The sequence below is a fragment of the Mesocricetus auratus genome, unplaced genomic scaffold (genome assembly GCF_017639785.1).
Source record: "Mesocricetus auratus isolate SY011 unplaced genomic scaffold, BCM_Maur_2.0 Super-Scaffold_100691, whole genome shotgun sequence".
Taxonomy (NCBI): domain Eukaryota; kingdom Metazoa; phylum Chordata; class Mammalia; order Rodentia; family Cricetidae; genus Mesocricetus; species Mesocricetus auratus.
Window position 1 is genome coordinate 56,532,943 of NW_024429267.1, and position 104,757 is coordinate 56,637,699.

At 49.5% G+C, this 104,757-nt stretch overlaps 1 protein-coding gene and 1 long non-coding RNA gene across 2 annotated transcripts; both read right to left on the reverse strand.

Moving 5' to 3' along the window:
- Positions 1-32,470: 32,470 nt before the first annotated feature.
- On the reverse strand, positions 32,471-98,997 carry Scn11a (sodium voltage-gated channel alpha subunit 11). Its single transcript, XM_040740135.1, has 27 exons — positions 98,878-98,997; positions 92,629-92,902; positions 87,970-88,088; positions 85,499-85,591; positions 84,441-84,569; positions 82,118-82,212; positions 81,274-81,447; positions 80,412-80,478; positions 77,914-78,055; positions 76,710-76,907; positions 75,491-75,664; positions 67,502-67,631; positions 65,847-66,085; positions 64,240-64,431; positions 62,120-62,467; positions 58,186-58,587; positions 56,882-57,043; positions 55,381-55,498; positions 53,765-53,919; positions 52,391-52,564; positions 48,365-48,466; positions 47,674-47,943; positions 46,417-46,470; positions 43,446-43,583; positions 38,560-38,664; positions 37,330-37,600; positions 32,471-34,073 (listed from the first exon to the last, which is right to left on the reverse strand). Exons 2-27 carry the CDS (start codon positions 92,893-92,895, stop codon positions 33,043-33,045), a joined length of 5,349 nt encoding a protein of 1,782 aa, XP_040596069.1. The 5' UTR covers positions 92,896-92,902; positions 98,878-98,997; the 3' UTR covers positions 32,471-33,042.
- LOC121137574 lies at positions 68,550-70,445 on the reverse strand. Its single transcript, XR_005874866.1, has 2 exons — positions 69,160-70,445; positions 68,550-68,816 (listed from the first exon to the last, which is right to left on the reverse strand). It is a non-coding gene; the product is annotated as an uncharacterized LOC121137574 (long non-coding RNA).
- Positions 98,998-104,757: the final 5,760 nt, after the last annotated feature.

The window sequence follows — 104,757 nt, forward strand, 5'->3', positions numbered from 1 at the left end:
GTTTAGGCCAAGACACTCAGGAGCACTCAACTCCACAAGTCCAGACTAGACACTGGCTTCCTCCTCTTAGAACCACATTTACTTGGCAATGCTTATTTGTAGGGCTATAAGAGACAACCTCTCTGCCACATTTTACAGTTACAGACAATTCTCAGATTTCTCTTCCATTTCCTTCTCTAGTTATTAGGACCAGCCTTGTATTTACATGCTCTTCCATATGCCAGGGAAAATGGGCTGGTTTTCCATCTCTGTGACTGTGTATTATCATCACCATCACCATCATCATCACCATGAGCAGGTGGACAGGGAACTAGGAATCACATCCTAAGACCAGTCTAAAACCTCCTAACATTTCAAACCAACTTTATGCCATTTCAAAACAAATTTGCCCATCAGTCTAAAAGCAATTCATTTCTCTATGTCATTTCAACCTTCCTCCCACACTGTGTGGTTAGAAAGCCCAACCTTTGGCTTCTGTTACTGAAAATATGCACCTGTGATTCCTTCTGCCTGCTTCTTTTTGCAGTAAAACTGTTTCAAACTGTGTTTTAAAACCACAAGCAGCTGGCGTTCCTTTTTGTGGCACCAATCCAAACAGGTAATCTCAGAGAACAAAACCATGATTAAGGGAGGAAATTTTACACTAAGTGTACTAGGGCAAGATGAAGAAAGAAGAGGAGAGGAAGAGGAGGAGGAAATGTGGAGGAAGAGAAGATGAGGAAGAAGAAAAGGAGAGGGGGAGAAGAGGGAGAAGAGGGAAGAGACAGGAAGAGTAGAAGAGAAAGAGGAGGACTGAGAGTAGGAGGAGGAGTGGGAGGAGGAGGAAGGAGCAGCAGCGGTAGTTAGATGTTAGCCGCTGTTGCTGCTGCAGCTGCCCGAACAAAGCTGGAACCCCAGAGAGACCTGAGTGAATCATTTTTCCTGCTTTCAGAGTGGCGTATGGGCACCCATCTCTGGAGGCTTCTCTGAACACATGTAAGCGCTGCATAGCAGGGTGGGAAATTCTCCTGGCACCTAGATTTGTCTTTTCTCATCGCCCGATCACAAAGACTCGACTGCTGTCTTTCAGAACCTCAAAACCTACAGATTCTCATCTGCTACCCCTGAGATGTCAAAGCCACTGGGACCAGCATGGCTGGTCCTGAAACATCTTTTGACTCTGGAGTGTCACCAAGAATGGAAGCCACTGGTTTCCCCTTACCTGGGTCTTTACTGCCTTGAGATTGAAGTGAAACATAATCTCCCAAAGCTGGGAGAGGCTCTGGGGTGTGTCTCTTTTTTAGATTTAGAAACCTCACCAATACCCCCAGAATTGGAGTCTGCTATCGTCATCGATTTGGTAAAACTTTCTGAAATCACACCATCTAAAAGCATTTTTATATCAGTGCAACTCTTTGGAAAGCATAGACTTGATAGAGAGAATGCAGGTAAGGCCAGTGCTTGAATCGGCCACAACCTTCTCTTATCATTCAGAGAAAGGGAACACCAGACCTCAAACACATCAGTGTTTGGCGAAGCCTACAAGATTCGCTTTGTTCCTGGGCAAAATATGAAATTCTCCTCCTAACACCCCTAAGCGCGTGTCTCTAAATCCCCAGTCACAGACTGGACCCTGAGCCCCACAGCCAAACCTTTGTTGCTCTGCGAGTCCAAGATCCCTTCGTATCCCAGGTTGCCTCTACTGAAAACCACGGGCTCCTGGAGGTGGTCTGGTTAGCATTCGCGCATGGCAAGAAGACACTCCGCCTGGCGTCTGTTCCCCAGTCCAGAGGCCTTGGGTAGCGTTAGCAGCAGCAAGCTAGGGATCTCAGCTCGGCAAAACTTACACTGCCCCGGCTCCTCTGTGAAACTGTCTGGTGGGAACCTCACGGATCACTCAAGGAGCTCCAAGGAATCATGCCTTCGTGGGTGCCGTTCCCATTTCCCGTCACGGGTTCCACCCTGCTTGCTGGATGGCGCTCCAGAAAATACACTCTGAATGGAAGCCGGGTGGAGGGGATGGGGAGAGGCTTATGTGTGATTAGATGGTAAAGTAGTAAATGTGATTTTAAATGCTCTCCTGGGACACGCTGAAACCTAAGGAAGAGAAAAGGCTGCAATTAGATAATGATGCCTCTGATGCCTCTGGCAGCCATGACAGACTCCCAAGCCTGGGCCAGGCTGCGCATCCTCAGGATGGGCTGAGCCCCACCGCTGCCCTGGCGAGGCAGGGCGGCTCCCATTGAAGGGGCCTTCCAGACTCGGGGTTTGTGTTCCAGAATAAACACTCGACCCCATCAAATGTGTTGTGTTCCTGTGGCACAAAGAAACAAAGTTTAAAAATGCTTTTATTTTTGTCTTGGAGACACTTCACTGAAAAAGTTTTGGTGCCCTTCGCATACTCTTTTTGCAAACTCAGCGATGGACTAGGACTTGTGAAACATTGGCTTCAAATGAAATGCTGAAGTAAAAATATTCTCGGACCCCACATAAGAGCTGAAAAGAAAACAGGGTAGAAAAAGTGCCCTGTGTCCAGGGCTGTGGGACCAAAACAGGGGAAGCAGCGGAGCGCCCCAGCCTGAGCTCTGCTCAAACCACTCTGTGCAGCCATGGGAAGCCACTCTGCCCTGCAGGAAACCCCCTAGGCCGTGTTTGCTTCCTCACAGCTTCATATTCAAAGCCCCAAAGCAACTCAAAAGCAGCTTCTTCGGGTCAATATTCCACTCTGTTTGGGGAGGTGGTGCTTTGGTTTTGATTCGTTTGACTTTCAAGGTGGAGTCTCACTATGGAGATCTGGCTGGCCTGGAACTCACAGAGATGCACCTGCCTCTGCCTCCCAAGCCCTGGAATTAAAGGTGTGAGCCACCACATCCAACGGGACTGAATCATAAAAGGATGGGAAAGGACAGCTAACACTCTTTCTCCGAAGAAATATTGAGCGTTTGTCTTATACAGTAGAATTACGGACAGTTCTAATGACTTTATTATATTTCTTTGACAATTTCGTACATTGGTCCTGTTGCTCCCATTCCTACCTTCTCTCAGCTCCCTCCCTCGCGTCCCTGCCTTCCCTGCTAATCTCTTCCCCACAGTCTTTTGTTTGCTTTATGCTCCTCTGAGTTTGACCAGGGTCGCTGTGTGTTCAAATGTTACAGAATTTGATGGTTCTGGTAGCTTGCTCCTGAAATCCAGGTACTTGGAGAGCTAAGGCAGGAGAATTGCCCCAAATTCAAAGTCAGCCTGGGACAGATAATAATTAGTCCCCAGGCTAACCTGGGCGACTGTAAAAATGACAGAAAACAAATCATTGTGTAGACGTCAGTACACTGCAAATCGGGCTTTCACCACAACTAACAGCGTTGCATGGATGCCGGTTCCTCGTCTGACAATGGACCACGGTTAAGGAAGATGTTGTAACTGGGGGAAATGGGTTGGGAGTATATGGAAGCTGTTAACGTGCTTTTGTAACCTGTTATGAACTTTATGTCAGAGTAAAGAGTCAGGAACTCTTTTTTAAATGTCAGGGCTGGAGAGAGGGCTCAGTGACCAAGAGCACTGGCAGCTTTTGAAGAGGACTCAGGTTCAATTCCCAGCACCCACACGGCAGCTCACAGCTTCCTGCAACTCCAGCTCCAGGGCATCCAACAATCTCTTCTGACCTCCACAGGCACAACACACACACACACGTTGCATACACAAACATGCAGGTGAAACACTAGTTTATATAAAATAAATACAAAAAAATCTGGAAAAGAGTTAAACTGGGCATGGTGGCTCATGGCTGTAATCCTAGTACTTAGGAGACTGAGGCAGGAGGATTGCTGCAAATTTAAGATCAGCTTGGACTATAGTGGAAGACCCTGTCTCAAAAAACAAAAACATAAGAAGAGTTTACTAAAAATAGCATATTTTTTACATATCAGGGCACAGCGAAAGCAGACGGAAGGTTCCAGGACTGTCGCCTTTTGTCGCGTGTGCTGTAACTTAAGAAAAGCAGTGCTCGGAAGAAAGATGCCATGAGACAGGTATTAGGAATAATGCGCGTGGGGGACCTTGGCGGATTCCATGGCAGGCGAGGGTGGCCGAAGCGGAGGGACAAACACGCCAGGCAGACAGAGCATAAGTGAGAATTTTATTAGAAAGGGGAGGGAGGGGGAAGGAAAGAGTAAAGAGGTAAAGAAACACAGAGACACAGAGACAAAGACAGAAAGAGAGAGAGAGAGAGAGTAAGTGGGTGGGGTCTGTCTTCTAAAGGGGTCCTTTACACCTGTGCGCAGACTAAGCAGCCACGGAACCCTGGGCTGACCAGGGCACTGCCTGAGTGCATTCTGCCAGGTGACAGGGGCGCCCAGGATAATTTCTGAGTCCTTACAACAGGGTTCAAGCAGAGGGTATTTTTATTAGGGAAAGGGATCATAAAAAGGGGAAAGGCCAATGGGGATACTAGCCTCCAGAGACAGGAGCAGTTGGAGAGAGGAGAGAAGAGGGGGGGAGAATAGAGAAAGAGAGAGAGAGGAGGATGGAAGGTGGGCAGGGCCCTTTTAAAGGAGTACGTGGTGAACGTGTGCAGGTGGTGCTCTTAGTGGCTGCAGCTGAGGGCGTGTCCCGTCAGAACCCCAAGGGCAGGCCAGTACAGGTGCCTGAGTACTAACAGTGCGGAGGGCAGGCAGGTTCATGTCCTAGTAGCCTAATCACTCTCGGCACAGTTGTTATTTTTAGTGTGTGTGTATACATGTGCGTATACATACATACAAACTTGTTCTTGTGTGTAAAAGGTTCACATGCACATGTGTTTCATGGTGACACCTGGAGACCTTCCCCAGGAAAGCCTGCTGACTGCGATCAAATCTAAAGCAGTGCATCGTGGCCAGCTGCCCCACAGGAATCAGACCAAGGGACGAGGAGCAAAGGAGGCAGCTACCCAGTGTCCTGATGGTGTCTGGGCTTGGGGATGCTCGTGGGTGTTGGTGAGCCCACTAGAGGTAGGAAGGAGGCCTTTTCTGGAGAGTTCAGACTCCTGCTGTTGAGAGGGCGGCACATCGGACGCTGAGGAACGATGCTGGCTGAGTGTGTGACGGTGAAGATTATCCTAAGGGATAATGTGTCGCCAGCCGCCATTCCTCTCACCATCCTTGCAGAAGAACAAACCGGATGAGATGGGGGAATGGGCACACCCACGTGTGTTGCTTTAAATGAGATGTCCCCCATAGTCCCCAGCTTCTGGGTGCTCGGCTCCCAGCTGGTGGTGCTGTTTGGGTAGGTCTAGGGGGTGTGGCCTTGCTGGAGGCAGCGTGTCACTGAAGGCCGACTTTCAGGTTTCAAAGGCCACACACCAGTCCCAGTTTGCTCTCTCTGCCTTCTGCTTACAAACAAAGATTCAAGCTCTCGGCTCCAGCCACCAAGCCTGCCCGGCACAATGCTTCCTCGCCACGATGGTGATGGACTCCTATCCCTCTGAGCCCTGAGCCCAAATAAATCCTTTCTTCTATGAGTTGTCTTGATCAAGATGTTTTATACCAGTGACAGAAAAGTAATTAATACCCCAAGTAAGGAAGAAGCTTAGATTCAGAGGCAGGTCTAGGACAACCAACATCTTAAGAGGCTTCTCCCTGTGGTCATGTGACTCATCTCCGCCGCTCTCTCATCTGAGGGGCTTGGCCTGCTTTCTTACACAGTTTAGGACTACCTGCCCATGGGGGGACATCATCCCAAGTGAGCTAAGCCTTCCTACACCAGTCGTTAATCAAGAAAACGTCCATAGGCTTGGCAATGGGTCTGATGGAAGCGTTTTCACAGTTACAGTTCCTCTTCCCAGGTGTCTCTACCTTGTGTCAAGTTGACGAAAAGAAAAGAGAAGAAGACTAGCCAGGACAGTTGTAATATCCTTACGCAGTTTCATTTATTCACTGGTTCAATACATATTTGTTGAGTGTCACCCATGTCCAAGGAGCGCATAGTGGGGAGACAGATAGGAGCACCAGACATAGCAATGTCCCCAGCATCTCCTTCGACACAGCAAGTTACTGCAAGTGGAGATCAGCTCCCCGGACTGGCGTCTCATGGTACCCCAGCATGTTCTCCGTGACTGAACTTGTGTGGCTCTGCTCAGGCTTCCTGGCAGAATGGCATACTGTCCTGCTGAATGAAGTGGGGATTTTGAGGAGACGTGGGAACCCAGTGTTTAACTCGGGCTGGGCGCACGGCGCCTCTTCAGGCCACTTGCTCCTCACCAGTTTCCCTGCCATTGACAACTTTAGCTGTCGGTTCATACAAAGTTGCTGTTTCCGTCTTGCCGGGAAAGGCGAGACTCTGGGCACGTGTGGGAGGGAGTTTCCAGACGCCGAATTGTGATGGGAAGACACATCCTGAAGACCGGCAGCAGGCTCCATGGGGAAGGGCCTGGACTGGATATGAAAGGAGACTTCCAGCCTTAAGTCAAGGTTGTCTTGTCCCCACCTCCCCAGGGCTTGGATTGCAGGCATGAGCTACTCTGTGCAGACTGTCGTGTGTGTGTGTGTGTGTGTGTGTGTGTGTGTGTTCATTCATGTGTGCATGTATATGAGCATGCGTACACACGTATGTCCACGCATGGAGGCCAAGGATAATCCCAGCAGCTGTTCCTCAGGAGCCATATTCCTCTTTTTCTTCTCCCCTACCACTGTTTGGTCTTGTTGTTGTTGAGACAGGATCTCTCCATATAGCCCTGGCTGTCCTGGAACTCTCCACGTAGCCCAGGCTGGCCTGAAACCCATAGAGACCCGCCTGCTGCTGCATCTCAAGTGCAGGAGTGAAACGAATGTCTCACCACGGCCAGCACCTTCTTTCTAAGCGTCTGGTAGTGTCCCGGAAGCCAGCAAACAGACAAGCCCTGGGGAGTGCCCCAGCACTGGGATTAGAGGGTGCAGCATCAGACCTGGACTCCTACAAGGGCTTTAGGGATACAACTCAAGTCCCCATACTTACAAAGGCAAGCACCCCAGCTCAACTTATCTAACCTCCCCAAGGGCAGATTGTACTCCTGAACTGCTACGTAAGCATCTGCGAGGGCTTGATAGCTTACCCATGAGAAGGGTATGTGAGGAGCTAGCTGCTGGATTAAAAGGTCGTCATCTCAGATGTGGGGAAAGTGGACCCAGGGAGGCTGAGGAGCTCCAACAGTGACATCCAGCTGTGAAGTACTGGCTGGGACTAGAACTCAAAACCTCTTGTGCCAAGGCTCCGGGCACCAAGCAATTCGTTAGCTGTGATGCTTGCCTCCTTCCAGGCAATACCTGGTCTGAGAAACTCTGCAGGCTGGGGGTCAGGGTCAGAGAAGAGACTCGTGATCAGCTTCTGTCCCTCTGCTCTGTCTCTTCTGTCCCTCGGCTCTGACCCATCTCTGCTTGCAGGGTCCTTTGGACACAGGCTGAGAAGGCAAAGGCGAGGAGGAGCCCGGGGGAGTCTGTGCTGGCACAGCCTGGCCTCTGTCAGAACTCTAAACACCAGAGAAAGGCCAGCAGTTTGGTTTCCATGACAACCTGCCCACCCTGTCCCTGCAGCTGCAGCCCCCCACAGGCACTGTGGTGGGGGTTATGGGTGCCCTGAACTGGCCTTGTGCCCACATCAGCCCCCGCTGGGTTCTAGGGCCGTGACAGGAGGGAGGGAGTTTAGAGCCAGGACATGCTTCTGGCTCAGAGTTGGAGATTTGCTAGATACGGTTCCCATGGGGACAACTGTGGGCACAAGCTACCTGTGATCAGACACCCAAACTCAACCTTCCCTGAAGCTCCACCGGCTCATCTCAGTGTTGGGGCCTCGAGAAGAAAGCTGAGTCTGGGGTTCTTAACCCCCCTTAACCACGCCCCAGTCTAAGACGGGTTCCAGCACTTTCTGGTCACAGCCCATTCCTTGTGACATTCAGACGACCGAGGCAGTCTCCGTGTTCATCTGTCTCTTTGCTTGCTGCTGGCCCAAGAGCAGCTTACGGAAGGAAAGGTTCACTTCAAAGCTTGAGGACACAGTCCGTCACGGCGGGGTGTCGCAGCCAAAGGAGTGCGAGGCAGCTGGTCTCACTGTGTCTCCAGCATGCACACTCGCGCACACACATACATACACACACACATGCACACACGCATGCATGCACGCACACACACACACACACACACACACACACACACACACACACACGGAAGCTTGTGCTCAGTTCACCTGCTCGTTTTTATTCTTCCCAGGACCCCAGGCTGGGAATGGTGCCATCCACATTTAGGGTGGGTGTTCCTACCTCAATCTAGAAACTCCTTCACATTCCCACCCAGAGGGTCCTCTCCTGGATAGGTTTAGATCCTGTCACATTGGCAGTAGTAGCTGCCACCCCTCCTGAAGAACCGGTGAGGGGAAGCTGTGCTGTTGATAATGACGATGCAGAGTGGTCCTGAGATGGAGATGTGAGGGTTCCCTCACTCTGGAAAAGGTTCAGAGAGGAAGGGGACAGTCCGGATGAGGGAGAGCCTGCAGAATGAGAGAGAGCATGCTGTATGAATCACTAATGTTTGGGGCAGAGTGCAAAACAGGGCGGGGGTGGGGGGTGAAGGGAGGCTTCCTGGGTGGGCTGGACCTTGTGAATTGAGCCACCATCTACAGGACCCTGAACAGGTGGAGTTATGTCTCACAGGGCAAGAGATCAGCACTCAGGAGGCTGAGGCAGGAGGATTGCGGGTGTGGGACTCAGTCTCAGCACAACAGCACAGCACACAAGCGTGGGCAGGACACTCCGTGTGGAGGGAAGTGTCTCTGAGATGGTACATTTAAACAAAGGGCTAAGGCCTATAGACATCCAGACAAGGACGAAGAGGTAAAGGACCAACCACAAAGTCAGAGATTTCTGTCCTGGAAGGCGTGGCCCAGGCACCAACTCACTCAGGGAGGTTGGTCTTGGGGAAACACTGGGGGGAGGTTAGAGGGCTGGGGGAGGGGAATAGAGGGTGTCCTTGGCTCAGCTCCTACTGAAGGAGGCCTGGTGTCAGGACTGAGGGAGCAGGCCTCATGAGGTCCAGCTAAACCCACAGGCAGTGCTAGAACAAAAGGTTTTGCTAGTATTGGCCTGTGCTGGGTGAAATGCCCAGGATGGGTCACCAGGTATGGAGCAAGCCTAGGCAGGCATGAGCTCGGTCTAGCAGCCCACATGTTCCCTCCAGGGTGCCTTCAGGACTCCCAGAGCTTCTCTGTGAGTCCTTCGCTGGATATCCGCTCACGGTTGAGAGACCATGCGCTCTGCAGCTACCTATGCTGCCCTGCTCGCTGTGAGGCTCTCGGCCGCTCTGTGAATGGACAATGAGTGGGTTTGGATGAAGCTCTCTGGACTCCATCTCCTAAATTGTGAACTATGACCTCTTATGGGGGTCATGTAACTAAATGGGGGAGGTTGTTCGCCAAAAAGATGGCAACAGTAAGAGGTTTATGAATGCTCAGCCACCTAAAATTAATTTAAAATCTAAGGCCCTGAGTGCCGGGTTTTCCTGGCACGCTCAGCCATGCTGTGTCATGTAACTTCACTGCAGCCTTGCTTCTGAACACACACGTGTGCACTTTGTACTGCACACTCACTGCACACGCGTCACAAACGTTGCCCCAAAACACCTCAGCTCAGACTCAAAACCATTCTCTGTTACGGACTGCAATGTTTTTACCGCAAGTATGAAATCTTCTGCTCTTACAGGAACGTCGTTTAATTACAGAAAACAGAGACTTCTCATAGTCTGCTGCCATTGTTCCTCAATGTGTAAGGATCAAATCAGTACAACTTTACATTGCATTGTTCTAGAATGCTTGGTTTTAAAAACCAGTGTTTGAGTTGCTGACTTGAGTTTCATTTTAAAAAATTATTCAGTGAAGTTGAGCTGGCCCTAAATATACGTATACCATTTATACTATGGATTTATGCAAAAAAACAGCATTCTCAGAATTGATGATTATAAAAAGGAAATATCAATCAATTCTGGAAAGTGTTGAAGAGGTCCAGTGCCCTCAGGATCAAACATTCAGCCAAGATTTAATTCTCATGTAAAACAAGCATGTCCACCTCATGAGTGTGTAAAGTTACTTATGTTTTTAACAAATGGTAAGCTTACATGTGTACCAAAAAATTGTTTAAAATAAGTGTTTGGTTTGTTATCGTCAAATCTTTGATTTGTGAACCTATTTTATACGCCTGTGTGTCAAGGACTGCATCAAAATTCATGGATATAAAGAGATTGTGAGTGGAGAGAGTGTAGGAAGCCCTAGTCTAGAAAGTTCTCTCGGGCTTGGGTCTAAGCTTATAGTACAGCTTCTAAGGCCAAGAGGCTGTAATAACAGCGAAAAACTTCTAAGATGCTGGTACACAGCGAGGGCATAGATTCCAGCCCTTTTCAGCATCTCGTAAGACTGGTACTCCTGTAGCTTGTTCCACAGGAGAGAAATCCAGGTCAGAGATGCGGTGTGCCCTGCTTGAGTCCATGGTGCATGGTGATAAATAGTGAGATCTGGCATCCATGTCTGGCCCCTGTGGGCACCTTCACCGAGCATCCTCAGCCGTGGTAGTGATTGGCTTCTGGCCTGGCCCCAGATCCGTAGGGAGACACAGAGGATGAAGGGAGCTAAAGAGGTGGCCCAGTGGTTAAGCTGCCTGCTGTGCAAGCATGGGCACCCAAGTTCAACCCCCTAGGACCTACTGAAGAAGCAACACACGGTGGCACATGCTTACAATCCCAGCATGGACAGGCAGGTCCCTGGGGCTTGCTGGCCCATCAGTCTAGCCCAGTCAGCGATTCCCCCAGACCCCCAGGCCAACGAGAGACCCTGTCTCAAAAAACAAGGTGGACAGCAACTGAGGACTGACGCCCTAAATTAATCTCTGATGTACACACAACACACACACACACATACACATGTATGTGCAAATATGCACACACAAAGACTTGGAAAATGAATTTGTTGACTTGCCATGGGAACACAGACCACTCAAAAAGTATGCAGGGATGGAAGTATGCAGGCTGTGGATCCAGGACAGCCAGGCTCCTGTCCCAAGGGCCTTGGCAGTGATGATGCATTAAAGAAAGATGGAGGTTGAGAGGACGAAGATGTAGTTCAAGAGGTGGAGTCCTCAGCCAGCATGCATCAAGCCCTGGGTGGAATCTACAGCGCCACATAAGGTGGGCTTGGTGTCATATCCCTGTCGTCTTAGCAACCGAGGATGGATGCTATCATCCTTGACTACACAATTTAAAGCCAGTCTGGGCTACAAGCATGTCTTTATCTCAAAAAAAAAAAATCAAAGGCAAGTTTGAGTCTTGATAAATGCATCTATGTGGGTTCGAAGCAGAATCCGCTCAGAGAACCAAGCTCTGAGAACTTTGCAGCTCACTTGGGACAGTCTCCCTCTGAGTCCCCTTCCCTTGCAAATACCACTGGGAGGCCGACACTCTTGTCTGGTCTCCTAAGAGCTACTTCTCAGCGCTGCCAGGCATTGGGGAACCTCTTCTGCTTCACAATGAAAGCAGGCACCACTATTCCAGCTCCGCAGAAGAGCAAGGTGTGCAGGTCACACAGCCGTCAGGAAGCAGATCTGTGTGCAGAGTAGGTTCATCCACAGAGGACGCAGATTTGCACACACCAGCAAGAGGGAGAAGCCACCCACGACTGAGGGCTGCTGGTGCTGGCTGCTAAAAGCTGAGGCAAGGGTCTTCCTGCACCAGACTCCCGAGGTGGCATTTGAAGTTAGGAGAAGGGACACTGGAGGTTACTGGCTTATGGGGATGTCCTGGGGAGTCTCTGGGAGCATTTAAAGTCTGCTCTGTCCATCTGGGTCTCCGGTTCTTTAATGTGGGCAGAGGGGTGTCTGCTAAGCACCGCATGGTGCCTGGAGTTGAAACAGCAGAGTTCCTTAGAACCCAAGGCTTGATAAAGTGGATTAGCCCTGGGCCCCCACTCCAAGGATCTGACTCAGGAGGCCAGATCCAGGGATAGTTCCCTTTTCCTAAGAAGCCTGCAGTGAAACTACTGCCCATGCTGGGTGGGTGCACCGGCCACCCCTCCTGCCCTGTCACCCAGCTTCCTCAGTTTTCCAACCTGCTCACCTCTCTAAGACACCCCCCCCCACTCCCGCAGGAAGAGGCAAGGTGGCCTTTTTGTTCTAGCAACCATTATAGAGAGTGGCCATCACTCTGTGTGTGTGTGTGTGTGTGTGTGTGTGTGTGTGTGTGTAGGTCAGAGGTCACTATTGGATTTTATACCTCAGGCATTGTCTACCTCATTTTTTAAAGCTAGGGTCTTTCACTGGCCTAGACTGGGCCAGGCTGGCTGGGTAGCAAACCCTAGACACCCATCTCACCTTCTGAGCCCTGGAATTACAGACACACACAGCCAGGATTTAGGTCTCCATGCTTATCGAGCAAGCAGGAGCCCTCTCCCCAGTCCCGGGAGCATGTTTCTTGTTGCTGGTCTGTTTTTGTTCCAAGTGTACGGACACAAACACAGAGCTCAGAAAGGCTTTTCTTTTCATCCAGGAGGCTATAAAACTCACAAATGCTAGAGAGTCGGTGTCAAACCCTGGAGTTACCTGGGACCATAGAGGCAGCATAAGAAGACTCACGTGAGACCCGCCAGGACCTTGCGTGGTGACTACTGTTCTGTGGGGAGGCACAGGGGATGTTTGTCTGAGAGGCCCCCGGGGCTTCAAAGACAGCAGATTCATTGACCTAGCCCCTGCCCCAAGCTCCTGGGGTAAGAAGGCTGACGGGATAGGAAAAAAGCGGCGCAGTCTGCAAGGGCGGTTGGGACAGCATGGATCAACCCGTTCCCATCGTCGTTCGGGATTACCGCGACAGAGGAGAGCAAGTTCACAGAAGTGTGAGACAGGCAGAACTCAGGGAGGAAGCCCCCGGTGTCATGCTCATCTGAATCTAAAACAGGTAGCTTTTGTTTTGTTGCCCAAGCTCCCTCCATACAATAGCCTGAGGTGGGGGCGGTGCTGGGAACAAAGCTGCAGGCATTAAGATCCTTTAAAATAGATTCGTGTTCGTTTAAATGACAATTGTTTCAGAGTCATCATAATTGATCCCCGTTTTCATCATTTCATGTGTGAGCGAGAAAATAGGTAAAAGAACAACACGTAAGCCAGAGACACCTTGCAATCTGAAGCTGCTGCCTTCCAAACAATGGCCCTCTCTCTAAACAACGCCTCTCCCGGCGTGGATGCTGTGCTAGCTGGAGGAAGCAGCTTGCTTAAAGGAAGCCATTTGGGATGTCTCCCCTCTCTCAGTTCTGGGCAGGAGGAAAACTCAGAGCAGGCTGAAGTCAGCAAGCAAGGGTGTGCCCTAAGAGCTATCGCATGCCCAGGAGAGCTGGGAATCGGAATGCAACTGCATCTAAATGGACAAAGGAAATACACAGTGGATGTTAATGGAGATTTCAATCTAAGATGAAATTTGAGTGCAAGGAGCATTTCAACATAATATATATTTAATTGAAATGAACTACATATCTTAAACCAGAAATGATGTAGCAATTCCACACAGGATGAGAACTGTCCTACGATCTTCCTTTTCTCCCTCTGAAATGTTCATTTCAGAATAGACTGCTAACCCAAATATTTGTCGAATTAATGATTTGATTAAGTGAATGAATGATAGAAGGGTTTTTAAAAAGTGTACTTTGAGGGGCTGAGGGCATGGCTCGTGGGTAAGAACATCTTCCCCGGGCAAGCGTGAGGAGCTGGGCTGCTAGGTCTCAGCACCTGTTTAAAGCCAAGCATGGCTGAATCCATCTGCGACTCCAGCATTGGGAGGGCAACAGCCAGCAGAATGGGAAAGTGGTGAGTTCTGGGTTCAGTGAGAGACCCCGCTTCACGGGAATAAGATGGAGAGAGACAGAGGAGAATACCCAGTATCCCTCTCTGGTCTCTATGCATGTACACATGCTTAGAACACACCACACATGCGCACACGCACATACACACACCCACACATACACGTGCAAAAACATGCGCACGCACACACGGAAGCATGCACATGCACGCACGCAAGCACGCACGCACACTGAACGGTGAACAATGTTATTAATTTCCCGTGCTCTCTAGGTTTTCCCACAGTGAAGAGACATTACTTTCATAACTGGAGTGGATTAAAAACTGGATGTGAAGGAAGAGTTCTGGAAAAGACTTCCCTGAAGGGAACTGGTGAGGGTTCCTGGGTCAGAGACAGTCTCCCTGAGCCAAGGATAAACTATAAAGGGACAGTTGGGGAAGGACGCTGGTCACAAGACTGGACCACCAGCAGCTGGGACCGGGCCCCTCAAAATAGAAACTGTGGCAGACGAGGGAGTGATATTAATATTTATTGCACATCACTCTCTCTGAGATTGTGGTATACATGGCAATGCAGAGCTGGTGAGAGGCAAGACACCAGGCGGGTCTGGGGCTGGGATCTGACCCCTCCTATCACGGTAGCTGCTGCGCTTCAGACACCTTTTCCAAAAGGACAGCAGAATTTTCCAGTCTCCTTCCACCGTTAGCTCCAGCAACCACTCACTTATGCAATCATGTATTGATTAACCGTGTGCTACATTGTAAGGGATTCTTTTTTTTATTCATATTTGAATCTCATCACTCAGTATTTTTCATTATTAAATCTTTTCTTTTTCAGTAGATTATAAATGAAGGCACTGGTTTGAGCTGTTGCTTTGTTAGTGGCACCTTGTGAAGAATTAATCTCCAGTTGTTAGCTATTGATTTGATTTTCGTGGGTGTGAAGGAAATAATTCACAATTGAACTGACCTGAAATATAAATCATAGAATCATTTTGGGGTATTTAAGGTATGTAAAGTTCATGGGACATTTATGGTGTGTGTGTGTGTGTGTGTGTGTGTGTGTGTGTGTGTGTGGTCCAGAGTCCCCTGGCATGTATGTGGAGGTAGAGGTCAGAGGACATTAGCAAGAGTCCACTCTTTTCTTTTACCATGTAGGCACCATGGATGGAACTCAGGCTGCTAGGCTTGGCAACAGCACTTTTACTGCCATGTGCCAGTCCTCAGGGGACTTTTATATTAGAGATTTGGGAGCATTGATGGAGGAATAAATAGAAGCTGATTTTGAGAAAATCTGTATTGTTAAGAATTTCAGTTTACATTTTTCATTACTTATTTAAAAAAAAACAAGATACCAGGAAGGGCACACTGATGACATCTCCCTCCAAAAGTTCAGACCCCTATACTCCAGAGCTAACTGACCATGCCTGTGACTGCAAGAGTGTGTGCTGGGAGGGGAGTGGGGACTGAGGGGCAGCTGGAGGGAAACACATCTAATGAGATGCTGTGGTGACCTCAAAGAAGCCTAGCCCACTGCTCAGGGGTGATGGGGACACAGGGACCACTTTCCACGTCCCCCTGAGTTTCCTGGACTCAGCAGAGGATCCATGTAAGGGTTTCCCTTGGAGCTGGGAAGAAAGGGGGCTGGCGGGGCCCCTGGTGGGTCCCTGAGGGAGCAAGTGAGGGAGAGGGCAGTGGTCTCCCAATGTCTCACACGTTGAAGGCTTTGTCCCCAGCCTGTGGTGCCATTGGTGGGAGCTGGGACCTTTAACATGTGGAACCTGGTGTGAGAAGGTCAGGTCATTGGGGGTCCTGGTTGTCATGAGCGGAGACTTCTCTACAACATACTGTTCTTACGTGTGTCCTAACAGCAGGCTCAAGCAACGATGGACTGAAGCCATGAGCCAGGGTAAACCTCTCGTCACTAAACGGCTCCTGTGAGTTGCAGTTGAGGCAAGGGAATGGGACTGGTAAGAGAGGCATCAAAAATAACCAGTGAGCAGAGAGACTGGGAACCCCTGCCCCTAGAGCTATGTGCAGTAGCCAGTGTGCAGGAAAAGTGTATTGTGTGTAACGTATGTAAATGGCCTGTGCAGGGTCATGACTGCCCTGTCCTAGGAGGGCCTTCGGGCTTCTGAGCACTTCATTGGCCTACTTTTATCTTCTCTTTCTGAAGAGGCCGTCCTCATTTCTACCACTGTCCTCAGGTACCCGGATGGATTCTTTGATCTGAGACAGCAGAACCTGGAAACTCCAACACTCTAACCACCTGCAACATTCTAACCACCTGCAACACTCTAACCACCTGCACCATTCTAACCACCTGCAACACTCTAACCACCTGCAACATTCTAACCACCTGCAACATTCTAACCGCCTGCAACATTCTAACCGCCTGCAACATTCTAACCACCTGCAACATTCTAACCGCCTGCAACATTCTAACCACCTGCAACATTCTAACCACCTGCAACATTCTAACCACCTGCAACATTCTAGCCACCTGCAACACTCTAACCACCTGCAACATTCTAACCACCTGCAACACTCTAGCCACCTGCAACACTCTAACCACCTGCAACATTCTAACCACCTGCAACACTCTAACCACCTGCAACACTCTAACCACCTGCAATACTCTAACCACCTGCAATACTCTAACCACCTGCAATACTCTAACCACCTGCAGTATTACGTCATAGGGACAGAAAAACTGAACAACCCAAGGACTCCTCCTAGGATCCTCTGGAGGAAACGCCCTACGTAGGCTCTGGAATCATCCAGGAGCCACCCAGCTTGGTAAAAGCAAGCGTGCCCTGTCCTGCTGAGCAACAGCTCCCAAATGAGACCAGAGGGAGCCATGGAAGGGACATTGTCTGGTCATAGGCCCCAAACTGCATCTCAGTTCCCAGGCCCTGACCTGGCCTGATGGCAGGAGAGGTGACCATGGGGTGTCAGACAGCAGGAGTCACTCTCTGGAAGATTGGGAACAGGCTCCCTGAGGCTGTTTCTTCCCCCTGGAGAGGCACCTCCTAAGCTGACCCTAAGCAGCCTCAATGGGTAGCTATGGAGAGGCAGAGGGCAGTGGACCCTAATCAGATCTCATGAAGGTAGGTGACAGCCAGTCTGCCCCACCTTTGCCTGGGTTCACTGCATTCCCACAGCAGCCCTAGATACAATCGGTTCTCTATCTTGCATCTGCTTGCTTGTTTGCCTATTTGTAACGGGCTCTCATGTAGCCAAGACTGGCCCCAAACTCTATGTAACTGAGACTGGCCTAGAACTCCTGACCCCCCTACCACCATCTCCCAAGCCTTAGGACTACAGGCTGGCACCATGTCTGGCATCTCTTGCATCTTAAACAGAAGCAGTGATGTATTTTGTCCTGAGGGAGGCCAGACAAGATGTGGCTGAAGTGCCCTTTGGGAATCAACTTCCCCAGGTCCCCAGGTCCCTCTCATGTGGCCCCCTCTGCAGCTGCATCCAGGCTGTTCTAGAGAGTCTCATGACTTCTTGACAACTAAGGCGTGGAGCCATTCTTCCAGTACCTGGTCCGGGAGTTCCTGGGGGACCACAGACATCCTTCTCTCTTTTTTGCACACCATACCAATCCTTCAAAGTTTAGCAAAAGTGCATAATAAATATTTGACATAAATATTACACATAAAAAAGTGTAATAAACACTTGACACAGCCTAGTACTTTGCTTATGACGCTTGGCTACCTCACAAATCACTACCATTACCACCTTCCCTTTTTATGTGATCAGAGCCTCAGAGAGATGAGGAGCGGGGCCAAGATCACCCAGTCACTGTCTGCCTCCATTTCTGTCCAAAGAGAGCCATACTGAACACCCCTACCCACAGACCAGACCTCACTGTTTCTAGCTCAACCCAACCAAATCTGTCCGTTGCTGGTCATTGAAAATCCAGTTTCACCATTATCTCATTCTGGAAATAGGTTTACACAAGAGGACATTTGTATCCCCTTCAGGGTTTATGACACACCGCCTCGTCAGATAGAGAATCCCACAACCACGTGAGGAGAAGCTGGGAGGCTTGATGAATACCCATCCGGGCATCCTTCACGCTGACACGGTGTGATGTGCAGGGTCAGGAGGCCCCGCGTTAATGCCACAAAGCAGGTCTCACTCACATCCCCTCTTCCTGCCGTCTTCAGCCTCCGTTCTGCTGCAGCCCTCCGTCCACACCTGTATTCCAGGCAGCAAGCAGAAGAGAGAAATAGAGGGTGCACACACTAATGAATTTGTCTTTTTCAAAATCTTTAATTGCATGGCTTTATTTATTGGTGGATGCGTGTCACAACTGTGGAGGTCAGTTCTCTCCTCCCATGGTGTGGGCCACATTTGAGGGCTGGAGAGATAAGCTCAGTGGATAGAATACTGGACTTGAAAGCGTAAGGACATGAGTTTGAGTCCCCAGAACATGCATACAGTCAGATATGTTGGTATGAGCTGTGATCCCAGCAGCTAGGAGGCAAGAGACAGGCAGATCCCTGGTCCTCACCAGCCAACCAGATTAGCCTACTTGGCTAATTCCAAGCCAGCGATGGACAGCTCCTGAGAAGGACACCTGAGATGGAATGAACCTTTGCCAACGGCCTGCATGTACCTGCATGCATTAACAAAAAAGTCTTGCCTTGTAATGTCAACCTGTGTTTAAAGACTGTACACACATACATGCACACATGGATGCGGGCAGGCTTGTCTCTCCCTGTCTCTGTCTCTCTCCCTATCTCTGTCTCTCTGTCTGTCTTTCTCTGTCTCCCTGTCTCTGTCTCTCTGTCTGTCTCTCTCTCTGTCTCTCTCCCTGTCTCTGTCTCTCTCTGTCTCTCTCCCTGTCTCTGTCTTTCTGTCTCTCTCTGTCTCTGTCTCTCTGTCTCTGTCTCTCTCCCTGTCTCCTCTGTCTCTCTCTCTCTCCTTGTCTCTCTCCCTGTCTCTGTCTGTCTGTCTGTCTGTCTGTCTCTCTCTCTCTCTCTCTCTCTCTCTCTCTCATGTCCCACCTCTTTAACACTATTTCAATATTACTAAATGCCAACTTGCATTTTGGAGGGGCCGGGCCCCCTGAGCTACAGAACTACATGTCTAGAGATCTCACTCACCCCATGAGGTCCCTGGACTGGTCTCCAAAGAGCTGTTGGAAGGCAGCCCCTCTGCTCACCACAGCAGTAAGGAATCTGACTACATTTGCATTTTCACACAATCCTGGGAGACTCACTCCTGCAATGAAGCCCGAGAAGCAACCCCCTCCCCCTCCCCCACCCCCTCCCCCACGCTCTGGGGCAAGCAGCATGCAGCAGATAACAGTTCCTAAGCCACCAGCCTCTCCCTGGCTGCAGTATTCAGGTGTCTTTCCCTGAGCTCAGTCCTTCCCCTTGTAGTTTGCGGGGTGTGCCCCGTGCTCTTGGCTCCTCAAGCGTGATCTTGGGGATGCAGCAGCAGCAGCAGCACACCCTTGAGAGATGAGGGACCCGAGACCCCACCCTGAGGGGCTAAACTGAAGGTGTGCCTGCACCCTGTGCCCGGAGCTCTAGGAGCCCTGGATTAGAAGTGAGAGAGACAAAAGTGACTCGGCAGTTATTCCCAGACGTCCATCCAACGACGCAGAGATTGCTTCCGGTTGGGAAGCTGTAAAAAAGGACAAGCCCCCGGGCTGATGATGTGACCGTCTGTGCCAGGTCTGGGTTCTACACCTGGCACATCCCTGTGGCTAACTAGACACACGGAGACGGAAACAGGAGAGCCAGCCGTGCCCTCCCACTTCGCCAGGTCAGATAGGCACCCTGAAGGGCACTGCATGGGCTCGCCCACCTGCCTCTCTAACCATCGTGGCGGGAAGGAAGCCGCTCTACAGAGAAGACACACCCCTCCCCTGGGCTAACAGAATACCGAGACACGCCTCCAAGGAATTGGAAGCTCCTCCCCCTCCCCCCTCCCCACCCTCCACCCCCGGAGTTGAAAGCTGAGCGAAGGAAAGGGCTGAAGCCTGGTGCCAGCCAAAGAGGGGGCTCCCAGGAAGAGACTTCACACGGTTCTGAGGACTTGTCACGCAGGAACCACTGGGGTCAGGACAATGATGGGTCGTGGTGGGCGGGACCGCAACTTAACCAGGGATGCCTAGGGATGCACTCCTCTTGCCTTCTAGCTACTTACTTATCCGAATAGGTGTTTTGCATATATGTGTATACACATATACATATACATATGAACAATATGCATGCAGTACCAATAGAAGCCAGTAGAGGGAGTCAGAGTTCCTGGAACTGGAGTTGCAGACCCCGTGAGCCACCGTGTGGGTGCTGGGAACTGAACCCGGGTCCTCTGGAAGAGCCACCTCTCCAGCCCCCTTGGTTCCATTGAAAACCTAAACTTCCTTCGTATGAAGACCCCCAAAGATTGGAGTCTGCGGTCATCAGGCCTCTGTCCATTTTCCCGTCGTGTCCACGTTGAATAGATCACCTTTTCTCTGTGTGTCTAATCGGCCATTGAGGATGGTGACTGGCTTGCTGGGGCTGGGCCACCAGGGCCCAGGCTCTGACACTAAAAGCCCTGGTAGCAATTTTGCTGGCCTTCTTGCCATGGGAGATTCATTCGTTAAAAAGAACCCTTTAAAACCATTTGATGCTTGGGGTTAAATAAAGCTGCATTCCCGCTGCAAGCGAACTCATAATGGAGGCTAATTCTAAAAAGAAGCCAATTAATAGCTTTGTAAATATAAAAGAAAGGATCTCTGCCACGCTCTCCCACTGCCACTTCTTGACCAAAGGGCCCCAGAAGTTAGTCCTGCAAAAAAATGTCAAATTTCACTCTAAAGAATGGCAGGACTTCTTGGAGGGAATAACAGGAAATGACTCACAGAGGACACCCCAAGGCCGCTCGGCCTCACAAAGGGCCCCCTGTACAGTAATGCCTGGCTGCTGGCCTCCGCCAACTGCAGGAAGTAAAGTGTCCCGCCCACAAGGGAGGACACTGCCATCTTCTCCAGGCAGGGCTGCCCCATGGGGCCTTGAGAGCTGCTGGCAGAGCCAGAACAGCACCTCAGCATGAAGACCAGGCAGTCAGTTATTTACTTTACAAGTTGCTGAGACAAAATACATGGCTTCTTAGGCAGAGACAGGTTTGTTTGGGGCTCCAGTTTGAAGCTCCAATCCACCTTGGTGGGGAACCCGTGGCAGGGAGAGCACGAGGAGGCAGCGGGTAGCATGGCACCCATGGTCAAGATGCAGAGAACTATGAATGCCGAGTTCGGCCTGCTTTCTCCTTTAATTCAGATCCAGGAACCCACCAGGAAATGTGCCCTGCACAGTTGAAGTAGGATGTCCCAGCTCAGTTAACCCGGTCAAGATCCCTGCTCGCAGGGCCAGGAGGGGCGGCTGAGAGTAAGAGTGCTTACTGTTCCTGCAGAGGACCTGGGTTTGGTCCCCAGCACCCACCCGAGAGTTCATAGCCTTTGGTAACTCTTGTTCTGAGGGATCCAGTCCTTCCGACCTATATAGGCTCCAGCGTGCACACGGTACACAGACATGCACACGTACGTGTAAAACTAAACCAATAATCTTCAAGAGATAATCCCTCCTAGACATACACACGTTGTCTCCTGGGAGATTCTGGAACCTGTCAAATTAGTAACCAACGCCAACCATCACAGTGCCGTAACTGAAAGAAACTCTTGCAAGTAACGGCCAGAAGCACACAGTGTCACCACTGTCTGGGGACAACGTGTCACCTTCACGATGCTCTCTTGGGCTCTTGTGTCGATCTCATTTGGTGTGTTAGCGGCATTGGTTGCAGAGCAGACAGACCCTGAAATGAAGGTTCCCTGACATCCTATTCACTAGCTCAGGCCTGAAGAGTGTGTGTGTGTGTGTGTGTGTGTGTGTGTGTGTGTGTGTGTGTGCATTGTGTGGCTGTGTATGAAGGCCAGAGATCGACCCTGGTTGATCCTCAGGCATCATCTACCTTGATATTCTAACAGTCCCTCTCACTGGCCTGGGGCCTCCAAACAGGCCCAGCTGACTAAACAGGATCCTTAAGGACCTGCTTTTCTCTGCCTGGCAAGCACTGAAATTACAAGCCACGCCATGCTGGGTTTTTTGGTTTGTTTGTTTTGTTTTGTTGTTTGTTTAACATAAGTTCTTGACATGAATTCAGGGGACCTGATCCTCATTCATGCATGGCCAAACACCACAGACTGAGCTCCTGCCCTGCCCTGTCTGGCCTGAATATCCTCCCTCTCTCTCTCTCTCTCTCTCTCTCTCTCTCTCTCTCTCTCTCTCTCTCTCTCTCTCTCTCTCTCTCTCTCTCACCTCCCCCATACTTCCATCTTCTGTGCCCTAGTGAGGTCTCTTTTCAGACTTCCTAGGTACTTCAAGCATGGGTGAGAAGAGACTCGGGTCAGATGCGCCAGCGCTGCCATCTTGTCACTAAGATGGCTGTGATGGCTTGAATGTCCCTCATGGGCTCGTGTGTCAAGTGTTTGGTTCCCAGATGGTGGTGTCAATTTTAAAAGTTCTGGACCTTTGGGAGGTGGAGCCTGGATGGTACAAGTGGGCCACTAGGGGCTGGCCTCTAAGGTGACACCCTGTCCCTCCCTCTGTCCTTCAGGCAGCCATGGTGCTCCGCCCAAGTAAAATGGAGCCAGACAACTGTAGTCTGAATCTTGTTGACATCATGAACCCAAATCGCTCCTTTCTCCTGTAAGTTGCCTGCATCAATTATTTTGAACACATAAACAGGCACTAGCCGGCGCAAGTGCAGACCTTCCATGCAGGCTGCAGCCTTGGGCTCTATTAACAAGCAGAACCCACCTTGGGTGGTTCGGGAAACCGAATTTGACTACACAGGAACCCATGCAGCCGTGTCAGTCATCCAGAGCTGCGCAGAGAGTCACCCAGCACTTGGCAGCGCCAAACTTTAATAAATGCTTGCAATCTCTCACAGCTTCTAAGAGACAAGGCTCTGCCTGGTGGCTATGGCTCAGAGATATCTCTCAAGACTGTACTCAGTCTGGTTGCAGAGGTGACTGTCACCCAAGTCATCTCAAGACTTGCCCGTGGCAAGTCTTTCTAAAGTGATTCTAGGAGTTGTAGGCGAGCTGCCGTGACTTGTTGCCAGGATTGAGATGCTTCTGTGGTTAGACTTGGGACTCTCTCCGTAGAGCAGGTCACAGCCTGGTGGCCTGAGTCAAGAGAAAGAAAGCCAAAGAGTACCCTAGACAGACACCACAGCCTTTCTGTGCATGTGTGTTCACGTATGTGAAGGCGTGAGTGAGCAGGCATACATACATATGTATGCATGTGCTTGTAGAGGCTAACCAACAGAACAGCAACTGGGAATGCTGTGCCCCTTCCTTCCTTCCTTCCTTCCTTCCTTCCTTCCTTCCTTCCTTCCTTCCTTCCGTCGTGTCCCCCCCCCCCTTTCTTTCTTTCTGCTTTTGTTTTAAGACTGGCCTGAAGCTGGTCAAGTCATCTAGGCCAGCTAACCAGGGCTGGCCACAGAGCCCCAAGGATCTGCCTGTCTTGGGTTCCCCAGCTCTGAAGCGTCAGAGGAACCCGGCTGCTTCCTGAAGCCCATCCTGCCCCAGGGAAGAAGCAGCGGGGAAACACCCTGACCACAGCCGTCTCCTGCAGGGCCCTCCTATTGCCTGGGCCCAACCGGAAATCAGGCGGCAAGAGAAATGAGTTGGTGGCCTGAACAGGGCTCTCTCCTCAGACACAGGCTGGAGAGGGGCAGAGGTGGGTCTGAGAGGAGCTTGTGTTTGGAGGACTGTGGCCAGCACCCCTAAATATTCTCTCCTGACACATCCATGTCCAGTAGAGCTTGAGATCCGACAACAAAGGGGTCACACCTGGTCACACCCTCATTAGCCTCCTGCCTTTCTTTTGGCCAGCCTCAAGGAGCCTCTCAAGAACTCCGGCAGCTTCTCTGCGGCCAGTGCCCATGACTTACCAGAGAGGGGTTCTGAGTATTGTCTCTGGCCAGAGCTGATAACTGAGAAAAACACGGACCAACGCAGAGCACAGTCTGAGGAGACCTGGGTCAGGAGCTCTGCCGCCCGCTCCCTGGCCCTGTATTGTGAAGTTGGCTCTTCTTTCTCCCAACTCAAAGAAGAGTTAAGACAGAACTTTCTAGATCATCACATGTTACCTGTGGGCCAGCATGCTCCCTCACCTCTTCTTCATGTATGCAGGTGCTGTGCATGTGATGTGTGTGTCTCTGCATGTGTGCGCCCGTGACGTGGGGGCCCGAAACTGATGGCAGGAGTCATCCTTGATGGCATGGCTCCTTATTCCTTCTACCTGATTCATTCAGGCAGGGTCTCTCAATCAAACCCAGAGCTTGCCGATACAGCCAGTCAGGTGTCTAGTTACTCTTGAAATCCTGTCCCCACCTTCTGAGGCCATGATCACACCACACTCACCTGGCATTTGTACTCGTTCTGGGGATCAAACTGTGCTCTTCATGCTTGCTTGGCTGTTTTGTTTTGGAGGCTGGCAGACTTTGTAGGGTCCCTGTGGCCTACGGTGGGGTATTTTCCCATGGCCTCAGACAGAGCCAGTTCCGTATCCACGACCACCATGGAATTAATGGCGTTATCCCTGGGAACTTCCACAGACCGATTGCAAAGCTCTCCAGTGCAGAGAGCTGGTAAGAGGGGGACATGGGAGCAGAAACCAGCAGTGGTTTGAATGGGAAGCCACTCCTGGGGCCGCCTGGGCCGCTCACTAGGTGCCTGGGGCCCCTCTGCGCCTGTTAAGGAGAAATCTGTGCTTGGGGGAAGCGAAGTCAGATTCACCCTGGAAAACGGCCGGCCGCATCCCCTTTGTGTGCTGGTCAGAGCAGGCGTATTCTCCATATGGCCAGAGTACTCCCCGAGTGTCTCCTTTTGGACCCTGTGGTTGGTGGTGTTCCCGCCTACACTCCCCCCTCACAGACCTATAATTGGTGTGTCGGGAGACAGAGCCCATGAGGGTGACTAGATGGGGTTCACCCCATCTAAAACATCAGCCACGGCCAAGGCTTCCATTCCGACAAGTGTCAAGTCAGGTCCAGAGAGGGGACGCTCTTGCTCGAGGTTACACAGCAGGTTGATGGGGGAAAAAAAGACCTCTACCTGCCCTGACTGTGGAGAAAAACAGGGAGGCTTTCTCAGGGTGCTGGGTCGGGGGAGAGATGCTATCTGCAGCCCCGTGGTCAACGGCTCATCAGAGCACTCTCAAGTGTAATTGACTTTCAGGCATTAAACTTTTACCAGAATGAGCTCACATGGCCTTTGGGGAGAGGGAAAGTGCCTCTACCCCCTAGGGCAGCATCTTGGGTACAGAAAACCCATAGCAGCTACTGATGGAGGCTTCTCCTGGGAAGGAGTGAGAGCGAGGTCCCTGGAGAGGCCAGAGGAAGGGTACTGAGTGCTCCGCAGTGGCCAAGCGTCTCTCACCGACCCTGGGTGGAGGCAGGGACGGCAAAGCCAGCGGCTCTCAAGCAGCTCTTGTGCTACGGTGAGAGATGACAGCATTATGGGGAGAAAAGATGCAGGACTCTACCCCTGCCCCTGGGTCTCCTCCTCCCCCGACCCCACACTCCCCAATCTGTCCCCACACCCACGGCTTTTTAAGTCAGTACCTATCTCTGGGTGTCAGATTCTGGCACCTGTGTGATGGGGGCTGGACAAGGTGATGCCTGCTCTCTAAGTCGCAACGTCCCTAATGAGGGAGTTATCCTAATATTTACATCATCCCCCCCCGCTGCCCTGCAAAACATGGAGAACCTCTCCACTCCCTCCGCTGCGTCTCCCAGGGAGCTGGAAGATGTGGGGACTTAGCAGCCATCTCTGAAACAGCGGCAGCCAACTTTCCCTTCAGATTTCAATGAAATGAGAGATCCAGAGGCCTGGGGGGAAATGACCATTTAAGTCTAGATTTTTAAAATAGGGTCCTTGAGTTGGCTGTGGCCCTGTCTGCCTATAAGCTCAGTGCTGTGGCAGTGGAGACAGATGGATCCCAAGGGCCTGCTGGGCAGCCAGTCTAGTCCAAATGGTGAGCTCTAGGTCCAGTAAAGAGAGTCAGCCTCAGAAAGATAAGGTGGAGACCACAGAGGAAGATATGTAAGTGAAACCATCCTATTTTCATCTCCGCTGCCGTCGCTGTCACAGGCCTCCTGAGGCCGCTTGTGTAACGGTTGCGCCGTTAGCGCATTGTTTCACGTTTGTTGAATCGGCGTACCACACTCATTCCACCCTCTTCTCTGCTGACAGACATTGTGTTCAAGCTCTGACTCTTTAAAACAAGGCTGTTACTGCCTGGAGTACAAGTCTTCGGTAGGCGTGTGTTTTTATTTGTTTTAGGAACTACCCAGTGAAACAGCTTTCGGTTGTCCTTGGTCAGTGTGCATGTCACTTCCCAAGGCATAAGGAAGCTGTCTCCCATGGGGCTGGGTCACTATACAGCCCCGCCCCAGCAAGGTGTGGCAGCTTCAGTGCTCACCTTTCTGAGAAACAGCAATTAGGTCAGACTCGATCTCTTCCCTCCCCTCTTCCCTTCCTTTCTCAACCCCCTCCCTGCCTTCCTTTCATTTCCTTCCCTCTGTCTTCCCTTCCCATTTAGACAAAGTCCAGTTTATCCGTTTTTCCCTTCTAAAATTGGGGCTTTTTGTATTTTTAAAAATTTTGCCAGCTCAAGATCACTGACCTTTTCTGTTTTTGCTTTTTGGGTTTTTTTGTTTGTTTGGTTTGCAGGTGTCTGTCTAGTTGCACCTATAATACTACCTATGGCCCACCTTGAGGTCACACCTGTGTGCGACATGGGCAGGATTTCACTAGGTAGCCCAGTTTGGCCTTGAGCTCGCAATCTCCTCCGAGGGACAGGGTTACAGGAGCGTGCCACCAAACCCAGTACTTCTGGGTGTAGGTATATCCAACCAATCTGCAACCGTTTGTTTACCTGTTTATTTTTAAAGACTTGTTTTAATTGTGTGTGTATGTGTGGGTAAATGCAGCTGCAGCTGAGTTCAGGGCATGAAGAGGCCAGAAGGGGGCGTCTTATTCTCTGGAGCTGGAGCTGCAGGCACTTGGGAGCTGCTTGACCAACGCGGGTGCTGGGAACCACACTGGGATCCTCCACAAGAGCAGTGTGCGCTCCCGACTGCTGAGACACCTCTCCAGCCCTTGTTCTCTACCTAAAACGATTAATTTATAGTGGGGGGGGGTGTAAAACTACATGCAAGCCTGGTGAGGGTTCATGAGTAAACAGAATAGGAGCCCCTTGAGTGACTGTGAAATACAAGAGCTCAGCACGGGGGAAGAGAAGGGATTTGAACCTGCGCCGGCACAGTGGCTTGTCCAGGGTGACTGGAAACTGGAGGGCTGATTGGGGGGGGGGGGGCGGGGATGAAGGGAGGCTAAACAGGTTCTCACAAAGATGTCTCCTGGTGACACCACTGTCTGAACGGCAGACGAATCTTTATCAATGGAATTCTGTTGCCAAGGCTGCAGCTGTGGCTCAGTGGGTGGCGCTCTCGCCTCATGGACACAAAGTCCCGTGTTCAGTTCCTGGCGTTGCGTGAACTGGGTGTGGGGGTGCACGTCTGTAATGCCAGCGCTTGGGAGGTGGAGGCCGGAAGAACAGAGATGCCCAAGATCATCATTGGGCTGTAAGTTTTAGACCAGCCTGGGCCTGCAGTGTACACTTCCATGTTGCTTATTTAAAAAAAAAATGACTTTGTAGACAAGCATCCTGTTTCCAAGAGAAGAAATGGATGGCAGAAGCTCCCAGGGACTAGGAGGAAGATGCCACACCCCCTCCCCGCACCAACCCCCACCCGCATCCCCCCACCTCCCAGTCCCCTGCTCCCCATCCCCACCCCCCCGCCCCTCCCACCTCTCCCCCTCAGCTTCGCCCACTCCCCTCCTTTCTGCCTTGTAAAGATTGAGAGAGTACGGCCCGGAGTCCGATGTGGCCTTGGGTAAGTCTCTCGTTGATTTTCCATGCCTCAGTCTCCTCATCTGGAGACCGAAACCAATGTCTACCCAATGGAGCTTTGGAGAAAGCCCAGCGAGGTGTCGGGTGGCGTGCCCACCTGGCCTGGAACAAGCTCTCAGTAAATGTTAGCTCTCTCTTCTCGCTGCTGCTTTGATTGCTCCTTGTATGTGAGGGACAGGATTGCCCACTGAATGACCCCAGAGGTTCTACGTGGTTGCCAGGCAACAGACTACCTGAGCTCTCTCTCCTCCTCCTCCATCAACAGGGAGAGTGCATGGGACTTGAACTTTTCCTAAGGCCCAGGGTGCTTGAGGCTGACATCCCAGGACTGTTCCTGGCATAGCTGGCTCCTGAGCCTGGCTGTGTGTAAGGCAAATGATTATCCTTGCCCCCACGAAGCACTCAGGCATAAGAACAACGCAGCTCGTGGTGCTTGGTGGGGGGCTGGGAGCACGGAGATCTGGTGCTCATCTTGTCGACTGTGAGCTCTAAGTTCACACAGTCGGTTGTGGTACTGACGTCCAGCAGCCAGCCTACACCCTGAGCTAGGCTCACCCCACCTCACCAGGTCCTGCCTCCCGCATCTGACCACGCTCTCTGCCATGATATCAGCTGCTCCCGGGGTTTCAGGCATGACCCCATGCAGAGAAATCCTGCCCACACCTGACCCTATATTTCCATGCCGGACTAGAGAGAGCCAGACACACCTATGACCCGGCGTCTTTAACCAAACAAAATCAACTCGGGGGGGGGGGGGAGGGTTCTTCCTCTCTAATCGTAAAAACAAAAGGAAAGGAACAAAACCTGGATCTCCATATCTGCATTGCCTTGGTGACATGTTTGTTTGCTTCCCCCCTTAGATGATAATCATTTATGTGTTTGTTTATTTAGTGTGTACAGCATATGTGCATGTGTGTACAGAGGCCAGAGGAGGGTGTCAAGAAACAAGCGTCCCGCTCTATCACTTGTGGGAACTAAAGACCCGCGGAAATCACTCTGTCGTGTTCCCTTTTGACAGGGTCTCTCCCCAAGCCTGGAGCCAGGCCAGTGGCCAGCAAGCCCTGAGGACTCCCCTGCTTCTGCCCGGGTGCTGGGATTACAGGAAGGAGGGGCCATTCTCAGACTGTGGTGATTCAAACTCGGTCCCTCAGGCGCTGTCACCAGAGCCATCTCTCGGGCCCCACCGTGGGAGCTTCTATTGTCGTCTGCCTTGATACGGGTCCCCAACTCTGAGGGCCTCCCAGACTCTTCTTCTAGTGTAGCCAGCTGATCCCAGCACCACAGCCATGCCACCCCTGTGCCCTCCCCGGCTCAACGTTCCTTCTCCACTGAGATCGGGGTCACTGCTGCTTTCTCCTCCTCTCTGCCCACCCGATCCAGGCATTTTCTCTGCACTGCTCCAGCGCCTTCAACGCCTCCTCATTGACAACAGGGCTATAGCTCGCTCTGGTATTTGAGTCTAGTCCATGCGTGCGTGTGTGCGTGAGTCTGTGTGTGAGTATGTCTGTGTGAGTGTGTGTGTGAGTATGTCTGTGTGCATGCATGTGTGTGAGAGTGTGTGTATGTGTGTGAGTATGTGTGTATATGAGTGTGAGTGTATGTGTGAGTATGTGTGTGTATGAGGGAGTGTGTGTATATGTGTGTCTGTGTGTGAGTATGTGTGTGTGTGAGTTGAGTGTGTGAGTGAGTGTGTTTGTATACAAATGGATGTGTGGTGTGCATGGATGTAGAGGTTGGAAGACAACTCAGACCTGCCCTATGTTTTAAGAAAGAGTCTCTCACTGGCTTGGAACTTGCCAAGTGGGCTGACTGGCAAGTGAACCCCAGGTGCCCCGTATCTGCTTCCCCATCACTGGTCTCACAAGCACCACACACCACGGTGGCCTCTTCTCATGAGTTCTGGGGACTGAACTTCCGTCCTCATGCAGAATGAGCACTCTGCGGACATCTGTCTCCACAAGCCTGGTTCCTACGTGAGGTCCTGCCGCCTGTGCTCCGCTCACCACACTCTGTGTGCAAGTCAGCCGGGCGATTCAAACTGCCTTGCGTATCCTAGCTCCCACAGTGCTGCTGGGGCTGTCTCCTCCACTGCACACGCTCTGTCAAACCGCCTCAACTTGTCAAAACCCTACCTGTCCATCAAGCTCACCCAGCTGTCGCTCTCTCCCGAAGCTTTCTTCCATCCACTTCCCGAGAGCATTTGTTACATTGTACTTCTTTTATCGCCTGTGAACACTTGTGCGGTTCTCCTCCTAATTAGCATGGGTGCTCTAGAAGTCAAGGGCCATCGGTTCCCAGCTGTTAGACAAGGTGTGCCAGCCTTGTCCTCGGGACACGACTGTTGACAGAGGACAAATGTTTGAGAGGCTTCTGTGTCTATGGGGTTTATCTGGACATTCCATGTGTCCCCACCCTGGGGGTTATGAGCCCCAGGCATCATTTCAGCCTCCGGGGCTACATCTGGTTTCCCACCACTGGGATCACAAGCACATGACACCACCCCTGGCTTTCTCCAAGGCTTCAGGAAGTCTCCATTCCCTGCCTTGGGTCTCCTCCCTCAGCTTAGAGGCAGTGGGAGCACCAAGCTCTCCTGGATCACGGTGGGGCACTTAGGAAGAACGAGTTGGGCGTTTGCTGCCATCTAGTGAAGTAAGTGTGGTTCAGCCTTTGGCTGGAGCTAGTGCTTGCCTTCGGAGGAACCCAGTCTAGCTAGCTAGGATAGACACAGTAAGAGGGGCTGGTGCTTCTGCACAGAGATCATATTCAGGACCATGGACAGTGCACTGCAGGCGCAAACGGCCCAGCTCCAGCAAAGAGGCAATCCCCAAGAAACAAAGCCAGCACGTTTAGAAAATTTGGTGTGTTTGGGCGTGAGAGGGAGTGTCCAGTGCTGAGAACGGAAATGCAAGTGAGCTCCCATCCCTAACCAAGATGCTGTCTCCAGTAGACAATGTGTAAAGGGAAAATTAATTTTCTCCAAAGGTGTCTCACTGGTTATGTAAACTACCCTTAAGGGCAGGCCCCATGCCCAGCAATAGATGCCCATCACAAAACAAACTCAGTGGTATTTTTGTAGATTTTTTTGTATTATATTGATTAGTTTGGGCATTTTTTAAATCTTACCGGTCTTTTGCTTGTGTATTATGGCTTCCAATTTTGTGTTTTATGAGTTCTGTGTGTGTGCAGTGTGTGCACGTGTGTGTCCATGTCTATGTATGTGTTTCAGTTTCTTTTCTTTCCTTTCTTTCTTTTTTTTTTTTTTTTTTTGGTTTTTTGAGACAGGGTTTCTCTGTATTGTTTTGGAGGCTGTCCTGGAACTCACTCTGTAGACCAGGCTGGCCTCGAACTCATAGAGACCCACCTGCCTCTGCCTCCGGAGTGCTGGGATTAAAGGCGTGCGTCACCAGCAGGCTTCAGTTTCATTTTTGTGTGCTTTTCCCCCTTTTTTATTATTCTGTTCTCTTTTTTGCATGATTGTTTCCTAAAGGGTGAGAGAGTGGGAATCTGGGAGGAGATGAGGAAGGGGAAACTGTGATCAGAATATACTGTATGAAAAATGTTTTCAGTTAAAAAGAACCCTTGGTAGGGACCTGTAAGGTCTCACTTTCAGAGACATTGTCTAGCCTGTGCCATCCATCCATTGTCTAGCCTGTGCCATCCATCCATCACCTCCTGGGCCCTAAGGAGAACTTGGCCATGACTTTAGACTGGTGACCTCAAGGTCTCTACAGTCCTGCATGGGAAGCCTCGTGTGCCTCATCTCTAAGGATCCCTGGCCCTGCAAGCCCCTCCTTCTTCTTCCTGTCAGGGTTCCAAAGCTTGATCTGCCCTCTGTCACTGCGATGAACACCATGACCAAAGACAACCTGGGGGTCTTGGGGTCTGTTTCAGCTCTGTCACCAGGTAACAGTCCGTGACTGAAGGAAGTCGAGGCAGGAACTGAAGCAGAGACCACGGGAGAATGCTGATCTCTGGCTTCCTCTGGCTCAGGCCAGACCAGCATTTTATACAGCACAGGCCCACCTGCCCAGGGATGGTGCTTCCCACAGTGGGCTGGGTCCTCCCAAATCGATCAGGACAGTTTCTCATAGACCTGACCAAAGAGCAGCCTGATTGAGGCAATTCTTCCAAGTTCCCTCTTCCCAAGTCACGCTAGATTGTGTCAAGTCAACTTTGAGAACTTACTAGACCACCCTGTCTCCTTAGGTGCTGGGATTACAGGGGGGGTGACACCCCTACATGACTGATATAGTTCCAGGAGTGCTGTGGATCAACTCGGGGCCTCACGGTTGCCCAGCAACCAAGTTCCCAACTGAGCCATCCCCAGTCCCCAGTTCCAACTCTGCAGGTACTTTAGCCAGAGTCGACTGGACATCCTCGTGGGTTCCAGCACATGGCGGGCTGCAGCCAGGTCAGGCTAGCTCTCCCGCATTTGATGCATGCCTTTCTTCTCAACTCCTCATCCAGTCACTTCTGCGTTTGCAGCTGGGAACCAGTCATGGTAGGGGCATTCGCAACAATCTGTGACTGCGAGACACGGGTCTCTTCCTTGTGAAGAGCCCACCGCTAACACCTTCCTGACAGACGTCTGGCTCCAGGCATTATTAAACCACAGCTTGCACAGCCACCACCAAGAGGGACATTTCAGCCCCCTGTCCCAATGAAATACAAGCTGATGTTTCGCTTATCTATTTATTTGTTAAACACCTGTGACAGAGGTCAGAGCTTCCGGAAACATCGCTAACTGGCAAAGTCAGGATCATGCTTCAGGCTTGAGCTACTCAGTGCTGGTAGAGACATCTGCAACAAGCTATTTGCTTATTACAGGTTTTGACTTCTCGCTTAACATGCAAAAAAAGAGACACGAAACATTAAACAAACATGTTGGGAAATGTACCGAGAACACAACCTTAGATTTTCATGTGATTTTTTTCCTTCTCATTCTTTTATATTTACATAATTTGAACTGTATTTCAAGCCTACCGTTACTGTGGACGCCCTTGGCAGCCCTTCCCAATGTCTTTTCTCCATTAAATCGGTCCCAGCGCTTCGTGGGTAACCTTATCTTATAACCCTCCAAGAATCATTTATAAATTAACGCTAATACACCACCTCTTTTAGCCGAGAAAAAAAATAAAAATGGAATGGCTCATTCAGTGAGCCCGCTGCCTGCTCGTAGACTGAGCTGCGGACCTCCAGAGCTCGGAGGTTGGACGCTAGGCTGTGAGGTGTAGGGGTGGAGAGCAGGGCTCAGTCATAGTGAACCTTGACCTTGGCCACCTCCAAGCTAGACAGGTCTCCGTTGCAAACTGTCTGGTGTGATGAACTGGACCTGCCTTGGAGCTTCAACTTGATCATCTTCTCCATGTGTTTTCGGTAGGCCCTCTGGATGACCGCAGCGCACAGTTCCTCCTCCTTTCTCTTGGTGGTGGTGACGATGGGCTCGTACAGCTTCCTGAAAGGGTTGGCCTCCATGAACTTTTCCTCCATCATCGCTTTCATGGTATCCAAGCCACTGGAGTTCCCGAGGACCCTGGTGGTGAAGGCGAAGAGAACGTCCAGGCAGTGGAGGCGATCGCCGGTCACCATGGGCAAGTCCATCACTAGAAACTGAAACCTGTTAGGCTTGGCCACGCGCAGCGGCTCAGGCAGGGCGTCGGCGAAGTCGGAGAGGGCCGAGTACTGGATGAACTGCGTTGCTTCGGGGTCAAACTTCTCCCAGATCTCGTAGAAGATTTCAAAGTCGTCTTCGCCCAGAGGGTCCTCGCTCTCCTCCGTGGCGGTGTTGAAGTTCTCCAGGATGACGGCGATGTACATGTTGACCACAATGAGGAAGGAGATGACGATGTAACTGACAAAGTAGATGATGGCTATCCGCGGCTGCTGGCAGCTGTCTTGGGAGGAGGAGTTGGTGGCGGCTCTTGAGTCCAGCATGGGGCTGAGGAGGGCGTCCCAGCCAGCGGACGTGGTCACCTGGAAGAGGCAGAGCATGCTGCCTGAGAATGTTTCGAAGTTGAAGATGTCGTCGATCCCAGAGCCCCTCTCCACCTTGGAGAAGCAGTTCATGCCGAAGATGGCGTAGATGAACATGACGAGGAAGAGCAGGAGGCCGATGTTGAAGAGGGAGGGGAGCGACATCATCAGAGCGAAGAGCAGCGTCCTGATGCCTCGCGCCGCCCGGACCAGTCGGAGGATGCGGCCGATGCGTGCCAAGCGGACGATTCGGAAGAGCGTGGGCGGGAAAGGGATGTCACTGTGCTCCAAGCCAGACACCAGGGTACCTGGGGAGGGAGGACCAGTGAACCCCCGGCATGCACCGCAGTTCTGACCCCAGCCAGTCCTCCGCCTCAGAATCCCACCGGGGTCAAGGTGTTACCTATGCTTTATCGTTTATGCGCAAAACTAAGAAATGTCTGCCTGGCTTCAGTTTGAAAAATGCATCTCTAAGGGCCAAGCAGTCTTGGATGGGACTTTTGATGGGGGGGGGGGTGAGGATATGCATGCCATCCAAGATAAGTAAGGGAACTGTGGCAGTCTATAAAGGGTTTTTTGTTTTGTTTTGTTTTGTTTTTAACCTATGCTGCATTTTCTTTTTAGCTACCCATGGGACAACACCTACCACGGTTGAACCTGCTTACTGAATGCAGATGGAGAACAGGCCCTTTTTTTTTCACATGCTGAATCTTTCAGAGGGCATGGAGAAGTTTCTGTTGGAGTTTGGCTTAAGCCTTGTTTGAGCTACAGCGGGAAATTGTGGAATCGGAGAGACCTAGGTTTTATTGGAAGGGGCAAGCGCTCCTCCATCTAGGCTTCCCCACAGCCCTCTGCAGATGAGGACAGACTAACTGCTGTGTGGGGGCGCTGGAGGGAGGTGACAGTCCTGAGGTGTCCCTCTGTAGCCCACAGCTGCACATTGAGCTCTCCTGATCGGCATTCTGCTCACTCTGAGGACCACTGTGGTGCCCAGGCTCACAAAGAGTCGAAGTTGAGAGACAGAAAGGGAGCCCCAAACAGAGCTTTGTGCAAACTCATGAATATTTGGGCCTAAAATGTCACCCTGTTCTCGCCTTCCCTGCTGAGCAGGCAAGGGCTAAGGGGCGTTAGGAGTTTACATTTTGGCCCAAATATTATAGAATGGCTGGAACATGCTTGCCTTGTGTAGACATGGTTTTCCCCTTGCCCTGAGGTCATTAGGGAGCACGACAGTGAAATGCTTCTGCCGGTCTCCTGATGACTACAGAGACCTCCCTGGCTGCACCTCATCATCTGAGTGTGTGATAGCTCTGTGCTGACAAGATCTGATGGCATCAACTCTGCAACACCAGCCCTGTCAGGCCCAGCCTTAAATACCACCTGGACTCATCAGGCCTGTATGAACCTGTCCTTTCTGTGTGTGTGTGTGTGTGTGTGTGTGTGTGTGTGTGTGTGTGTGTGAGTGTGTATATGTGAACCACACGACTTGGTATTCAAATTAAAACGAGTGAGTGCTGCCCACCAGTCACACTGCTGACTCCCAGGGAGAGAGAGGCTTCCTGCTCACTGCAGCAGCCGAGGAAGGAGCCTGGGGAAGTGTGCAGGCCAGGTGTTGAATGTGGCCACGTAAAGGCACCTGGACTTCTGCCCACACCGGTGAACAGAACTTGGCTGCATGTGAAGAGTCTGTCCTGCACTAGGCATTGGAGCAAAATTTCTAGTGGCACGTGTGACTTCAGCCACCTAGGAGCTGTTGGAAGGATCCCAGAGACATTTGTAGCAGCTTTACAAAGCCCAGCACGTCCTGGAAGGGGGGGACAGAATGATGGCTCCTTTGCATGTGGGCAGAGGGGTTCCTGGCACTCCCTTCGTGTGGGGGGGGGCGGGGGGGGGCCCCAGATTCCTCTGATCAACATTGTCTAACTTCTACTGATGCCGCTTCACCCCAACTTGTGATTGGGACTGACTACTGAAGATCATAGTTCTATTTTGCTGCCAGAACTTGGGCCTATTTAAACTATCTGTATAAATTTCATGGCTTTGAACCCAGGCAGACCCTAACACAATCACTTGGTAGCAAGTGCAACCAACACACAGATCTAACACCTGTGACAAAGCCTTTCCAAAATGGGACTGAAGCACATGTCTGTAAGATCAGTTCTCCTTGTCTCCGTTGCTGTCTGAACTATGAGGATGCCTCATGGGCCCCACTACACACACACACACACACACACACGTCAGATGGGACAGCTCACACCTATAATCTCAGCACTTGGAAGGCTGAAGAAGGAGGGCTAAATGAATTTGAGGTCAGCCTAAGCTATATGGCAAATTCCATGACAACCTGGACTTGAGTGAGACATCATCTTAACATTCCTCCTCAAAAAAGAAAAAAGGAAACAGTCAAATTAATGAATTAGCTAAAATCAAACTTTAGAGACACAAATAAACTCTAATGGTTTGGCCACTCAGAAGTACACTTAGCATGCACAAGGATGAGTTTTGAGTCCCAGCACTGGGGAAAAGAGTAAGAGAGGGCTGGAGAGACGGCCCAGAGATGAAGAGCAGGACCTGCTGTGCCCTTGCACTGGTCACCAGCACCCATATCAGGGGCTTACAACAACCTGTAACTCCAGGTCCAGAGATAGTCGGTGTCTTTGGCCGTGGTCTCCTTGGTTACCCATACACATAATTTTTAAGTAATAGAAAAAAAATTCTAGGAGGCTGGAGAGATGGCTCAGAGGTTAGGTTCCCAGCAACCACACGGTGGCTCACAACCACCTGTAATGAGATCTGGCGCCCTCTTCTGGCACGCAGGGATACATGCAGGCAGAACACTATACACAATAAATATATATAATAAATAAATAAATCTTTTAAAAATCCAAAAAAAAGAAAGAAAACAGAAAAGAAGGTAATAAAGTACATGATGATAATTTTTTCTCATTCAGTTTTATGGTTTATGCAGCATGTCTGTGGTTATGAAAACTCCATGGATTACAGAAAGAGGCTTGTGGGTGAGTGGGTCAAAGCAACCGAGGCATGCCCAGCCCACGCCCTGGCTCCCAAACGCGGGATCGGGATGAAGAACAGGTACCGCTTATCACGTGAGGCGAGGATGCCCAGCAACGCCACATGCTTCAACAGCTGCTGTGGTGCCCTTGTGCGCCCTTGAGGGTTTGAACACAGGTACCAACAGCAGTACTAATGGCCAAACTCCTAAAACCTCAAACCACCCATCAGGGCTGATGGCAGCACAGAAGAGGTAGAATTCCGTTTCAGCCACCTGAGAGGTCAGGAGCCCCTGCAAAAGCTGTTAGTGCAGAGACTTCGTGTCCCTCCGTTCAAACACATGCAGCTGTTTGCGTCAAGAAAATGGAAGTCACTGCCTTGCGGCAATTCCCAACAGGGCACGCCTTCCATAGCCCTCCCCACTTTCCCCCCAGACTCTGCACTAAGTCTAATCTGTCACTCTGTGGGGAAACTTGACAGGCTTCCAAATGATTAGCTTCCGGGTTTACTTCTGCCTCACCCTGGGAAGCCCTGGCTACTGGTTTTACTTACTAATGACAGAAAGAACCACGACCACACAATCAAATAAATTCCAGCCATTGGTGAAGTAGTATTGCCTCAAAGCAAACATTTTGACGAGACATTCTATGGTAAAGATGATCACAAAGGCTATGTTGAGAATATCAAAGATTTTCTTCACATCATTGCTCTGGCCATCAGATTCAGCCATCATGATAATCATATTTAGGACAATAAGACCCAGAATGATGACGTCAAAGACCTGGCTTGTGACCAGGTCGAAAACAAAGGCTTGACATTTATTCTGAGGAGGAAAAAGAAAGAATGAAATTATGCCATTGAAATAACAAAATTTGTTTTCTTTTACAATAAAGGCAGTTCCTTGGAATATACACAGACCCCTTCAAAGGACAAGACATTCGTATAGCTTCCCAATGTTACTTTGTTTCAAGTTCAACTGGGTGAATGTTTTACGTACTTAGGCTTTACTTTTAATTCTACTTTAAAACAAAAACGTAAGTAAAAATTGTCCTCAGTAACAACACAATTTCAGTGCTGTGATGGAGAGTGTTGTGATGATGGTGGTGTGAGTCTGAGATAAAACAGCTCTTGTGGGCTTCAACAATATAAAGATAAGCCTCGATGTCCACATCTGCATTTACCCGAGAGAAGGACACAAAGAACATCTACTATCGGGGACAAAATGGAACAGACATCTATCTACAAGGCTCTGTTTGTCCATTCAGAATAATTAGCACTTCAGCAACTTCTGCATTAACGTCGGTTGTTAGTCCTGGTTGGAATACACTAGAAAAACAGCATCCCAGTCCCAAATTACCAAAGATGGAGGACTACATAGGATGACTGGGGGTGACGTTGGACATTGGGTTTTTTTTTTCAAGTTTTAATTTTTTAAGATTTATTTTTGCTGGATGTAGTGACGCACACCTTTAATCCCAAGCACTTGAGAAACAGAGGCAGGAGGGTCTCTGTGAGGTCAAGGTGGCCTGGTCTACATAATGAGTTCCAGGCTAGTCAGAGCTACACAGGGAGACCCTGTAGAAAGAAAATTAAATGTACCCTCTTCTGGCCTCTGTAAACACTGCCCTCATATGAACACACAACACAGAGACACACTTGCACAAGTAATTTAAAAAATGATAAAAAGAATACTTCCTTTAAAAGTTAGCAGGAGGTATTCTAGAAGCCCGTGCCCTCACAGTCTTGAATCCCACGTGTGTATTTAGTGTCAGTTGCTCTCACCAGTGGCCTTGGGATGGGTTTCTGAGGTTTTTTGGTTCCTAATTTTTTCATTGCATTATAGTATTTCTTCTGTTCCTCGGTCATAAAAATGTCTTGGCCACCTAAGTACACGGAGAAACCGACAGCTAGTTAGTTACTGCTAGCCATTTTTACAAATCAAGTCCTGAATTCTTAGGAATAATTTTAAAGTTGCATGTCACTCTTGTCAATAGTTCCTATTCCACAGGGAACTGAAAGAATATGGACTCAGGAACCAGAAGGAAAATTGATTTTAAAATAAGGGATAGGCCAGGCGTTGGTGGCGCACACCTTTAATCCCAGCACTCAGGAGGCAGAGGCAGATGGATCTCTGTGAGTTCAAGGCCAACCTGGTCTACAGAGTGAGTTCCAGAACAACCTCCAAAGCAATACAGAGAAACCCTGTCTTGAAAAAATAAATTAAATAAAATAAGGGATAAAAGAGAAATAAAGTCAATTCAATCAGTTCTATAGCTCATTTTTTAGAACACAAAGTTTACACATTTTAATGAACATACTACAGAGTCTTTGTGAAAACTAAATACAGTTCATCTTGCATGAATTAAAATATGCATAATAGAAAATATTTTATGTTAGAATGCTCTAATTGAAGTCAGCTACAAAAATCTGAGAATAAAATCCCATAGAAGGAGATTCGTGGAGGGAGGGGTAATGGAGGGAAGGGTATGACTAACACACATTATATACATGGATGAGCAAGCCAGTTAACATGAACCCACAATTAATATGTACAAACAACTGGGTGAAATTTTAAAAAGAGAGGAAAGTACTATAAAATGGTACTGAGATTATCTTAAATAATTAACACAACATTTCTAGTAAAAGTTAATTAGAATCTTCTCAGAACAATTCTTAAGGGGAAAAATGAGTTTTAAATAGTCTCATTGCTAATAAGAAAAACAAGCTAGGATTTTCATTTCTAGAAATTTATGGGACAAAAAAAATCGAGAAATGTCAGATTAAATAGAACAGACTTCTTTAGAAATATGTAACTGAATTATTACAGAAGTTTGATTTTAAAAGTCTCTAGGCTCTGAAAATTAAGAGATAAGAAACAAAATGGTTAGTTTGTCCCAAAGCCACTACTGGAATGGTTAATAGTGAACTGCTCTTGCAGAGAACCTAAGCTTGGCTCCCAGCATCGACGTCAGGCAGCTCACAACCACCTGCAACTCCAGCTCCAGGGGATCCCATGCCCCCTTCTGGGCCCTTCAGGTACTGCATGCATCTTTTTTAAAGGGAAGGAAAATGTTACTGGACAATGAAAGCCAACAAGAAATCAGTTCCCACTAGCAGTAAAAGGCTGCTCTTCTCTGATCATATAACTACAGACTTGTATCTGCAGGGCTTGGGTTTAAATTCTATCATGTGGACCGAAGCTTGCGCAGTTCTAGAAGTCAGCCTAGCTACCTGGTTACTTTTGGATACTGGGTAGAAATAAGTCATATTCATTATAGTAGTGTTAACTTGACCTCTTGAGACTGTAAGACATATGCCTGGGATAAAGACAACGAGTAACTGTGGATATTTAAAATATTTATTTTTGTGCTAAAAGACGCATATGTGTTTGTGTGTGGGTATGTTAACGTGAGTGCAGTAGCCCACGGAGGCCAGAAGAGGGCGTCCAATGCCCTGGAGCTGGAGTTAAAGGCATTTGTGAGCTGCTCAACCTAGGTGCTAGGAACCAAACTCTGGTCCTCTGCAAGAGCTATGCCTGCCTTTAACCTCTGAGCCATCTCTCCAGCCTCTGCCTGCAGAAATTTCAATTGTCCAACATCCTCTGTGCTTTGAGACCAAGTTTCTCAGTGCAAAGAAGAGAAAGAAACACACCAGAAGAGAGAGGGGGAGTGAACCATTAGACATTGGTTTTTACATGTGTTTCCTTGTAGCTTCTCTCTGTCTCTGTCTCTGCCTCTCTCTCTCTCTGTCCCTCTCTCCTTCTCCCTCTCCCTCTCTCCCCCGCCTCTCTCTGAAAAGACCTAGAAACAATGACAGTGCCTATACCAAATGTGGTTTGAAAACCCCCAGCATGCATTAGTAAACAGAGGGAAAGGGGATCCAACTTAAGCCTGGGTCCTCCTGTCGTACCAGATACAAAAGTGCTGCCACACAGGAGGGACTTGTTTCATATGAATCCTGTTTGGACCCAAAACTTTAATATAAAGAAAGGAATAAAAAGATAAAAATTAATAAATCTTTCAGGAAAATTAAAGGTAGCTGTGAATAACTGTGTCAAAAAAAAAGTCAGTGATCTCAAGTGAGGAACTTGACGATGGGTCTGCCCAAAGGACTGAGAAAAAACGAGAGCAAATCAGTAGACGGGAAGAGAGGAGGTGGATCATGGCAGAGACTGAGAAAACGGAAGTAAGAGGACAACGTGAAGAAATGAAGAAACGAAGCTAGGCTCTTGGAGAGAATGAGCAAGACTTTTAGTCACTGGTAGTCTTTCTAAGATTTAAAAAAACAGCTAATTGAGACTGGAGAGATGGCTCAGAGGTTAAGAGCACTGGCTGCTCTTCCAGAGGTCCTGGGATCAGTTCCCAGCAACCACACGGTGGCTCACAACCATCCGTAATGAGAGCTGGTGCCCTCTTCTGCTGTGGAGGGATGCATGCCAGAACACTATATACATAATAAATAAATAAATCTTTAATTAACAGAACTAGAGACCAAAGGGGAGGCATCCGTGCACGCCACATACAGAGACACACCCAAAAATTTGCCAAAATGAAATTCATTATTTTATATACTAACTTTGAAAAAAAAAGCTTGTGCACGCTTGGGAGCTGAGGCAGAAGGATTGTTGTGAGTTTGGGGCCAGCCTGGGCTAGCCTGTGAGCTACAGGCTAGCCTGTCTCAAGAAAAAAAATCAACAACAGGAATGGTAATGGCAACAACAGCAGCAGCCACAGCACTGGCTGCCTTAACAAGGATAATTAAAGGGTGTGGCGACCTAAATAGAGATGACTTGATGAATCTGAGGAATGCATGTAAAGTTTCTTAGGCAGTGTAGTGACCTTGTGGGTATGTTTGAAAGCAGGCATGTGGGTAAGCAAGATGGCTCAGCAGGTAAAAGGGGCTTGCCTCACAACCCTGGAGACCCGAGTTCGAGCCCCAGAACCCACACAAAGGCTGAAGGAGAGAACTGCCTCCACAAAGCCATCTCTGATTCCTACACGTCCCATGAACACCAGCAACGTGCATGCGTACGTACAATAATAGTAAACAGAGTTTAAGGACAAGTTTGGAAAAAAGTTTGAGACCAGCCTGGTTTCATTGTGAGAAACCCTGTCTGGAGGGGAAAAAAAATCAACGCCAGACAGCAGACTCTGAAATTTAACTCTTCCTGGGACGGTTATTTGTTTTTCTGTAATAAAAGGCACCACTGGCAGAAGGGTATGTTCTTCAGGAGCCAATGCTGCGCTGGGTGTTTTAGAATCATTCTAGAATATTCTTGGACACTTTTGAAATTCCCCCTAATAAATAATAATAATAATAGTAGTAGTAGTAATAATAATAAAACAAAAGGATGCTGCCGTGTGATCCACAAAAGGCTTTCTGGCAGAGGGGCTAAGTTGAAGCTGCCGCGAGGCTGAGATCCAAATTGCTGGTATTGATGGCAATCAGGACATTTGTCACAGAGGGTGCAAAAGCCACGCCTCCTCGCCGTGCAGAGGACTGTAAGGCTGCGTGTGGGGCAGCAGCACAGGACGTCCTGTGAACGCTGAGGTTAGTCAGAGCAAGGTGATGAATAAGATATTCATGATTGCACAGCAAGCACTCCTAAGCACTTAGTCATCTCTCCAGCCCTGAAAATTCTTACAGCAAAATTGGTTTTATAAAATAAGCTATGACTAATGAGCTCATACACCCCAAAATTATAAGATAAGGAGATGCACACACATGCACACACCCACACGCGCACACACATGCACACCCCACACACACACACACAAAGTTAAGAGTAAGAAGTTGGCTGGAGAGATAGCTCAGTGATTAAGAGCACGTGTTGCTCTTAAAGAAGAACTGGATTCAATTCTCGGCACCCATATGATGGCTCACAACCTCTCTAACTCCAGTTCCAGGGGATCCGGCGCCCTCTTCTGGCCTCCCTGAGCACTGCACACATGAGGTACACAGACATACATTCAAGCACACCGCACCACACATAAAACAAAAAAATAATAATTTTTTTAGCTGAAGAGGATTATTCAAAATTATGCCAAAATGGTGAGGCATTGTCTAAAGTGATCATCATTTGATGACTGGTGTAAATAGATCTAAATTTCCTTTTATTTTCCTTAATTTGCAATGTTAGTCCAGAGATTGTCTGCATCAGAAAAAGAAATATCAGATTGTCATTGCCTGGGACAGAAACCTGCCTAGATGACATCTCCCTCAGTCATCTATCAGAGCAGCTTCAGGAGATCCAGGCTGGTGGGAGCCACGGTAACTAAGAGAGGAAACCCTTTTCCCTTCATTGTGGATAACAAAATACTCTTGAGAGGTTGCTGGTGTGTGACTACAGTGTCACACGTGCTAATCATGCTAGTTGCTATTCTCTTCAGGGCCAGTTAGCAGCGCCTGATACTTGGCAATAATGATCTGAATTAGGACAGGGCTCAAACACCATGCCTGAGCAGAATCCAGACTCCATTCCCTCAGCTTCAAGGAGACCTCTCGGGTCTTCACCCCAGGCTAGAGGAGCCGAGATGCCTGGAGATGCCTGGATGCGGCGAGTAGATCACAATGGCACCATGAAGGGCTTTGTACGTGACAACCACATTCCCTCACCACCTTGGCAGAACTGGGGGAAGCAGCCCAGCTGGGCCAGCGTGCATACTTATCTTTTTCTGCTGCTGGTTGAAGTTGTCAATAATAACGCCGATAAAGAGGTTCAGGGTGAAGAACGAGCCGAAGATGATAAAAACCACGAAGTAGAGATACGCAAAGGCATTCGCCTCAAAGTCTGGCTGCTCATCTTTCTGTTGGGGACATTTTAATGAGAGAAAGACAACTGCTGAAGAAAATTCAAGCTGCCCTAGCTGCCTTGTCCGGAAGACCAGAGTGGATTTCCCCAGCAAGTTTAACCACATAGCATCTTGCTGGCAGCTGTGAACCCCTGGGCGCCTCTTCTTTGGGTTTCTTGCTTGGCTCAAGGTGCACAGGGTGGGGACACAGGAGTCAGGAGTTAAGGGCTTTTCTCCCCAACACTGAGAAGCAGTAAGGGACGAAAAGAGGGAGGAATGTGGTGGCATTTGTCTTCTGAAAGTCTCCCAAATGCGTCTGTACAGATACTCCTTTGAGAATGAGCCCGGCCCAGGACACGTCCGCCTCAGGAAGAGGTGACCGGACTTTCACGGCTGTTACACGGCTGTTCCCCACCTCCTAGATGTCAACATTCTGCCTGTGGCTGTGTCTTCTCGATGGTGAGTTGCCAGAGCCTGGCTCACCTTCTCATGAGTAGCTTCTCGAGGCACAGGAACGAACCCCGAATGAGTGAGTGAGAGAGAGTGAGCTCCTGTGTGGTTAAAAGCTGATGACACACACGCTTTCCCAGCTTGCCTCGAACCACTCAAGAGTCTTCTCAGCCAGGCTTCTCTCTCTCTCTCTCTCACTCATCTGCCTGTCTGTCTGTCTGTCTGTCTAAGAACATGTGTGTTGTTATGCATGCATATGTCTATGCTTTTTCACACGTGTTGTGCATGTGCCTTTAAATTTATGTTTATCTATCTACATATATATGATATATATCAGCGTGTGTGTGTATGTGTGTGCATGTGTGTGAGTGTGTGTGTGTGTGTGTAAGTACGCCATAGTATGTGTTTAGAGGCCAGAACAACTTGGAGGAGTTGGGTCAGAGGGATCACACTCAGGTTGTCAGGCTTGATGGCAAAAGTTACCCACTGAGCCATCTTTCCAGGCCTCACTACCTCAGGCTGAGTCTCATTTGAACCCAGAGCTCCCCAGTATAGCGAGTCTATCAGCTCACTTGCTTCTAGGATCCCATCTCCATCTTCCAAGTACTAGAATCACAGGCAGGGAATGTTCCCATGCCAACCGAGCATCTATGTGGATTCTGGGGATCCAAACTCTGGTCCTCACTCATGCACACGTATCATGCACACAAGCGATACATTAAAAAATAGACATTTAAATTGTATATATGGCATATATAATCGGGATATAAACATTACAATAAATTATAACATTAACATTTAAGTACCTACTATTAGCTTTGGCTTTCCGGGAATGAGACTTTATTAATGTACTGAGAATTAAGCTAAGTGATTTGTCACTATGCGTTATCTACGTATAAATGTCAGTCTGTGGAGCATGATGAAAACAGTTAGCCATGAAGACTCTCCTCTCTCCTGCTTCTGTCTACGGTCCTCACTACACCTCAGGCATCAACTCTGTAGATCCCCCCAATGCAGTAACCACACGTGTCATGGTAAGAAACTAAGAAAACTTCCCCCACCGCCATCTGCTCACTGTCCAGCTCCGGTAACTCCCTTCCCATCCTTTCACTGAACCAAATGAGGAACAGGAAACAGACTAGACTACCAAGTGCATTTCCAGCTTCCTCTTTCACTGAAATTCCACAGGTGGCAACCACGACCTTTACTCCCCAGAGCCTGAAGCCCTGAGAAGTTACTTTCTTGCTCCAGTTTAATCCAGTCTTAATGCTTCCCCGAGGTTAAGACACGCAGACTCTGAAAGGTGGTTCCCTCCTCTCTGTCTCTTGGAGACAAGCTAGCGTCTGCAACGCTTAGACTCTGTCAGCTCAACACAAACCAATGTCGCCTGGGAAGGACCCTCGGCTGACAATTGCTGCTGTCAGGTTGGCCTGGGGGAAAGTCTGTAGGGCATTTTCTTAATTCCTAGTTGAAGCAGGAGGACCTATCCCTAGGCAGGTGGACCCAAGTTGTATAAGGAGCGTAGCTGATCAAGCCAGAGAAAGTGTGCTTGCTGGTTTTATGTCAGCTTGACACAAGCTAGAGTCACCGGAGAGGAGGGAGCTTTGACTGAGAAAATGTTTCCATAAAATGGGGTTGCAGGCAAACCTGCAGGACGCAGCCAATTATGGATGGGGCCATCCCTGGGCTGCGGGGATCCTGGGTGCTTTTAGAAAGCAGCTGAGCAAGCCATGGAGAGCGAGCCAGTGAGCAGCCCCCGTCCGTGGCCTCTGCACCAGCTCCTGCCTCCAGGTTCCTGCCTGACTTGGGTGTCTACTTTTGCTTCTCCCCTCAGTGGGCTGTGACGTGCAAGCCAGACAAGGCATTTCCTCCCCACGTTGCTTTCGGCCACGAGTTTCACTACAGCAGTGGTGACCCTAGGAAGGACAAGAAGCAGGCCAGTTTCTCTCTGGGGCCACTGCTTCAGTTTGTAGGTCCAGGTTCCTACCTTGAGCTCCTGCTCTGGTTTCTTTCAACGACAGCCTGTTGCCTGTAAGCTTAAACAAACAAAAAACCTCCCCCTCGCCCAAGTTGGTTTGGTCATCGTGCTATAGCAGCAACAGAAAGCAAGTGAGGACACGTGTGATCCTCTTAACTCAGCGAATAGTTTTCATTTCTTCTCTTACCACATAGAGGAAACGTTGGACTCTACAGAACACTGGGGGGTCGGGCCCAGCAGAGCACATTAGAGCTCTCTTTTTACCAAGCAACGCCTGTGCCATAGTTTTGCCTCCAGAAGAACACGACAGAGGATCTGGGATGATAAAGTTGCCATGCAGGAAGTTTGGGGCTGTCGGGGTACTGGTAATATCTCTGGTTTGAGCGTAATGTTCTAGAACACAGTGAGGCATCTACTCACCCCTCTGGAATCGACAGCGGCATTCATTATGTCCAGCCAGCCCTTGTACGTCGCCTGGAACAGACAGAGAGAAAAACACGGACACAGCTGTAGACTGTTTCATTGGCAGTAGTGAGCCATGCAAAAGCCTGCCAAGCCTTGTGGGCAGGTGTCCATCCCTCCCCAGAGAGAGGTCCCCACAAAAGAGCGGTAGGGAGGAACGCCGGTGGGGGATGGGGGGTCCTGCATTTTCTCTTTTTTCCTCATTTCCCCCAAGACTAGTGATCCTAAAACAAAAATGAATTGCTACACTCTAGGTCGCTTGGGAAGACAGGGGTAAGGTTCTTTCTGACAGCACATGGTTATGCTACCCGCCCGACGCCTGCCTGCTGCGGCGAGAAAAGACAGGTATTGACAAAAGACGCTGATTCCTGGCAGATGCCCTCAACGGCAATCGAGGTGCCACAGAGGACAAGGCAAGCCGAAGGGACCCTGACGGGGTATTGGTATGTGCGATGGCTAATCTTCACCGTCAGCTCAGCTGCCTCTGAAATCACCTAGGGGCACGTGGTGAAGGGGTTTCTAAGGAGGCTTAGCTGAGAGGAGAAGACTCATCCTGAGTGTGTGTGGCGCCATCCCACAGGGTGGGGTCCCCGAGTGAATGAAAAGAAAGAGGCGATCGGAGCGCCGCCGTCGGTCTCTTTTGGTCCGCTCCTGACTGCAGAGCCAGTGACCAGCTGCCTCGCGTTCCTACTGCCAACTCTAGAGAATTTCCACCACGTCTTCCCCACCGTGGTGGTCTAGTTTCTCAAACCGTGGATGAAAATAACCCTGCCTTAAGTTGCTTTTGTCAGGTGCTGCGGTTTAAACGATAAATACCCCCATAGGCTCGTGTGTTTGAACGTTTGCCCCCCCTGCCCTCCGCTGTTGGTGCAGATCATAGAGTTTTAGGATGTGGACCCTTGCTGAAAGAAATGTGTCACTGGGGACGGACTTTGAGGATTTATAACCTGCCACCCCTCCCGTGCCTTTTGTTGGGTGTTTTGGCACAGCAATAGAATGGACACTAATGTGTCAGGTGGTTTGTCAAAGGAATGAGAGAAGTTACTAAGCTAGACACTCTCCATGAAAGCCGATTCACAAAGACGCCACCCCACCCCCATGCCGCCCCTGTGAGTGGGACTACAATCCACAGTCTCCGTGAGCTAATATGATTTTAGGGATGATCAGGCTTCCAAGCTTTCTCTTCCTGGATGAAGACAGACGCAAAGCACTTACCACCTGCAGCAGAGCGAGGTAGGCATTCCCCACGTTGTCAAAGTTGACTTTCGGGACCTCCCACAAGTAATTGCTACCTTCACACTGGCTTCGGTTTCCAATCTCGGTATGATTGAAGTATTTATTTATATCTGTCCCGTTAATGCATCTTCCAAACTTCCCAGAAAAGAAATTTACTCCCAGGATGCAAAATATCAGCCAGAAAATGAGGCAGACCAGCAAGACATTGAGAATGGCGGGTATGGCACTGATGAGGGCGTTGACCACAACCTTAGGGAGGCAGACAGAGGAAAATATAACAGATAGGGCACCCGACATGCTCTCCTTCTTCCCTCATGGGACCCACCGTGCAGGACTGGACCTCTAGAGTTATTTTGTCTTTACTCTGATCATCCCTCTCCCAGCCCATAATGAGCTCTGCTTTCTGCTCATGCGGCCACCAAGCAGGACCTCAGGAGCGCTCTGTGAAGATGACATTAGACACACAGGGCTTGCCTTTACCTACGATGCTGAAGGGAAGACAGAGCCGGCCTCCGCTGTCAAGAGACAGACATTTTTTTCCTCTACTTCCCATGGTCCAGACCCGGGTCTGGCTATGTGGGACCCCAGTAAAAGATTGACAAAGCCCGAGGAGAGTTGACCTCTGCCTGTCCTGTTAACTAAGTTTCCGCCCGTCCCCTGGGGCACGCACCTTCATTCCTTCAAACTGAGACAGCGCCCGCAGAGGCCTCAGTGCTCGCAGAGTCCGGAAGGACTTCAAGGTTGGCAAGTTCATGAGACTGACCACAGACACCTGGGGGAGGAGACGCCACTTGGTGAGGGCAACTGCCTGGGCAGCCAGGGCTGCCAGCACAGGCTCGAGGGCTCGTTCTCTCTCTCTCTCTCCCTCCCTCCCTCCTTCCTTCCCTCCCTCCCTTGGTGTGTATGCATGTGTCTGTCTGTCTGTCTGTCTGTCTGTCTGTCTGTGTGCACGCGTGTGGAGACCAGAGGTCAGCTTGTGGTGTCTTTCTCAATTGCTCGCTGCCTTATTGTTTGAGACAGAGTCTCTAATGACGGGCCAGTGAAGCCCAGTGTACCCTTGTCTCTGCTTCCCTAGTTCTGGGATTACAGATGTGTGCCTGGTTTTTACACGGATGCCAGGAATCTACACTTAGAGCCCTCGTACTTACATGATCATCTTCTCCAGCACTATCAAGGACCCTGTTTCTGAGGTGTTAAGCACAGGGACAAGCCAGATCCTGCCGGCAGGGCAAGAGCAATTGAGTCACAAAAGACACTGAGAAACTGGTATGAATTCAAGGAAACCCGATGGCCATGACATCAATACGTAGGGCAAGATCCTAAATCAGATCCTAGACTGGGGCAGGAACATGTGTTGGGTGGCTAGATGACAAAATTTGTGACCAGCATTAAATGCTTTTATTTAGAACTGGGGAGACAATAGGAAAGTGCCTGCCTCTCATGAATGGGGACCTGAGCATGGGTCCCCACTGGGGAGACAATAGGAAAGTGCCTGCCTCTCATGAACGGCCACCTGAGCATGGGTCCCCAGCAAGGTAGGCACAGGAGGAGCCTCCAGGAGGTCAGCTAGCTTGATGTGCACAGTGAGGTTCCATGCCATGGAGAGATCCTCCAACAGACAAGAAATGGAAGACAGCCGAGGACAGACATCTGTGGCTGTCCTGACAGCCATGCTCAGGCTCAACACACACAGCACACATCCAAACCCTTAGATGCACTCACACAAATACACACGCGCGTGCATGCACACCGTAGGAAAAAATGTAAAACGTGTTTGAAGGCACCATATTTAAAATAATGTTTTTTACTTTGTTGGGAGAGTATTGAGGCAGTTCCCAGAAAACTCTCCTCTGCTCTACTCTACTCAGAAAGGCCAGTGAAGGTGGCCTGTTCTGGAGAGGCAAAGCAAGACTCTCATTGTGGGAGGGGACATCTCACGGGGACATTCTGCGCCTATTTGTCTCAGCCTCAGGCTGGCTTCTGCTCCGTCCAATCTGGAGACAGTCATCAGATTCTCACTCAGAGCAGCCACGATCTTCTCCACTGCCGTCGCTGCTCAAAAGGACAGGTCTTCTGGTTTTTATTTTTATTTTTTCCTGACTTGCACTGATCATTCTGCTCTGTTTTGAGCCCCCCTCCCCATGGTGTATAGTGTAAGTTGTATACTGTATATTATACACATGCTGCTCCTTCTTCCCATGTTTTGGTATGAATGTGAGCACCTACACTCAGCCACACTTGTAGAAGTCAGAGGACAACTGGCAGGCGTCTCTTCTCTCCTGCGTGACCTGGCACCTTCACCCAGTGCCCCAACTCGCTGGCCCACGCCGTCCTAACTGCTATAAACGATATCATAAGCTGACAGACATGTGTGTTTTTCTTGGGTACATATCCAAGAGTTTCCACTGGATCTATAATAGGAAGTGACGTGCCTAGATTATAAATAGGCACGATGTGTAAATTTTATCAGATAATGCAAAACTTTCCCCATGATGGCTATTCCAATTAAATTGTTAGCCGTGATTAGAGATTTTAAAATCCCAATACTCTTCTTTGAATTCAGGTGTCAACCATAAAAAATGTTTTCCAGTCTGGGTAATGCGAACTCTCACTTTGGGAAGCATTCCTGTTCTGACCCGTGAGATGAGTTAGCGATTATTCACACGCGTGTCAGCAGCCCGGGTTTCTCCTGCCTGTGCCTTTGCTCACTCTCGCCTTTGGGTGTCAACTTCCTGTATTAAATAGTTTATATACTACGAACATATTCAATACCTGTCATGTGCACAACAAATGCTAAGGCCTGGGGTCTAATTTGTCTTTAATTACAATTTTAGCTTTGCTGAGTAGAAGATATAAGTGGTACATTTTCATGGAGTCGGGCTTACATATTTATAAGTTTCAGGTTTATGCTTTTCTACTCCAAAATTATTATAGGTATCATTATATGGACTCTCCCAAACTTTTCCCCATTTATGAATCTATTCATTGTGGGAGGGTACTGTCTGGAGCTCAGAGGTCAGAGGACAATTTGCAGGACTTGTCTGTCTCCTTCTACCACACAGGTTCTGGGGATTGAACTCAGGTCGTCCTAACTGCTGTGGGATATCACAGGACGCAAGAGGTCACATTTTATGGACCTGTTCTCCTTTGGGGAGTGGCTAGGCTTCCTCCCTTCCTTTGTTATAAACGATATCATAAGCTGACAGACATGTGTGTTTTTCTTGGGTACATATCCAAGAGTTTCCACTGGATCTATAATAGGAAGTGACGTGCCTAGATTATAAATAGGTTTGGGGGCAAGCTCCTTTACCTGCTGAGCCAACTGATGGCCCCCATCGTATGTAATCTTCGTTGATTTGTGTGTACTCTTGGTGGTTTTAATAACAATGGCCCCCATGGCTCATAGTTAGTGGAACCAGCTGCTTGATAGGATTAAAAGGATTAGGAGGTGTGGCCTTGTTGGAGGAAGTGTGGGGGAGGGGTGCTTGAGGTTTCAAAAGCGCAGACCAGGCCCAGTCCCCCCGTATCACGGTGGGAAGAATGTACCTGTCAAAGCTCTGCACCCTGGAGTGAGACTTCCTAGGCTTGAGGTCACCTCCACCCCTTCCTAGGAGGTAGTCTTGAGCAGTTCAGAGCCTTGGGGTTACTCTCTTCCTCCGAGCACGGCGAAAATGAAAGCCCTTCCACAAAGAGTGACTACGACAAGTAGAAGGCATTTGGCACAGGTGGCAGAAAATGTGGCTGTTGGAAGATTTGTTTTTTCTTTTTTCTCTCCAGACATAACATGATGCCATCTTGGGCTTTGTGCCTGGTAGTCATGGCAACTAGAGCGGCCTGGTAGAGTGCCAAGCCAGGTCTATGGAAACACAGCTATGGGTGCTCCCTCACCTGACACTCTCCCTCTCCTGTCACCTAGAGTATACAGGGAGTGGAAGTCTGATTGACAGCAGGACTCCATGATGCACCTTCCTGCAGATGGGGCGGGACTTCGCAGCGATGCAGCTGTTCTAAGGGTCACCCACACACTCTGAGAAAGCCCAACACTCATCGGTCTCACCAAGCTGGACTGCAAGTTGGACTTTAGTGTGTGGGTGCCCATCTGGGATGAATACATGGACATTGATTGTTTCTCCCCAGGAAAAGTTAAGGCAACAGCGATACGGAGAAAGCTGAGAACGCGTCCACCACTGCTGTTATTAATGTCAGCACTGCAGGCCTGCAGGTGCAAAGCCCAGCATCACCGCTAATGCGTTCTGCGCCCGAAGCTAGTTGTTAACCTTCTGAGCTGCGGGGGCCTGTATCTTTGGTGTGGCGGACATCCCACAATGCTGCTGAGCTCCCAACCATCGTAGTGCCCACTGAGTAAGATAATGTACGTGACCCTTCCCCTCCTTCCTTAAACACCAGCATCAGAAAAAGAAAAGAAAAGTTGGAAGGAGAAGGAAAAATAGAGGATGCCTGAAGTTCCTCTGGGTTTTCCATCAGACACAAACAGGGCTCAGACAGGGGTGGAGGGGTGTCATCGTGGAGATGCTTGGGGCAGGTGTTTTATGAAACAGACCTGTGAGAGGCAAGGGTCCAAGGGGGCTGGACCACAGCTGGACAGGTGACAGGACCACGGGAAAGGCAGCCCCCCTTATGGTCCCCTCTCCCACCCTTGCCCCAACCCAAAAGGGCACAGAGACGGTAAACTTACGATTACAATGAGGAAATCGAGCCAGCACCAGGCGCTGGTGAAATACCTCCGGAATCCAAAGGCCACCCATTTTAGAACCATCTCCAGGATGAAGATAAATGTGAAGATATTGTCAGTACACTTTAGCAACCGGTCAATTTGGGGCCGTTTGGAGATGTTGACATCTTCAAATATCTGGAAGAACAAAGCATAGCCATTGGCCAGGTTGGATATGTGCAGAGCTCCTTGCTGACTTTGAACTTCTTTTATATTCTATGTGAATAAAAACTAGTTGGTATGTTGGTGATGAAGCTTTGCTACAAAAAGATTAGGGCAGATCTTTTCCAATAAAGTGTATTTCTTGATTAAATAAATATGGAACATTCTGTGTCCGTATTTCCATTATCCCAGCGATCTCATGGTCCCTCCTCGTCGCCCCCTGTGATGGCTAATGTGGTCGAGTCAACAGTCTAGAATCACTAGGTAACACAGCTCTGGGCATGTCTGAGAGGAAGGGTTTGTAGGCTGTCTTCACTTGGGTGGGAAGAACCCTGACTATGGGTGGTTCCGGCCCATGGCTGGGGTCTTGAACTAAATCAAAAAGGAAAAGCAGCTGGGCGTTGGTGGCGCACGCCTTTAATCCCAGCACTCAGGAGGCAGAGGCAGGCGGATCTCTGTGAGTTCAAGGCCAGGTTGGACCGACAGCCTCCAAAACAATACAGAGAAACCCTGTCTTGTAAAAACCAAAAAAAAAAAAAAAAAAGAAAAAAAAAAGAAAAAGGGAAGTATGTACGTAATAAGGTAAGCTGCAGAGATGATGGGAGTGGCTGGAAGGAGTGGAGAGAGAGCACAAAGACATTGGGGACCCTGACCCTCCCTGAAGGCAGAGAGACTCAGAGCTACTCATCAGCCTTGCTGAGATTTACATCACACCCTGACCAGGAAGGATCGTGAACAGAACACAGCATCTTCTCGTCCCTTAAGGGACCACAAGTGATGGGAAGTATCCAAGCAACTGGTTATGTCCTGCTCTCTTCCCTGTAGCCCTTCCCCTAATATCTTGTCTTAGACAGCAACACGTGATCTTCAGGGAAAAGTGAGAGGAGGAACTGTCTGAAGTGTGTGATACGGTCGAGATGTCTGGGAATCTTCCAGAAGTGGGAAACAGGTGGGTAGGCCAAGTCCAAGGGCTAGGCATTAGAAGGTCCTTCCGGACACTGGCCTGAGCTGATCCTCTCCAGCAGGGAAAGCACCTCGGAATGGGGACGCTGACTGCAGGCGTGTGAAACCCTGCACACGGAGGAGCCCCGCAGCGAAGGGAGCCCTCAGTTCCCAGTCACGAGGCGGTGCCTCCCAGCTGCCCCGCCCGCTCTCCTCCCCAAGAGCATCCTTTACCAGGGCTCCGCTGCTCAGCAGGATGACGAAGATGATGAAGCTCTCAAACCAGCTGTGCCTCACGATTTGGTAGCAGGTTTTCCGAAGATTCCACCACACAACCCAGGGGGGCTTTCTCTTGTCTGTTTTGTGGCATAGGAAGTGACAGCAGAGGCCTGAAAGGAACCATTTGCGGCATTAGCGTCTGGAGTGAATTGCGTTAGCAGCCTCGGCTGGTCACTTCACGCCCCTCGCCTTGCGAACTGTTCCTTCCCCCACCAGAGACGATCTCTTTCCAAAGCCTGAAACCTGGGCTCAGCTGCGCTGCCCAGCAGGAAGAGGTGAAGTCACAGTGCGCCAGCTCTGAGCCTGTTTCCACTTGCCCTCTTGTGCCGACTCTTAAAAGGTGACAGCTGCAGGCTAGCCCATTGGTTCTCACAGAAACAGCTGCAGGCTAGCCCATTGGTTCTCACAGAAACAGCTGCAGGCTAGCCCATTGGTTCTCACAGAAACAGCTGCAGGCTAGCCCATTGGTTCTCACAGAAACAGCTGCAGGCTAGCCCATTGGTTCTCACCCCATTGGTTCTCACAGAAACAGCTGCAGGCTAGCCCATTGGTTCTCACAGAAACAGCTGCAGGCTAGCCCATTGGTTCTCATGGTAACAGCTACAGGCTAGCCCACTGGTTCTCATAGAAACAACTGCAGGCTAGCCCATTGATTCTCATAGAAACAGCTGCAGGCTAGCCCATTGGTTCTCATAGAAACAGCTGCAGGCTAGCCCATTGGTTCTCATGGTAACAGCTACAGGCTAGCCCATTGGTTCTCATAGAAACAGCTGCAGGCTAGCCCATTGGTTCTCATAGAAACAGCTGCAGGCTAGCCCATTGGTTCTCATAGAAACAGCTGCAGGCTAGCCCATTGATTCTCGCAGGAGGTGAACCATGTGCAGCAGGGCCAACTTGATCACATAATCAGGCTAGATCTGCTAACCCCTCACTGATACTACTGACATGAACAAAGCCATCTAACGTCAGCAGATGCCCAGCCCAGGCCAACTGATGCAAAGGTCTATTTATCATTGGATGCCATCAGTGATCTGTGGTTGTTAACTACGCCAAAACTGTGGGGAAGGGAGGTTGTAACATACAAACAGTACCCAAAGGGTTTCAAGAAACTTGAGGTGAGGGCTTCCAAGGCTGTGTGGACTCAAGCCACACAGGGGAGAACTCCATCAATTGTAAAGAGGTTTACAGGCAGCCTTTGCTCTCAACATAGGCACACTTTATCATGGACCACATTGCCCTGCAAACCCCACTCCCCTTCCTCTCCATCCATTCTGACAGCAGATGTCCAAAGGACTCTATAAAGTAGCAGATCTGTTGGTCCAATTAGTTCTCCAGGTGGGCTTTCAGATATTTACTTTGTTGGGCTGTGTAAATGGGGTATGCCTAGCCAAGAGTCTTTTGAAATTCCCTCTACCAGAGTCTAATAATGTAATAATAGTCATGATAGAAACAGGCATCCATCCAAACCACGAAGCTACGGAGAACACAAGGACTTCTTGAGCTGTGGGCAAAAATATGGCCATATGCCTTTGGGCAAGCGTCTACCTGTGCGTAAAACTATGACCACTTACCTTTGGGCAAGCATCTATCTGGTTGCTTTTTGGGGGGATCCAAATTCCGGAAATTTCTGAAGATATCATTCAGGTCAACGGTGCTGCATTCTGAGAGTGCACTCGCAGCATCAGAGTTCTGCACATCAGAACAGGGCGAGAGGGAGGCAGTCACCAAGACGACCAGGCTAGAGCCAAGTAGGCAAAGGCTTTCCAGACACAAGGGTGTTAGTGACATGCTGCTCCTGTTGGGAGTTCCTATTAAGTTCTCCATCAGCCTCACTTCAAGAGAGACGTATCTCGTCTCCATGGCTAATAAGCAGCCAGGTACATGTGTACACAGTAGGGCAGCCCTTCTCCCCTACAAATCATAACCCTAATAGGCTGGCAATTAGAGGGAGAGATAATAAGAAAACTACTCTACTGAGACTAATCTTCAGCTATCCCAACTCAGAATAATAGGTGAGGCCAGTGGCTCTGGCTGGACTTAACCCCACCCTGTAGGAGACATTCCAGCAATGTCTAGAGACATTTTTTTAAATAAAGGAGTGTGTGTGTGTGTGTGTGTGTGTGTGTGTGTGTGTGTGTGTGTGTGTGTGTGTGTGCGCGCGCGCTCAGGCCAGACAGAGCACCATCTTGGTAGTCACTCCTCAGAACCTAGGCATCTTGGTTTGTTTGTTTGGTTGGTTTGGTTTGGTTTTTGGTTTTTGGTTTTTGGTTTTTTTGAGATAGGGTCTCTCATAGTTCTGGAGCTAACAATCTGACTGACTAGTGAGCCCCAGGGATTGTCCTGCTTCTGCCTCCACGGTGCTGGGCTTGCAAGCATCTGCCACAATGCCTGGCTTCTCGTGTGGTCTCTGGAGATCAAACTCAGGTCCCTGGGCAAGCGATCTGCCGGCTGGTCCATCTCCCCAGAACTGAAGACATTTGTAATCGTCGCAACTAGTGGGATACTCCTGATATCTAGTGGATGCCGTGGATTACCAGCAGTCGCCCTGAAATCCCCAGGAAAGCAATGGGCTGTCTTGCCCCAAATGTCAGTGTAGCAAAACTGACAGACCCTAACTTGATGGGGAAGTCCTTCTGCATATGTGTTTCTCTTATTGGTTGATGAATAAAACACTGTGTGGTCAATAGAGGCAGGAAGATAGGCAGGACTAGGAGATGAGGAGAATTCTGGGAAAGATAGGCATAGAGAGCCTACAGGAGACCATAAGGCCATGTAGAAACACATAGATAAATAGTTATGGGTTAATAACTAAGAGAGAGCTAGCTAGTAAGAAGCCCTGGCCATCGGCCAATAGTTTATGATTAATATAGCGTCTGTGTGTGTGTTTGTGGCTGAGAAGGGCAGCAGGACCTGGCGGGACAAGAAACTCCAGCAACACTAGCTTACACCTTTGTTTGAGACTCAGCGTTGGCAATCATGACTTCATTCATTCCGATGCTGTCCCACAAGGCTACTCTAGAGAACTGTGTGGAGGAGTCACATGCTCCTCCAGCTGTACCCTGGGAATATTACCTTTCGAGCACTCTGTTTGGGTAAATGAGGGTCTTCTTCTGAGAACACCTCGGTTTCCACACCTTTGTCATCTGGGCTGGTGGGCTGCGCAGTCTCCAGAGGGACGTCACAGGTCTGATGCACACGTAGAGGCCTGAGGTCTTTCTGAATCATCTCGTCACCCTAGTGTTGAGACAGAGTCACTTACTGAACCCAGAGCTCACCGGCCGGCTAGACTGGCTGGACTGCAAGAGGCAGGGATTCCCTGTCCCCATGTCCCCAGTGCTCAAATTACAGGCACTTAACCACCACATCTGCTTTCATTTGTCTGTCTTAATCTGAGCTCAAGTCCAAATGTTTTACCCCCCGAGCCACCTACCCGGTCACAATATGGAGATTTAATATGTTTTAAAATGTGTCCATCCAACTCAATAGCTAACTAATAAATCGCTACCCAGTCACAATATGGAGATTTAATATGTTTTAAAATGTGTCCATCCAACTCAATAGCTAACTAATAGATCGCTTAATAAACAATGCTGGTATGTGTTGCCACAGTTTAGCAAAAGGAAAAATTCAGTTACCTGATAGACCATGAAGAATAAGAAAAATGAAGAGTCATTGAATACGGAGGGTCTCCTAGCAACTTAGGGTGGTGCCATCGTGACAAAAATTTAGAACCACCTGGGATCTGAGCCTCTGAGCATGCCTGTGGAAGATTGTCCTGATTGTGTCGAGATGAGAAGACATCCACTGTGGGCGGCACCATTCCCTAGCCGGGATCCTGAACCGTGTGACTGAGAAGGAATCCGAGCAGTGGCATGGGCTGCCCTCTGCCTCCTGACTGCGGGTGTACGTGAGCAGCTGCCTCAAGCCACTGTTGCCTTGGTGAACTGCACCTTGGACTGTGTGTTGGAATAAACCTTCTGCCTTAGACCAGAGCAACAGAGAAGGAGGCCAAGACATGTAGGAAACAAAAAAAAGGAAAATACAAAAAGACCACTTCATAAAAGTGGAAGGCTTGGTGTGGTGATCTCTGCAAGGACATCTAAAAACAGTGTGTGACAGCTAATCCTGGTTGTCAACTCAACTTGACTACTTCAGAATCGACTGAAACCCAAGCTGCTGGCTAGTTAATCTGTGAGGGACTTTCTGACGTTCCGTATGAAGCTGCAAACACAGCAGCCACTTGAAACCCCTCCTGGGGTTAGCCTGATGTGTCAGAGATCATATGCATTTTATAACCAACTATCCCTGAGCCATACCTAGGACATAACGGGTGACGCGTGCCCTGTGATGATTGCATGGCTGAGCCACTTTCGTACCTGAACTCTGGCACCAGCTTGAGAGACGGATGGGACTCTGAGTTCACCATAGCATTCGGTGTCATCCTCTTCCTCCGCAAGTGGGGCCAAGCGAGCTCCGTCGTGCTCGGTGTCCCAAGTCCTTAGTGCATCAAGCTCCCTGGAGGGCTTTGTATCCAGCGGGATGATGTCTTTATTCTCACTAACAAAACTTCCTGTGATCTCTTTCGGCTTTGGTGAGTTTTGCCTCCTGCGTTGCTTGCAGCAAAAACCCTGAAGAGCATGCACCACGAAGGAAAAGGCCCGGCGGAACCGATCCAGAGCTAGCTGCACTTTGGTTTTCCTGGTCTCTCCTTTGGGGCTCCCATCCCTCTCCTCATTGCTGAAGGAATTGAGCAGCAAGGCAATGAAGAGGTTAAGCACCTGGGGTGGGTAATACGGGGAAATTTAGCAAAGGAAGGGGTGCTTGGAGTTCCCTGGAGGACCTTTCCGCCAAAGCTCAAATTCTAATCAAGTGAGACGGCCCGCTCCCTCCTGGCAAAGCTCCCCTGCGTAAGTGACAAGATGAGGACGAGGAAAGAACGGGATCGAGAGGCACAGCGAATGCAGCTTACAGGGTGCAGACACAGGAAAGGGTGCATCCCGAAACCGTTATGCTGAGAGAACCCGGACATCTGGAAACTGTTATGCTGAGAGAACCCAGACACGGAAAGACAGACACCACACGTTCTGTCCCGTGTGCAGGTCCCACTTTCAAGGTTTTGTAGATGAGTGTGAGTGTGAGTGTGGGTGTGAGTGTGGGCATCAGTCGTGAAATAGAAAGGAAACTACAAGATGAGGAAAAGAGGGTTTTGGGTTTTTTTTTTTAAGGACGGAGTTAATAATAGAATGTATGTGACATGGAAGCAGAAAGGGTCCTACTGGGGGTGGGAAGGTGCAACAGGGAGGGGGAGGGGAGGGTCCAGGAAGGGGTCAACAGGAACAAATCTCATAGGTTAGGAAGATGGCTGGGCAATTAGAGTTCAAATCCCCAGAACCCACATAAGTGCCGGGTGGGCATGAAAGCCCACCTGCGATTCCAGCCTTAGAGACGGCTAGGAAAGCTCTGAGCAAGCCGGCTAGTCAGAACAACCATGTCTATGGACTGTTTGCCTGAGAGGTCCCGCCTCAAAGAACAATGGAAGAGTGACCAAGGATGATTTCTGACATCACCTTAGGAACTCCCTCCAACACACACGCACACACCTGGACATACATGTGTGCCCACATATACAGGTGGCCACACACATGTGAGCATGCATACACACTCATGACACATTCACATGAAAATAAGGGAAAGAAAGGTTATGTATGTAAATGTCACAATTGAATATATTATGTTTTGTACACTAGTTTTTTTAACTGAAATTTATTTTTATTTTTTACTCCTGCGTGTGTATGCGTGCGCACGTGAGTGTGTGTATGTGAATGTGTGTGTGCATGCCTGTCTGTCTGTCTGTCTGTCTGTCTGTCTGTCTGTCTGTCTGTCTGTCTATGTGAGCCATGTGTATGCAGGTGCTTCCAGACAGAGCCCAGAAGGCATCAGATCACCGGCAGCCGGAGCTCGGGGTGGTCGTGAGCTTCCCTTGGCTAAGGAGTGCTCTGAGGGTGTGAACGGATCCAGCCGGAGCTCTCCAGCTTCGCCAGGAGAATTCCTCTCCCTGGACCTCTGCACGAGGTTTCCCCTGCGCCTCCTCAAGCGTCACGCTATGCACAGATCCTTTCTCACGGCCCTCTCCTAACTCCCGCTGACGATGCCAGCTCTCCTGAACCTTGTGTCGATTACCAGCTGTGCAGACCGTTTGCAGGCACTCGGGATAAAGCTATCCGTGCAGACAGTTACTTACATCTGCCCCATGGCCCCTGCTTGGTTCTGGGGTTTCAAGCCCAAGGATCCTTTATGCCTTTATCTCTTTGTGCCTTCACTAGCGTGCATCCAATTGGCCTCTCTGCTGATACCTAAGCAGGACTTCAGGAAAAGACTCCAGCTGCCTACACAGTAAGGACGCCCAGCAGGGTGAGCTGTCTGAAGAAAGAACAAGGGTCTGCTCTAACCTACACCACCTGGTTCACATCGTTACGTAATGTTTCTAGGAACTACAGTCATGAGAAGACCCAGAGGGGGGACCGTTCTCCGTGTGTGTGTGTGTGTGTGTGTGTGTGTGTTGTGTGAGAAGGGTATACAGACCAGAGGTCCCCCTCAGACTTTGATCCTCTGGAACCACCTACCTGTTGCTTTGATTGTTTGAGACAATGCCTCTGCCTGACCTGGTGCTCACCTTATAGGCTAGGCTGGCTAGCCAGCAAGTCTCAGGGATCTCGCTCCCATAGTGCTGACACGAGACTCCTCATTTATATTCATTCTTGGATGGAATCTAGGACCTTGGGCTGTCCATCAAGCATTTTCCCACATGAGTGGGTGTTTTTAAGAATGAAAAGTCATTCCTATGTTTCCCCAGTGGACACCTTTTTATAGCTTACCCACCAAACCAAGTCCCACAGCCGTTCCTCAGCCCAGTGGTTCTCAACCTGTGGGTCACGACCCCCACGGGGTTACAACCCCCACGGGGGTCACACATCAGGTATCCTGCATATCAGATGTTTACGTTATGATTCATAACAGTAGCAAAATCACAGTTATGAAGTAGCAACGAAATAATTTTATGGTTGAGGGTCAGCACAACATGAGGAACTGTATCAAAGGGTCTTAGCATTGTGAAGGTTGAGAACCACTGGCTTAGCCAATCGCTGACCAGGAGAACACGGTTTCTTACAACAAGCATCAGGTATGTACCCGAATGGGCACAGTCAGTAAACCACATGGCAACACGTGTTCCCTGTGTCAAAGAGGGTTTGTCTCATGCCTGTACCTTTTGTGGGTCAAATTCAAGAGGATATATTTTTCAGTTTTTGTGTGTTTGAGTGTTTTGCTTGCACGTGTCTGTTTACCAGCTGCTTGCTTAATGCCTGAGGGGTCCGGAAGAGGACATTAGGTTCCCTGAAACTGAGTTACAGACTGTTAACTGTCGGGACCCATAAAGATGGCTCTATTCCATCTTGACTCAAGGTCAGAGAGTTCAAAACTGTCCTCCGTAAGTCATAAGACCTAAAGGTCAAAGGCTTGCCTACAGTAGGAGTTTGATTTGGCCTTGGGTGTCTTATCTAAATAACAACATACTTGGTATGAGGTGTGGTTACTCCTGACCCTCAAGGCTAGATAATTAGAAATTAAATATAAGTTGGGGTTATCAGATCCTTGGAGAACCGAGGAAGAAAAGTCTGCTTGTTCTGTATACATGACATCAAGTTCCCCTTTTTGGTTACAGTACTTAAGTATGGTGAAAAATAAACTTGGCATGTTCAGTATTGGCTGAATCTGCCCTCTTGACTTTATGCCTGTGTCTCTGTCTTTCTCTTAAGAGAGAACCGTGGGCAAGTCGGCTGTTCTAACCATAGCCGCACAAACACAGCCCCCCACAGTTAACTGCCATGTAGGTGCTGGGGATTGAAACTAGGTCCTGTGGAGGAGCAGCCAGTGCTCTTAACCCCTGAGCCACAGCAGGGCAGCTGCACACGTGAACTCACAGCAGTTAGGACAGTGTGAGCAAACCCGTGCAAGCCCAAGCTGGACCAAATCCCAGCCTGGAAACAGGGGGGAGGGTAAGGGGACGTGAAGTCCCACCCTTACCCAAGGAGATATTTGTGCCGGATAGCTGCAGAAGAGGGTCAGTTTCCTTTAAAAGTGCTGCTCCTGGTAAATTAACCACACTTCAGCGGAAGGCCACGCAGCCAAGCATATGAGCAGCGCACACTTGACTTGATGGGTTAACAGGGGGAAAAAAAGCACCGAGTTGGGTCGGAGAGGAGATGAAACGATCCAAGAGTCCCAAGTGGAAAGGAAGCCCAAGCGACTCACCACAAGCTTTCCCACCACCATGATCAGCACAAAGACGATGACGCATAGTGGAGAACCGTCCATCTCCTGCATGCACTCCCACATGTTCTCGATCCACTCCCCGCAGAGGATGCGGAACACCACCAGGAAGGAGTGGTAGAAGTCGCCCATGTGCCAGCGCCGCCTGTGCTGCCCCTGTGAGGTCTTGTTGAACTTATTGCCAAAGAGCTGCATGCCCACGACGGAGAAAATGAAGACCACAATGGTCAGGACCACAGTCAGGTTTCCAAGCGCACCCACGGAGTGGCCGATGATCTTAATGAGGGTGTTTAAAGTGGGCCAAGATTTGGCTAACTTGAAGACCCTCAGCTGCGAAAACAGGTAACAAAAGGGAAGGAAAGTTAATGCTCACACATCCAGGGAGCACACCATCTAGAAAGCAAGTGACATTCCTCAACCATGGCGACTAGGACTTTGAAAACTGGCCACATCCACCTGGTGCATAGTTACCAGCTTCCTATATAGAATGCTAGTTTTTATTTAAAGCTCTTTTTTCATCTTTTTTTATTTTATTTGTATAGGTGCTCTGCCTCCATGTGTGTAGTATTGGAGGAGGCCAGAAGAGGGAGCCAGGTCCCCTAGTGCTGAAGTTACAGACCGCTGTGAATTAAACCTGGGTCCTCTGGAAGAGCAGCCAGTGCTCCCAACCACTAGACCATCTCTCCAGATCTATTTAAATCTTTTTTAGTATAGGCGCTGCCAACACGAGCACATACTTAAATCTTTTAAAAATTATGTTTATGTGTTTATTTGTGGAGAGAAGGACACAAGGCTGTCTTAGTTGGCTTCAGCTGTTACCTGAGGAAGTCACAATGGAAGGACTATCCAGGTCAGATCAGACCAGTCCTGTATGGGCAGCACTGCCCCTATGCAGCGGGGTCTGTGCAGTGTAAGAAAACTAGACTAGCATGGGCCTTTGAGCTACACAGCCAGTAAGCTGCATCCTTCCATGATTTCCGCTCTGATACCTTCGCTGCAAGTGACTTCCTGACCTGGCTTCCCTCAAAGACAAACTGTGACCTGGAAGTATAAGCCAGGTAAACCTTTTCCTCACCTAAGTGACTCTGGGTCCGAGTGTTGTGTCACGGCAGCAGAGTGAGACTAAAACGTGGTCAAAGGACAGCTCACAGGGGTCAAACTCAGGTCATCTGGCTCAGCAGCAAACGCGTTTACCCTATCCCAGCATCTCACCGGCCCTACGGTTTATTTCAAAGCAGCAAATACCTTGTTCTGGGGTTGGAAAGATGGCTCAGCAACCAAGAACACCTGATGCTCTTACAGAGAAGAGTGCCCAGATCCCAGCACCCTTACTGGGTGACTGGCATCCAGATCTGATATTGTCATCTGGCTTTGCCAGGCCCCTGCACACACGTGGCATGCATTCAGACACATACACACACATAAAACTTTTTGAAACTGTTTTAAAGAAATCAACCTTAACTGGATGGGTATGGTGGCACACACCTATAATCCCTGGCCTCAGGAGGACTGGGAATTTAAGGCCAGCCTGGGCTACCCAAGGAGGTGGGTATGAGTGTAAATTTTGTCCTGGAATTAAGTTCAGATGAATTAGTCCAAGATAGCTGCTACACAATGAAGTAAGAGAGAGGAGCCAGGGTCAGGTATAGGGGTACATGCTTTTAACCTCAGTGCTTGGGAGACAGAGGCAGGTGGATCTGCAGGAATTCACAGCCAGCCTGGGCTACAAAGTGAGTTCCAGGACACTATACAGGGAGAGCCTGTCTCAAAAAGAAATGGGGAGGGAATAAAGAGGAAAAGTGGGGAGGTAGGAGAGGAGGGGAGGGGATGAGGAGGGAGGGCAGGGGAGAGGATGAGGAGGGAGGGCAGGGGAAGGGATTAGAGGGAGGGCAGAGCAGGGGAGGGGAAGGGAACAGACGGGTGAGATGCTCAGTGGATAAAGGCACTTCCTGCCCAGTCTTATGACCTGAATTTGAGCCCCAGGATCCGCAGGGCAGCAGAGCCTCATCAACTCATGCCCCAATGCGTGCGCGCACCCACGCACATGCACGGTAAGAAATAAGCTTAAGGCGGGAAAAACGAAGCCGAAGAAAGCACCTTACCACTCTGAAGGAAGCCAAGAAGGAGCGATTTGAGCGGCTGCTCTTGTCCGACAGGTTGTTGTAAAGCACGTCAGCAAGACTCAGGAGGGCCACAATGCTGTCAAAGACGTTCCAGCCGTGGCGGAAGTAGTGGTAAGGGTCCAGCGCGATGATCTTTAGACACATTTCGGCTATGAAGATCCCAGTGAAAACCTGCAGTGGGACAAAGGAGATGTGGAAACTAGCTTGCTTTGGGGACTCCTGTTTAAGGATGGCCTGGGGGAGCCAAAGCAGTTACGGGGGGAAAAATCACTAAATCAGCACGGTTGCTGAGCCGTCGTCAGGCCCGGGCACCCAGCACACAGCCACAGCACCCTGCTACACAGCCGTAGCACCCCCAGGCGCTAAAAGCAGGGCCTGTGACTGCTGAGGCATGGCCACACCCCCAGACCCATATTCTGTCTCCAGCGACATTCCTGCTTTAAAACGTTTTTTATCAGTTTCTTAAGTTATCATACAAAGCAGTGGGTTTGATGCTCCTGCTCTCATTTTCTAGCCCCGCCCCTGCCCTAGGAAAATGCATAAAACTGGAAAATTTCCTTATTTTAAGATTTTAAAAGTACGTGTTGCTTTTTCAGTTAGGAAAAAAAAATGAGACTTTTCAAGGAGAAAATTGGATATTCTGGTAAGATTTTTCAATCCATTAATCCATTAGCTGATTAGAGTAAAGCAGTCACTGACTAATTGTGTGTGGTATCTGATACACGAGAGTCTCCTCTCCCTTGAGGAAGGAAAGATGCCTCCCACAGGAGCCACAGATGAAAGTGAGCAGTCTGAGCAGTCGCTCAAAGCTCAGCCTCCTCCTCCCTTCAGTTTTCCTTCCTCACTGAGACTCAATCTGTTCTGTAAGAACCAGTGACACTCACCCAGGAAGTCCCCACCCCACTCTCCCCGCAAACAATCAATACATTCTCTCAGGAACATGACCTCCCCACCCCACCCCCAATATCTGCCAGGCCTGGCTCATTTTTCGTGAGAATTTACCAACGGTGTCCCCAGGAGCACAGGGGCATGGAGGCCATAACTGCAGGTCTCTGGAAACGGTTCACATTTCACAGAAGTCGCCTAAGACCATTGGAAAATACAGAGTCTCTCATGTAGCCCAGGCTAAGCACTGAATTTGCTTTGTGACTGAAGATAGCCTTGAAAGCATGATCCCCCTGCCTCCACTTTCTGAGTGCTGGGACCACAGACAGGCATCACCACGCCTAATTTACATGGTGCTGGGATGGAACCCAGGGCTTCCTGCAGGCTCTATGAGCTGAGCTACATCCCAGCCCTGGTTAGCATCTCCTGGGTTCTCTCAAACACTCACAACGTTACTGCTGGGATTGTCTACTCTGGCTTCTACGTGACTAAAGAGGCCTTAACAAGCTAGAAGGTTACACTGAGACCCGTGGAAAGCCACAGAGACGACCTGTGCAGAAGCTCTGACCCGGAGTCCCCTTTTCCCTTTAGTCCGTGTGCAGGACCAAGGCTGCAGTTTGGGTTACATCACCGAAAGTGCCTGCACTTTCAACAGAGTTACGATTCAAGCTTCCGTATGCTTCACAAGAGCCGGAGATTACCCAGTTTCCTATTTTCAGCAGATTTATGAAAGCCTCGTCCATGTTGTGGTGCTCCATGGCCAGGAAGACGGTGTTGATTATGATGCAGATGGTGATGGCCAGCTCTGTAAAGGGGTCTGTCATCACGGTCCCCAGGGCCTTCTTTAGACTCAGCCACCAGGGACTGCAGTCCCACACCAGGTACTTGGCTGCCAAGTTTTTCCCACATGGGAGACAAGGCTCCTGGGATTTTTCTTGTTCTGGAAGAGAATGGAAGGGTGGGTAAAAGGTGCTCGCTCCCACCCAGCCTGGCTGCTGTCTGCCTGCCTGTGCCCCCTCCTCCCTCTTCCCCAGGATTTTTGCTCTTGAATAGAAAAGGTTTGCCTGCGGAGCACCCAGCATGTCTGCCTCAGCTAGCGTGAGGCCAAGTAAGTCAGACACAGATGCAGAGGCCCACGCAGACTATGAGCCCTCAAGAGAGACAGGGGTAGCGTGCATGGGCTCAGCTTTCTTAAGAGAGGATGTGCTGGGGCTGTAACTGCACAAGGGGTGGCCAGACCTCAGGAGAAGAAAAGGTAGGGTGGTGGGGTAAGGGTAGGGACAGTCGAAGGTTAATGCCCTTTGTCAGTTTATCCGAAATACCAAGGGGATGAACCTCTGAGCTTGTCTGTGCGGATATTCCCTGCATTGACGGAGGTGGGAAGATCTACCGTTTCATGGGCAGAGGCTTCGATCCAATAAACAAACAAACAAAAAGCAAGAACACCAGCAATCCTCTCTTTCTCCCTCTCTCTTTCCCTCCTTCCTTCTCTCCCTCTCTCTCCCTCTCCCTCTCTCTTCCTCCCCTTCCTTCTCTCCGTCCCTCTCTCTCCTCCTTGACTACAATCACAATGTGACCTGTCATTCCTGTCCCCATGCCCTCCTATCAAGGCGGAGCTCTTCAAACTGTGATCCTGAATAAACCTTCCTTCCTTTCTTCCTTGGGTGGTCTTTGTTAGGTTATTTTGTTGCCAAAAACAAACAAACAAAAAAACCAACAAATTCAGGTACGTCAGCTAGCTACATGAGCTCAGGCCCTCAGGCCCTGCACCCCTGATTTGCTGGGATCCGTTTCAGGGACTCACAAAGGCCAAGTAAAGTCATGTCATAACTCAAAAGTGCCCAAAGGTCCAAACACTCCCAGCCTTTCATGGTCTCCAGTATCTATCCTGAACCTGCGGCTCTGCTGCTTGCTGTTAATCAGAGGGTCCTGGCTCGACTATACGGTCTTCCGCCTTCTTTGACCCACGCCAGATTCCTGGCTCTACCTTTGAGAACAATTACCACTCTTTTCTTGTCTTGTCTTGTCTTCCTTTCTCTCTCTCTCTCTCTCTCTCTCTCTCTCTCTCTCTCTCTCTCTCTCTCTCTCTCTCTTTCTTTCTCTTTTGGCAGGCGATTGTCATTCAGACCTCCTGAGCTGCTCAGCCTGCTGTGAGGTGTCTATGCCATCTAGCCAAGTTTCACCCAGGGACCCACTTGGGTGAGCCACCTTGCTGGCATGCCCCTGAGACACAGGGAGTCTCTCTTTGCAGTAGGGCACAGTGGGTAGGTTCCCAAGAAACCTCCTCCGTGGGGGACTTCTGGGGGGGGGTAAATAACTCACAGAAGCCGGGCTTTACCTCCAATGGGGAACTTACCCTGCATGGTGATGGTCAGGATGCTGACGGCGCTCAGAGCCCTCTGCCTGTGGAAGGGATCTATGTGCTCATCAAAGAGGTCCACAGGCAAGTTCTGGGACAGCCGTTTGGTTTGCTCAAGCAGTTGAGGCTGTAAGAGAAAGCATAGTGGGCCTTCTCAAGACGGGCAGACTGACACTCCCCAGATTTCATAAAGATGCCAAATGAGGATGCTGAGCGTTTGTATGGAGTGGCTCACTGTATCTTCATGGCATGCTAGATGTGCTGTTTTCTTTGTCCATTTGGAACAAGCCAGAGAAAGGGGAATTGAGCCAGGCGTTTGTGGCACACACCTTTGATCCCAGCACTCGGGAGGCAGAGGCAGGCAGATCTCTGTGAGTTCAAGGCCAGCCTGGGCTACAGAGCGAGTTCCAGGACAGCCTCCAAAGCAATACAGAGAAACCCTGTCTCAAACCCCTCCCCCAAAAAAGAAAGGGGATTTGGTCATTCGCTGTCCTCATACACGTGCATTTCTGGAGTCTGGCCTTACTTTTTACGTTTCAGGCACTTTCAACAAAGAGCAAACAAAATACTCTTTACCTTAATGATAAGAATGATTTTAAGGATTAATAAAATACTAGCATAATTTTAAATGATTTTAAAAAAATAATTTTACTTTTGAGCATCAACCATATCTTAACTCTGTGTATCACATGGTCCACTCAGTATCTTAACTCTGTGTATCACATGGTCCACTTGGTATCTTTGCTGGGATGTCCCATGCCACCTCAGTACTTACAGACCCAAACTGCCCATCTTTTCCAACCTTAATGTACGTCCTTTCTTGTCCCAACAAGTCACCAACTCACCACCCCTGTCCAACTCGTTCACCAGGCATCACCTTCTGCGGGTCAGCTTGCTCAGCTCTCTTATTTTTTTTTAACTATCTCCTACGAATTCAAACCCTCCCTCCCAGAAGAAGGAGGGAGGCTCCTCATACTCGGGCAGCTAAGGAAGCCCCCAGGGTTCAAGAGATTTGGAAAATTCAAAGATCCACAAGGCCAAGTCGCAAGGTTTTAAAAACATTTTATTTGTTTTGCAAGCACATGTGTCACAGCTCAAGAGCAGAGGGCAGAGGGCAGAGGGCAGAGGGCAGCTCCAGGGGATTGGTTCTCTCCTTCTACCCCACCATAGGGGTCTGGAGAGTTAAATTTGTGTCGTGGGGCTTAGAAGCCATCTTTCTGACCTGGCCTGCTTCCATGAGATTGTAAAAGCTGTAGTCAGTTGCTGGAGAGAGTAGAGTCTGGCTAAGCTGGACACAATTGTACATAGACTTCTGGAAATAGAACTTTTGTGAGTTATCGTCCACACTGAGGGGGCTTTTCTTTTTTTATTATCACTTTTTATTTTAATTTTAAATAGCTTGTTTTACATGTCAATCCCAGTTCCCTCTCCCTCCCCTCCTCCCGCACTCCCCATCCCCCCCAGCCTCCCACCCTATTGCCAATTCCTTCTACATAAGGGATATCTAGAGTCTGTCATTTCTCTCAGGGTAGTGTCCAGGCACTCCCCTAAGAGTCCAGGCTGAGAGAGCATCCTGAGGGGGCTTTTCAGTGATACAATTGTCTTTCAGTTCCCCAGTGTGCCTATAAGAAACCCCAATAAAATCATTGGCTCACCAGGCTTGGGTGGAATTCTTTCTTGGGTCTGTCGCTGATGCCCTACACAAGTGAGGAGATGTTTTATTCTCCCCAGGAAACGTTACATACTGTTCTAGCCCTCATACAAGCTGAAGCTGCTGCCATCTCTTGTTTGGGGTTACTGTGGCAACGTCTTAATTGGTTTCCTCTAGTCTCCTCCAATCCCCTCTCTTCAATGTGTTTAGTTTGTTGAAAAAGAAATCTCAGCTTCAGACCGTGAGCTTTAAATCATTATAACTAGGCTCAAACACGCCTTCATTAATCAAAATAGCAGCCATTACAATCAACATGTTTTTGCCAACAAGAGCTAAGTTTGTTTATCCAAATAGCATACAAATCCCCGAGTTGGAGTTCCATGGACTCTCAGAGAGCTTCTCTGTATCCTGCTGGTTTTGGAAGCATGCTCCCTGCAAAAAGGTTGTCCGGATGCTTAAGACGAGATGGAAGGTTGGTGAGATCGGGCGAAGGTGGCAGATGAGAGAAACTTTGAGGGCTGGCTGTGTGGTGTGTGTTCAGGCATTGTTGTGGGAAAGGACTGGCCCCTTGTCGGCCGCTACATGAGCTGCAGTTTGGGGTGTGTCTTTTCTACTGAGTGCACGTCAGCACGCCAGACGGGTGGCAGATCACCAAAGAGTGCCCGGGACCTTTGTCTGGAGCAGGCTTGGCTGTTGAAAGTGATCTGTCATAACGGGTCATCACCGGTTGTTGAATGAGATCTGCTGGTCCTCAAACGTCACAATCCAGTAGAGGCGTGGTCTGTTGCTGTGTGTAACATTGAGAGTCCAAAATGTGCTTTTCAGGTTTTTCAGTCAGCTCATGAGGCAACCACTGTTGAGTTTCCCCAGCTCTCCAATTTGTGCCTCAAATGCCCAATGGCTTTGAATGGTCCATGTTGAGCCCATTGACAACTTCCCCTCAAGTTGGAAGAGAATGGGCTTCGATGGTTGCTGTCAATCAGCCACTGTCAACTCCAGCAGCTGGCCACTATGCCCTTCATCTTCAAGTCTCTTGTCTCCTTCGCAAGGCTTGCTGGGAAGCCACCACACTACATTGGCTAGGAGTTGCTGGGTCAGCCACTGATGTCATGAGTCGTCTCTGCTGCCTTGTGACCCGGTTTTGAAATCAAGTAAGAAAAACCACTCAAGTTTTCATTTTGTCTCACTTTGTTTCCAAAGAATAGGGCAGGGATTCTGAGCCTGTGGGTGGCAACCCCTTTGGGATTGAATGACCCTTGGACCATTGGAAAATACAGATAATTATGTTACGACTGATAACAGTAGTAAAATCACAGTTATGAAGGGTCAACGAAAACAATTTTATGGCTGGAGGGTCACACAACATGAAGAACTGTATTTAGGGTCTCAGCATTAAGAAGGTTGAAAGTCACTGTTATAAGATAATAAATCATTAGCAAGAAAACACAAAGCAGGAAATGAGTATTAAAATGATATATAGCAAATCTTTGCTTGTTCAGATTATATTCCAATAGCATGCAGTAAGTTTCAGTAATGCAAAATCACAGTTAGTTTTGTATCAGCCTACATCCAGGATTTCAAAAACATCCACGTCCAGCTGGGCCTGGTGGTGCATGCCTTTAACCTTTAACCCCAGGACTCAGCAGACAGAGGTAAATGGATCTCTGTAAATTTGAGACCAGCCTGGTCTACACAGCAAGCTCCAGGACATCCAAGGCTACTTATTGAGACCTCATCTCAAATTAAAAAAAAAAAAAAAGAACTTCTCCCTGGGTGCACTGGTGATTGCCTTTAATCCCAGCACTTTGGAGGCAGAGGCAAGGGGAATCTGTGAGTTTGAGGTCAGCCTGGTGTACAAAGTGAGTTCCAGGACAGCCAGAGCTACATTGTGAGACCCTGTCTCAAAACCAAACAAAAACAAAAAACACACATCTCATTCTCTTGCTTAAAACCCTTCACAGATTCCTGCTTCTTACACTCAGCATGAAGACTGAATGAACCCCCTCAGCTTAGCTTCTAAGACCTTTTGTGATTACCCCAGTTTACCAATCCAGACTCTCTCCATTGTCCCCTAGACACACACACATGTATACACACATAAATGCACACATATGAATGCACAGGCATACATACAGTCGAGTGCACATGCACGCACATTTGTACACACACACATGTGCACACATGCGCAGGCATACATATGCTTGAGTGCACATGCATGCACATGTGTAACATACATGTGCACCCATGCACAGGCATACATATGCTCGCTCGAGTGCACACACATGCACATGTGTAACACACACATGTGCACACACATACACACAGGCATACATATGCTCGGGTTCACGCGCACGCACATGTGCACGCACGCACACATGTGCCCTTTGCTTCCAGGCCGTGGCACACCTTCCCTTCTCCACAGGCAATGCCTGCTCTTCCTTTCGCCTGGTGAATTCCGGGGAATCTTTCCTGATTCGCTCCCAGTTCGCTGCTCCTCCTCAGCTCCCGCCACTTCTGGGAGGGTTCCCAAACAGACTCTGTTGGTCGCCCTGTACATACGTCCTAGGGCCTCACCTCTAGCCCTTCTTCTTGTAGCCCCAAACCCCTCTGCCCATTTCACAGCAAGTCAAAATCACAACACAATTGTGATCCCCAGTCCCCAGCAACTGTAACCAATGATGGACCAAAATATGCATGTACATAGAGATACCGAAATAAAACAAGACAGATACAGACGGACAGACAGATGTGCTCTAACAGCCTAGAGCACATCATGGGGTTTAGCCCCCCACTGCCCTAGGTGGCGTCGGCCTCACAGTGTTCTTCACTGGACTCCTCCCTCTGGCATAGCACACCCTGCTCCTCTCTGCCAGGGACATCTGCGCAGTAAGCTACCTATACTCTAAGGCCTCTGGCTTGGCGTCAGAGGGAGCCAAGAGCCACGCTGCCCTTTCCCAATTGTCTGTGCCAAAGGACACGCCCTTAGCCTGTCCGGCCGCTAATCTTAAAGGTCCCATTTGGGAGACGGAGGACCTTGTTCAGCTCTTGGTCCTCAATACACACTGGACAAAGTCCACTGCCAGCCTAAATTCAGAACTTTCCATCTTAACATCTAGACCGATTTAGACAATGTGATCAAAGTCCAAGGCCCCTCCTCCCATCCATATGACCCCAGCTCATCTTAACCCTTCCCATCCCAGCCACCCCAATCTCGGTACCACCAGAGCCTGAACAGCAACCATTTCTGCAGGGCCTCTGAACCTGTTCCCATGACTGAGATACCAAGTCCTTCTGTCCACGGGACTCCTTCGTCTTACATCTGTGACCTGCCTTTTTGTCTGTGCCACCAAGCCTGGATGCTTTTGCTTGTTTTTTCACAGTTTTCAGTTAGATTGCCTCTAGGTTGCAAGTACTTAGGTTACTGGCAACTTGATACCTTCATAAGAGAAATCAATACTTGTTAAGCTTCTCAGGTTGCCTGCCTACATCTTCAGACACACAGACTGGTTATGGATGTGTAGGTCTCAGATTCAAATGTCTTTTGAGCACAGATAATATTGGAAAACTGTCACATGCTTTATTTACTTCACTGTAAATCTTAATTTGCTACAGTATGCCATGTATATAAATTCAACTCTTCTTTAGGAAAAAAAGGGAAAACACTAAGTTAGAGAAAAATGCTCAAGTGGATATAAATTACAAGGATGTGTTTTTAGTTTAAAGGTATGGGTAAATATTTTAAGTATGGGTAGTTTTGTTTGTTTGTTTTTTGAGACAGGATGTTATTCTTTACAGCCCTGGAACTCGCTCTATAGACCAGGCTGGCCTCGAACTTACTCTGTAGACCAGGCTGGCCTCGAACTCACAGAGATCTGCCTGCCTCTGCCTCCAGACTGCTGGGATTAAAGGTGTGCACCACCACCACCAACCTAAGGATAGATTTTTTAATGATGATTTTGGCCTAAGAATAAAGAAATACTAGATGAAGACAAGACCACAAAAGCCAAAACCAAGTCATAGATGGTCTGAATAAGTTATACAAGGTTTACAGAAAATAAGACTTAAGAGTAACATGTGTTTGATGATTAAGGTTTATAATTCCCTAAGGTTACAATGGTCTTTTCGTGCTAACAAAAAAATGACTTAAATATGTATGCCTAACCACTTATATCTTTGCTAACCTTGTTAATTTGGGGAAACTGAGTCATATAAAAGAACACTATAAAGGGTCAGGAAAACAAAGTTCCCAATCTCTCCATGAGCTGTGTCTATGGCTTAAAATTTGTTGTGATGCTAAAAGATCTTCAAGTCAAAATTGTAATTTTTAATACTCAAAACCTTAACAGGGATAAAATTCTAATCTTACAAAAGCTGCTAACTTATTGTCCAAGATAATTAAAACATAAAAGTTAATGGTCTGTCTCCTCTGTAAGTCCAGCCAGTCATAAAATTGAATTTAACCTTACTTAACAAAACTCATGATAATTTTAATGCGAAATTTTTCCTCATTAACCTTGTTTCCTAAACTTCCCTCCAAAGTGTACAGTTGCCACCTCCTGACATGTATCCTAGATCTGTGCCTTCTGCTACGTTTTATCATGGCCCCTGATTGAACCCTCCTCTGAGGCACCCTGACTGATGTCTGTCCCTTCTATACCCCCCCCACTTCGTCAGTGCAAAGCAGCTAAGAAGAGGTCAGTGCCCCCAACCCGCCTGGAGCAGTTCGGGTGATCTCTGAGAGGGGTCTAACGGGACACGGGCATCCAACCGGTCCCTCTCTGTGTCATTCCGGGTATTGTTTTCAGGACTAGAAGTAAGCGGCTGGACTGAAGCCCTCTTTGCATCAGCTAACCTCTGACTCACAAGCCTTATCCTTCAGGACCAGCAGGACACTGGCTGCTGTGGGCCTTGCCAGGCTAGATCTGGCTGCTGCTAAGGATGGGAGCTGTGCCCTCCTCTGTAGTGGCATCTTGCCTTTCCAGTGAAACTGTGGTAGTGGCCACACCCTTTGGGCGCGGTTTTGAGTGCGGATGTGACCCCTTTAAGGTAGAGGAGCTGAGGGTGTGCTCTCTTGGATGGGGAGAGAGCGTCGGAAGGGCAGAGACTGCATCCTCTGGAGCAGGAAGACCATGGAGGCTATTTACTCTTATCTGTGTAGGCTCTTCCCCAATAAAGCACCTATTCATCATTTATCTTGGGTCCGGCAAACTCATATAAACCCTGCCTTCATTCCTCCGTGAACAACACTGCTTTCTGCACCAAGAAAACATCCTAACTGGTTTGAGATGCGGCACAAGGACCAGACAGAAATTCAGCCACAAGCCTCCTCCTGTGTGTGGGTTTCTGGGTCCCTCCCACTCTAGGTGCTCCTTCAATAACTCCCCCATATTATCTCCACACCCACATTTTACGCTGTCTTTTAAATGTTTGCTCACTGAGCTCCCCCCAGACCCAAACAGAATGTTCCATACGATGGCTCCCAGTGGCTCTCACCCTCCAACAGCTCCATTCACTCCCAACACATCTGGAAACGACCTTTTAGATGCTGTGGAGAGACTCTGGCTGCAGCGACCATCCTCCCTGCCACCCGCAGGCCGGACACGGTTCTTTACATCAGCCCTGTGTTCTCCTGCTCCCCCCTTGGATGCTCTGCAGCCCCTGCTGCTCCTGCTGGCTCACTCCAGTGCAGCAGCGCCAGGAGTGGTCACCCTGAACCTACTCCATTCCCACTTCCTCTCGCCAGCTCACTCCCCTGCCTCGACCCCTCCCTCTCTCTCCACCTTCCTGGGCAATCTCAGCTTCTCTCTGTAACTTTGTCCCCAGATGGTGGTCCTGTTTTTGGAAGGTTAGGGCCCTCTGGAGCATGGTGCCTAGCTAAGTGACATCGGTCACTGAGGGCTTTGAAGGTCACACCTCTTGTTCCAGTCTAGCTCTCTGCTTCTTGGTCATTTGCTACAGTGTGACCAGTCACCACGCTGCCTAGTCCTCCTGCTAACACAGTCCGAGGAGAGCTGCCCTTGAAGCCATGCCTTCCCGCCTTCCCGCCTTCCCGCCAGGTCGGACTGAATGCCCCAAAGCTGTGGCCCAGAATAGATCTCTTGTCCCTGAGTTTTCTCCATCGGGAATTTTGTCACAGTGACAAAGAGCATCACTCTCTAACACAGTGTAACTGCTCACATACATATTTATAAGCGTGTACTGGGATCACAGCACAGAGGAACGAGGGTGTGGGCAAGTGCACTCCAATAGAGAAACGATGAGCGGAATTCCTTTGTTGGACCGTCGGCAGGTCCAGGGCCCTGCGCGCACAATGAAGCCATGGGGAGAAGGCTTACGTTTTTAGAGGAATCGTCTTCTGAATCTGAGGCTGAGGCCCGGTCCTTCTTAGACTTTCTCATAAAGAAGGACTTTCTTGTCGTACTACCGAAAAACTTCCTCTTCTTTGGAGAAAAGGACGATGCTTGAAGGGAATTAAGCGAACTTCTGTCGATTCCCATCGCAACCAGAGCCTTTGGAAAACAACAGAAGCAATTAATGAACAGATTATTTCTCCCTGTGGACATGCAGATGACCTCAGCCTCGGCGAGCTATTCTCCTCTCTCCCATCAGACTGAACCCTTCAGATTGCTCTTTGCCTCGTTTGAATGTGTTAGCCGGGCTGTTGTTCATCCAGGGAGTGGCTTGGTTTTGTACAGGCCTCACAGTTGTCAAAGGCAGGGTTAACTCTTATACATTTCCCAATGACTAACCCTAGGCTGTGCTAGGGACAATATATACTTGTGCCTACGTACACTAAGGACTTACCATGGGCTTCTATCTGGCAAATCTGTGTTATGCAGAAGATAACACACAGTGTAAACACACAGCTCCTACCCTGAAATACTTGGAGTTGGATAGAGAGTGAAAGAAGCCAGGGAGACTTCTTGGGGTGGCCTGCAAGTTGTGATGGGATTCCAGAAAGGGAAGAGCAAGCCTGTCTCTGTGGTAGAGCCCCAACCCTCCACCAGGCAAAGTTCTGAAGAAAAATACTTTCAGATTCACATAAGCTAGTTCGCAATAGAGCCTGAATTTGCACATAAATAAGTTACATTCTATAGCCAGTAATTTAGTGTATATTCTAGATGGTACAGGCTTCCAGACTACAAAAAGCATTGAAATCACATTCTCAAGAATCCTATGTTCACAACCACAGAGAACCTAGGTAACAAAGAGAACCTAAGAGAGACATACATGGATCCACCTAGGAAGGGGAAAAAGACAAGATCTCCTGAGTGAATTGGGAACATGTTGGGTAGGGGAGAGGGGAGAAGGGAAGGGAAGTAGAGAAAAAAATGTGTAACTCAACAAATTTTTTAAAATGGCAACAACAACAAAAAAGAATCCTGTGCCCAGACCGGTTTGAGAATAATAGCAGCAGAGCCAGGCTACGAAGGGCTCAGATTCTCAGTAAAACACGGGAAACCAAAAGGCTGACCTCCCCGCAAGAGGCAGGCTGCAGCCTCCATCACGGGTCCCCTCTGGCCCCTGCCATGGGCTCCCCTGTCTAATCCCCACCTCTTTCTCCTCCCTTAAGAGCTGCTGGGCTTCCTGAAACATCTTTTCCTTGGCCTCGGTCTCTGCGGCTACGTTCCTGTTCTGCTCTTCATACGCCATGGTGACGACGGCCAGGGTTAGGTTGAGCAGGTAGAAAGAGCCCAGGAAGATGACCACCACGAAGAAGAAGACAAAGTAGATTCCAGAGGTCCGGAGGATCTGTGAGGGCCAGAGTGTCTGTTAGATCTCCCGTAGTCCCACACAATAATACAGCCTCAGATATCCAGTGGCCCTGGACAGCTCTGAGTGCAGCCTAGCACAAAATGGCAAGCTTATTAAAATACGAGCTGTTTTACAATATTTTATATAACTCAGTCTCATGGGTTTTCTTCAGACTTGTTTTTTTCTTTATGTGTGTCTATGAGGGTGTGTGTGTGTGTATGTGTGTGTGTGTGCAGAAAGGGGCATCAGGTCCCCTAGATCTGGAGTGATGAGCAGCCGTGTGTCGTATGACATGGCTGCCAGCAGCTGAACTGGAGAGCAGCCAGTGCCCCTCGCTGGTGAGCCATCTCTCCAGCCCCAGCTGCACGGTTCTTAAGAGAGAAATTTGTGGATGACAAAGTGTGACCCGTGACAATTCCTCTCCCTCCACTGTGACTCAGAGAAGCCAAAGGCTGGACACCCTTCCCAGCCTCCCAGTCCACAGTGACTCCCATGTCCTCTCTGGCAGGGGTCCTGCCAGACAGTCACAGAGGGGCCAAGCTCCCTGACTTTGCTGTCCATAACTCTCCCCGTGGTGTTAACATAGGCAGGGAGTAGAAAGAGATCTGTTTGTACTCTTCTTTCAAACACCCTGTTCCACTGTCTTGGAGGGGTTTTTTGGTTTGGGGTTTTTGTTTGTTTGTTTGTTTGTTTGTTTGTTGATTTTTCAAGACAGGGTTTCTCTGTGTAGCTTTGTAGACTGGGCTGGCCTCAAACTCACAGAGATCCGCCTGCCTCTGTCTCCCAAGTGCTGGGATTAAGGGCGTGCGCCACCACTGCCCAGCTTGTCTTGGAGTTTATAACACAATTTCTGAAACAGAATTCAGCTATGCTGTCATGATAGATAAGCAACAGACGACAGAGTAAGAGCTGGAGAGCAGGTGTTAAATAAATGGTAAATGAGTTGGTGACCCAGGGAAGGGGTCAGGATGGCGACAGGGAGAAAAAGAGAATAAACAGGAACCTGTCGGTAAAGCTTCTCCCAGGAGTCCTGAGTCATAACCCGGAACATGGCAAGGAAAGACCAGCCAAAGTTGTCAAAGTTCGTATAGTTATAGTCTGGGTTGAACGAGGTTCTACTGCATGTAGAATTGTCGGGACAGGGTCTAGATGTTGGAAACAAAGGAATTGAGAACAGATTATATTTCCCCCAGCCCAGCTTTCCTGCTTCAGAGAGCCTTGGGCTCTCTCAAAGAAATGTAGAGAAAGGATGGCCCCCCTCACCCCTCCCCTGCCTGCTGAGTTTCCCTGATGCCCCCTTGAGGTCTCTCATTGACCCTTCCGACGGATTGATAAGGAAACCATGTTAGCCAGGTTTTCATTGAAAGATTAAACGCAGACGCAAGGCACAATAGCAAGACAAAAGCCCATGTCATGGGAACTGTGGGTCCCCGCACAGGATGGGACCTGTCAACCTCCATCAATGGAAACAGGAGGAGCTCAGGAGGCCCCACCCTCTCCATGAGGGACTTTGACAGTCAGTGGTGGCTGCAGAATAAATCCCTTTCTTCAGTGGTGTAACCACTGGTAAACTGTCAGTGCTGCAGTAAATTATCTCCCACCTGTGTTTGCGTAAGCAACCCTAAGTCAGCTGGGTGGGACGGACACACACACACACACAAACACACACACACACACACACACACACACACAGAGTGCGCACACACGGAGTGTACACACACGTCACAAATGTAGGAGGACACATTGGAAAGAAGAAGACAGGTTTCAGCAGGAGAAGGATTAAGGGTAAGGAGGGCAATGGGGGAAAAATCACTAAAATTCATTATATACACGTACGAAACTGGCAAAGGATTAAAGAATAAACTGAAGAACAAAAATGAAATTGGAGGAAAGAACAGAAAAGGAATGAACTTTGGGAAAATCATAATTTACAAAATTTAAAATAAAAATCTTGTAGCTTAAAAAAAAGTACACATAAGGGTCATTGAGTCCCTCTGTCCTTGTCCTTTGGTCCCACTTAACCATGGGTGCCAGTTAACAATCAGCTTCAGAAGCTTCCAGTTTCCCATGAAGAGAGAAACACACACTTATTTATTTGTTAATTCATCCACACATATCTTTTACAATAAGCCCACGGGAGCATGCCTCAACCTTTCGAGAGGATGGACATCACCTGCTTTCTTATGAATAAATACAGTTTATTCCATGAACAAACAGGAGGTAGTTCTTTTTGTGTCTTATAGCTACCACTTATTTAACTTTTCAGTTACCTTTGAAATACTTGCAGATCCATTCCATAAATTTGAAGTATCATTGAATTTTCTATATATTTCTTGTGAGCTACCAATTCCACATAACTAGGGGGAAAATCTGCTATCAACACTTGCAAATAATTTGTTGTTGTTTTAGGGGTTTTGTTTTGTTTTTCAAGTCAGGGTTTCTCTGTGCAGCCCTGGCTGTCCTGGAACTCACTCTGTAGACCAGGCTAGACTGGAACTCAAAGATCTCCCTGCCTCTGCCTCTCGAGTGCGGGAGTTAAAGGCATGGACTACCACTTCCCAGAGAGATTTTTTTTTCGAGACAGGGTTTCTCTGTATTGCTTTGGAGGTTGGAGAAATAATTTTTATTTGAATAACCCAAGTCTAAGATCATGTAAGCCAGGCATGGCAGCATGTGCCTGTAGTCCTGGCTATTTGGGAGGCTGAGGCAGGAGGATCCTAAGTTTGAGTGGTATATAATGAGACTTTGTTGCTAAAAGCAAAAGTTAGGACCCTGGAGAGGAGGAGTTAAGAGCACGGGCTGCTTCCATTCCCAGCACCTTCGTGCCAGCACACAGTCGCCTGTAACTTCAGTCCCAGGGAATCGGAACCCCTCTTCTGGCCTCTGCAGACACTTCGTGCACACACGGTACACAGACATACATGCATGGAAAACATGCACACACATAGAAATTAATTTTAAAATGTTTAAATGATTTAAAACTAAAGTAAATAAATAAATAACCCGGGACTGGAGAGCAGTTAAGAGCACTGGTTGTTCTTCCAGAGGACCCAGGTTCAATTCCCAACACTCACACGGCAGCTCACAGCAGTCTGTAACTCCAACGCCAGGGGATCTGGCTCCCTCACACAGACACATATGCAGGCAAAACACCAATGCACATAAAACAAAAAATAATAAATCAAAATAAAATAGCCGGCCATTGGTGGCTCACGTCTTTACTCCCAGCACTCAGGAGGCAGAGGCAGGAGGATCTCTGTGAGATCAAAACCAGGCTAGTCTACAGAGTTCCAGGACAGGCTCCAAAGCTACACAGGGAAACCCTGTCTCAAGAAAACAAAACAAACAAACAAAAAGTAAAATAAGTAAACAGCCCTGCCTATGTAGCTCATCCCTGGGAACTCCCCCTACTGCACTAATCATTACATGAAGACCATTTGCACAAACTCCAAAAGACCCTGGGGTGGTCGACTCAGGAGGAACACGGCCTAGACCTCTTACCTGCTGCCGAGCCAGGTGCCACACATGACGAAGTCGTCACTATTTTTCTCCTTTACAAAGCAATCCTCTAAGAGAAGGAAGTCATGGGTCCAGGTTAAAAAAGAAAGAAAGACCGACATGAAAGAAAAAGAATAGCAAGTTTGTCAGACTACTTTGCAAGCAGCTAATTTTAATCCCCTGAAGTGATCAACGTGGCGTTGAGAGGGCAATGGAGCCTTAGAAAGTGAAGAGGACGAGAGGACAGGAGGAAGGAGGGAGGATGGGCCATCGCCATCACCACACGACCACACGTAACATGCATCACCCTCAACGGGCCAGAGGCCAGCCCTACGGAAAAGCCAGACAAGACTCGGCCTCGACCAGCAGGAAGAGAACGCAGCTACATGAAGTGCAGGGTCGTCAAAGCAGAGTGGGACTGACCTCAGGGCAGAGAAGGTGGGCACCGAAAAAGCATTGACATTGCAATAATAATAACAATAATAATAACGATACTTGAAGTGGGGAGGGGTCTTGTTCCCTTTGGCCAAACCCAGGCGTTCTCAGCTCACTCTGAAAACCATGCTGAGTCGGTGGGCTGAGATCTAATGTTAGAGGGAGCAGTCGCAGCTCTTGTAGACCTGGCTTTGAGATTTCTCTTCCCCCTCTCCTGCCCCGAGAAACTCAGAGAATGAGGGAATTCTCTACTAAACGTGTGTGTGTGTGTGTGTGTGTGTGTGTGTGTGTGTGTGTGTGTGTGTGTGTGTGAATCTCGGGGTGGATAGTCTCCCTTTGCTCCTAAAGGCAGAGCAGTCAGACCGTACGAACAGGGAGCAGGTGGGAGTCAACCATGCACAAACCAAAGGGTTAGGAGCGGGGAACTCACTGTTGGACGTAGAGTTAGGGCCACAGTTGGCTTTAATACATTTCTGGTTCAGAATTCCCATGAAGAGCTGCTGACCAACCAGGGCAAAGATGCTAAGGCAAAAGAGAGTGAGGACCATCACGTCCACCAGCTTCTTCACCGAGCGCAGCAGAGCCCCGACAATGACCTTCAGACCTGAGGGGGGGTGAGACATTTGGGGAGAAACACCCCCTCAGTCCCTGGCCAGACGTAGGCAAGGGTCAAGGAGGGGATTAACGACGGTCTGGGAGGCTGTGTGGTAAGAGACAGGCTGTCAGCATCAGAAAGGGGATATCTACACCTTTTCAGCATATGACGAGTGCTGGGATTAAAGGCATGCGCCGCCCCACCACCCGGCTCAGCTGGGGTGAAGAGAAGTAAATCTGGAGGAGAGACAGGATGGCTGAAAAGAAGAAACGGGAAGGGAGAAGGAAGAGAGGGAGAAAGAAGGAGGAGAAGGAACGAAGAGGGGGCTGATGAGAACACGTGTGGAGGGAGAAGAGATCCTTGTACATCGCCGGTGGGAATGTGAATTTAATGCCGACACTGTGAAAATCAACATGGAGGACCCTCAAAGCCCAGACGGAGAAGCACCATGTGACCTTGCTGCACCACTGCGAGGCGTATGATCACCCGAAGTCGGCGTGCAGCAGAGAAGTCTGCACACCCGTGTACAACGGCAAAACCACATGGGTGGCTGTGAACACACCCAGTAGAAAAGCAGCAGGAGCTCCCAAGTGTGCACCCATCTCTCCAGCCCCCCATCCGGAAACGTCTCAGTGTCAGAGAACGTTTCAGCTAAGAGTCAGCCCCGGAAGTGGCTTACCTGAGACAACGGAAATCGCTTTCAGAGCTCTGAACACTCGGAAGGAACGGAGGGCCGAGAGATTGACTTTGGTGCCTGGAAAACAAGTCGCGACCCTAGGAGACAAAAGACAGGGGGAGCCCAGCTTGCTGGGTGACACTGCTATGCCACACACTCCGGGAAGGCCAGAGATGGGTGGCAGGTGTCTTCTTCAACCTCTGTCCGCCTTAATTGTTGAGACAGGGTCTCTCACTGAGCCCAGGACTTACCGGTTGGGCTGGACTAGCTGATGGGCAAGCCCCAGGGATCATCCTGTCTGTCTCACAGAGCGGGTTTACAGACACATGCTGCCACAACCAGCCGCTTTTATGTGGGGGCCTTGGAATCGGTCTCGGGAGCCTTATACTTGCACAGCGGGCTCCTTACCGACTGAGCCATCTCCCCTGCCCTGGAACCCAAGTTCTTAATCACCAAGTAACGCCGGGAGCACATAGATGGTGATCTTCAAACATAAACTCTGAGATGAATGGCAGCTGCCTCTAATGACTTCTGTGATGGAACCAGGGAAAATATAGGCAAATGATAGCCACACTGCCTGGTGCTATGTGACAGCTGGTGTGTTACTGTCACACTGGCTTGATTTTTTATTTTATTGACTCCATCATTTGAGTATCAGAACAGTGTTTATTCCCCAGAAACAATTTCAACACTCACCTTGAATCATCCACAACTGATTCAAATTGGACTACAGGGGGTTGGGGATGTGGCTCAGGGGATAAAGGGAATGGACGTGTGAACTTGGCAACCTGAACTCAATATGTCCAGGACCCACATAAAGAGCCAGATGCGGCGTTGCACATCTGTAATCCCAGCATTCCCATGGCCATATGAGAGGCAGACAGGAGGATCGTGGAGAAGCTCTCAGACAGGCTAGCCTGGAGCGCGCAGCAGTAATAAGAGAGGCCCCGCCTCAACGGACGCCCAGAGTTGTCCTCTGACCTCTGTAGCACGAAAAGTTGAGTGGGGTGAGAGGTCTGGGGAGGTGACTCGGTGAGGAGCAGAGTTTGGATCTCAGTCAGGTGGGCGTGGTGGTTTGAAAGAAAATGGCCCCCATAGGCACACAGGGAGTGGCACTGTTAGGAGGCACAGCCTTGATGGAGCAGGTGTGGCCTTGATGGAGCAGGTGTGTCTCAGTCTCTTCCCGCTACCTTCAGATCTGGGTGTAGAACACTCAGCCACCTCTCCAGGGCCATGTCAGCCTGCATGCCGCCATGGTGATAATGGACTGAACCTCTGAACTGTAAGCCACCACCTCAATTAAATGTTTTCCTTTGTAAGAGTTGCCATGATCATGGTGTCTCTTCACAGAAACAGAAACCCTAGGACAGTGGGCATGGTAGCCCACCTGTGATCGCAGCCTTAAACTAGCCACATCGGTGAGCTCTGGGTTTGATTGAGAGACCTTGACTGAATGAATAAGGCAGAAGAGCATGTGGATGGTTCCTGACATCAATCTCTGGCTTCTACATGCATGCACACACATGTGTATGCATACAGAAACATGTCTCAAACACAAAAACAAACAAAAAACTCATTCTCTTGCTTAAAACCCTCCACATATTCCTGCTTCTTACCCTCAGCATGAAGACTGAATGAAAACCTCGGCTTAGCTTCTAAGACCTTTTGTGATTACCCCAGTTTACCAATCCAGACTCTTGCCATTGTGCCCTAAACACACACACACACACACACACACACACACACACACACACACACACACACACAGGACCATGGACTGTAACAAAAGCCCCAGGTAGGAAATCACCTCACGCCATATGCAACAATTAACTCAAAATTAAACGTAGAAGCCCAAACTAGAAAACTTCCTGAAAAAGTCTTGGTGATCTCACAGTTGTCAAAGATCCTTGCCAGAGAGTCCTCGGCTCTCCCTCCATGCTCTGACACCCACGCGTGTGCAGCCCTATCCTGGTGACCTGCCAACCATAATGTAACCATCACTAGCCCTCTCGTTCCCCCCCCGAACTGTGAGCTTCGCCATGGCAGGGGCCACGCTTTTCTGTTGTTTTGTTTTTTACAATCCTGTACTTCAAGAGGCCACAGTTGGTCAGCGGGTGAGTGAAAACACGAGGGATGGGTGTGTGCCCGGAGGCCTCTGGCCAGTGGCTTCCTGGTGTTGTGCAGAATCAATTAGTGCCACACTGAGGGACCCAGGCAACCTTGGTCACCTCAGCCAATCCTGTGAATCTACACAGCGCCCCCAGAGGAAGCAAAGAGGCTTCTTTCCCACCCCGAGAGTCTCCCAAAGCCCTTTCAACACGCTTACGCCGTTCCAATGACAATGAAGTCCAGCCAGTTCCACGGGTCTCGGAGGAAGGAAAACTCATCCAGGATGAAGCCTCTTGCCAGTATTTTAATCACGGCTTCTAAGATATAAATCCCAGTGAAGATGTATCTACAAGACAAATCGTTCGTAAAAAGAAGGGATGGGAAAAGGGAGGAACCACTCTGGGGACGGGGCGCAGCAGGCAGCGTGTTCGCCTGGAGTGTGCAAAGCCCTGGGGTCGACGCCCACCCCGGCACCACATAAACCAGGCTTGCTGGTGTGTGCCTGTAGTCCCAGTACCGGTGGGATGGGGTACAAACAGGAGGGTCAAAGGGGCTGGAGAGATGCTCAGACGTTAAGAGCACCGTCTGCTCTTCCAGAGGAGCAGAGTTCGGGTCCCAGAACCCACATGGAGGCTGACGGCTGCCTGTAAGAGGGACCCGATGCCCTCTTCTGAGCTCCATGTGGTACACAGACAAAACACACATACACATAAAACACTTAAATAAAAATAAAATAAATATTCCAAATGCAGAAGAATTAGAGTTGAAAGTAAGAGATTAAAAAACACAAACAAGACTAAGAAAGCTCAACCAGCCATGCCCCGTGTAAAGATCATTTTTAAAATTTTTCACATAATCTCATATGTGACCAAGACTGGTCTTTCTGCCTCTGCCTTCTAAGTTCTGGCACTACAGATATGTGCTGTCAAGCCCCATGCAAAGAAGTATTTTTAAAGATTTATTTTTTATTTATGTGTGCATGTGTATGTGTGAGCATGCGCACGTGAATGGAGGCGCACTCAAAGGCCAGAAGAGGGCGCCAGATCCCCCTAGAGCTGGAGCTACAAGCAGTTGTGATCTGTCTCATGTGGGTGCTGGGATCTGAACCGGGCTCTTGTTCAAAAGCAGCAGTTTATGTAGTCTTGGGGATGAAACCGAGGGCTCTGTGGACTTGAGTCAAGCACTCTACCAACCGAGTCGCATTCCCAGCCCCTCGGCTAGACTTTAAAAGAAGAAAAACTTTATAGAGTATGTGGACTCAGGAACAGTACTCACTCGGAAATTTCCGTGTCTGAACTCCTGTCCCCAAATTTAGCCATGAACATACAGTTGATGACCACCGTGCCGATGATGAACATGCTGAAGAGCGTGACCAGGGCTGATTAAGGCACACACCTTGCTGGACCATCCTGAGAGCAGGACGGGGAGCTGCCATTGTGGGGAGGGTCTCTGAGCCGCTTGCATGCAAGAGTTGGCGCCAAACAATTCAGGCCCATCCCCACCTCTGGAGGAGGCTCCCTGCTGAACGGTAGCCCCTTCATCTGAGGAACGACCCTCCCCTTCCACACATCTGTCTGATAGAGGTTTTAAAAAGATAATAATCTGCCCTTGAGTTGGAGGTGTAGGTAGCTCAGTTGGTAGAGTCCTTACCCAGCATGCACTTTGCACCCTGGCCTTAGTCCCCAAGCACTGCATGAACCAGGCACAGAGGTTCACAGCTGTTATCCCAGTGCCAGGGAGAGCACAGAAGCATCGGTACCTCAACATCATCCTTGGGTCACAGACAGCCCAAGGCCAGCCTGGGCTACATGAGGCGCTGGTGTCTTGTGTTCTAGAAACTCCCCCACAGAGTCAGGCTCAGGCTGACTTAGCTGGGACCGCAGCCTTGATTGGCACATGCCCATCCAAACCCCTGGCAGTGCACGAGGGGAAATCCCAGAATATCTTGCGTGCTAAGTAGGCGCTCTGCTCTGAGTATACCCTCAGACTGCTCAACGCTCTGCCCTGAGTACACCCCAGCCTGCTCAAGCCCTGAGTACACCCCAGCCTGCTCAAGCCCTTAGTACACCCTCGGCCTGCTCAATGGTCTTCCCTGAGTACACCCTCAGCCTGCTCAATGCTCTGCCCTGAGTACACCCTCAGCATCCTCAATGGTCTTCCCTGAGTACACCCCAGCCTGCTCAAGCCCTGAGTACACCCTCAGCCTGCTCAATGGTCTTCCCTGAGTACACCCTCAGCCTGCTCAATGCTCTGCCTGCTCAATGCTCTGCCCTGAGTACACCCCCAGCCTTCTCAACCCTTCCTCTTTGCCAGCCTACATCCTTTCTTCCTTCTCCAGAGAGTTCTCTACTAAATCACTTAAACAGGAGTCGCCTCCACAGACCCTGCTTCCAGGGGACCAGCCTGAATACTTCCTGCCAGTCTCGGCAGTAGGCCTATGGGTGCCAGTGCACACTGGCCTTCTCTCTCACTAGTCTAGAACGGCCTAGCCGCTCACACAGAATGCTTACTAACCCCCACGTCTCTGCCCTTTAAATCTGAGGCCACAAATTCCACATCTTAAGAGTCTAGAAGGGCATATGTGTCTATGAACTGAGCCGCCGCGGGCTTTATAGGGTGAGGAATGAGCTGGGATAGTCAGCACAGTCCCTCACAAAAGGTAGAGGCCTCTCAATACGCCGTCCTTGCCAGGGAGCAATGCAAGCTTAGCCTCGCTAGAGCTTTCTGTTTGTGTGTGCACAAATGTGTGGTATGCATGTGCGTGCGTGTATGCGTGTGTGCGTGTGTCTATGTGTGTGCATGTGTGTGTGTGTGTAAGCGTGTGCATGTGTGCAGTTCAGATGTGGACGGGGGTGCTACATGCTCAATGGTGCATATCTGTGTTGACTTGGGGTGTCCTCTTCAGTCACTCCCGCTTATACACTGAGACGAGGTCTATCAGTTGAACCCAGAACTCACCCATTCCCTAGTGGAGCCAGACAGCTTGCTCTGGGGATCCCAGAGCTGGGGTTGCAGGCAGGCTGCCATGGCTGCCCAGCACTGATGTGGGTGCTGGGGATCTGAACCCTGGTCCTCACACTCACATAGCAAACGCTTTGACCAGCTAAGCCGTCTCCCCAGCCTGTGGGGGTGGGGCTTGATTTTAGAGAAAAGTTGGAAATAGGACCGTCTACGCTAGGAAAAGTCTCCGGGATATAACAGGCACTGTACAGGTCCATCAGGGCTCAGTGTGCATCTCTCGCAGGGCACCCCTAAGACGCCTCTGCTCGTGGAAGCTGCTTTGATGCCTCCCCAGCTCCGCAGTGTCCATCTGTCCTGCTGTTTCTGCACTCACTCGGAGTGCCTATGGGTCTGTCTCCCGAAGCTGAGGCTCCTGGGCCACAGCTGCTCACAAACACCGCCCCACACGGTGTCAGACCCACCGTAGTGGCGCTTTGGGAACAAGGACTATTTGCTTCCACTGAAACTGGAGCTGGGACAAGGCTCATGGATCATATAGAAGCCCTGTGTTCAGCTCCCAGCACTGAATAAACCCTGCATGGAGGTGCATTCCTATAATCCCAGAATTTGGTAGGTGGAGGTCAAAGAGCAAAAGTTTGAGGTCATCCCCTGCTACATAGGAATGTCAAGGACAGCCTGGGCTACAAGACCCTGACTCGGATTAATAACAATAATGACAACAGTACACACATAGACCCATGGGGCTTGCACACATTTCTCACAGTCTGGACCTAGGAAAAGGATATGAATGGACAGAGATTTGAATCACTAAGCTTCTGACGGGATTGAAAGGCCCCAAAATGAACAAGGCCCGCTTGGCACTGAAGCGATATATTGTCCTCTTCTTGTTCAGCACCATGAATGTCTGAGAAGAAATCACAACACAGAAATTAACACATTGGCAAAACGACACTCTTCAAGAACACATTTGGAGAAAATTCTAGGGAACCACATCTTGAACCCTGACTAGGTATCCACAACTTCTGGTGGTAGAGTTATTGGCCAGCTACCCTGTGACTCTGGAGGCCAACAGTTCCCATTACATGGCCTTGGCTTCAATATTAGTGTGCTACGGGCTGTGACGTTACAGTCCATGCTGGGGACGGAGTCCTGAAGCCACAGGAAGCAGGGTGTGGGGTCATACCTGGACAAGCAAACCCCTGACACGGAACTTCACAGTACGTTTGTGTGGCACAGGACTAGAAGGAGCCCACGTAGGCACTGAGCTGCAACAGCCACACATGGTAGGCATCTTAAGTTACTACCCAATCTCAAAGACGATTTTTGTATTTGTCTTATGATACAGAGAGACTTAGAGTCCGCGCCGTTACACAGCAGGTATGAGCAGTTCTAGTGAAATTACCGATCTGTTCCTAACCTTTAAAATATTCCAGCGACTGGTAAGAAGGCTCAACAGGAGAAGGCGCTCACCACCAAGTCTGGAGACCTGAGTTCGATCCTGATCACCCAGATGATGGCAGGAAAGAACCGATTCCAGCAAGTGGTCCCCTGACCTTGACACATGTGCTAAGACACGCACTTGCATACAACACATACACACACACACACACACACACACACACACACGCACACACACACACACACACTAAAATTAATTGATTGATTGATTGACTGACTGACTGACTGACTGATTGAACAAATAAATGTAGACTCTGCCAGGGGAAAAAAGCCACCAAGCATGATGTAGTGTCATATATGATGCTGACTACTGAATTGACAGTATCTGGAATTATCTAGGTTTCTGCACCTCTCTCTGTGAAGGATTTTCTACACTGTGTTAATTAAGGCGGGAAAACCCATTTTAAATATGGGTGACACCATCCCATGGCCTGGGATCCTAAATGCAGGTGACACCACCCATGGCCTGGAGTCCTGACTAAATGAAAAGGAGGAACTGAGGAACAGCAGCATTTAGCTCCCCACCTCCTCACTGTAGATGAGATGTGACCAGCCACCTCAGGCTCCAGTGACTATGACCTCTGGCCTCACAGTCTGCAGCCCCACAGGGTGAAGTCAAAAGAACCCTTCCTCAACTGAGTGACTTCCTGTCAGGTGTCTGATGACAGCCACAAGAATAGTAACTAACATACAAAGACCTCACTCTCTCACCCCCCAGCACAAGCACGGCAAATCTGTCTGTGGCTCTTACCCGAGGAAGAAGGGGGTACTGCCCCTCGGCATGGGGGTGTTGCCTCGGCTAGGGACTGGGGCTCTGCTGGCCCTTACTGTGTAGGTCCACAGATGCCAGACACAGGACAGACCTGCCAAACGCTGAGTTCCCACCTCTAAAGAGCCCAGTGGACTATCTTAGTTTCCTTTCTGTTGCTGGGATAAGGCTCGTTACCAGAAGGAACTCGGGAGTAAAGGGTTTACTTAGCTTACACATCCCAGTCACAATCCGTCATGACAGGAAGTCAGGGCAGGAACTCAGGCAGGAACCTGGAGGCAGGAACTGAAGCAGACGCCATGGAGGACGCTGTTTACGGGCTCGTTCCCCATGGCTCACTCATCTTGTTTTCTTCTACACCCCAGGACCACATACCCAGGGGTGGTACCTTGCTCAGGGAGCCGCGCCCTCCGGCATCAGTCATTAATCGAGAGGGTGCTTCACAGACTTGTCCGCAGGCCAATTTGATGGGAACATTTTCTCGACTAACTTTTCCTCTTCCCAGATGATCTCGGTTTGTCACATCAAGCTCTCAAACAACTAACCAGCACACGCATTGTGCCAGTTTTTCCTAATGTGTCCCTGGGCTCTGGGAACAAAGTAGCCCTGGACAGTAGCTTGTCACTCACTAGTTTCTGCCATCTGCCCCAGCCCCCTTTTCTGTGTAACGGTAGATCAGCTCCCCTACCTGTCCCGAGGTCAACAGTCACAAACGCCTCACAGAGCGAGAGCCACTCCTGTCTCCCATCCCATTGCTCCTCTGGTGTTAGGGGGAATCCCACTTGACCTGTGGTCTAGCCTGTTCTCAGAAAAGAGGGACAGACCATGATGCCCAGGCCCAAAGCAGGAAGACTACTGCAGCTCTGGCTCTATACCCAGCTCGTCCTGGCCACCTCCCTCCTGCCAGTGAGTTGCTGGGCACACTCATCGTCTGCAAGAGAAAGCACGGCCAGAGTGCCTGTCTTATCCCACACAGCACCATGAAATGGGCCGTGGGGTTCCTTTGGTGCTAGGAGCCTGTGAGCCAAGACTTCTTAGAAGGGTCCTGAGCCTTCCTTTGAGTAAACGCCATTTCAGGGCAGAGAGTGGCCTCGTCTTGGAGGACAGTCACCCCTGATGACGGGGGAACACTACGGCTCTGCTCCTGTACACTTTGGCTGTACTGATGCTTCCTCTCACTACTTTAAATATTTCAGCTAATGGTGCCTTTCACAACACTTGCCAGGGCTTTAATGACTAGAAGGGCAGGGACCAGCTCCTCCGACCTGCTCGCTGAGACATCTCTACCTCTTCCTCTGCAGGAGCCTCCTAGGGAGGGGTGGGGCCTAAATAACTCTGCAGATTAGGCTCCCCGCTGTTTGACAGTATAAATTTTGGGTTCCTCATAATTAAGGCACTGGGCTCTCACGTGACTGTTGAGCGCACATACCACATGAGATCATGGGTGCTCCGGGCTCAAAACGAACACCTTGCCTTCCAATTCAAAGGGTGAGTTCAGAGTAAGAAGTAATGGCCCTAAAGCCAGAGCCTGCCCCCTGCGGAGTCACCCACTCACAAAGCTATTGCCTGACCTGTGGGCTTCCTACCCAGCTCCAGGGCAGAGAGAGGATTCTCCCAACCAACTCTTCTCTGACAGCCGTGGCCCCAGAAGCGCCTGAGATTCTGGGGGACAATGAAAAGGAGAAATGAGTGTTTTTTTTTCTATCTCTCTGTCCCTTCCACGGAGGCTCCCCATTTGCTCTGAATGGTTCATCCCCATCCACATTCGGTCCAGCGGCTCTGCTGTTTCCACTTAAAGGGCACCCACCCAGGCAACCACTCTTTGAGAGGTCAGGTTTCCCTTGGTGTCAGCAAAAGATGCTCTTGGCACCACAGTCACTACACTAAAAATCCCCCCCCAGACTCCCAGCTGATGTGATGCGACAGGCTTTCCGTCCTCTGCTGGAGCGTATAAATGAGGACCGAAAGGTCTTATGAGCCTTTTAAAAAGAGGGAATCATCTCAGGGTGATGATCTCACAGCCCAGGATTTCAAGGAGCCAAGGAGAGCCCAGAATTCATACTTCCTCATGCTACAGTCATTCTAGAATTTCTTGCAAAAAAAATATACCTAAGGAGGCTGGAGACATGGCTCAGTGCCTAAGAACACCGGCTGCTCTTCCAGAGGACCTGAGCTCAATTTCCAGCACCCACATGGCGGCTCACAACCGCCTGTAACTCCAGCTCCAGGGGATCTCACCCCCTCTTCTGGCCTCTGTGGGCACTGCACACACATGATACATAGACACACACAGACAGACACAACACCCGTACACATAAATAAAAGCTAATTTGGAAAAGGAAGAGTTACATACCGGGGTGGTGGGATGGCTTAGCGGGTTAAAGACACTTGCCACGCCTGACAGCCTGAGTTTGATCCCAGGACAAATACGGTAGGAGAGGACCAAGCCCCAAAACGTTGTTCCCTGACCTCTACACGTATGCCATGGCACATGGACACACACACACACACACACACACACACACAAATAAATGCAATAAAATCAAAAGGCAGAATTACATGCGGCAGACAAATCATGGAGGCTTCCATATTGTCATATGGGGTTTGCATAGAATTCACATGTGCTCGCTTGATTAACATGTACTTAGCCTTCCTTGACTGTGCCTACTCTGTATCAATTATCAGTTTGGCTCTCATTAATCTCACTTAACAGCCTAAAAGCCTGTTGTCCAATCGTTTTTTTAAGCTGCCACGCTGGCTGAAACGGGCATCCCTTCTGAGCGCTATTAATCGTTGATGTCAACACGATCCACCCTCTGTAGAGTGCTTCCCCTCAGCACGCCTTGCCTTGGGGTGGGGAGATCAGCCATTTGCTCCCACTTTAGAGACAGGAAGTGGGGATCTGGGCAGCAGCCGTCTGTCTGGAGTCATGAAGCCAGTCTGGAGTGGTGGCTTGACCTCCCTTCCCTGCCTGCCATACTCCATCTCAAACATGCCTGCTTTCTGTTTGACCTTTGAACCTTTCTGTAGAGTCGGCCTCACCTCCCTCCCCAGCACAAGCATTAGAGAAAACAGGTAAGATCCCAAGTTGGTTCTCAGAGCTACAAAGACGGGGCGACAGCAGAGGAGAAGTGTTGCCTGCCTCCCACACACCCCAAGAGCCAGTAATACAGTTGTGAGCACAGGCGGGGACACCCCCATGTCCTGGCAGAAGTACCTTATGGTCTCTGTAGAATGGGTCCAGATCCTCCAGGGGCTTCGCTATCAGATCCTGGGGAATGTCACCATAAAGCTTTGGCAACTTCCTGGAGGCCTTTAGGTCAAGCTGAGGCCGAGGCTGGGGCTCAGCTGCTGCCTTGTCCTTGGAGGACTTCTTCTCCTTCTGGATGGCGATCCTCTTCTCTATTGCAGCCAGAGAGTCGGAAGTGAAGGGACGGAAATTCCGCTCGTCTGGGAAGATCACTGGGTAGTACCTGTCCTCCATCTTCACCCTTGGGACAGAGACGCGTGGCAGAAACAGAGTTCTCAGGATGGGGATGGAACGCGGCTTGCCCCGCGGTTGACTCTCGAGGGATAGTGTCCTGGAGGTCTACAGAAATGCGTGCTGAGGTGACACAGCTTGGGTACCAGCTGTCTGCGGGACAGACCAGAAAGGGCCACCATATGGGCACAGTAGAAACTTAGGGCACAGAATCGACAGGAACAGGACGGATAGACAGGGACACTTTTTATTCTGTATGCTTTTCATGTTGTAGACAAGGTCTTGTGTGAGATGGACAGACAGCTCAGTGGCTCTGACTGCTCTCCCAGAGTTTAGTTCCCAGCACCCACATGGCGGCTGCTCACAAGTGCCTGTGACTCTGACACCCTCATACAGACATACATGCACGCAAAACACCAATGTACACAAAGTAACAGCAAATAAAAAATTTAAGAAAGGTCCTGTGTGAATACATTGTAAAGCCGTCCTCTGGGAACGCAGCAAATGCTCTCAACCAATGAGCCATCTCTCCGGCGCCAAGAGTCAGCATCTTGTCACATAATCACGTGACCTCCAATCAATAGAAGAATAGGAGAGATAGAAGCACCAAACTGATGACCAGACTCCAAACATGTCTGAGCGCCAGGAGACCAACTCCTGCAGCAATAGCAAAACAGAGGAAAAATAACAAAGACCAGGGGCCTGGCGCCTGTCGGTCCACAGCACAGGGCACTGTAACAGTCCCTCCTTGCTGCTGAGACCAGAACTGGAATTACAGGCAGCGGAACACACCTCCCATGGTATATCTGTCTGCCATGCTGAAATACCACACTCTAGTGAGACCCACAGAAAAAAGAAGTACCCTCAGGATCTAGCCCAGCTTATACTGAGTCAAAATGCATTAATTTACTCAAAAGAAGTAACAAGGGGGTTGGAGAGATGGCTCAGCGGGTAAATGCGCTTGTCACTAAGGCTGATGGGCTGAGTCCACTCCCCCAGACACACATGGCAGAAGGAAAGAACCAACTCTACTAAGTTGTCCTCTAACTAATTTTCACATGGTGCTGTCCAGCACAGGTCTGCGGAGAGAGATGCCGCATGTGGTAACATTTTGTTTAAAAAGTACCAAGGAAATAACTACAAAGCACAGTTTGAAACCTCTTCAGCACTTCAGAAGAACGCAAACCTCCGGTCACATCTTCCAGGGAAGACTGTTTCCAAAGAGACTCACATGAAAGTAGAAGATATGGGGCTGGAGAGATGGCTCAGTGGCTAAGGGCTCTGACTGCGCTCCCAGAGTTCAGTTCCCAGCACCCACGTGGCAGCTCACAGCTGTCCAAAAATCTAGTTCCAAGGGATTCATCTCCCTCTTCTGGCCTCCGTGGGCGCTTCATGCGTGTGGCGCACAGACACGCATGCAAGCGAAATACCCATACACGTGAAACAAAACACTCCTAAAAATTTAAAAAGTTTTAAAGTGGAAACGCGTCTATTCCAACACAGCGGTGGACCCCAACAGTTGACTATAATAAGTAAAATGAAGCAAGGGAGCAGGGTTGTTCCGGGCTAGCAATTCACTAGCAACTGACCCAAGAGACATGGCAATGGATGAGATGCTGTATAAAGAATTCAGAACAACTGGTTCTTTAAGGGTCAATGGATTGCAAGAAAATACAGGAAGATGGTGGGACCAGTTAAGAAAGACAAGATATGAATGAGAAATTCAATAAAAAGATAGATGTCTAAAAAAAAAAGCAAAAGGTCTTGGGAATGAAATACTCGTTGAGCAAGTAAAATATCTGAGTAGAGAGCCCTGCCCCACTTAGGAACCAGCTCAAGCAGAAGAGTGTTTCAGTACACGAACACAAGTGGTGAGTTAGAGCAGGGCACAGTAATAAAGAAAACACTGAGAAATTATGAACAGAGCATTCAAGAACTCTAGAGGGTGGAGCCAAGAAGACCTGAAGTTCAAGGTCATCCTTGGCTACATAGGGAGTTTGAGGCCAGCCTGGGTTATGTGACATTCGATCTCAAAAATTAAAGAGCAATTTTACATATTTTGTGTTAAAGACACAGAAAAATACTTAGGGAAATGGTGTCAAAAAAATGAAAAAAAAACACCCTCCCAAGTCTTGAAAAAGATATGGACATAGGAGGCATTTAATCATGACCAGATGAGAGCTTCCCCATGCCACGTTATAGCTACAAACAACAAGGATCTGAGAGAGAAACGGAGACCCTTCTGAAAAGGACTCCAGTATCTCAGAAAATACTATCAAGAAGTGAAAACTGGAACTGTATCTTATAACAGTGGAAAACTAAACAGAGTAAACACATGGCTCCAGCATGGGAGGAAGTCTTTCCCGGCCGTTCATCCAACGTAGGGTTAATGTCCGGCACTGTAGAAGTGCACCAAGGGAAAGAGATAAGCCAGCCAAGAAGCGGGTAAGGCATAACAGAAGACTCTCAGAAGAGGAGGGGCCAGCGGCTAAGGAAAGGTGCTCACCGTCTTTAACCAGAAAGGAAACGCTAATCAAAGACACATCAAGATTCCATCTAAAGCTGGAACTACACCTCATTGGTGGAATGTATGCCTAGCAAGTGCGAGGCCCTGAGTTTAATCCCCAGTACAATAGATGATAGAAGGTAGGGAGAGAGAGAGATGATAGAGGATGGATTGATAGATAGATAGATAGATAGATAGATAGATAGATAGATAGATACATAGATACATAGATACATAGATACATAGATACATAGATACATAGATACATAGATGGATGGATAATGATAGATGGTAGGTAGATAGATAGATAGACAGACAGACAGACAGACAGACAGACAGACAGACAGACAGATAGGGGATGGATTGATAGACAGGTGATAGAGGATAGATAGATAATGATAGATAGATGATGGATGGATGGATAGAAAGAAAGAAAGAAAGAAAGAAAGAAAGAAAGAAAGAAAGAAAGGAAGGAAGGAAGAAAGGAAGGAAGGAAGAAAGAAGTATGAACCGAGAGCTGACCTCACACTGCTGGTGGGAACGGAAAGTAGTTAAATCACTATGGAAATCCATGTGGAGCCTCCAATGAAAATGGAACTACTGGCCGGGCGTTGGTGGCACATACCTTTAGTCCCAGCATTCAGGAGGCAGAGGCAGGCGGATCTCTGTGAGTTCGAGACCAGCCTGAACTAACTACAGGAGCTAATTCAGGACAGCCTCTGAAGCCACAGAGAAACACTGTCTCGAAAAAAGAATGAAAGAAAAGAAAATAGAACTACTGTGTGGACCAGATAGAACACTGCTAAATTTACACCCTAATGACCCAAGGACAGCACCTAACAGAGATATGTGCTCATCCACAGTCCCTGGGGCATCATTCATGACATCCAGCTTGGGACTCTACGTCAAAGCTCAGCAATGACTACACATATCTTTAAATGAAATATACACGTGTTATTCATCAATAAACGAAAACGAAAATACACTGCCTGCAGCAAGACAGATTGGTCTAGAGATTACCATGTTCGTCCAGATAAGCCAGACTCAGACAAACACTCCATTTTTTCCCCTCATATGTGGGATCTGGGTTGGGGGACATAGTCATAATAGGATGACTACTGAGGAAAGGAATGGGTGGAGGGTAGGAGAGAGAGAGAGCTGTATAGGATCAAAGGGTATTGCGTGCACGTATGAAAACAGAGATACCCACTGTTCTGTGCAGTCCATGTACACTAATACAAACATTAATGGACAGGCAGAAAAGTACAAGAGACAGAACAGGAGGGACCAGAGAAGGTGGAGAAGTAACATCAGTACACTCCATCCTCATCTCGCTAACAGACAATCCAACGGCTGCTACTCGAGCTTTGATGAGCGAAGAACCCGGGAGCTCAAGCATCATCAGCCAGGAGCAAACTCTGGTAATGCTGAGGCTGCCCACGGGGACGGCGGTGGGCTCTGGAGAGCTGGAAGTTGTTTGGAGAGAGGACAGTGTCCTGGAGAGTAGGAGTCAGGCACGAAGGCACGGGGCCCTGCACAAACCCTTTGAGCTCCATTTATAAAGTTTATCAAAGTCACATGGCCCACTTGCTGGCCACCTTCATCCTTCCATCCCTGCTCGGTGCCCTGAGGTGATCCATATTTGGCTCATGGTTGGGGTCCCTTGTACTCTAGTTGTGTCTAGACAGTGACCGGCAGAGGAAGGTCAGGAATATCCTCCTCACTTCTTCCTGGTGCTGGCCCTCAGCCACTCTGGAAGGCCGCCTTCTCCATGTTTCTCTAGGCAGTCCTGCCTGCCTTCTCTTACCGCTTCTGACATGGGGTGTTATGGCCGCCCGCCCTCACCAGGCAAAGAGACACGCCATTGGGCATTTCCGTGACTGAGACCTACCTGCGCCTTTTTACAAAGTCCCTTTAATAAAACATTCTCCAAACGCCTAGTTTGAATGAGCTGCCTGTTTCCTGGTGTAGCTCGGAAAACCATTCATTCAATCACACATAGGAAACAAAACAAGGAAACGATCTCCCACAAGCCACAGCCACCAAACACACGCAGGGTTAATGTGTTCGCAAATTTCTCCTCAGTCTCCTTTTCATGCCCATCTTTTACATGGCTGTCATTGTCGCTTGCATGCGATTGTACGTGGTCACCTTCCCGCCGAGCCCTACATTACAAACGCTTTAGCAGCCGCAGCTACCATTTACCAGTGCTTTCTCTGTTCCAGGTAAAACTGTGGGTGTGTAATGTGCATTATCTCACTTCACCCTCGAAGCAATGTCATGAGGCAAATGCCCTTGCTGCTGTCTGAGAGAAGGGCTCCCAGCTAGCGGATTGTTTTCATTGTCTCTCTAGGCAACTGTCTGGTCAGACCCTCACTTTACCCCCAACCAGTGGGAGAAAGGACTGAGAAATCACAAAAGGTTTGCAACTGCACACCAGGAACATTTCGGAGGGGATCCTGCCCATATAACCAGAATATCAGAGGTCACACTGACGTGCATGAGTTAATAGGAGCTACAAAATAGGCTCCCCATGGATTATTCCTGAAAATCTACAAGGTAGACAGTGTTAGAAGATGGCAACTTAACAGCAGAAGGCATCAGGGCTTAGGGAGGTCAAGAGCCTTGCCTGTGGTCCTGGATGAGCCCCTAACTCAATCAGCTCCCAGCTGTCCTGAAATTGCACCCGCCTGTTCATCCCCAAGGAAGGCAGGAGGAGGCAGGAGAGGAAAACCGCAGCAGGGCTGTGCAGGGTCTACGGCTCCTTCACTGTGTGTGGCGTGCCTCCCAGGACCTTCCTGTTCACACGCTTGTCACAGGCCCCCCACTGCCCCCACCAGGCCACCCTCACCCATGCACCAAGGTGGTAGGTGAGTGGTGAATGTGTCCCGTGGTGCCTCCCTGTCCGTGTTGGCTGATGGGGCCGGCCAAGTTCCCAGCTTTGGTGAGCCCTAAGCCGTGTTTATTTATGCCGGTTACAACAAGAAGCGTGTTGTCTCCCCGTTAGATTCCATGAGAGATCCAGGAAGCAAGTGGGCATGAGCAAACGCTCACAAATGACCCCTGCAGAACGCCAACCACAAGATTAGCTTCCCCAACAAAGACACCACTCAATAATCTCTGGTTAAGAGTCCAGAGGGGACCCAGAAAATATTTAGGAGATTTGTGGAAGTCTTCTAAATTTGAGACATGATCTATGCAAGCCTCGTCTAGAGAACCCCTGTTGCTGACATCAAGCCCCCAGGGTGGAGGGCATCCATCCGAGCAGCCTCTCTTGTCTCCCCCTCCCAGGCTCTCTGAGAAGCACCTGGCAGGTTCTGTCACCTGACCATGCCTCTCCAACCTGGTCCCCACCTCTGATTTCAGTGGGATATGGTTACAAAAGGACTTGATCTCCAGCCCGACACAGAGCTCTCTAATGACAAGCCTCAGCTTGGAAAAGACAGAGAGGACCGGGGTAGTCCCAGCCCGTGACTTACCTGTGTCTCCGTAAGGAGGCTCAGGGCACGGTATGGCTCTACAGATTCTCGCTCCTGGCAGCAGGCTGGAGCTTGGGAGCGGCGGCTGGGAAGCTGGGTGGAGCGCACACGGAGAACGGCAAGTGGGAAGGGAGCCAAAGTGGTTTTAAAGAGTGGAGAAGGAGCCCTGAAACCAGAGAAGCGACTGAGAGGGTCCTTACATCTCGCCTTTAATCAGTGCTTAATCTAACTCTGCAGAGAGCATCATTAATAAAGAAACAGGTTGGTTTTTCTCTTTAGCCTCAGCCAAGAGTGTGAGAGAAGACAGAAAATTCTCCCCCAAAAGCCACACTCTGCCCTGCCTTGGGCTTCACCTGTGAGCCACCCAGGCCTGAACCTGGCTGTGGAAACCCACACATCCTGCTGTCCCTTGCAAGTGTCCAGTCAGCATCCCACCCTCTCTCTTTTCCCTGTGCTGTCTGTACCATCATCCAGACCTTGGAGAATTGTACACGTTACTTATGTGGGAGCCTCGGGGATGTTCTGCCGAGGTCCTGTCACCAAGCCCCAAGACTCTTCCATGTAAGCTGCCGTGTTGTTTTGTTGTTATTGCTTATTTTTTATTTTTTTTTTAATTTCTGGATAATGAGATCAATGCAGCTCTCAGACCGCATCACAGAAGGTTCTTCGTGCAGTGGATGGGAGTTAATGTAGAAGTTCACAAGCAAGGATAAGGGTCGGCGGAGTCACGCCCCCAACCCCAAGTCACGCCCCCAGCCCCAAGACTCAGAGACCATCCAAGAAGAGGGTGTGGGAGACTGTAAGAGCCGGAAGGGCCAGGGAGGATCACAGGGAAACAGTGTCTCCTGGATGTGACAGGATGGACGGACTCAGAGCAGCTGTGGTTGCTGGCACAAAGCCAATCATCACTCCAGGATGGAGGTGGGAGGGGCTCAGGAGACACTGACGATGGCTTCAGGGAGAGAGAGGCTTTTCTTTAAGGGTGTGGCCCTTGATGGATCAGCCCTGCTCCAGTGAATGACCACACACCCATGAGCACAAGGACACAGCAAACTGCACTTAGCAGAGTATCAAATCTTTAAAAAAAAAAACAAAAATTCAGGTGGATCTCTAAGTTCAAGGCCAGACTGGTCTACAGAGCAAGTTCCAGGACAGCTAAGACTACATGAAGAAAGACTGTCTCAAAAAAAAAAAAAAAGAAAAGAAAAGAAAAGAAAAGAAAATCAACAACAGCAATAAAAATTTAAATAAAAAATGAGGATATGAGGTTGTGATGGGTGAGGATGGATCTGGAATGAGTGAGGAGGAGGAGTGGGGGTTAAAATGATCAAAACAAACTGTACTCACGTATGAAAAAGAAATCTGCCTGGCAAGTGGCACTCTATAAACCGTTTTCAGGTGTTGTCATGGTCAGGAGCCCAGCACATGCATAGTTGGCTTTTACAAGCAGACAGTCGATAGATGCCGGTGTCTGAAGGAGGGTGGGAAGGGAATTGGGCAGATGCCAGCCCTGTCCCAGGGATGCTGAACACCATCTTCTGCCCCCCATGTATAAGCTGAGATGCCGGGCAGATATTGAAGGCCAAGCCTCATCTTTCTCCCTGTCAAATGGGTTAACTCTTTCAAAACTTCTATTAGGAGTGAATGTGAGCATAACTGTCAAACACCTGGTAAGCTCACCGACTCTAGCTATAGTGTGTGTGTGTGTGTGTGTGTGTGTGTGTGTGTGTGTGTGTGTGCTCGGGAGCACTAGAGCGCACTCATATGTGTGTGCATCACGTGTAGAGATCGGGAGATAGCATCTCACGTCATTCCATAGGCACTGTCCACCTTCCTTTCTCACTGACCTGACCTCTATGAGTATTTAGAGTAGCTGGCCAGCAAGCCCCATGGATCTGCCTGTCTGTGCCTCCCCAGTGTTGGGATTAAAATACACACCCCCACCTGGCTTTGCTTGTTGTTTTTTGGTTTGGGTTTGGGGGAAGGAGGTTGTTGCTGTTAGTTAAGGGTTTTTTTTGGTTTTGAGAAAGGGTCTTACTCTGTGGTTCGGGCTAGTCTCAAACTCACATAGACCCACCTGCCTCTGCCAAATTAAAGGCATGTGCCACCACACTCAGTAATTATGCAGAGATGTCTGTGTCTGCTTTTGGGTATGTGCGCCTGTGTGCAGGCGCCTGCTGAGGCCAGAGGCATTCCATCTCTTGGAACTAGAGTTATATGCAGTTGTGAGTCACCATGTGGTACTGGGAACCAAACTCAGATCCTCTAGAAAAACAGTAGTGCCCTTAACCACTGAGCCATCTCTCCAGCCTATTGCCTGATGGTTTTTAAGGCAAAAGAAAAATGCCTCGTTACTTTCTCATCCTAGGTCCTCTGTAGAGGAACTGGGATCACAAACATGCAGGCAGCCTGTGGCCCGGCATGGTACACACAGCCTGGCTTTTAAACAATGAATCAGAATTACAAGTCTTCGTGTGAGTTGGGATAGCTCTCAGAATAAGAGAAGGGAGAAGGAGAGGAGGTGTGCTTTGGAGGCTGTCCTGGAACTTGCTCTGTAGACCAGGCTGGCCTCAAACTCACAGAGATCCACCTGCCTCTGCCTCCCGAGTACTGGGTTAAAGGCGTGTGCCACCAATGCCCGGCTAAACTCATTATCTTTGAAAGGCTCCCCTGGCTTTTTTTTTTAATATCAATTCTTTTCCAGTATTTTTCCAAGTTGTCTTTGGGCTTCCTGATATGTCAGAGAGTCCTTGTAGATTCCTCTTCATGGCAAATGCAAATAATTTCAAGTGCCAGGGCTTAGTGACAAGGAGAAATACACAAGCATGGGCCACTTGAGCAAGGAGGCTTGTCTCTAGCCTTCGCCCTTAAGCTGCTTTCGGCACGGTGTTTTAGAGCAGCAGTGACAGTAACCCCTCAGGGTTGTGCTCCTCTTAAAGCATTAGCCTGACATTTCGGTGGGCAGGCGTTCATTCAGAAGGTGAATGCATGAAACAGGACCAAAGGAGAGAGAAGGAAGCCAGAGGAGGAGCAGAAGCCAACAAAAATCTGTTTTGGGGGTTATTATGGTGATCAGTCTCTCTGGGGACCCTCTGAGGAGCCATGAAGGATAGGCTTGCCTATTAGGAGTCTGGGACATTTGTCCTCTGACTCACATTCCCTGGTGGCAGTGGGGCAATGGTCCCCAGCCTCCACGGTGACTCCAATGGCCTTAACATCCAGATTATCATCTTCTCAAGTAGTCTCCTCTCACGCTGAACAAACTGACCCCTGCCACCAACAGGGTGACACGAAAGTGTGTGGGCCCCTGAAACCTGGGCAGAGAAGCATTACCTGTCCTGTGCCCCTCTCTTGGCCTGCCTGCTCTGTGGGAAGCTAGCCACAGGACTGTGAGGACACTTAGCCCCGTACCGAGTCTGCGGTTGGAGGAACAACAGCCAGAACCAACGTAGCAGCTACATGAGTGAGTCTCACCTTGGGAGCAAGTTTCCCACTGTCGGCCAAGGCTCAGTCTCCTTCCAAACCCTTGGGCTGCGCCTGTTCAAGGACTGAGCTCTCAAAGCTCTGAAGAAGGTACCCGCTAAGACAGAAAACCAAGGGACACAAGGCAAGCCCTTAGTGTGGGAGGTCGTTAGTATACAAGGGAACCGCCCGGCATGGGGTTAGCTGAGACCAATGGCAGGCTGATGGAATGCTGCAGGGCTGTCAAGGGCAGCTGGTGAACTCAGAAATACCACAGAAGGCAGTTCTTACAGGAGGCTTGGGAGACGGCTCAGTGAGAATCCATGAAAGAAGCTAAGCGTGGAGGACCTGAGTTCAGTTCCCGCCACCCATGTCAGGCAGTCAGCTCACAGCTACCTGCAACTCCAGCTCCAGGGGCCATGATGCCCTCTTCTGACCTCCGTGGACACACACGCACACGTAAAAATAAATATTAAAGAGAGAAGAACAGTCATAGTGGTAACTGCATTGGGGGGGCCAGGGACAGAAGGATCTCAGAGGCTCACTGGCCAGCCTCACAGAACCTAAGAACCACAGGTTCTAGAGGAAGAGGGTCATGACCCAGAAAATAGGGTGCAGGCTCCTGGAGGATGGCACCCAAGACCATACTCTGACCTCTACAGACACCTGCATGCAATCTCAGCACACGCACACACACACACACACACACACACACACACACGCACGCACGCACGCACACACGCATACAGGGTTCTCTAAAGCCTGTATGCCAGCGCTTTATCAAGGCATCAACCCCCAGTAGCTACAACTCCTTGCAGTACAGCAGTGAGGACCGCTCTGTCCTCTGACGCCACACACAGTTCATTCGCGCACTCCCCTTCCCGGTTTGCTGATGTCCGTTTACTGACGTCTGCCATTCCAGATTCTTCCGGCTGTGCGTCACCGAAGCCTTTAACCTGAGCTAACGCAGCAGAGAAGAGGCTTTGTTGTCAGGGAACTGGGGTGTCGCACAGAATCCAGGGGGAACGCAACTGCTGGTCCTCATTGGGACTGAATTCCAATTCTGCTTGTCCCTTGTTGGGACTGAATTCCAATTCTGCTTGTCCCTTGTCTCTGCAGCTGTGCCACAGATCTCTGCTCTTTGCTCCCTGTGCTCCTGGCAGACCTGACGGAAACAGAGAACCCTCTGCTATGACTTTCCGTGTCTGACTTTTTCACTTCCAGATGCAAAACTCCTGGAGAAGGGACCGACTGACCCTACCTGAGCCAGGATTCCCAGCTCTGAACCGATGTACAGAGGGAAGGAGGCGGAGTCAGGATGCTGTGCCGTCTACCAGAAGGGTTAGGAAGAAATTATTCTTACAGAAACCCCAAATTCGAGGGGGAGGTGATAGGGAGATGGCTCAGTCCGTGTCGTGCTTGCCTGAGTGCAAATCCCAAACACACGTGCTGCTGGCGGTTTTTCTTGTCCCTCCAGGTCCTGCCACCCTCGAGCCCCAAATAAACACACAGAGAGGCTATATTGATTATTAAACTGTTGGCCAGTGTCTAGGGATTCTTATTGGTTAGCTCTGTCTTAATTATTAACCCATTTCTATTAATCTAAGTATTTCCACATGGTCTTGGCTTCCTGGAGAATGCCCGGACCTGTTACTCCTTTGGCAGCCTATATGGTGTCCTCTCGCGCACCTCTCTGCCTACCTCTCCCAGAATTCTCCTCGTCTCCTAGCCCCCGCCTATCTTCCTGTCTCTACCGGCTATTGGCCAAACAGTGTTTTACTCATCAGCCAACAAGAGAAACATATATACAGAAGGACGTCCCCCATCACCCGTATTATAAAGCCAGGTCCAAACACTGCCCACCTGCAAGCTCGGTGCTGGGAAGGACAGACACATGGGTTCCCTAGAGCTTGCTCACCAGCCAGTCTAGCCAAATTCATGCACTCTGGGTTTAGTGGGAGACACTGTCTCCAAAAAGCAAAAAAGGATGGTGGGGCTGGAGAGATGGCTCAGCGGTAAAGAGCACTTGCTGCTCTCCCAAAGGACTTGCATTTGGTTCCCAACACCCACCAACAGGCTCACAACTGCCTGTACCTCCAGATCCGAGGAATCTGACTCCCTGCAGGCATCCACTATCAACAAAGTAAGGATACCACTGAGGTACAACTTGGTGAGCCAAGGAGTTTGAGTGGGATGGAGTCTGAGTGAGGGATTACTCACAGGCTGACCTGTTAAGCCCTATTTACGGTGTTCGACTGTTTTCCTAGCCCAAAGTCCCCAGGTCTTCCACACTCCTCCGAAAACAGCACGGTCACGCCTGTCACAGCAACAGCCCACTCCCTGTGCTAACTCCTGCCTTAGCTACCTTTCTATTGCTGTGTCAGAACACCATGACCAAGTCAAGTTAGAGAAAGAGTT

What these genes read in the sequence shown, in the direction of transcription:
- Scn11a (XM_040740135.1), bottom strand. Translation starts at nt 92,895, where the DNA reads ATGGAGGACAGGTACTACCCAGTGATCTTCCCAGACGAGCGGAATTTC. An exon ending in CTCAGTTTGAAGGAATGAAG is followed by an intron (nt 47,944 to 48,364) that starts GTGCGTGCCCCA and finishes TGCCTCCCTAAG; the next exon opens with GTTGTGGTCAACGCCCTCAT. An exon ending in CCGCTGTCGATTCCAGAGGG is followed by an intron (nt 43,584 to 46,416) that starts GTGAGTAGATGC and finishes TGTCCCCAACAG; the next exon opens with AAAGATGAGCAGCCAGACTT.